Source organism: Megalobrama amblycephala, linkage group LG2 (genome assembly GCF_018812025.1).
Source record: "Megalobrama amblycephala isolate DHTTF-2021 linkage group LG2, ASM1881202v1, whole genome shotgun sequence".
In the NCBI taxonomy this organism is placed as follows: Eukaryota; Metazoa; Chordata; class Actinopteri; order Cypriniformes; family Xenocyprididae; genus Megalobrama; species Megalobrama amblycephala.
In genome coordinates this window covers 47,476,306-47,620,484 of record NC_063045.1, presented here as the reverse complement: position 1 = coordinate 47,620,484, position 144,179 = coordinate 47,476,306, and the positions used below count along the sequence as shown (strand labels likewise).

The window sequence follows — 144,179 nt, the reverse complement described above, 5'->3', positions numbered from 1 at the left end:
TCGTATTGTTTAAATCTCGTTTTTATGATTTACTGCGAGTACCATGTTTTACCATGCCTAATATCAATCTAGCTTACTGCAGTGTGCAACGAGTGTCTCATAGTAGCCGCCAAGTGAACGCAGAGTAGCACTGTAACAACTTTCAACATACAAATGTATCTAATATTATAAAACAGTGTTACTTTACCACACATACGCATGACTGGAAGAAGCGGAAGCGGCATGATAAAAGTTCCGCTGCTCTCGAGACGTGCCGCGCTCGTCTCTCATTAGCAATCACTCCAGCAGCCTAATTTCATAGTTCTCGACCCTGCTCTGCTTCATTCTAGAATAACGTTAATAATCTCATCCATGAACATGATTTCTGCCTGAATCCCATCCCGATTCTTTTCCACCGGCTGTAGACGTGAACAACTCCTTTCATGATTTGAATAAGCGACCTCTAGCGGCGATAATGCACATAGTGTACTTTTAATGGTTAAGATATAAAATGGGAATCAAAAGATATGAACCGAACAAGGGGCAAACCTTGATCTATCACAATGCAGTGCACGTGAAAGCGGTGTATTAAAAATGCATTAAATAAACGTATTCATTATCATCACTGTCTGTAACACTATAGGATTTTATGAAGCAACATAAAAACAACAGAGGCAATTACAGCTACCTGTAGTTATGCATGCAATGTGAGACAGGCCTAAAATATGATAAAGTTTCAAAACATTCAGATAAAGGTGTCAGATACGCCTGTGGAAATTAATAGCACTGCCAACCAAGAAATCCCACACTTGATTTTGTAAATGAATACAAATCTAGTGTAAATTAATCCTCCAGCATTAAATATTTGTAGAGCTTCACTAGAAGTGTATTCTCAGTCTTTTCAGAAAAGCTAAGACCTGACTTTTCCCAATCTCTCTCTCGATCTCTCTCTCTCTGATGACAAGCAGAGAGCATGTGAATAGGGCTTAGGTAGAGGAAGAAAGAAGTCAGGACGGCTGCATAGAATGTGCTGGAAGAGCTCTTCTCTCAGATAGGTCTGCCACAGAGAGCCCTGTGCGAAGACTACCATAGAAATGGAGTTGATCTAGACCCTGCGGAACCGCAGGAACCCTCTAGAATTCTAATGGAACACGTGGAGTAGAATGTGAATGAGAGTGGAATGCCACTGATGGAACAGAACCAAAATAAATAATTCACACAGTGCCTCTCTGCCGGAACAAATATTGATGAGGAAACGCCTGAGCCATCAATAACCGCTTTCCCTCAACGGAGTCATTTAGCTTGACCCTGTGAATCTAAGCCATTTCATCCTCTGTAATAACAAGATTATGTCTCAAAGCACAAACACTATAATCTAATATTTTCCATGAATTTTAAGCGTGAGAACGATAAGAAGTATGATTTGTTTTGAAATTGTTTGTTGAATCTGCTGCTTTTGGCTGCACCATTACATGAAAAATAATCACGGGCAGGTCTGACCACTTATTCTGTCAAAGCTCCGACAGGAAAAACATCATTACCGCCACCTTCAAGGCCAATTGATGTCTCGCTCCTCAAGCGACATTATACACCATATGAGAGCTCTGAATTGAATTCTCACTGTCAAACTGCACAATACTCTTGTTTAAAGCAGCCAGGCTGAATCAACTCGGAGCTGCATTTCACAACGGCACCATCTATTGATGTCGGGATTAATTATTTACATTTTGCATGAACCTGATGATTTCCTTCATTTACACTCAGTCAGCTGTGTTAGCTGGGTGAAGGAAACAGGGGCCGTGTAAACACTGCTAATAAATTAAGCTCAATTCCTCTGCCACATCGCATTTGCACCCATTTGCCTCTGATTGTATTTGTTTACGTTCCATCTGGTTGAAAAGGAGTAAGTGGGGGAATGGAGGAAACTCTTTCACTGGTGAATCGTTAGAACTAATGAAATCTATTTCAGCGCCCTCTTCATGCACCCCCTTCTACGTCCTCCACCTCCTCCTCTTTTTCCAAAATCCAGCTTGCTGAGAGAGAAACCATTATGACTACACCAATAAACCAATAAATTTACAAAAAAAAAAAAAAAAAAAAAAAAAAAAAAAAAAAAAAAAAAAACTGGCAGCTGTGGTTGCCAGAAATTCAACATAAAAATTATGATGCACAGGGTCATACAAACAAAGACAAAACGGCATCAGGGTAACACACACAACACTAAAAGAATGCAATAAAAATTGGTTACACTTTATTTTACAGTGCCATAGTTACATTGTAATTACTTAATTACTGGGTACTATTAATTAACTAAATGTACTTACTATAGAGTTACAGTTAGGGTTAGGGTTTGGTTTAGGGTTAGTTACTTGTAATTATGCATAATTTACTGTTATTACTATAGTAAGTACTTGCGGCACTGTAAAATAAAGTGTTACCTAAAAATTAAGTAAATAATGGAAAATTTAACAAAACACCCTAATGAACATTGAGTTCAGGTTTATTGGGACACATTTTGTCACTGAGATGACTGGGAAAAAGTGTTCCAATCGACCTAAATTAACCCTACTGATAATAAAAACTCAAGAATGAAAACTATTTAACTATTTAATTAAAATCAAAATAAATTACTTTAAAAAAAGTGTGTATATATATATATATATATATATATATATATATTTTTTTTTTTTTTTTTTTTTTTTTTATTGGTGCCTTGCCCCCAATCACTCCCCAGGCTCCGGGTGTTGATAAATGGCATGCAATTAATTTTAAAACGTATTGTATGATGGAGAACATTCTGTATTACTGTTACTAAAGCTACTTGACAAAATAATGTTTTCCTCTGAGGCATGCTAAAGCATGGTACTCGCAAAAAATCAAGAAAATTACATTTAAACAATAAGACTAAACGTGTTGAGCTATATAACAATAGTTTTCTGTCTATAAATGTAACCAAACAGTTGTTCCCTTGTCTATTAAAACATGTAATATATTAAAGCGTCTTTGGTGTTTCCGTGGTTTCTACAAAATAAAACCGGAAACCGAGGATAACGTGGCTATGACGCAATTGACAGGCGACTCCTGACACGTCCCGGAGCCTTGGTTAAAATTGCAATTTTCTCACGATTTACAAAGAGTTGGAAACATTTGGGATTTTGTAAGTACTCAACTGAACAAAATATATAACACTGGCCTAGTGGTTTTTGGATATTTAAATGCAAAATTCTTACATATTGTAGCTTTAATTGTTTTTCAAGATTAACTTAAAATGAGTGTGTAATGATAATAATAGCAATTTGAATGCACAAATAGGGAACATAAGCATGAACAATTAAATAATATTGGCCAAAACCGATATTAGTTAAACAGATATTCAGTACAGATATACATATTGTGCATCGCTATGTATCCCGGCTTTCTTCCAATATGGCTGTATGTCAAAGTGAAAATTTCACCATTTACAGAATCCCACACAGCTCATTTTCACCCACTCTCAGACACACACAAACATACATCTACTCACGCACATACGCTTGCAGTTCTCAGATTATTCACACATTAAACAAAGAAAACACATGGACAGAAACCACACTCACACACACTCACACACACTATAATTAGCTTTCAAAAGCAGCTGATTAGAGTCATGATACTGAAAAGGCTTTGAGTAGAAAAAGCAATCTCCTAATCAACCATGAAAATAATGTCTTTCACCCACAGTTTAAGCTTATTTGATTTTTCAAGCCCAGGCAAAATGGCTCACTTCAGTTGAATCTATAGATGGGCCGGCGCTTGAGATTGGTGCGTGAGTTTCCAAGAAGTGGACGTAACAGCATTGATTGGCAGAAGACAACACATAGGTTCAGCCTGTACATTTTAACCTAGACACGAGGCTCTTAAACAAAAGCATAACAGCATGAAGAGATCACTTGTTACACAGGAAGGTCAAAACCGAAACCGAGTAGAAAGGAAAAGGAAAGAGGAGACAAAGGGAGGGCCATAAATGAAACACAAAGATGTTTTGACAGGGCTAATCAGCACCAAGCCAAGAGTTCACATTTGTCACGATGATGAACTCCTCAGACTGTTTTACACAGGAAACCTAGGAGCAGTGAAGAGCTTTCTCAGATAGAGATGGCTCTGAATCTTTCAACACAATACTTTGGCCAAGAACGAAATGTAATCCTCTGCTGTCCGGCCATGGAAATATCATTACAGTTAAAGCTAGGCGAGCTCTATTCCAAAACTTAGAGAACTGCCACACAACTGATTTCAGTAGAGTTTGCCTATGTTGCTAAACTAACAATACGATGCTCTAATAAGAATAAAAACGCATTGCAACAAATATTGGACAAAACAGCGGCAAACAAAAATATTCAACTGAAAAAAAAAATAATAATCAGTGCATCACTATTTTTAAATATACTATACATTTTTATCAGTTCTTTCAAGTATTGAATTGAAATATGAGTAGGAGAATATTTATCAACTCTCGCTTCGTCTGCCATCTTGGATTTGTTCATTGCAATCATAATTAAGATACCTTAAATGTTTAATTTAAGCAAAAATGATCAATTGTCATTTACTCATTCCAAACCTGTATGACTTTAAATCTTCTGTGGAACATAAACAAAGATATTTTGAAGAATCAAAATCAGTGGGATCCAAAACAACACTGGACTACATTGACTTTTACTGTATGGGTATATTTTTCAAAATATCTTATTTTGTGTTTCACAGAAAATAAAAAATCATGGATCAAATGATGACAATTTTCATTTTTAGTTGAATGATCCCTTTAAAAACCTACCTATAGGCAGTCTATTAGGTTTTGGAACAGAGTGAATAAATAGTGTTGGAAATATGGTTTATAAAACATCATTGTAAAGAAAATGTGAGGTAAAGATCATGCGCAACCACATACATACAAGAGCCCTAGCTTTGATCCAAAGCCAATGTACAGCCAGACTGAATCCTATATATAATTCATCACAGAACCGAGAGGTGAAACACACAGAGAGAAACAATGAAAAAGAGAGAGAGAGCACTTGAGACCAATCCCACCTTGCTATGCTGCCCCTGTCTACAGCTCCATTATTACCTGATACCTGTCAGGTCATTTGATGCTACCGCAGTACTCCAAAAGCATCAAAGCATGGCTCAAACCAGACATCATTCAAACAACCTCAAAGGTTAAAATAGACTTTACACACAGGTGTGATGTACAAAATACAACATTTATCTACTAAGTGCAAATAGGATGGGGCTGCTCGGGTTACAAATGACTGAAATGCCTACACTCAGATCAAACAAACCAAAGAACATAAGAAAATATCTTGGCTATATCAGAATGACCCAAACAAGGTTTTTCCTCCAGATCAAATGATTAGTGGTCAATCAATACAGGTTTTCAAAAGGTGATATTGATGCTAACACAGATATAATACCAATATATGATAAAATTCCATCTAAAATGGAAAAGGTACTGGTAATTTTCAACCCTAAAACACAACACAAAAGCAAATAACAGGTAAAACACCTGTGAAAAATCTATATGGAAAATTTCTTAATGTTGAAAATTCCTTTACATTAACAGTACAAATTAATTATCCCCCCTCTTAGAGTACATGCTTACTTAAAATTAAGTTCTTTTCAACACTATTAACTTAAAAGTGCCATAGAATTGAAAATTTAATTGACCTTGGCATAGTTGACTAATAAGAGTTTAGTACATGGAAATGACATACAGTGAGTCTCAAACACCATTGTTTCCTCCTGCTTATGTAAATTTGATTTGTTTAAAAGACCTCCGAAGAACAGGCGAATCTCAACATAACACCGACTGTTACATAATAGTCGGGATCATTAATATGTATGACCCCAATATTTGCATATGCCAGCCCATGTTCAAGGCATTAGACAAGGGCAGCCAGTATGAACGTCTGGATGTGCACAGCTGAATCATCAGACTAGGTAAGCAAGCAAAGACAATAGCGAAAAATGGCAGATGGAGCAATAATAACTGACATGATCCATGATATCATGATATTTTTAGTGATATTTGTAAATTGTCTTTCTAAATGTTTTGTTAGCATGTTGCTAATGTACTGTTAAATGTGGTTAAAGTTACCATCGTTTATTGCTGTATTGACAGAGACAAGAGAGCCATCGTTATTTTCATTATTAAGCAATTGCAGTCTGTATAATTCATAAACACAACTTCATTCTTTATAAATCTCTCCAACAGTGTGTAATGTTAGCTTTAGCGACGGAGCATACTATCAAACTCATTCAGAATCAAATGTAAACATCCAAATAAATACTGTACTTAGATGATCTGATGCATGCATGCAGCATTCATGACGAACACTTTGTGAAGATCCATTTTGAGGGTTATATTAGCTGTGTGAACTTTGTTTATGCAATGTATTAGAGTCACTAGCTTGGGGGCGGGGAGCGCGAGCATTTAAAGGGGCCGCAGCCTGAATCGGCGCATATTTAATGATGCCCCAAAATAGGCAGTTACAAAAATTAATTAAAAAAAAATCTATGGGGTATTTTGAGCTGAAACTTGGGAATTTCGTGTGAAGGTGTAATATTTTATCACACAGATTTCCCTATGGGTTCAAGTTGGTCAATCGAATTCACAAAGTTGACCAACAGAAAGCTGCTTGGTTTTTAAAGTGACTTCTTTGTGAGCTGTGCTTCAAAAATCGTTACACTATTGAGAATAAACAATGGACCTCTTTCCCGCCAAATCTCTGTCCAAAAGCGTTTTGGTGGCCACTATATACATCATTTGATGTCCCATTTTGTCTCTGTACACTCTTTTTGGCTATTATTTTCATAGAGAACAAACATAAGGTTTTCATTGACAAAGGAATATAACGTTCAGCACTTCTATGCCAAGACTGGCTTGCTGTAGTAAGAGGAATTCTCTCTGGAGAAAATCACTAGGAAAAACAAACGACCAATCCTAGACATGCTGTATCTACCCATGTGGAGAAAGAAATAGGAACATTCAAGAGAAGATGAAGACACTGGCACTCAAACACAAACAACCCCTCAGAGCGTCTTTACACAGCATTGTCACGGCAAGTTGAAAAGAGGAAACATGAGACACAGATACAGACAGAGAGCAGAAAATAGAGGAAAGGGAGGAAGTAGAGATGAAGGGAAGTGATATGCTGTATTTAATGAGGTGGAGGAAGGCAAAGACAGGGAGCCTACGGACAAATACACCTTCATCTGTCTGCCTGTCCGACTGGGTTTCAGAAAAAGCTCAGAGAATGCTCAATGAAGCGGAGATGTGGCCATACTGGATGGGAATTTAAACAACCTGCTGTGACATAAAATTTACAGCTGTGGAAATCTGAAGCAGCCTACTTCATCTCCTCCTTCCCTACTGTGAGAAACCAGAAGTTGATTTATCTAAGCTGATTATTATTGATTATGTAGCAGAGAGCAGGGATAACTGTAACACTGGTGGTTTTTGCTCATTTATTCAGAAAAAAATTTAGCCTAAAGCTTTGAAACTTTGCCTCAAACATTGTTGACACATCAAATTAATTGAGTCACATAGAATTAAATTAGAAGGCCAATGTTTAGAACACCCATGATGTATAACTAATGGGGGTAAGTTAAAGGGTTAGTTTACCCAAAAATGAAATTTCTGTCATTAAGTACTCACCTCATGTCGTTGTAAACCCGTAAGACCATTGTTCATCTTCAGAACACAAATTAAGATATTTTTAATAAAATCCGAGAGGTTTTTTTTATTTTTTATCTCCCGTAGAAAGAAGGGATGCACCAATACCGATACCAGTATCAGTATCGGGCCCGATACCAAGCTCATGTACTTGTACTCATACTCATAAAAATACCCCGATACCAAAGGCCGATACCTTACATGATACCCCAGCAAGCAATAGCCGTCATTTCACCATCTCGGTTAACTATAGACCAGATATAGTCCGGCTATGAGTAACCCACTTTTAGCCAAAATAATCTTTCATTTGGTTACATGTCGTTTTGCCAAAATAACTTGCGAGATGTATGATATTCTATCATGAAAGTGAAGTTCAACAGTGATTACAAGGTGTTTGGTTTCATATCTTTGACATGTTCTATGCGTAAGCTGTGCGTAGCCACGATTTAGCTCGTAGTCAGACCGGCTATTTGTAGCCCACCTTTAGTCAATCCTGATTTATTGTAGTTTTTGGACAGGAAGTGCATGAGATGGCTGATATCTCATCATGTTCGCAATGTCAATGATATCTACAAGATTTAAGTATCATTTCATGACATGGTCTATCTGTAATCACAATTTAGACACACACACACACACACACACATACATATGACTCTTTAATTTTAAGTTAAATAAAAATGCAATTACATTTCTCAACTGCTAGATGGCAACTGTGGCCCTACTGAAACACGACTACTGGCACGCGAGACTTGAAATTTAGTAGAGATCTCGCCATAAACAGCACATTTACAAAGTTCACACAGCTAATATAACCCTCAAATGGATCTTTACAAGATGTTCGTCATGCATGCTGCATGCATGCTTCGAATTATGTGAGTAAAGTATTTATTTGGATGTTAAAGTTTTATTCTGAGTGAATTTGAGGCTATCCTCCGTGGCTAACGGCTATTGCTACACTGTTGGAGAGATTTATAAAGAATGAAGTTGTGTTTATGCATTATACAGACTGAAAGTGTTTAAAAAATGAAAATAGCGACGGCTCTTGTCTCCATGAATACAGTAAGAAACGATGGTAACTTTAACCTTATTTAACAGTACATTAGCAACATGCTAACGAAACTTTTAGAAAGACAATTTACAAATATCAGTAAAAATATCATGCTATCATGGATTATGTCAGTTATTATTGCTCCATCTGCCATTTTTCGCTGTTATTCTTGCTTACCTAGTCTGATGATTCGGCTGTGTGCAGCTCCAGATGTTAACTGGCTGCCCTTGTCTAATGCCTTTCATAACGTTGGGAACATCATGGGCTGGCATTATGCAAATATTGGGGCGTACACCCCGACTGTTACGTAACAGTCGGTGTTATGTTGAGATTCGCCTGTTCTTCGGAGGTCGTTTAAACAAATTAGATTTATATAAGAAGGAGGAAACAATGGGGTTTGAGACTCACTGTATGTCTTTTCCATGTACTGAACTCTTGTTATTTAACTTTGTCAAGATAAATTCAATTTTTGAATCAAGGGCACCTTTAACATGAAACCTGTTCAACCTATTATTAGTTGTTATGAAAGCCACATATATTTTTTAATCTTTAGATCATTATGATATGAAAATATGATATTTGGATTTGGCAAGGCAAGTTTATTTTGTTTAGCACATTTCAACAACCAACAAGGCAATTCAAAGTGGTTTACATAAAACAACAGCAACAAAGGTCAATATAAAAAAACATTATAAGAACGCCAACTCAGTATTGGCCGGCTCCTGCATCAGCATCAGCATGCATCGTGCTGCTCATGTGAACAGCATCAGTCAATAATGAACCTGGAAGCTCTGCAATGTGTCTTCAACAAAGATGAACGAAGGTCTTACGGGTTTGGAACAACATGAGGGTGAGTAATTAATGACAGAAATTTCATTTTTTGGGTGAACTACCCCTTTAAATGTAACAGTAACAAAAGTAAAAACATACATAATGGGAATACTTAAATTTAAATATTGCTTTAATTAAATACTAATGTTAGTCAATACAAAACATCTTCAAATACTACACACATAAGTTTATTAGGGATGGGTTTTGACACTGCATGACATCAGACATCAAGGAAGATGAGCACATTGATTTTGAAATTACATATTTTAACCATTACATCTGTGAAACACAGCTTACAATTTATTCTGAAAGAATCCACTGATAAATCTACAGCCTTGTGGCAAAAGAAGTAATATTTTAGAGTTTGCAGTCCAAATTGAATGTGATAAGATAAAAAACAGTTTGCCACGAAATAGCAGAAAACACATGTTTTTCTATTGAGCTGTCCTTGCATAACAGAGTGTTAGTGGTTTAGTCAGGTGTAGACTCTTATGAACTCGTTTGTTTTAATAAATCAATAACATATTGCAATCAGTGTAGTCTGATTCACAAACTAATGATTCTTTTTGCCTTATAAGGAATTGTTCAAAAAGCTGTTTGAACCAAGCTAACAAATATATGTTCTAACATTTTGCTAACGTTCCCATTAAGTTATGTTGCTATTTTAATGATATTTTAATGAAATCTAAGAGATTTCTGTCCCTCCATTGACAGTCAAGCAACTACCACTTTGATGATTCAAAAAGTTCACAAAGAGATTGTAAAACTAATCCTTATAAATCTAGTGGTTTAGTCCAAATTTTCTGAAGAGACACGATCACTTCATATGATGAACAGATTCAATTTAGTCTTTTATTCACAAATAAACATTCACCAGGGCAAACATTATGGTAAGCCGAAGCATGTTCGCTTGACGTGCGAGAACCAATGAGGTTTGTTCTCGTGCGTCAAGCAAGTACAGTTGAGCTTTTGTTTCTGTTCACTGATCAATGTTTATATGTGAATAAAAGCTCAAATTTAATCTGTTCATCATATAAAGAGATCGAGTCTCTTCAAAAAATTGTGGACAAAGCCACTCGATTCATATGGATTAGATTTACAATCTCTTTATGAACTTTTTAATGCGACAAAGTGGTAGTTGCATGACTGTCAATGGTGGGACAGAAATCTCTCAGATTTCATCAAAAAGATTTTCATTTCATTTGTGACTCGAAGATCACGGGTTTGGAACGACATGAGGGTGAGTAAATGATGACAGAATTTTCATTTTTGCATAAACTAATCCTTTAAATGAATAAACTTATTAAATATTGTCCCCTTAGGGAAATTTGTCTTGGGCTTAGTGTATGCTGCATTTTCAAATCACACAATAAATAAAAAAGTAAATAAATCACATGTATCTCACTTATCTATACAGCTAATATAGAGTAATAACAAGGTAGAATATTTTTTTAATATATTTCAGGATATATGGATGGAATACTTTGTGCATGCAGTTTGAAAAGTAAACGAAAGCTTGCAAATTGGACTCAAATTAGGACATGTGTATTCCAAGCACTATCATTAATCGATTCATTAATGCTAAAGCTAATGATTTAGAATAAATAAATAAATCAATAGAATTGAATGCACTCCAAACACACAGTGAGAGGAGACACAGAACACATGGTGTGACTGAAGAGAGTCCACAGATTGCTGGGATTCACACTGAATTTGGGCAGGATTATCGAATTCTGTTTGTTGAAACCCATTTAATTGAGAAACAAAAATGGGGTGAATATATGTGTGTACATAAGGAGATGAGAGTGAGAAAGAGAGTGTGAGGGCCACAAAATCCTTCAGCACCCCCCATGAAATGTCTGTGTGTGATTATGGAAATGAACACCACTTACAGATTGCAGTACGGTTCATTGATTTTCTGATGGCCGTCTCCCCAATCCAAGACAAACTCTGTCTGTGCCAAGACAAGCAGACGAGCAGAACCCCTACTTTCAGCCCCAAACCCAAAGCGTGGCAATAAAGAGCTGTTCTAATTCCATTTATGTTCAGAGATATTTGTGCCATACTGTATAATCCAATCACAGTGCCTAATCACATTTGCATTTATTTTCTTGGCAGATGATTATCAAAGCAACCTGAATATGTTATGTTGGAGAAAGTGCATATGTTATCATAGGATATAGGATGAAGAAAAACAAAAAACAAGTGCCTTTTTTTTCATCTAATGACAAACGTTTCATTTTTGAGAGACCAAATCCTGTAATACACCACAGATATTGAACACAGATTCTTGGCACATTATGCTTTTTCCAATAGTGCATTCTTAAATCATTACATCCACAACCCCAATCTTTAATGTTTACAGCAAATTAACCATACAATATGGCCACCAACCTGTATGACAGGAGTCTGCGACAGTAGGGGATCCTCCAATTATTGTTTGATCTCGAACTAATTATGAAAAAAAATCAAATGTGTTAAACAAAAATACATTATTAGGATAACTAACAAATTCTATTCAAAGACATATGAAGTAAAATGACTTTGTACATCAATAATGATTATTGTTAATTAAATGTCTTTGCAATGTATGCATCATAAAGTATGTAAATATAAGAATAAGGCACTATAGGCATGTTATCTGAAGCCAGGCTACCATGCACCAGTTCTGTTCAGTACAGCAGTTCAAGGGCTCCGTGGTTTATGATGAAGCGTACAAAATAGTTTGCGAATTTATATTAAGAGATTACTGCAATTCTGGACGCTGAGTAAAAACCACACTAAGAGCTCCTCCGTGTTAATAATACTGAAAAATAAGTGTAGGTCAAATACAAGCCTAGCGATATCAAAAGTGATGCATTGACACAAATATTCACGGGTGAACAGTACCACCCAGTGGCCAACTGTGTAATTGCGTCTGGTAAGTGGAATCTGCTCATCTGGCAGTTTCAGATCAAAAATTCATGTCGAATCCGTTTCTTAAACCCCACGGCTCATCTTTAATTCAAAACCCACCTGCTTGGTTTTTACGTTACACTCCTGTCTGAGGTGCTCCGACAAATCTTCAGCAATGCTGCTGCAAGTAATCTAAATACTGAAATATTCAGGAGCGGAGCAAGAGTCGCGTGCTCTACCAGGTTTTTACTTCCGCTGATACGAGCAGGTGAACATGAAATCTATTAAGAGTCTGATGCGTTCTGGGACTTAAGCAAGAAGGCAGAATGGAATTTTTTTTTTTTTAAAGGTCACCTTGATTTTAGGTCTGACATCATGAGCTTTTTAAGCTAAAGTCACTAGGAAATCAAAATGGACAATTCTTATTTTTATATGGAATACTGCAGTATTTATTATAAATTATTTATCCGTGCACATCTTTTTTTTTTTTTTTTTTTTTTTTTTTTACAATTCATATGCCCTCATAATCTAATCAAAATAATGTACACTCCTTCTTGACACAACATCATCTCTTCTCTGATGACGTGTTCACTGGTGCGAGGGCGGGACAACCTGTCAATCACATCAGATCGCAGCAATAGCAAACCACAACAGACCAACGATCCAATCAATTCCCGATAGACAAAATCAAGTTCTCTCAGACATTTGTCACAATAGGGAAGAAAAGTCTATTGCAAATTCCATTTAATGCTGACTTTAATAGAAAATAATTAACTTTTTTAAGATTCTGGGAAAAATGTACGCATTAATTACAGACATTATCTAACTTTTCAGCACATATTGATGGACAGCAATTCAGGCCTGATTGATTTGGGCTTAATGAGGAAAGCTGATTAATGTTTTGTGATTTAAACATGTAATTTCCAGCTACAGGGTCTTTATGATGGTCAACAGCATCAGAATGCTTTCCACAGAGGACAGATAATTCACAGCGTGCAGAAACAGGAATTAAAAGCCCTGAACAGCGATTGGATCCACCCTTCATTACCTGGGCTCAGCTATACACTATAACTGCCCATTTGCTCTAATGAGGTTTGACAATTATGAGGTTAATAAAGAATAATTTTGACAGGGTTTATTGATATGGTTGGGAATTATATGATTAACTATCTCATTAAAATTAAGAACCTTGAAGTGCAATTACTTGTGAAATGAATTGACCTTCACAAGTGAAAAGATGTATGTCCAGCAAAGATGGAGAAAAGGGGCCCGAGATGTCTAGTTTGCAATGTCTTCATTTAAACTGGTGTGTTTGTATTTATATGTACATAGGCAGCTATTATCATCTTAAAAATGTCATCTAGTTGTAGTTAAATATAACAATGACCCTTTCTCCTCATACATCGTACAAGTGTAAGGGATGTAGGCCAGTAAGAGCTGTGCATGTAAATCTCACTCCCCTGATCCTAAGAGGCGCTCTAGAGACTGAGGCTAGTCGGATCATATGGACGGACCGGGGTTCGAATCTCACTCAGAGCGGGTGGTTTGAACCGGAAGGGTTAGATTGGTGCCGTGACCCGGATGGAAGTGAGGTTTGGGGGGTGAGTGTAACAGATGTAGGCTGGTAAGAGCTGTGCATGTAAACTAGGGCTGGGCGATATATCACATGCGATTGTCATGTGCATTTCATCAGTAAAGCCGTTTAATAGACAGAGCCGTAGATCACTGACAAGCTACGCAATATCATGTTCATATCGCAGATGAATCGCCTTCGATAATGAACGCGATATTGCGTAGCTTGTCAGTGATCTACTGCTCTGTCTATTAAATGGCGCTCCATTTGAAAGCAGGTGATGGGGATTTAGCGGTAATCAGGGAACTGGCTTTACTGACGAAATGCGCGTGACAATTGCATGCGATATATCGCCCAGCCCTAATGTAAACCACACTCCCCTGATCTCAAGAAGCGCTCTAGCGACTGACGCTAGAGACTGTGTTCTTTAACCTCCTTGTTAGAGCACCCGTCTCCCATATGGACGGACCTTGGTTCGAGTCTCACTCAGAGCGGGCAGTTAGAATCGGAAAGGTTACTTACACAAGTAACCCAGAGCTGCATAGGCTGTGTTTAATATAATAAGACAAGTAATGTGAGGTTTTTGATCTGATGAGGAATCCCAAAATAGGATTTGCTCAGAGGAGTTGTGCTCATTAACTCACCACTATAACAACTGCTAAAATATTATTCAGAAAAAATGGTCACACAGCTTTCAGTTCCAACCTCTAACTAAATGGATGCTCAATCGTGTTTAGTACCAGGCCTCAAACCAAGAGAGCATTTATATAAAACTATAAACTGCATGCAAATACGCCAAGAACAGTTAAAAAAAAAGAATAGTCAGGCTACAAACTCAGACCATGACCTTCCCTCACAGTGAGAAACAGCTTCAGACCAGACGACCAGACTTCATTTCCATTAGCACTCAATATCCAGGCCCAGACAGAATCTGTGGGATTTTTCCACATTTTCAGTGCTTATTTTAAGGGAAAATCTGCCTAACAGATCTATATATGGTAAAATGGAGCTGAAAACGAGCTCTTATTGGTAGGTAAAAGCATGATGAAATAAGCCAAAATGTTTAATAAACAAACACACGAGGGGTGAAGGATGTGTTTAATTTTGTGAATAACACACATTCCAATTCTGTGGAAATCTGCTGAGTTTTTTGGCAGGTCCAAGTTCTATGTGGGCCTGTCCATAACTCCATAACTGCAACAATAATAAAAATATTTTTTCCTATTACGCAACATTTTCTGATAAAGGAATGAACTGTATTTTAGTAGTTATTCTGCATTTGTTGATGATTTCCTGTTCTTATTCTGTTCGCGTTTTGATTAAGTACCACTAAACGAGGGTTATTGGGATTTTGATTGAATTTAGCTGTAACAGCTACAATGTGTGAATTGATGCCTGAACAAGCCCATTTGACACGATATGAGATCTCCATTAATGATGGCTTGGCACTTTTAATGGCTTTCCCAGACACCCCATTAAACTGGGCTCATATCTGCGGGTCATTCAATGTGTGATGAGTGCTCTTTGTGCTGTCCTGAGTTTTTAACATGCTTTTAAAAATTACAGCTGAGAATAAATTTCTTTCTATTGATTTTTAGTATCTCACTTTATCTTTTTTTTCTCCCTGTGGCTGTGACTGTGACTGTGGCTCACAGTCTTTATTATTCGATCGATCTGATGTTAGCTGGGCAGATAAGCTAAATCATCACTCAATAATCAGACATGTTTCCTCTATTATGAGAAACCCCCACAAGGTTCTTTTAAAGGTCCCGTTCTTTGTGATCCCATGTTTCAAACTTTAGTTAGTGTGTAATGTTGTTGTTAGAGTATAAATAAAATCTGTAAAAAATTTTAAAGCTCAAAGTTCAATGCCAAGCGAGATATTTTATTTAACAGAAGTCGCCTACATCGAACGGCCAGTTTGGACTACATCCCTCTACTTCCTTCTTTAATGATGTCACTAAAACAGTTTTTTGACTAACCTCCGCCCACAGGAATACACAAGAGTTGCGTTTGTAGAGTGTGTTTGTCGCCATGTCGTCGAAACGCTGTTATTTTCATCCCGCAGTCCAATCACCGGGTCTGATTCCGGCTCAAATTGATAGGGTAAAATTAAAGACATGTTTACAATAACACTGAGCGCGTGCATCTCCACGTTATGGTAAGAGGCGTGACCTTTCCGGGCAAGGAGCGCTCAGAGCTGTCGAATCACAACACAGGAACCGCTGGCACAATCAGAACTCGTTACGTATTTCTGAAGGAGGGACTTCATAGAACAAGGAAGTCATCAGCCTGTTTTTATGACAGTGGAAACAGCGGTATACAGATAAGTAAATTATGTGAAAAATACTGTGTTTTTTTACACGCGAAACATGAACACATGTTATATTGCACACTATAAACACAATCAAAGCTTCAAAAAAAACACGAAAAACGGGACCTTTAAGTCATTTTCTCATTTATCAGATTCATCTAATGTTATTCGCAGTATATAGGTATATAAGCTTAAATGATTATTTTCTTTTGTATAAAGTTTGCATTTGTTTTAAAAATATTCAGAAAGATTCAATTAAAAAGGTATGGTAAAGGTAAAAGGTAACTTACAGTGTCTGATCCGAGTCAAAACAGCACTCACGTCTTTGTGATATTCTTATGTGATACCAGTAGGTGGCGGTAAGTGACTGTAGTGAATCAGTGAATCACTCAACTGATTTGTTCAAAAACGCTGATTCATTTAGGAAACAAAAGCGGGTCATTGACTCGTTCACTCAACTGATTTGTTTCCAAAAAACTGATAAATTTAGGAGCTAGATCAAGTCATTGATTCGTTCACTCCACTGATTTATTCAAAAACACTGATTCATTTAGAACTAAATGCAATTACTATGTGTTGCTCAGAGATATGATTGGTTCTGCTCGGATTTGTTTGGCAGAGCAAAAACGATTTCTATCAGATATTCGTAAAACAATAACATTCTTGCTAATATTGCTTAAGTATAAGCAATTGTTAATAATAATTCATAAGAAACACTTTTAACATGAAATGTATTGTTACTTGAAATATTTAATTGTTTTATCTAGGCTACATGCATAGGCCTATGGGTAATTGTGAGTGATCTCAATTTTGTGTATTCTTTAAAGGCACAATATGTTTCGCCTCTAGAGGTCGCTTATTCAAAACAAAGGTGTAGCTTGATGACGCCTTGATTTCGCAGAATCATGGGAGGTGTTGTCTTCACGTCTACAGCCAGTAGACTTGGGCAGAAATCATGTTCATGGATGAGATTATTAATGTTACTCTAGAATGAAGCAGAGCAGCGTTCAGTGATGTGCGAGCAGAAACGAGGCCACTGGAGCGATTGCTAATGAGAGACGAGCGTGACATGTCTCGAGAGCAGTGGATTTTTTATCATGTCACAGTCTTCTTCCGGTCATTGGTATGTGGGGTAAAGCAGCGCTGTTTTATTATATTAGATACACTCTGTTGAAAGTTGTTACAGTGCTACTCTGCGTTCACTCGGCGGTTAAGCTAGATCGATATTAGGCATGGTAAAACACGCAGTAAATCATGAAAACAAGATTTAAACAATAAGACTTACTGTGTTGAGCTATATAACATGATTAGTTTTCTGTCAATGAATGTATCCAAACAGTTGCTCACCTGTCTAATAAAACACATAATAAATTAAAATGTCTTAGGTGCTTCCATAATATCTACAAAATAAAACCGGAAACCGAGGGTAATGCGGGTATGATGTCACTGATAGGCTACGCGCAGACAGGGTCCGTGTCCTGGTTAAAATTGCTTATTTCTCTAGATTTAAACATTCTTGGAAACATTTGGGATAATGTAAGTACACAGACAACAAAATTGATAACATTCTAGTTATAAATTCTATATTATAGAATTTATATTCTATATTATAGAATTCTATAATATCTAATTTATAACGTTCTAGTGGTTTTTGGATATTTTAACCCAAAAATCGTACATATTGTGCCTTTGGAGAAAAATTTATGGCTGTTGCATATGGTAATGAATCTTTATAATTTCATTCTCTACCTCTAATGAGGTTAATTAGCTATTTGGCAACTAGCACGGCAGAATAATACATTTTTATTTTTCATTTGCACAACTAATATGTACACACAGTGTGATAAAAATGCACATCACATCTATTTCAAACGTGCTTTTCATCATTTGCACATCTCACTCAATAACTAACACTGTACAACTAATTTATTATAATATGCACAAGTAGGCTACTATACAGAGAAATGACAACAGGCTGGCAAACGTGTTAATGAACTGTGAACTCGGTATCAAATTCTATCTTAAAACAATACTTGTGTTTTCAGAGGGCTACTTTATTTAAAGAGCACAGATCTTAGATTGTTCTGTGTCCATTATCAGCTTTCATTAATGAAGTGCTCTTAAATGAGGTCAGTGCGAGCACTACAGTTAACAGCCTCTCTGCTGCTCTGATGTAATTGAAATAGCATATGAACAGGGTCTATTAAAAAGAAAGTCCCGACCAAAGCAGTATTCTATTGGAGGTTAGGATTTATCAATTGTAAATGCTTTTTTTGCTCGTCACACAGTAGTAAGCACTTTACTGTATGTCCATAAAGGATCTATAAAAAGTAAATACATTATGTAAGTAGGAGGTACAACATGTTTTAAACACATCCCCCTTAATTGGATGCTCTTAAAAATGAACAAGGTTTAATATTAATGGGATTTGCATTAGACTCCTTCGTAAAGTCTTTTATGCTGCGAGTCAGGCATTGTGTGTACATGAACAGCCGAGTGCTTGACATTTGAAAGGCTCTGTGTATTAACTCTCCCCTTTTCATGCATCATGCAGCTGTCATTATTTGAAACGATGTAAAATGCAGGCAGACATTTTGCAGGAAATTACAGCCTGCGCACAAGATGCTTGTCGACACAAATAGGAGCCTTTGAAATGAGAAACTAATGGGTTATGCTGATGTTCTTGAATTAAGTGGCAAACAGTCCAGACCGGTTTAAAAGAGGCCTGTTCATCAGTGATGCTGTTATCAGACATGCTCTAGGGTTTACAGAGGAACCGTCCACGTCTTATCTGCTTTATATGGGAATGTGTCAGCCCACAGCTGTCGCTAGGCGAGGACATTAAGGGAAATGTCCCTTCCGACGTGCCCCCAAAATAAGATTTTCTTGATAAAATGGAAAGTGTTTTTGTTCAGAAGATTTTTTTTTTCGGTCATAATGAAATGAAAAAAAAAACTGTCATCTCTGATGTTTTAGTATGATTTTATACGTTTTATATAAACCATTGTTTTAAAATGTTGCGGAATTATTAATGCTCCAAACTGGTCCTCAAACACAAGTAGTTCAGATGTTCGTAATAGAAGTTGCACTGCACAGCACTGTATCAGACACACATACTTCATTTCCCAAAAGCCCAGTTAAAGTGCTTCTACAGAAGCACACACATTTATCCACTGCCACTAAATCCCTGCATCAACTCTAAATCCTCCCTGATGCGACAACACAGAGACAAGCCGGTATTCAGTTCCAGCTCTGTACACACACACAGCCCTGCTCAGGTCATTCCTCAATATGCCAAACAACGGCGTGTTCACAGACCACAGAGTGAGAGACATTACAGCTAACTAATGAGCCTCCATTTATTCTGCCTGCCAAAGCCCAAGATAAAAATACACTCTTATATAGAATAGTCTAATAGAGAAGCACTATCTGAATCTGACGCCTGACCTGATATGCTGCCTCTGGAAATTATAGGTAAAGGAGAGAACACGAGGAAGATGGATTATGAAGAATAAACAGCAGTATGACTCGAATATTGTGATGGACGATATGGCCAAAATTTATATCACGATATAATTCTTAATTTCGGTCGATACGATATAATTCCGATATCGATATGAACTATATAATAGCCTCAGAAAAACTGCCAAGAACGGCCACAATGGATGTCTGTACCTACAAACGTCTGAAAAATGAATTTGCCAAATCTATGAAATCTCTTCCTATAAAACTATATAATATTTTAGAAATAAAAACAGTACAAATAAATTTATGTTTAGCTTTTATTTGTATTTAGCCTTCATACAAACATAAAAATAAACATAAGACTCACTCACTTTAGTAATATTAATATCTTTAACATTAAACTATAACGTAGGCTGATTTTATTATAAACAGCAGTATGACTCGAATATTGTGATGAGATATCATTTGCAGATAGTTGTAACTTACTATTTCACAGTTTTGCTTACTATTTATTTATTTATTTTTGTAGATTAAAGGATTAGTTCACTTTCAGATGAATTTTTACTCACCCTCAAGCCATCCTAGGTGTATATGGCTTTCTTCTTTCTGATGAACACAATCGGAGATATATTAATAAATATCCTGACACATCCGAGCTTTATAATGGCAGTGAGCGATACCAATGAGTATGAGCTGAAGTGCATTCATCCATCATAAACGTACTTCACGTTAATAAAGTCATTCTGAAGCGAAGCGATGCGTTTATGTAAAAAAATATCCATATTTAACAAGTTATGAAGTATAATAACTAGCTTCCGCCAGACTGCCTTCCGTATTTAACGTATTCACAAAGTGTAGACTGGCATCGCGTCAGTTAAGCTTTTTCCCTAAATTGAATCGTGAAGGCGTAAGACGTAGAGTAAGCTTTTTGAACTGCGAGAGTTTTACAGTTTCTTCGCAAGTTGAATACGGAAGGTGGTCTGGTGGAAGCTTGATATTTTACTTCATAACTTGTTAAATATGGATTTTTTTTTTTTTTTTTTTACACAAATGCATCGCTTTGCTTCAGAAAGATTTTATTAACCCCCTGGAGCCGTTTGAAGTACATTTATGATGGATGGATGTAGATGGAAGCACTTTCTTCAGCTCATATTCGTTGTTATCGCGTCAAGATATTTAATATATCTCCGATTGTGTTCATCAAAAAGAAGAAAGTCATGTACACCTATAGGATTTCCTGAGGGTGAGTAAAGCTTGGGGAAATTTTCATTTGAAAGTGAACTAATATGTTAAGTATGGGATAACCTTACAGCCAGACACTGGTCATTATTGCAATAAAGACCGACTGACCGAGCCCTGAGCTTCCCAGTTCCCACTGGTATTTATGACTTTGTGGTGCCGTTTGTGTACATTCAACTCGTAAATTCAATCTTTCTGACATGACTTGAACACACCAAGAATCCTCGTTCAATCGCAGATTCTATCATTTACATTTTTGTCTCAAGCAACCAATTCCAAACAAAACCTTGCAGGAGCTTCTTATATTTTTATATAGGGCTGGACGATATGGCCAAAATTTATATCACGATATAATTCTTAATTTCGGTCGATGCGATATAATTCCGATATCGATATGAACTATATAATAGCCTCAGAAAAACTGCCAAGAACGGCCACAATGGATGTCTGTACCTACAAACGTCTGAAAAATGAATTTGCCAAATCTATGAAATCTCTTCCTATAAAACTATATAATATTTTAGAAATAAAAACAGTACAAATAAATTTATGTTCAGCTTTTATTTGTATTTAGCCTTCATACAAACATAAAAATAAACATAAGACTCACTCACTTTAGTAATATTAATATCTTTAACATTAAACTATAACATAGGCTGATTTTATTATTCTTAAAGGGTCATGAAACCCCAAAACACTTTTTTTGAGATGTAAACAGATATGTATAGGCTGCACATCATTGAAAACACTAAAGGTACTCAATGTTATTCATAAGTGAAAAATAGTTATTTTTGCATTTTTCATAGCAATTTCTGTCTTCCTGTTTGAAAAGTCGGAGCAACGTCACAAAATCTGACTTAATCGTGTACTTTCGGCCCAACTATGGGCATGGTCGAACATGCTGACGTAGACCGTTTCGAGCGAATCTGGACATATATATTCATGACATAAAGCTCATTTAATCCAATCACTGCGCTGTAGTATGCATAAGATTATAATTGCAGTATTATGCATGAGGAAGCATCACTTCTCTCGGAAGTGGATTGTTTTGCTGTAATCTACCAGCACAAATGGAAAATATGTTCGCATGAGATCGCATTACAGCGGAGAATTCAAATGTCACAAAAGTGCTGTTCATTCACCTCTGCCTGCTCTAGCTGCGTTCAAATACGCAAGCTGTAGGCTGTTTCCCTCAGCACAGCACGTGTGTTGTTTGTATTTTGCTCGCGATGCGGTCAGAACTGGAGTTTGAATACGAACACATGAAAAATACGATTGTTATTATGATATACAGGCAGAGCGCGCATATGCTCGGTTTCAGCGCGGAGCTCCTCGATGAGTTTAATAACACTAGCCACGTGACACAGAGCTCATACAGAATAAAGTATCCGTGTTTAAAGTTTTTATTTCACACATTCTCCTGCACCAAACATTAACCAGCACGGTGTAGTTATGCACACATATTTTCATCAAGTTGTGGAAGCTTGTTCCGTCGCATTTGCATCAGGTGTACTCATTTTGTAAAATTTGCCGCGTTCGCGTTTGATCTTAGCGTACAACTGCTGAGCACTGGCTGGTGGCTGCATGTCTCTGTGGTGTACGTCATCACGCAAATAGCCAATCGCGTTCTGCTCTTTCTAATGGCTGCGCCTCAAGTCAGTGATGCTGTAATGTATATATCGAAATACCGGAAATGTGTTTAAAAATCATATCACCGTTATCGAAAAAAATTATATCGCGATATATATTGATATTGAATTATTGTCCAGCCCTATTTTTATATAGCTTCTATCATGACAGTAAGTGACATCAACCACTCTTTCTTTCTCTTCAGGGTCTATTTCCGCAGCGTGTTTGATAGAGCCATTCAGACTGCATATCTTTCTCAGTCCCTCGTCAGCGTGAGCTCTCGTCCAGGTTACGACAGCTGTCGGCTTGATCTACAGCCTGAGGCTGGCGCAGTAATGTAGACCAAATGGCCTGAATCGCCTGCGATAATGCAGCCATTCTGGGGGAAATTGGAAATCAATTCTTGTCATCACTAGATAATTCTTCCCTTTTCTCCTTTCTTGTTTATCAAACATCTGAAGATGAGCAGTCAAAAGGATAAGTGTGTTTTCATGTGAAAGATAGCACTAGGGTGTGTGTTCCAGTTTATATATAAATAAATGAAATGCATATCAATTGATTTCGGTATAAAAATATGACAAATCTGAGTTGTGCAATTAGCATAAGATGCTTTAAATCTGAGAAGAACACACATGTAGACCGATATTTGCATACGCACACACACACACACACACACACACACACACACACACACACTGAATCACTTGCCATTTAGGCTACCACAATTATCATCCTGATTTACAGCTGTGGAAACAGATGTCCTCCGGGCTGAATTTGACCCTAGCAAAATTAATTTATAAATATAGAATGACAAAAGCAAACTCATTACAGCCCTCAGGGTATGTTCCTAATAATGAGTTTCTTAGCATAATTATACGAAGCATTTGAAGCAGGGTCCAAAATTAACATGCCAAATGAGAGTAAAAAGTGGCTGGTATAACTTTATAAAGAACTGCAGCATAGTCAAGGGTTTAAAATACACATTTATTCAGCATTTAGTTCTGGTCCTCAAATTTGATTTGTTGATGTATAACATTTAATATGCATCACTCCAGACCAAAGTATGTGATCAGGGTGGAGGCATTTTTTTTTTATTAAAAAATTTAAAATACAGTTTGTCTGGTATAAAATATTTATGACAATGCAATTTTCTTAACCCTCTGGGCCTGTTTATTTGGAGCTCACACTTGTACTTCGTCTGTCAAAACAGACCGAAGACAATAAGCGTAAAAAATTTAATGAAATGAATGTACTATATTTTAGCTCAATAACATAAAAAAAAAAAAAAAAAAAAAAAAAAAGTAGTATTTTTAGGGGATTTCATAGTACTAAACATTCTCCTCTAAAACCATTTATTTCTATAAAATGATTATATATATATATATATATATATATATATATATATATATATATATATATATATATATATATATATATATATATATCTTTTGCTGTAGTGTGTCAATAGGAAATATCCGTTCACATTTCCAAACATTCATTTTGCCATCAATTGTAATAATCCAGAGATTTTTGAATACACAGTAAGACTGATAATAGCCGGTGCTCCACACAGTGATCTGATCTCACCATCATCGAATCCGTCTGTGATTACATGAAGAAACAGATGAAACAGAGACAAACCAAATCCAGAAGAACTGTGGCCATGTCTCCAAGAGATTTTAAGAAACCTGCCTCCAAAGCTACCTGAAAAATGATGCCCAAGTGTACCTGGACAAGAGCTGTTTTAAATGCAAAGGGTGGTCACACAAAATATTGTTTTGATTTAGTTAATATAAGTTAATTGATAAATAAAATCTATTTATAACAGTATTTTTTAAAAACATCCTCACTTTACAGCATTTTTACACAAGTGCCTAAAAATCTTTGCAGGTAGGTTTCTTCAAGCATCTTGAAGACACGGCCACAGTTCTCCTGGATTTAGTTTGTCTCAGTTTCTTCATGTAATCACAGACGGATTCGATGATGGTGAGATCGGATCACTGTGTGGAGCACCGGCTGTTGTCAGACTCCTCGTGTATTCAAAAATCTCTGGATTATTACAATTAATGGCAAAATGAATGTTTGGAAATGTGAACGGATATTTCCTATTGACACACTACAGCAAAAGATATAAATAACTTAAAACCTTTTTTGGTGGGTGAAAATACTGACGTGCCTAAGACTTTTGCACAGTACTGTATATATATATACATTCATTAACAATTATTGTATTCATTACAATGTGTATGTATACTGTATATAGCCTGATATATATATAGTTGCTGAGAGCAGTGTTTTCAGACATAATTACTTAAAGTTTTGCATTTCGATATACTATATTTAGACATTATCAAAGACATTATTTGTCAAATTTTAGATTTTTAAATGTTGATTTGAAGTGTCAGTTTTTGCATCATTATTATATTCAAACATGAACAGAGAAAACAGATTTTTTTTCTTTTTTTAACTTACGTATTTTTTTTAAAATACGTAACAAAAATGAATCCGATCCATCTGGCTCTGATCTGATCTATTTGAGTCTTCTCTGTATTTTCTTTCTTTTTTTTTTTGTAGTTCCCATTTATTTTTTATGGTGGTCATTTTGACGAACAGTACAAGTGTGACTATTTTTAAGAAGATTAGCATTTACAAATAATGTCCATATTTTGTTTGAGTGTGTTCACCTAGCAAGTGCCACAAATACAAAAATGTAAAAAATAAATAAATAAAAATGTAAAATTCTCGGCTAATGACCAATCAGCGTCAGGGGGTTAAATTACTCTCCAGTGTAAGTGAATTTTAGACCCTAAATTGATACAGTGCTTTACTATATATCAATTTGTTAAAGGCAAAGAACATTATATGTTGTTTTTGTTAATATCAGCTTGATGTAAACTGGGCGCTATGAATTTTACATTAGATTTTGATGGCAAGATATGTTGGAATTTGCTCACAGAAGAGAAAATCAAAGAGAAAATCAGGGGTGAATGAGACCGAGCTATGATGCATATCAAAGTCAAACCTGCTGGAATAAGATGAAATGGAGCACTGTTTTTTTTTTTAAACTCTGCTTCCCATTTGTCAGGCAGATTGGCTGTGAGAGGAGCATCCTGTCTGGTTAGTGGCTAGGAAAGGAAGGATGTGGAAAGATCCCCTGGGAAAAGAGAAAACATCACTGCACGTCTCGGTTCTATCCCACAAGAGGCTTTGCTCAATATTAAGTGTACACACACACACTCACACTTCCATCTCCAGCTCATCGTCCCACCACACCCACTCCTGCAATCCAATGTCGATCTGTCCCACAAGCCTTCTCCCTAAAATAGCACAACGTTGTCAGGTATGATAAAAACAGCAGGCACGCAGCGAGACGGCAAGAATGAAAAATTCCTGTCTGTTTGTTTGTAGCATTACAAGACTTGTATATTCACGTCCTCGTGGGATGAAATCGAAGGCAGGAACCATCCGTCTTGTTAATTGGGACTGTTTATAAAGCAACACTGCACTGACAAAATGTCTTTTTCTCTCTTTTTGCTCTGAATTAAATACAGGACCGTGTAAATCTGAGCTGTCATAGCTGTTTAGCATATTTGTCAGGCTTATTCTCAACTCTGCTGTAATCTGAAGTCTTTTACTGGTTGGGTTACTTTAATCTTAGCAAAAGCTTTGTGAAAGCTGTTAGAAGCAATAAATAGCGGACAAGTTTAGCGGTCGTTTACACCACGTTTAACTAAAAACGGAAAACTTTTTATGCGTTTTGGTCTTTCATTTACACAGCAACGTCATTTTGGGGGCCTGAAAATGCTAATTGTGTGCATGTTTATGAAAAAGATACCGTTATCATCTCTGTGTAAACTACAAAAACAGGAATTTGTGAAAACAATGATGTCTTGCGCATGCAACGTTATGTGTTCACTCTATAGGCACGTAGTGTTTCTTTACGAAGTGTCATCGCCAACTACTGGCCTGGCATGCATAATACAGCGATTATAGTAGTTTTTGCGGATCCGTGTGAACGGGGATCGTTTTGACAACGTTGTCGTCTGTGTGAGAAAAAAATGCTTTTCCGTTTTTAGTACATCATCGTCATGTAAACGTACACTTATATAAACCCATATGCTGACCTGTATGGATTCTAAAAACTTGTTGTGTAGAAAAGAGCAGCATGAACATTCTTCAAAAGTTCCCCTTTTGCTAAAAAAAAAAAAAGTACTTGTATAATAAACAAATTAATTTTATATTTATATGTAAAAATATATTACCATTCAAAGGTTTAGGGTCAGTGCAATTTTTTTTTTTAAAGAATTTAATACTTTTATTCAGCAAGCACTAAACTGGATTAAATTGATAAAAAGTGAATATTACAATGTTACAAAATTTTTCTATTTCAAATAAATGCCGTTCTTTTGAACTTTCTGTTCATCAAGGAATCCTGAAAAAAAACAAAAAAAACTATTAGCTTCGAAGCTTTACGAATCTTTTGTTTAGAATCAGTGGTTCGGAGCGTGTATCAAACTGCCAAAGTTATGTGATTTCCGTAAACAAGGCTTCGAAGTGTTTCGAAACATTTCGAAATGTCAATGGTTTGTGTGAATTTATCAGTTTGATACACGCTCCGAACCACTGATTCAAAACAAAAGATTCGTAAAGCTTCAAAGCTTCATGAAGGAGTGTTTTGAAATCGCCCATCACTAGATATTGAAAAGTCATTATTTTGTCTTTTCACAAAAAGTATTTTCGTCACTTCATAACATTAAGGTTGAACCACTGTAGTCACATGAACCGTTTCAAATATGTCTTTAGTACCTTTCTGGGCATTTGAAAGTGTTAATTATTAGGCTGTCAATGGAGGCCTCACTGAGCCATTGGATTTTATCAAAAATATCTTAATTTGTGTTCCGAAGATGAACGAAGGTCTTACGGGTGTGGAACGACATGAGGGTGAGTAATTAATGACAGAATTTTCACGTTTGGGTGAACTAACCCTTTAAGTTGCCAATTTGACTGAGGACACTAACTTTAACCAGCAGAGCCTGAGGAGGGTCGCAGAGCCCCTGAGGTCTCACCCCGCAGCGTCTGGAAACTAAATCAAGCTGATTTTAAAACAGAGAGATCTTGTTAAACTTCACTAACAGGGCTCCAAGAAAAAGTTAGGGGACCCGAGAGGCAGTTAATAAACAGTGAAGGCACACAGTAGTGTTTGCCAAAGGAAACAGACGGCTTAGAGGGGGAAAAAGTCAAACTACACACACACACACACATTCCCTTTGCCAGCTCACTGGTGCCTGCGATGAAGGAAGGAGGAAAAGAGTGGCTTAAACAGGTAAGGACTGATAGGATATCCTTAGGTCACAAAAATAATTTGGATGAAAGTAATCTCGCCAGCCTGGAGTTTCATACATGAGAGGAATACAAACGGCTTATTGTGGCGGAGAGAAGAAGTGGGAGGAAGGGAGGAAGTGAGGTCACCTGCAATCGTCTCTCAGATATTGCCTTTGTAGCCTGGGCTGAGACAGAGTGATCAGACCCCAACACAGACAATATACTGCATATGGATGCATCATTTCAAGATCGACTTGTCCTGGTTACAGTCAAATGGAAGTTAGAAGTTGTGACTTTTCTTTCCTATTGTGACATATGTGACTGAGTGAAAAAGCTTCTCGAACAAGAAAAATTGTAGGGCAGGACTTGATTTTGTTAATCTGGTATGGACTGGATGGTTTTGGTTTGCAGCGATCCCATGTGATTGACAGGTTGTCCCGCCCTCATGCAAGTGAACATGTCATCAGAAAATAGGAGCGATGTCGCTGAAAGAGGGAGGGGAAGTTCTTTTGGTTAAAGATGAATTTTGATTTAATGGTGACTTTAAACACGCCATCTTGGGTGGAACGTGCCTGTGCTTTAAGAGAGCAACAGATACTTACTTTTCATTTATGGCTCTGGGAATGACCTGAGAGAAATGTGAGCTATCAGGGTTGGAGCCACAGGACCAGAGATGGGCTGCTTTTTTGGACAGGACATACTGACGGCCCCTTGGAGAGCCACTAGCCTGATCCACAGCAGCATTTGGAGTACTAAACACACACCACTGAGCTCATTTCCTCTTACAGCAAGAGGGAAGAGGCATTTCACATCACACAAAGAATAGAAAACCCAAAATATAAGGGCAACCAGTTATTGAAAGCAAATAATGTCTCTAAATAGTGTCTCTAAAGCTATTAATTCGACTGAAATTACAAGCTGTTATGCTCATTTGTTTTTTTTGTTTACTTGCTTATTTCAATATCGAACAGAATTTATCAGCTATGTTATTATCATTATGTGAGAATGCTTATGGGAGAGAAATCTGAGAAGATTTTCAGGTACTGCTGACAAAAAACTCACATAAATACTGAAAATTGAGTTATTTATTAAGTTTTAAATAAAAGCTGCCCTGACACCCCCAAAAAGGTGATATTACACTTGTTCTGTGTTACTCTACATCTCACCAGAAGAGAAAATCATGCAAAAGACGGGTGAAAATTACCTCTGGGGCTGCTCAAGAGCTCACACACACACACACACACACAAACACACACACATTCATGTGTCAAAAGAGCAATTACACGCCGGCTTAGTTCATGAAGACAAATGTGGAGCATTTTTCAGAAGCCGATTAACAGACTTTTTATCACACTAAAACCCGGGAATTTCATTTGCAGGCTTTAAAAAGTGCACACTATTTTTCTTAAAAAGGAAACGACCCCCACACCTTCACTTAACAGGGGCATATCCTGTCTACGCTGAGTATTAGAAGACAAAGAACTACAGTGCAATAATAGAGTAATATTTTGTATAAGGCAGTGGAATTTAGCACAAGTTGAAGGGAGTGTTGTTATCCTTAAATAAAAAAAAAAAAAAAAAAAAACTTTTATCATAACGTATGTTTTTGTAATTGTTTATTAATTAAAATAAAGCTGAAATAAAAGAAAATAAAAACTTTTTAAATTTTTCTAAATTACTAAAACTGAAATAAAAATAAATAAACAGTAAATCGAAATATTTTAAAATATTTTTTTTTAAACAAACTAAAATTAAAACTGTAAATATATAAATAAATGCTCATTCAAAATAATAAATACTGTAATAGTATGTAAATAATACTAAAATAACAGTAGTAGTAGTTACAAAGTAGAAAAATCCAATTGGCAACAAAAACTTCAGAATTTTAATAAGGATCTTGAACTAATGCTAATGCTTATACTCTCACATACACCATTGTTTTCATTTAAATGCTGTTAAATGAGGCCTTGCTCTTCACTTTCATCTGATTGGCTGTCTTCTTAACCTCAGCATGGGAATGATTTCAAGGTATCTCATTAGCAATTCAAATGAGCTGAGGAGCAATTAGGCATGGTTCATGTTTTATGTGTCTGTTTGCATCTGACACCACTTAAAGTGGTTATTGAAAGGGCATGGCTACAGGCAAACCTGAATGGAAATAAGTAGCAACAGTTTTTGTTCTTCCTCCCTTTGTTTTCTCTCAGAGGCCCTAAACCTAATTTTTTCTTTTTTTTTTTTTTTTGTCCAGACAGTCTGTTCATGCTCTTCATAAAGGATTAGAAGTGCCATAAAGAGCCCATTCCGTGTGTTTATGTGCTTGGAGGGAAAAACGAATTGTCTCATCACTCCCAAAGCTACAATAAACAGGTGGTAATAAAGGTGACGACAGCTGGAAGACGTTCCAATCATAACAAAGGCTTTCCAGATAAGTGCTCCCAACATCCACAACATTTCTCCTTCATCTCCCTCCATCTTCCCATCCACCTACATGCTCTGAAAAACTACCGATTTCATATTTCATTATCCCCAGTGTGAAGCAGCCTTTTAAATGTAATTTGGAGTTAATCACCACACTGGTTTAGCACAAAATGAAATCATCCTTGCAGTAAAAATCTGATTAGCTTTCATGGTTCATTTTATAAAGCTGTGTCTGGCATTCCAAAATCCCGTCATGGATCCCGTCAACGATTAGCCATCATTGCATGCACTGGATCTTTACACCGTAGTGCTGTAAACCTTTCATAGGAACACCTTCAGTGGACATTTTCATAATTACAATATTTAAGCCTAATAATACAAATTATATTAGTATTATAACTATATATGTAAAAAAAAAAAAAACATTATTTTTAAATTACATATGCCAATTATGAACGGACGGATGGACAGACGGATGGATGGATGATGGGACTGATGAAGAGCTGGATGGATGGATGGAACTGATGAAAGGCTAGATGATTAATAGGAATGATTAATAGAAAGATGGATGGAAAGGACTGACAAACAGTTGGATGGATGGATGGATGGATGATAGATGGATGGAAAGGACTGATGAAGAGACAGGACGGAAGGATGGATGGAAAGGACTGACAAACAGTTGGATGGATGGATGGATGATAGATGGATGGAAAGGACTGATGAAGAGACAGGACGGAAGGATGGATGGAAAGGACTGATGAAGAGCAAGATGGATGGATGCAATGACTGACATAAAGATGGATGGAAAGGACTGATGAACAGCTAGATGGATGGATGGATGGATGGAAAGGACTGATGAACAGCTAGATGGATGGATGGATGGATGGATGGATGGAAAGGACTGATGAAGAGCAAGATGGATGGATGCAATGACTGAAATAAAGATGGATGGAAAGGACTGATGAACAGCTAGATGGATGGATGGATGGATGGATGGATGGAACGAACTGATGAAGAGCAAGATGGATAGATGCAATGACTGAAATAAAGATGGATGAAAGGACTGATGAACAGCTAGATGGATGGATGGATGGATGGATGGAAAGGACTGATGAAGAGCAAGATGTATGGATGGAATGATTAAAATAAAGATGGATGGAAAGGACTGATGAACAGCTAGATGGATGGATGGATGGATGGATGGATGGATGGAAAGGACTGATGAAGAGCAAGATGGATAGATGCAATGACTGAAATAAAGATGGATGAAAGGACTGATGAACAGCTAGATGGATGGATGGATGGATGGATGGATGGAAAGAACTGATGAAGAGCAAGATGAATGGATGGAATGATTAAAATAAAGATGGATGGAAAGGACTGATGAACAGCTAGATGGATGGATGGATGGATGGATGGATGGAATGAACTGATGAAGAGCAAGATGTATGGATGGAATGATTAAAATAAAGATGGATGGAAAGGACTGATGAACAGCTAGATGGATGGATGGATGGATGGATGGATGGAAAGGACTGATGAAGAGCAAGATGTATGGATGGAATGATTAAAATAAAGATGGATGGAAAGGACTGATGAACAGCTAGATGGATGGATGGATGGATGGATGGATGGAACGAACTGATGAAGAGCAAGATGGATAGATGCAATGACTGAAATAAAGATGGATGAAAGGACTGATGAACAGCTAGATGGATGGATGGATGGATGGAAAGGACTGATGAAGAGCAAGATGTATGGATGGAATGATTAAAATAAAGATGGATGGAAAGGACTGATGAACAGCTAGATGGATGGATGGATGGATGGATGGATGGATGGATGGAAAGGACTGATGAAGAGCAAGATGGATAGATGCAATGACTGAAATAAAGATGGATGAAAGGACTGATGAACAGCTAGATGGATGGATGGATGGATGGATGGATGGATGGATGGAAAGAACTGATGAAGAGCAAGATGAATGGATGGAATGATTAAAATAAAGATGGATGGAAAGGACTGATGAACAGCTAGATGGATGGATGGATGGATGGATGGATGGATGGATGGATGGATGGAAAGGACTGATGAAGAGCAAGATGGATAGATGCAATGACTGAAATAAAGATGGATGAAAGGACTGATGAACAGCTAGATGGATGGATGGATGGATGGATGGATGGATGGAAAGAACTGATGAAGAGCAAGATGAATGGATGGAATGATTAAAATAAAGATGGATGGAAAGGACTGATGAACAGCTAGATGGATGGATGGATGGATGGATGGATGGAATGAACTGATGAAGAGCAAGATGTATGGATGGAATGATTAAAATAAAGATGGATGGAAAGGACTGATGAACAGCTAGATGGATGGATGGATGGATGGATGGATGGATGGATGGATGGATGGAAAGGACTGATGAAGAGCAAGATGTATGGATGGAATGATTAAAATAAAGATGGATGGAAAGGACTGATGAACAGCTAGATGGATGGATGGATGGATGGATGGATGGAACGAACTGATGAAGAGCAAGATGGATGGATGGGACGCTACACTAATGTTTAAATTAAAACTTAAACTAACGGTCTAGTCTAGTGTCATTTGTTTAAACTTTATAAACTTTTGCCACATTTAAAGTGCCTAGGGTGAGTCTTTTAACCCCACAGCTTGTTTCTGGAGTGAGTGGACAGTTTCAAAGACACAATGACCTCCAGTCTGAGAATCACTCATGATGCTGCAGCTGTGGAATGGGCCTTTGGTGAGGGATACATATGGATTTTAAACATCTTTTACTTTTTATCTGGCCTTCCACTTATTTTTCTCTGTCTTTTGTTCTCTCTTTCATAGACTTTTTTTTTTTTTATTACAAAGACCACTACACACACATACACACACATACACACACAACTCCCACCTCTCTGGAGCTCTCAAGAGGTAGAACAGATATAATTTCACAGCTGAGCTGCTAAAGCCACTGAGCTGTGGGGTGTACGAGATTTCACACCTGAGGTTACAATAGCGTTACAGATTGGATCTGTGACTTTACAAAGTGAAGGTGCGCACACTCCCCTTGAGCAACCCTCGCCAAAAAGAATCATACTTTCCCCATAACAAAAGGGTACATATCCTCTCAATGGACCTACAGCAATCATGTGATCTAAATTCAGCTTTATTGGTTAATGTGATGGAAATACAGATCTGGGAATGACTGTGCTGGTAAAAGCAAACACATTGATTTATTTACCAGCACTAACATATGTGGATCAATACAGCATGTTAACACAAAGTTATCAAATAAGTGGCCCATAATATATATTATATAGCAGTAGCGGACACCATCTGCATCGTAATCCAACAGAGCAAACAACAGCTCCCAATAAGGTTCAACATCGAGAGGGAAGCAGATTAAGTTTCCATTGCAAGGATGACACTCAGGCCAGATTTGATCTTAACATCTGACTTTTCCAAGCAAGTGGTCATGTTGGAACTTATTGTCCCTTGGGAAGACTGAATAGAGGAGGCCAATGAGCGCAAGAAGGCCAAGTATCTCGAACTGGTAGAGGAATGTAGAAGGCATGGGTGGAGGGCATTAACTAACATTAAAGAAGATTAGTAAATACAGTAACAAATGCATTGCTCATGGTTAGTTCATGTTAGTTAACTAATCTTTAACTAAGGAACTGTAAAGTGTTACCGACATTTCTAATGTTGCAAAAAATATTTAAAATTCAAATGAATGCTCTTCTTTTGAAATTTCTATTCATCAAAGAATCCCACAAAAATCAAAGCATCATGACAGTTTTCAACATTGATAACAATAAGATATGTTTCTTGACCAGCGAATCAACATATTCGAATGATTTCTGAAGGATAATATATATATATATATATATATATATATATATATATATATATATATATATATATATATATATATATATAAATAAATCAAGGATCAAAGGATCAAAATATATATAAAAAAACAACCTGCATGCAGAACTTCGCCACCAAAGAGTAGAGTAGATTTCAAAGCACATACTTCCTATGCCAGCTGACCTGATCCCTGAACAGTATCTACACCCTCAAACTGTCGCCATAGCTTTAGAATGAGGCTGAACCATCTCCCAAAACCACCCGAGGAGCCGATTATGCAAATCCAAGGCTAGCTAATTAATTGGCAGTCAAAGAGGAGTGCTCATCTCCCAAACCCTGCACCACAGAGATCGGTTTCTTGACAGCGGATGGGGATCATGCCCAGAGGCAACAACAAAATAACAGAGATTTACAGTGGCTGATGATAATCAAGAACCATAATTGCTTTTTCAATCACAATGATAATGACACAATCTTGATGTAGAGCATTGTAATTGTGCTATTAATATGTATACTCTCTCAGCACTGCAGCCATCTGTTGTGTGGAGAGAGAGAGAGAGAGAGAGAGAGAGCGAGAGAGAGAGAGAGAGAGGTGCTCAAAGGCTCTTCAGCACTTCAAGAGGACGTGTTATGCAGCTTACAGCCATCGAAACGAGGTCAAATGTGTATATAATGAGGGCGTTAAATGGTTGGTTGGCTGGTTAAGAGCAATTTACTCTCTGAGGGGAACACTGAAAAGTAATACGCCATGTCAGCACTGGTAATTAAAGATTACAATGTATTTAAGTTGGCTTTGGAGTCATCAAAGATGGTCCCTCATTCTGGCAATGACAACAGGTCTTTTTTTTTTTTTTTTTTTTTTTTTAAATTGTTTCAATAATAATGCAAATGCAAAACAGATTCAAAATTCATGAGCATTCACCCTCTTTAGGTAAACAAACGAACACTAAATATTAAATAATATTAGTTATTTTGTACAATAATATACTGTTGTCAGAATGTTACTATGAAATCAATGCAGACTAGGTCAGCGCTTCTCAACTGGTGGGTCAAGGACAGCAGGAAGAAAACAATGCTAAATACAAATAATTAAAGGTGCAGTAAGCAATTTCTGAGAAGCATTGTTGAAAACAAACACACCTTAATTGCTCTGCCCCCAAAATGCACAAACATGCAATACAAGAGTGGATGTCTCTATCATAGCAGAAGTGAAGCTAAATAAAGCTTTGTGAAAATTAAAGCGAAGATGATGAACGAACGAACGACAAGAAAAAACAAAAAATGAATATACAATACACAAGTATATACAAGCAAGAGTTTTTTTGTTAGACATAAGCAGCACACACTCAAAACCAATTCCTCTGACCTTTTCTCTTTTCTAATGTCTCTCAGCATCTCAGTCTTTCTTCGAATCCCCCTCTTGCTCACTCTCTCCCCTCCACTAGCATGGATGGACACGCCCCCTACTGCTGATTGGCTACAAGGTTGTTGTAGTGCTCGGTCCAATACACTTTTTCAGAAATTGCTTACTGCACCTTTAAGTGCAACTTACCATATAATCAGAGAAGTAAAATAAAAACACTTTTAATATCTTGCTGTTGAAGTCAAAAGCTGTGCATCCAATCTAAACTCTACAGTATTTTAGCACAAATTAATCTGTCACTAAGTAGACAGGTCACATGACATCCTTAAAAACCATCAGCATGGTAAAAGGAAAGACTAAATACATGAATACTTAAATATAGGATAAATATTTCTTATACTGACCGCAATATGATTTGTTACAGTGAAATATAAGCTACAGAGATTAATATTATTTTAAATGATTAATTTTTTAATTTTTGCATGTGTGTGTGCGAGATAAATAATTATGGTACTACATCGGGTCAACACTTGTTGTCTTAAAGCAAAACCACAGAGTTGTGTCATTTTCTTTCATAACACAAGAAATGACTGGACAGATGGATGCATGGACGGACAAGCAAACAAACAAACAAATAAATATGGTAAATAAATCATGGCACAGTGGATGTTGGGAACCTAAGTAGCAGTAAAGTACTATAAACATCACACTTCTGCACCTTTATTATATGTGCAAATATGATATGCGTAACATATACCGAGAAGCTAAAGCACAATGTTGCTACATCATCTAGTTCACAATGCCGTTTTTAAGAGAGTCTCCTCCGTCGGATAGACACCTGTAACAGTCGTAACCTCAGACGATCTCTCACATAGCTTTATTGCCTTTACTAATGTAGTCACCCAGAGCGACTGATGAAGTCAATGTGGGCCCAAAGCAACTGGCTGCAAATGATTTATGCTTCAGACCAGAAGCTAATCACACATTCACCAGGTGTGGGATGTAATACACTCTCCCATCTCTCCAGATGGTATAGCATAGAAGAGCCCTTAAGGTTCCTCCACATCCGATTCTCCTCGCAACGTCGGCCGTGGAGCAGAGGGGTTACATACCAGGGCCGCACAGCTCGCCCCGTAATAGCGGGGGTAATTAGATCGAGCATGCCGCAGACCGCACGCTGGCATCTGGTACCTTTCAGCCGACAAAGAAAGGAGTATTTTACATGGTGCAGTCTCTAATCTCATAAACAATACTAAAGACATGATGTAAGGCTCCAGGGTGCCATGAACGCAGAGGCATATTGCATTTAGATGGAGCCCGTGGGGCCGGAGCTGAAATATGGTGATTTGATTGCAAGCGTCTGTAAATAGCTTTTGCCAGTTCAGTCAGCCTACGCTGACAACACGATTTGCAGCACAGCTTGCTTTGATTCAGTGGGAAATAAAACACACAAACTCACTGCAGCGCCTCGCGTTCTGAAGCGAGATGTTTTGAATTTCACCAAAGGCTTGCTTGAGATCAGAGACTTGATATAACTATCTGGGCAAGAGACAAATTCACTCGGTTTCGCTCGCCTTTCCAACTGGCAGTCTTCACAAAGTTACTTGACATTCCCGTTTGAACTTGTTTGAAAAATCGCCTCCATCTTTGAGCGTCTGTAAAAAGATGCAAAGAAAGATAGCCCGACCGGTCACAACCTACAATCTTGACGTTTACCGTAAAGATCTGTATCGGATTTAATCTCGCACACATGCCCGCCCGCCAGCCATTACCAGATGGAAAAGCTGGCACCCGCCACGGCGGATTTCACAAATGGATGATGTGCAGCGAGGAGCACAACACTAAACAGATGTCAATTACCAAATCAAAGCGTGAATTGCATTAACAGTGCTTTTAGATTTCAGCAGAACTTTGTCAATCTGATTTACTGACGCATGCACATATACTTAAACGGCAAACTTCCCACTCAAGGCATCCAGAAGTGAGGAAAATAACTCAATAGAAGGTCAAATGAGCAAGTAATGAGAAATGGCCCTGGAACAGAGGAAGCTGGGTCTGCTAGGGGAGGTGATAAACATTTCCATTTCTCTCTGCCGCGCACACTCGCGCAAGAACGGAGGTGCAAGGAAAGGTGAAAGAGAGAAAAGAGCACGGAAGCTTTCTGTGCAAAAAAGGTGTTTAAACTTGACAGCACCTTAAAGGAGAAACAAAACTGAGCTGTGATTTCGCCTTTGCTAGCCTGAGGCCGTTCACAGCAGCTCAGAGCTCTGAAGAGGCAAAAGACCTGCGGTGAGAACCATTTACACCACAAAAACACTCTGGATGCATATTTTGTGCTTTTTCTTCCACTTTTATCACACGCAACAACATCTTAGATCACCCTATGGGCAGATGTGCACTTAGAAGTTATAGAAGGCTTAGTTATTTTTGTGTATCCTTATGTAGGTGCATATACTGCACATCAGACAAGAGGGAAAACTCAACAGCTTCTTAAAGGGACATTACAAAATATTTTACATGGGTGAAAATGACTATATAAATGATGCAAAAAAAAAAAGTGATTTTTTTTTTTTTAAGTAACAAGGTTGGGTCAAGCCTCATGGTGTAATTTGGCTCAGAAAAGAAGAACATTCTTGCATTTACTGGATTTCTCTACTTTAATGTGAAGTATCGTGGGCCAACTTTGATTGCAAATTAAGTCAGAGCATTTTCTAAAGCTCTCATAACAGAGCAAAAGGAGCATGTGATTGGCCAAGTTATTTGTTATGCTCCAATCATTGATCATGCCATCACTGAACATGCATAAGCGTTTCCATGTGTACTCCAGGCTTTGGAGACAGTATTTTTACATGTGACAAGAGCACCCCCATGTGGATCTAAAGGATGTTCATTTTTAATACCATTTTTATCACCACAGATAAAGGATTAAAGAGAATCAGGTGGCCTATGTGAAATACTTAAGTGTATTGATGCTTTTTGTGACTTATTTTTTGGCAACCTCAAACGGTTCATAATGTCAGCCATATGTTCTTCTCAATATGTGCTAAATAAAGGTGAAGCGTGATTTTTTTTCCACGTTAAAATCCCAACATAATATGCAACTACAAGTAGGCCATTATTAAGTTATAATCAAAAGTGAGTAAACAAAGACTTTCCAAAAAGATGTTTTAATACAAATGTTCAAAGGATTGACATGTAAACAAAACCAAGGTAACAAAAAAAAATTCAGATGTCACACTTTGAGCCAAGAAAACACAGTTAAATGCTGGTCTAGAAAACAGACCAATAAAATCACTGCTAAGTGCCCTGGACACACACACACATCTGGTTGCACACTCAAATACACACTTAACTAACAAGCTAACACACTATTTAGAAAACGTCTACTACTTCTACAGTAAGCTGCTTTGTGACCTGAATTAAACCAATCCTTTAGGACAGGCCAGAGAATGAGCGTCCATTTCACTTAAGACTTAAAACGCTTCCTGGAAAGTCAATGTTATTTTGAGTCAAATATAGACTGTGGATTTTGCTGGCAACAGAATATGGAATTGCAATCTATATTTTTATCTTTCAGTACATCTTATCCTTTGTTTTTAAAAATGGCACTCAGTGATTTGACTTTTCATATATATATCATATAAGTACAGTTTACTTAAAACTATATCAAATTAGACTATCTTTCATTACCATCATTCCAGTTGTTTTCATCACTTGTGGTATTGGGATGCCAAAATTGAGGATTTATATAGAAAATTCATGTTCATGGTTTTGAGTGGATTGTATTTAAACTGAAATATTCTCAGCACTAGTCCAACAGCTGCAAGACATCTATAATTATAATGCTTCGTAGGTTCATAAGTAGATTTCTACGACCTAGAGTCCTGTAACATGAGACTTCATTTTTACAAAATACTCATTCCAATCTATGCACAGTCCATCAACATTTCTATTTGCCTGTTTTGTGTTGTCACAGTGCCTGTGTGCTGGAGCTGATGATGTCCATGAAGGTGGCCTCTATCTGATAACACAGCTGTACGTCAGGATCGGCTCCACCCAGCGCCTCTGCAGATCTCTTTGGTAGAGAGAGTTTGGATTCTGATAGAGGTATTTCCTGTGGCTTCTCTCTCAGATACTGAAGCCCTAAACACAAGAGCACAGAGCATTAGATCTTAATCTAGGGCTATGTGATTCGGCCAAGTAATATTGTGATTATCTTGATAAACACTGAGAAATATCCTGTGAAATGATAACCTCATTTTGCTGATGCTTATAAAAAGGAAAAATTAACAAAAAGGCAAAAAACACAAACAAAATCTCACATCCTCAGCAGACTGTCAAAAACTATAAACTTGCAAGTAATGCCATGGGCTTCCATCACACTTGAGAATCAAACTCAAACCTCTTTCAAAGTGTAGTGAGTAAAATGAACCCAGTTTTCTTGGCATTCATGTGGTACCTGAATATGCAAGTAGATTTTTGGTCTACTTTAGCTGTAATGGGGTCACAGGCCACTTTTCACAATTTTTTAGTTGAATTTGATGGTAATATAATAGTGAGGTAGTATATATTTTAATGTAATGAATATATTAATGCAGTATTACTATAATACACTTCTCAATACTATTATAATTAATGTATTACAAATTAAATGTTTATATGAAAACTGAAGGAAGACCTTTGAGTATGGAAGCTTGTTTCCGCCACAAATACATAAATAAAGGTAACTGCGACTTTATCTCACAATTCTGACTTATTTTCTCAGAATATAAACTGCAAATTGCACTTTATATACTAGTTTATATACTGACTTTATAACTCACAATTGCGACTTCATATCATAATTCTAACTTTATAACTTGCAATTGTGACTTTATATCACACAATTCTGACTTTATATCTTCCAATTGCTAGTTTATGTCACACAATTGCGAGATTGCAATTATACATTTTTTATTTTTTATTCTGTGGCAGAAACAAGCTTCCATATGAGTTTCAGTGTGTAATGCATAAATTATTTAAAATCTGGTGAAATCTCCTTTTCTGATACACAATATCACATTATTAGATTTGTACAACTGGTAATAGTCAGAAATGTTTGAATTATGCTAATGTGAATCTTGGCTTTTTGTGGTTGTTTAATGATCATACAAGACCATATCATGATAATTATACAGCCCTTTGCAAATATAAAACTATTCAAAACCTTCAACAAGTTTGCCAGCTTTGGTAGCTATTTCCTTGGAGAAATTATAAAATAAAAATAATAATATAAAATAATAATAATATAAAATAATATTTATATTTAATATTTTTGGTATCCTTTTTAAGATCTATTTTTGCTAAAACTGTTAAACTGAATAGGAGTGCAACAGCTGGGTCTCGGAAGAAAAAAAAAGAAGAAGAAGAAAAAAAAAAAAAAAATCACATTAATGTCAGGAGAATTAATTTAAAGAAACCTCCAAAGTTTTTAACCCTCTGGAGTCTGAGGCTGATTTGGGGCCTGGAGAAGTTTTGACATGCCCTGACATTTGTGCTTTTTTCAGTTGTTCATAAACATATTAATGACACAAGTGTCATTACACTGTATTCAGCACAAACTAGGCTACCATAATATGTGAGGAACGTGTGTACATGTTTGTGTTTTTGAAGGAATAACGTTTATGCGTGGTTACTGAAAAAACAAAAAACTTAAGTCACTGATATAAGGCCAATAAAAGTATATTAAATCTGTGTTCACAAGACTTTTGGGTATTGAAGGTTGTAGACTAGAGTTTTTGCTTCAAAATTATGTAAAAATTATGCTGACTACTCTTTCATTTATAACAATATACTGATTTAGTTTTTGTAAGACACTTTTTGCCAAGAAACACGGTATGCGAGGAGGCGTGAATCTCCATGAATAATGGCTCATTCTCACCTGTGAAGACAAAAGAATTGAATAGTAATGACCTGAAAAGACTTGCATATTAATGAGGCATTTCAGTCAGGTAGGCTGTGAAAAAAAACTTCTGTGATGTCTCAAGCTCATCATGGTATATGAAACATACAGAAAAATTTTATTACAATATAAAATAATGGTTTTATATTATACTTTAAAAATATAATGTATTTCTGTGATGCAAAGAGTCTGAATATAGGCTTTTAGTTTAAAAGCATGCACATTTGGAGAAATATAGGATTCTCATATGTTTATGTCAATTTTCTATACAGAGGAGTTATTTTTTATTTAATATTCATTGTTATCTCTATGAGCGCTGGTGTTTGCAATTCATACTGCAGCCGGAGGGCGCTCTGTGCATTTTAGTCCACAAATTCACCTAAGAAGAAGACGATATTCCATGAATGGTGTTTACCAATTCATACTACAGCCGGAGGGCGCTAAAGAAACAAAAACTCACTTAAAACTTATCAATAGAAGAAAACAAACAGGAATTTACTGAATGTCTTCCAGAGATCGCTAACCATGGCTTTTTCATCCAGATAAACAATTTTCAAGGCAATAAATACACGATTGAGATGATGAATGCATGTGTTGTCTCTGAATTTGCCTGTGAATAGCGCTGGCTCCGTGGGCGTGGCCGCATTAGTGGGTAATGAGCTGAATCACGGACTTCTGACATGGCTCTCTTTTCATACAGATTACATAAACACAGAAGGTTTGTTTTCGATTTGACTTGCACGATTTAAAACCTGACATTTCAACGTTTTGTTAGACATAAGTATGAATTTTTTGTGATTAGTATTCACTAAGTTACACTTCATTTTCTGAGAACTATCAGATTGGACTTCGTTCAGAGGGAGATGAGAGATCACGCATCATGTTAGTTTTCTTTATTTTACAAAAAGCACAACATTTTGTTTTTACTCTGAGTGTATACAAATAAAAGGAGATATTCTATAGTTTCAATTGATGTATTACTTATGTCTCTATGACAAAAAATGACGGAGTATTTTAAGTCTGTTTTGCTGCAATGTGAAAAAAAACCTGCAAAACGCGCCGGCGCGTTTTTAGACCTCAGAGTGTTAACTGATGGAATATTCTTATGTTGAAGCCATTAGATCACATTACCTCAAAGTATTTAAATACCAGTGGATTTCTTGGTGAAAAACTACATTACCCATAATTCTGCAAAGAAATCGACAAATCACAAGCAAGGCCTCTGAAGAATTGGGCCTGCACAGTTGCACTCTATTAAAATGAACTTAGTTAAAAATCTCTTCAAAGTGTCAACTGAGTAAAATAATTTAATCTAAAATCTTGCCCTATCCCCATGACATACAACAGCCAGTGAACATTTCAAAATGGAAAAAAAAAAGAAAAAAAAAAAAAGGGTCAAATAACACAAGAACACACTCACTGGCAATGAGAGGGTCAATGTCTCTGGCCTTGGTGGTGACATCAGCAGCAGACACCTGTCCCACCTGAACCAGCAGGGACATGACGTCATCAAACAGTGGAGGGAAAGCCTTGCAGAACGAAACTAGGCATGGCAGCGTTGGCATGAAAAATGCATAGCGCTTGGTACGGGTCAGTACTGTGACAGATTAAAAAAAAATTTAAAGTTAGTTACATAAGTTAATATATTGGACAGATTCATATGCAATGAGTTTTTGGTTGCTTCTGAGAACAGATGCACAACACAACATAAAACTTAAGTGATCTGATACAGAAAGGTAAGGAACTTTAGGATTTAAGTGTGCTCAAGACTCTTCTGGTTCTTCATTCAATAAAACACCATAAATGGATGGCTGATGCATAATTTATAAACACTGCAGATGAAGGTTTGTCATGGACAGTAACAAATGGCCAGCAGAGGGCAGTGTGTACAAAGATAATGGGACAAGTTTGCATAGGTTGGTTTTTGTTACAAAAAAAGTCAGTAGTCTGATATCTCCAATTATCAATGTTATTTTTAGAAACTCTTTAATAAAATGCCAGCCCTAATAAATGAATAAGAACGGAGACCAAGATAAAGAGAGGATGGAAGAGAGATAAAGAAATAGAGTTATTTCTACCTGTGAGGAGGGTACCCATCACACTAATGGCAAGACGTGCCACACTGAGGGATTTGGGCAGGGCGTACTGGGTGCACAGATGGGACAACAGCTGTATGGCAAAGATCTGTGGCAGACAAAACAAAACTGCCATTAGCTTCAAGCCCAGAGGTCAACCCTGAGGGCTCACCATGTGTCTGTGATTTGAATGATGTAATACAAACTCTTAATGCTTCAACTTGTAGCTGTACAGCTCTAAGTTGAGTTGTAGTATATACTATAAAGCTATAAAGACTCTCACATCTTATCGAGTATACTTATATACTAAATATAGTAAACCAAGGTCCTTCTGTGCGTCTCATTTAGTCACAAAACGTTGCTATGGTTATTGTTGTAGACCATGACAGGTCTACACACATGGGAGGATAATTTATGTCATTCACACCTAAATTCAAATGATGCTGTCACTCCCAGAACTTAGTACATGGTCCATTTATGGCTAATAATATGGATGGACACATTGTTGCTTACCTGTTTCTCCAGCTGTGGCTGAGCGAGGAGTTCTGGAATAAAGTCTAGACAGATGTGCATTGAAGGAATTCCTGCCACCGTAAGAGGAAGCAAAGGCTGTGGATAACCCTGAAGAAACATTTAGAACACCTTTAGAACTCAAATAGAGCTTTAGAACAAAAATTAGAAATGTATTTTTATTTATCTGAAACTGATTTACATAAACCTAATGGCTGTTTAACTTCAAAATTTACAAAATTATGTTCAAGTCCAGATGAAAATGACCTTATTACACGTGCTAAAATTTTACACTATAGTTCAAAAGTTAGGGTGGTGTTAAGATTTTTTTTTTTTTTTTTTTTTTGCTCACCAAGGCTGCATTTATTTAATCATTACTCAAGTGTCACATGATCCTACAGAAATCATTCTAATATACTGATTTGGTGCTCAAGAAACATTTCTTAACATCAATGTTGAAAACATTTTTGCTCCTTAACATTTCTGTAGAAGTTATTACTTTTTTAAAGGATTCATTGATAAACATAACAAAATGCATTCATTTGAAATAGAAATCTTAAAAAAATATTATATATATATATTGAACAGTATATTGACTTTTGAACAGTAGTGTAACTTGCCACCTGTTTTAACGGCTTCCCTTAAACCACCTGTCATGCAGAGACCACTTTTCTCTAATCAATCTAATCAATTCCCAATGGATAAAATTCAATCCCGCCTTTTTTCCCCTCACTGAATATCCTTTTCCACTCTAAAATATGTAAAGAAAAAACTTCAAATACAAAAGTAAGAAATCTGGAAACGGAAAAATGTGTGTGTGTACTGCGTTTTAAGAATTTCATGAGGTTTGATTATTACAACGTATGTATATCATCATAACGGTGATTACTGTTATGTAACAGAGAGATTTAGTTACCTGGAAGTGTACTAGTTTGGCAATATTGGGGTCTGCGATGAACATTTGGTGCAGCAGGCAGCAGATGAGGCACTGCACCTCCCTCAGGTCACTGAGCAGACCGCCCTCTGCCTCGCACTCCCGCTGGGACCCCCGCCCAGCCACCTCGTCGCCCACCTGCTTCCGCATGGGAATACCTGGAGCAGACTGAACGCTCCTCAACAGGCTGTCTGCTCCTCCACCTCCTCCCAGCTGCAGCTCCTCCTGAGGGGACGGCAAACACACCTCCAGCAAGATCTGTACTGCTGCACTGTCCTGAAGGTGGACAAAAACAACACACATATGCAAACTCATGTACGAACTCATGATTCAGAGGAGTATTTGAGATGTGTGTGTGTGCTTGTGTCTACCTGAGCAGCCAGCAGAGCATTCTTTAGCTCCTCTCTGGTGACCTCGGGTGTGTCAGGTTGGCCACTGAGCCCAAGGTTTGATACAGTCTGAGCCTGTCGCTCAAATTCAGCCGTCTCCTTCAAGTGGGCGTTCAGGTAAGCTTTAGATGCCAGCAGGTACCCGTTCAGCATGTGAAGAGTGATGTCCATTAGTGGAGGACACCTTCAGAAGAACAAACACACACAATTCCTACATTAAGACTAAAACATCATATCATATCATATCATATCATATCATATCATATCATATCATATCATATCATATCATATCATATCATATCATATCATATCATATCATATCATATCATATCATATATCATATCATATATCATATCATATCATATCAAATCATATCAAATCATATAAGCAGCAAATCAGCATATTAGAATGATTTCTGAAGGATCATGTGACACTGAAGACTGGAGTAACGGCTGCTGAAAATTTAGCTTTTCAATCACGGGAATAAATTACATATTAAAATATATTAAAATAGAAAACAGCTATTTTAAATTGTAATAATGCTTTTACTGTATTTTTGATCAAATAAATGCAGTCTTGGTGAACATTAGGCTAATCTGTGTTGTTCAGCGACACACTGATTACATCACTTGGTCCCCTCGGCACTGCCCCTCCACCATCATTTAGATTTTATAGTAATACAAATCATTTAGTTTTGAACAGAGAACAGAGACTACAGTTAAAAACTGAATGCGTCTAACTCAATTCAGCGTGAGCCGAATGAGAGTCACAGCACAGATCAGCACCAGGAGTCAGATTTCATTTATCATGTGACGAGAGTGAGGCGAGCTGACTGAGAAGGCGATGGCAAAAAGTTCTGTTTAATTTCAGAGTTTGTCACTGTACTGTTTTGTTGTTGTGTTTTTCCATTAAGAATAATAATGAACCCACCATTCAAGGAATTGCCACCCCCGAAATGCCGCTAATTAAAAAAAAATTAAAATGCACATGGCCACACTGGCATTCATAAGTGATTTAAAAGCAAGGCGGAAAAAAGGGAAAATAATACCGAAATCACCCCCACCCCACAAGTTTTTATTACCGGTGTTATCACAAGTCGATTAACCGGTGGGAAAATTTCGTTACCATCATATATGTGCAGATATATACCGCACATACATATATATATTACAAATTCTATTAGCAGCATAAGAATTGGCATAAATTAGAGAATTTCTAAGCAGATAATACCTGAAGACTCTGGGGTCGCTGCGTAGGACAATGAGAGGATCCACCATCAGATCATTCTGAGTGTATCTCTGCTGCCGCAGGAGTTTTACTGTGGGCTGCAGAGCATTTACTGTCATTACCCACAGCCTGACAAAGTAAAGAAAGATAGAGACTTAGTACAAGTGCTGAAGATATCCTTCCATTTTACTACAGCATATAAAACAAAGAAGAAGTCTCACTTGCGTGGCATGACTGTATTAAGTACCATCCAGAGTTTGTTAACGGTCTGTAGGATTCTGCGAGAGACGCCGTCCTCTAAGAGTAGACCCATGCTGGCAGTCAGAGCCTCAGCGTATGGGATTAAATCTCCTGCAGAGAGCAGCGTCAGGTGCTCCAGGATACGCAGAAGCCTGGGCCCACCGGAGAGGACATTCTGGAAAGCTAGGGAAAAAAAATAAATAATAATAATATAAATTTTAAAATTTAATTGATTTACGTTATATGCTAATTATAAATCAAAGTAATCGCCAATAATTACTTATATTAAAAATTTGATTATAATGAATTCAAAGACAAAGTAAAACATTTAGAGGCTTTAGACATCAATATATTGTTTGTTTTATTTCCATATCATTAACATATCATAAGCCTGTCACTGTGTGAATACAAAAAAAGCCCTGTGGAGAAGGCCTGTCAGAGCAGCGAAGTATAAATACACAAACACCTTCAGGCTCATTAATCCACAGGTGCAAACCTGAGTCACACACATGAAAGGTTAGACTACAACAACAAACTATTCATATCATAGACCATAATAAACACTTGTGATCTCCTCCAGTGCCAAAGGGCCTTATGAGTCTCAATGTAGAGTTCAGTGGTCTGGTTTACTCTGGTGTGAAATTTGCGTGAGAATACATCGTACAGCAGAGAAGTGCTAATTTGTTTGCTGAACCCTACCTGAGTGACGACTTTTCTATTTTTATGCATGATTGTTTTAATTTTACAAATAAATTATAGACATATGCCATTCCAGTTCCTTATTTTGATTCCATGTTGATATAACCAAAATTGGCATTTTTGATGTATATCCCATTTCATTCACTTTTAGTTTAATTTAATGTGGAACAATGTCAAAAATATTTTGCATCCTTCAAAATGATTTTTAAATCATGCATCAAATTTTGAAAATTCAGTAAATGCCAGAAAATCTTTAATGCAATTTCTGTCATAAGAGTAACGTGATTTCCACATTTTATCTTTAACAAGGGTTAGATTGTGTGAGTTGCTCGTACCTTCTCGCAGCTGTGTCTGTGAGTATTTGCAGGATGAGGTTGTCAGCAGCATCTTCCTTAGTAAGGGCAGAGTACCAGTCACTTCCTCTTCACTGATCCAGTCTTCCACCATGCACAGGTGAGGGTAGTTTGTGGCCAGTAGACGCAGAAGAGCAGAGTGCAGGCCTGACGATAGAAATAATAAAATGAAATGGAATAAAATAGTATAAGTACAAAACTTATTAAACTTTATTTGATATTCATTAGGGCTACACCATAATAGTCTACTAAACGTTAATCGACGAGAAAAGGCTTACTACTAGACTTTTATTAGTCAGTTAGTCACAGAAAAAAAAAAAACTGTACACACAAAGGAAGTGGCAAAGTCACACAGTCCGTGACAAACAGATCATTAACGGCGGGTCCTTGTGGTAATTACAGTATGTCGGGCAGGAGATCCAAATGTTTGCCTATCATCCATCGACCTTAAATATGGCTTATCATTTGAAACAAGTAGTAGCAACTTTACTTGGTCGCTCGCTCTAATGTTAACCTAGATAAATGTGCGCTAGTATTAGGCACATATCCAAGTGTTGAGTGTGGAGTGTGGAAGCTAAAGTATTAGTGCGCTTACTGCATGACATGGAGGAGCCGGCGCGATCACTTACATTTTTTCCTGATCAGAGCGGAAACAACTTAAAATACTCAGTCATTTTTGGTCATACAGATAAGAGTATTGCATCATTCAAAATTATAAAAATAGTTTTATTTGTGTGAACTCACAATAAATGCAAAACATTGTGTTTTTGTAAAATAAAACAAACAGGATGTGCTTTCTTGCTGCCTTGGCTAATACCGTGAACTGGAGCGCGTCACAAAAAGCAGCGAAGTGGCTACTTGCCTCACAGACATACCTCATAAGAAATCTTGAAATGTCTACTTTTAAACGAACCAATTCAAATAATAAAAAAATACTCTTTGATTATGTAATCCATATGAAAGGTGCATTTTTCTCTATAGGAGAGAACTATAAGCTACTGTGGAGATGGCGAGTCAGCATCGTCAACTTCATCTTTTCAGGTGACACTGACTCAGAAAACAGCAGTTTATTAATATACATACATATAATGAGCCTTTAAAAAATAATTATATGTAATTATATATATATATATATATATATATATATATATATATATATATATATATATATATATATATATATATATATTTAAGTAATAAATTAATAGAAACGTGCGATTAGTCAACTAATGGCTTAAATGAACGACTACTAGTCGACTAGAAAAATCTTTAGTAGGGGCAGCCCTAATATTTATTTTTTATTTAGTGTAACACCACTGGAACATTTCACTGTTTGTATGAATACAGCCTGAAAATCAATAGACATAAAAATAAAAAATATGCTGAGAGAAACATTTCAAGTATCAATGTAATGTCATGAGAAAAATAATTGCATCTAGATTTGACTGTATTATCACCCCTGGTGAACATATTTGAAAACTACTCTGCTGAATATAAGTGCATTGGAGGTTAAACGGGTGTCCTTTACCTCCCAGCTCCTGCTGCAGTCCTTGGGCCTGGCGGATGAGGTGTTTAATGGGAATCTGGTCCATGAGGGCAGGAGAGTAGGATTTTGGTTTCTTCTGCATAAGTGCTGGCAGTAGAGAACACATGGTTATCAGGCTGTTTGTTAAAAATAGGCCTCTGTGGTACAGCTCATGTACAGGTGATTTTTCATTGTATTCCAGTTCATTAGCACAGCCAAAGGGCATCATTACTCCAGGATGATAGAGGAGAAGAGAGGGAGAGAGAGAGATTAAATAAGCACAGCACTCTGGGAAGAGCTGTGTGCATAAACAGTGAAGAGTAACCGCTCTAATAACCGATGAGAGGCTTCCAAAGCAAAGTCAAACTGCAGGTGATTGGTGTGAGTTTGAAGCAATTTAACATGCAGAGGAGGGAGCAGGAAGCTAAGCTGTACTGCTCTCATCCTAATATTATAATAGCACTCTGGGTGGCAAGACAGGAACTTACATAAGCATGAATGCACCAGATTAACTGTAGATAAAATGATTGTCTTGTTGTTCATTTAATAATTGAATTGTTTAAAATTAAACAAAAGAGCGAGGCTGTAAGGAGACAACAAAACAGAAAAGATGTCCAAAAACAAAAGAATCATACATGCAAAATTCAGGATGAAGTTGGAATTTGAATGGAACGGATTAATTGAAACGACCAAATTCAATAGAGTGTAATATACTGACCCAATGTCTTTGTATTAGCGAGCAGAGCTTCCTCATATGACAGGATGTAATAGAGAATGAGCAACTGAGTGGTGATGGTGTACTGAGAACGAACTTTCCCTCCATCTCCCTGAGAGAGTGACAGATTATAGGGGGAGATGGAGAGAGGTCAAACAGAGGTTAAAAGCAACAGAACTTACAGGAATATATGGCTTTGATCTGTATTGGACAGGGCTGGAGATATATAGTGTATAATCTAGTCAAGTCAAGTGAAGTCACATTTATTTATATAGCGCTTTATACAACACAGATTGTTTCAAAGCATCTTAACATTAATAAACAGGAAAATAAGTGTTAATGTTGTAAAATTAATGAATTATGAAACAAATTCAATTCCACCTGTAAAGCAGCTTTACAGAAGATAAGTGTCATTCAGCTTAATGTTGTTTCAATTCAGTTCAATAACTGTCAATGTTGAAACAAGTTCAATTCAGCTATACAGAAAACAATAGTGTCATTATTCAGTTCAATGTTGATTCAAATCAGTTCAATAACAGTTAGTGTCTTTACCAGCTCAGTTCAGTGTTGTTCTTATTTTTTTTTCTTGTCCGATAGTGTCAGTGCAATTTAATAGACAATATTACGGAATATAAATTGTCTTTATTCTATGAAGTATCACTGACATATATTTTACAGGGCTTTAATACTGTTAAACCTCAAATGCGTTTTGATGGTATATAATTTATGCTTCTATAAATCCTCTAAAACCTGAATCTATGAATCTAATATCAAGAGGCCGTTTGTCTAAAAATAACCTTTAACAATATCTATGCCACTGATTTGAGTAGGCTGACATTTGTAACTGCAGGGCGGTCATTTATCGCAGTTATTTTTTGCTTTTTAGATGATTTTGCAGTCAATGTGAGCAAAGAGATGCTTTAGCTTCACCCACCCCTGACAAGCTCTGGAAAACATTAAGGATCTCCTGCTCTGTGATTGGCTGGTTGGTGGCCTCAGGATTGGTCTTGGAAGCAGGGGTCAGGATGGAGTTAATGTAAACATCAATTAATGGAAGCAGCTGAGTGTGGAGTGGAGTGGTCGTCTCACACAGCTGTCTGAAGATCCAGTCCTAAAAAAGGGAGGGAGGGAGGTAAAGAAAGAAAGAAAGAAAGAAAGAAAGAAAGACAGAAAGAAAGAAAGACAGAAAGAAAGAAAGAAAGAAAGAAAGAAAGAAAGAAAGAAAGAAAGAAAGAAAGAAAGAAAGAAAGAAAGAAAGAAAGAAAGAAAGAAAGAAAGAAAGAAAGAAAGAAAGAAAGAAAAACTCAGATCATTCAGAATAAGCGAATTATCCAATCATCTACCTCTGGCACTTGGGTGATTAAATCATCTTTCCAGCTGAGCAGATCAATAGCTATAACATGGCTTACTGACTCTAGAGGAGGCAGATTCCAGTCTTTAAGGCTGACGATGTAATTGTGAGGAAACATTCTGATCAGTCGGGCGATGCACTACCACATTCAAAAACCACATCCTTAATTAAATCAATGGAGTGTCTTTCCATGAGTCAGGAGAGGAGCCAGCCAGTCAAACAGATAATAGAACCCAATGGATTCAAGTCAATACTAGCACTGAACAAGTCAACAGAGTAATGTAGTGTAGTTAGCACAGTATGGGTTTTTAACAGAACAGCACAGAAAAACAAAACAGGATAGGGAAAAAAACAGAACAAAACAGACCTTAACATAAAACAACTGAATAGAACGAAAATAAAAACAAAAACAGAATACCAATAAACCACAGAGCAATAGGAAAAAAAATAGTATAGAATAAAAATAAAGTAAAAGAGAATGGATCACAAAACAACAACAGAATAGAATGTAAGAAAAAAAAAGAAAAGAACAGAATGAGACAAAACAATTTCGAACATAGGATGCAACTAGGGCTGGGCGATATATCGCATGCGATTCTCACGCGCATTTCGCCAGTAAAGCCGGTTCCCTGATTACCGCTAAATCGCCATCACCTGCTTTAAAATGGAGCGCCTTTTAAGAGACAGAGCCGTAGTTCACTGATAAGCCACGCAAAATCGGGTTATTATCGAAGTCGATTCATCTTCGATACTGAACGCGATTTTGCGTGGCTTCTCCGTGAACTACGGCTCTGTCTATTAAAAGGCGCTCCATTTTAAAGCAGGTGATGGCGATTTAGCGGTAATCAGGGAACCGGCTTTACTGGCGAAATGCGCGTGAGAATCGCATGCAATATATCGCCCAGCCCTAGGTGCAACAAAATAAAATAATAGAACATAATAGAACTGAATGGAACAATAGAACACTAAAAAAAGAATAGTGCAAAAGTACAAAAAATAAAGTAGATGGGAACAGAAAACAAAACAACAGAATAAAAAAAAAACTAAACAGAATAGAACTGAATAGAAAACAGAGAACAAAATAATATAGCACAGATGATAATAACTTCAAAATATAAGTGTTCTCAACAGCTTGTTTTCTTATTTATTTATCTTATGTAGCCCTGCCCCTTTTTAGCACAGCACTCGTTGTCTTCCGGATTGTATTTCCACAGCATGGATGTAAGATCTTACAGATTTATGAATTAACCGCTGGTTTTAAATCTCACAGGTCTACTGACATTTGTCATGACATCCGCTTCAATGCTCATGACAACTTTCGTTAACTTCACAATAAGTAAATCCACTTCACAAGCTAATTACTCTTTGAGCTCCCACAAAAACGGAAGTTCAAACACAAAATTCTAAAGATGGCTGTGCACACTTGTTTCTCTGGCACATAAGGTCTCTCTCTCTTTCTATATATATATATATATATATATATATATATATATATATATATATATATATATATATATATATATATGTAGAGAGAGAGAGAGAGAGAGAGAGAGAGAGAAAGAGAGAACTGTATGTTCTTCAATAAAAACAATAGTTATTTAGAGGGGAAAAGATGCATTTTAAGCATTTTAATTACTTAAAAATTAGATTATTTTAATATATTAATAATAATGTATTAATTTGAATACTTATTTCATTCTGCTGCCCCCTTGGCCTCCTAGTGGACCCCCGCCCCACTGGAAAAGAATAATCTTGACAGAATAGAATAACAATGACAGAACAAAAAACAGACATAGACATAGAAGAAAGAGAATGCAAGAAAATACTATGGAATACAATACAAAAGTGCAAAAAAAAGGTAGCAGATGATACAAAAACAAAACAGAAGAAAGTCAGAACAGTATGAGGAGATCATCAGGTTTACCTTTATGGACACTTTATGTTTGGTGAAGGCTCTGCTCCTCAGGAGCTGGTATATGCAGTGGATGGGGAGGAATCCTGTGATATTGGCACTGAGGTTATTAGTAACCGCCACTCTCACTGCATGTGCTGTAACCACCTGCGACAACACAAACATCCACTTAATATCAGTCTTGACGCAATGATTGTGCAGCTACATTTACATTTAAGATATTCAGCAGATGTCTTATCCATAACAACAAAAAGTCCTTTGCTTCTGCTGTGTTCGACAGATGGCAAGCACGCAATTTTCAAAGTTATCTGCTAGGACAGGATATCTATAATAGTGCATGTAATAATATGACAAGCTGTTAGTAATTAAGATGTTTGCTCGGTTGCCTACACAGATCTTGCAATAAGTCAAATAGAGACATACACAATTCATTATCTTTTGCAAAAACATTGTTCTTATTAAAAGAGGCTAGTGACTCTTACGATGACTGTTTTGCATTAAAACACCCTCAGTCCACTATAAGGAAAGAGGTACCTGTTCTGTGAAGATTTCCTGAGTGAAAATGGTCTTCATTTTGCTCAGCGAACTGGGTTTGATGGCGATCTGTGGAAGGATAAGGAGTTTAAGTCAGCAAAATATGTTTCTCAACCTGATTAAACTCAAACTACAAGTTTTAAAAACTTCATCCAGTTTCAAATAATTTCAACAAAATATGAAGGTTTTCAATGCCGAAAGTGACTCATTCTGGCTAAACAAACCCTCCATGACTCATCAATAATGTACGACTCAGCTAAGGGCAATTACATATCACACAGATGAGCTTTAGCCTTCTCTGGGATGTGCATGTTCTCAGACACTAACAAACAATCAATAAATTTGCCAATTAATTCATTTCCTTCTGGGACTTTTACAGTGCAGGCCAAGTATAATGGATGTTTACACCTAGAGGACTAATTCTGGAATTTAACCAATGTTGGCATTTAAGCCCAAAAGTAAACAGCACAAAGTACACCTTTTGTTATGTTCTAAATTGGACTTGTTTTTATAGAGAAACAAACAAAAACCTAAAACCTCTAGAGTGCACCACTGATGGATAAACCTGACCTACTGCTGTAGGCACTAGTATTAAATGGTTTTGTCTAAACAAAAGCTAATTAGCTAAATTATAAAGCACTTTTGCTCATTATTAAAATAAGTTAAAATCGAATGTTTATGACGTCCAAAACTACTGTTTAGGTAGGAAGTTTACTGGGTTTTGAGCTGAAATCCCCATTCAGGTGTTTGTTTGAAATATGTGTTTCACAGATGTACTTTATGATTTCACTTCCAGTCTGTTTTTCTTCACACAACTTTGGTAAAAATTACAGCGCATATTAGCTATCTTTGGGGTCCTCTGTGAAATTAAACCCACAGGGATAGAAACATCTGCGATTGTGGAATGTATTTTTAACGCTCATTTATTCACACCCTCATTGCTCTAATTAAAAGGAAAATTGTTGTTGCACTACCTAGTGCACATTCATTATGGAATTCCCTTATCATATACACTACTGTTCAAAAGTCTGGGGTCAGTAATTTTTTGTTTTTTTGAAAGAAATATTTTTATCCAGCAAGTCCTGTACAATTTTACAAAAGATCCATATTTCAAATAATTGCATTTCTTTTAAACACTCTATTCATTTACACAGAAATATTAATCAGCACAACTTTTTGCAACATTGATAATGAGAAATGCTTCTTGAGCACCAAATCAGCACATTAGAATTATTTCTGAAGGATCAGTGCCAGTGAAGACTGGAGAATAAGTTACATTTGAAAATATATTATAATACAAAATTATTTTTCCACAAAATTACTTTTTACTGTATTTTCAATTGAATAAATGCAGCCTTGGTGAGCTTAAGAAGTGAGTTCAAGAGAAACCCCCACCTTAGTAAAGTACATGAAATGACAGGCATCCAATGTTAATAATTATAACTCAAATGTCATTTAGAAAACTAATCCTGCCAGAATAGTTCAAAAGTGATGTTCTTATTGTTGTGTCGTTCAGTTCACAGGCTGCTCTGGTGCTGCTCAACTGATGGCTTAAACTCACCTTCATCCCAAGGGTGGAGCAAACCAGCTCGATGATGGCACTGAGCTGGTTGCTATGGAAATACATGGCAACCAGTAATAGCATCTCTCCGAAAGAGGCAGAGACACCGGCGGCACTGGAAAGAATAAGAGAAGGGAGGAGAAGAGGAGGAGAAAAGGGAGACGGAAAAGCAAAATCAGGAGAAATGGATTAAAAAGAGTCAATGATATTTAAACACTGTTATTATACAGAAGAAATAGATATACACATACCAACCCCCAGGGTTACAGTGGTCTTAACATCTATGATAACACTAACCACAAACATGCACTATTTGCGCACCGATAGACATTTATCTCTAAATTTATAGTGTGGATAAGCGCTCCAATCACAGTGGGTCACGCGGAGCGCAAGCTGCAGGAGAGATGACTTATAACCCATCAGCTGCTTATTAGTTATTAAATTGAAAAAGCATGTCACTGCCTAACCTCTGCATAACCCCATCTGTTTTCATTTTATCATTCATGCTCTTTTCCCCCCTTCATTTATAGGCATAAAATTGTCTAATACATAGAAAATTGAGCACATTTGACCACAAATGTATGTGTACAAAACATTATATTTTTTCTCTTAAAGTGGCCTTTATACATGAAAAAACAAGAAACGTGAAAATGCTCTTAATTCAATTTAATTCAATTCACATTTATCTGTATAGCGCTTTTCACGATACATATCGTTTCAAAGCAGCTTTACAGAGAATGCATGTCAACATTACAATTTAGAGAATGCAGTTAGAGCAGAAGTGGGTTTGGGTGTGCCAGGCAGACCTCACGAGAACTAATAATTGCAGGACGCAAAGCAAGAGAAAATAAATCAAAACTTTGTTCCAAGTACATGTTCTCTTTGAAATTAAAACTAATTGGATTAGGATAAGGATAAACATACGTTTTGTACACAAGCATAAAAATTCTGTTTCTTGTAATCTACTGCTTCTCAAGGTTTCACTCTTGCTTATCATAAAATAACTGGCATATTTAGAATGTTGTAAAATGCATTTATTGGCTATTATGGGTTTGAAGGGCCTTGTCCATCCAGGCTTGTCGTACCTCTCGAAATATTCCTCCTCTTTTATCATCCAGCTGAGCCACATTACCATCAGCTGCTCTTGTTCTGGAGTACTGCAGAGAGAAGACACAACAGCAATGATGACGCACCTGGGTTTTACTCCGGATTTTGAGTAAATTAAACTAAAATGTACTCAACTATTGAATATGAATTTAACTGAACAGAAACAAACAGCTTCACAGCAAACATAACTGGGTGACAGAAAACAAAGTCTTTTACTGAAAAGTACTTGCTAATGTTACACTGTTAAAGGGGTCATATCATGAATAATTACGTTTTCCTTTATCTTTTGATCTCACATACACTACCATTTAAAGGTGCTAAAGAGGATGTTTTGTTTTATACATTTTTGCAATATTACTTGAAACTGTCTTTACTAACTGATAAAAGACTATTTATTAGGTGCACTGAAACGTATAATATTAACATACATCATCTGTGCACGAGGTAGGGCCTTAAAAACATCAGCCAATCGTTTACGCGATCATCGCGTAAACGATTGGCCCTCTGGCTTGTCAATCACTGCCGTGACGTTCCTTGTGCGAGACGTGCGCGGCTGCGCTCTCCAGTAACTTTCCACACTCCACAGGCGCTGCATGCAATGTTTTTGTCAAGAGACAGGAGTGACAACTGCAGATTATGAGTTACCTGCGGTGAGTCCGACATAATGAATCCAAAAAACACGACAGCGAATACCGGTGGAAAACACTCGTGTTCCAATACTCGTGCACGAGTTTTGGGAGGTGTTCCTTTGAAATAGTGAAGGAGGGGGGCTGTTCTTACGCATGCGCTCATTTCAAAAACTCAGTAACAGTCTTTGGATTCTCAGTCGACGAAAAGATCCTCTCCATCACCTTTAAATGTTTGGGATTGGCAAACATTTTTTTATGGTTTTGAAAAACATCTCTTATGCTCACCAATGCTACATTTATCTGCAAAGAATACAGTAAAACAGTAATACTGTGAAATATATATATATATATATATATATATATATATATATATATATATATATATATATATATATATATATATATATATATATATATATATATTTTTTTTTTTTTTTTTATATATATTTAAATAGAAAAAAAAAAGAAAAAAATGATATATATATATATATATATTTTATTTTTTATTTATTATTTTTTTTTCTCTATTAAATATATTTTTAAAATATATATATTTGCCTGTGATGCAAAGCTGAATTTTCAGCATCCATTACTTCAGTGTCACATGATCCTTCAGAAATCATTAAAAAATATTCTGATTTGGTGCTCAATAAACATTATTATTATCAATGTTGATTGTGGAACCTCTAAAACATTTTTTCAGGATTCTTTGATGAATAGAAAGTTTAGACAGCATTTATTTACAATAGAAATCTTGGTAACACTTTACAATAAGGTTCATTAGCTAACATTAGTTAACTACATGAACTAATAAGCAGTTAACATGAACTAATAATGAACTGCACTTCTACAGCATTTAATAATCTTTGTTAATGTTAATTTCAACATTTACTAATACATTATTAAAATCGTGTTAACATTAGTTAATGCACTATGAACTAACATGAACAAACAATGAACTGAATTTTAATGTTAACGAAGATTAGTAAATACAGTAACAAATGTATTGCTCATGGTTAGTTTATACATTAAGGTTTAACTAATGAACCTCATTGTAAGTGTTACCGAAACCTTTTGTAACAATGCAAGTCTTTACCATCAATTTTATTGTATCCTTCAAGTGGACCTCATGGAGAAAAAATTAATGTATCATATGACCCTTTAATCATTAAATCATCATTTATCTTAATGGGTAGAGGAAGTGGAGTATTAGTGCCACAGGATGTACCTGACGAGAGTGGGGAACGCCAGTAGCTTGCAGAAGGACAGGGAGACAAAGCGCACCCCTGCAGGCGTGGCAGGTGGACGGCTGGTCATCAACTGCAACAGTTGCTCCGCCTCTTCATCTGTGGGCCTGTGGAGAGAAAACACATTTAAATCTTTAAAACTTTGAGACACTTCGAAGAGGTATTCGTGGTGATCAGGAACTGAATATAATCAAACAGGTGGAGGTAGTTTCCAGTGTTGGGCAAATTTACTTTTAAAAGAAATGAATTACAATATTACGTAACTCCCTAAAAAGTGACCAATTGAGCGAGTTACTTTTTATTGAGAGTAATGCGTAATGCACTTGGGCTGGGATGGCTTGATTATTTTTTAATAACGCACACACACACACACAAAAAAAGAAGATCTATTTTTTTGCAAATGTAAAGGTAATGTCACCTTCACACCAAAAGTGAAATTAATAAGCCTCAGGCTGAAGGAAATGCAAATTCATGTCTGTACAGTAGAGGGCGCAGCTCAAACAAACCTTTTAGCTGTGCTGCCATTCTGGAACACAGAAAGTGAAAAAGTGAAAATGACGTGTAGCCAAGTATGGTGTCCTAGTGCGCACAGACACAGCAGTGAGTACTGAACACACACACACACACCATGAACACGCACCCGGAGCAGTGGGCAGCCATTTTATGCTGCGGCACTGAGCGATTGGGGTTTAAATGCCTTGTTTAGCAGCTTAAGTGCCTAAGTTACATGTGGTTAAGAGCTACTACACCACCCATTTATACTGTAAAGACTGACTGCATCAACTGTAGCATACCTAAGACCAGCGATCCCCATAAGTGCGCAATAGAGCCGTAGCAGCGCACTGGCCTTCACCACATGCTCCTCCCGCAGGCCAGAGTATCCTGAGCTGCTCTCTGAGTCCATATCACTGTCATTGGGAACATGGGTACTGCGAGAGCGGGGTAAGATGGCCACCAGCTCCAACAGCAGCTGCCTCCGCATCTGCCACAGCACCGAGCTGCTCTCCCTTTTCCTCTGAAGTGAGACACAAACTTGCATTTCATGAGTTTACAAAGCAGGTAATCATCAAATGCTTTAGTGCAACTGTTGTTCCTTACCTGCTGACCGTTGCGAATGAACATACTGAACCAGGTGCGCACTTTTCCATTGGTGCCCAGAAGTAGGCCACTGACATAAGACACCAGAGGACTGACCGCCTCATCTGCCGTGTCTGGCTTATAGTCCAGAGTTAGAGCAACACCAAGACCTGGAAGATGACACTCCTCCACCTATGGAAGGACCAAGGTTTTGACTTCAATATGACACACTGTTCTGATCACTCTATCTACAGCCAATTACAGAGAATGACAGGTGGTCTAGTGCTGGAGACTCACCACCATGGCCCTGATGTTCAGAGCTTGAGATGGGTTCATCTGACACAGCTGCCGTAGAGCTTCTGTCCTACGTCGACCACCCACGCTTTCCTCATCCTGCCGCTCTCCGTTCTTTATCAATCCCCTGCACACTGGAGACACGAAAGTAACAAGCGATTTTGATTAAATGTGCTGCTTTTATACATTTTTTAACAGCCTATAAACCACATAAAATATACAAATATTGTTATATTTTCATTATATACATTACAGTTCAAAGTTTTGGGTCAGTAGATTGTTTTTTAAAAAAAAAAAACTTTTTTAACTTGTATTCACCAAGGATGCATTAAATTGATCAAATGTGACAGTAAAGATATTTATAATAAAAAAGATTTATATTTCAAATAAATGCTGTTCTTTTGAACATTCTATTCAAACAATCCTGAAAAAATGTATTGCATTTTCCACAAGAATATTAAGCAGCAGAGCAGTTTCAACATTGATAATAATAAGAAATGTTTCTTGAGCATCGAATCAGCATATTAAAATGATTTCTGAGGGATCATGTGACACTGAAGACTGGAGTAATGGCTGCTGAAAATTCAGCTTTGTCATTACAAAAATAAATTACATTTTAAAATATTAAAACAGAAAACAGTTACTTTTAATATTTCACAATATTACAGTCATATTTTTTATCAAACAATTGCAGCCTTGGTGAGCATAACAGACTTCTTTCAAAAACATTTTAAAAAATCTTACCGACACAACTTTTGAACGGTAGTGTATGTACATATTTCATGTCTCAATATACAGTCAAATATATCAAGAAAGATATACAATTTTGGGATTTGACACTTTTTATTGAAAGACACATTAGAGGATGGCTACAGAAAATTGGATATGAAACAAAAGGGCCAAGAATGGGCTATCTGGGTTCAGTCTAAGTTTACTGAGATTAATGGAAATGCTAACATGTATCTTTCCGCAAGCCTCATAGACCTCCATTTATTGGGACATTATGTAGACCAGATTCGATCCTACGTGTCCATGTGAGCACCACAGCTAAACCTGACAGAACCATATGTATTAATTTCTATATTATGGCTCAGGTGAGATTATTTTAACACATTTTCTACAAACATCTTTAAATAAGCTTTTCTTCATTTGGCTCTGAATCAAGCTCTCACCTTGAATTAAAATATCTGTTTCCCTTTTATTCTGTGATTTTAACCACAGATGACAGTTTGCCGCGCAGAATGATTAGAATTACAGAGAACCTTTTATGACTAAGTGCCGGAATGATATTAGTTTCAATAGTCTCTTATGAAAAAACATCTGATTGAGAGAAAACGTAGCCGAGTCCGTCACAATTCATGCTGCATCTGATTACAGTGTATCTCTATAGACAAGCTCTTTCCCTTAATGATTCAGCCTTGAGCAGAATATTCTCCCAATGAAAGATCCTGTCTAGGTAATGAGCCTTGAGAATTGGCCATTCAATAATATGAAATGTTTCAAACTGGCTCTGAATGGGGCCTCGCACAAATAAGCTATTGACTCAACAAGGACCTGGGAGTGATGAAAGGATACCAGAGACTCAGAGATGTTTTTATTTCCACTTCGCGTTTCTCTGAGGAAAACCCACATACACATAAAGAGGTGCACAAACACACCTAAGCCCAAACTGCACATAATCAGCAGCCAAACTCATCAAAATGGAAATTTAGCACCTCTTGGATGATCATGCAATGGCCACATAAGGCAGATAAAATGTAAAGTAAAACTGAGTCTCATGTGGCTTTATAGTCAATGAAAAAAGAATAAGCCAGACAAATTGTTATATTTTGGTATGTTAAAAAGAAAACAATTATACATATCCCTAATCCAAAAACACTCGAATACAACTCCATGATTTTAAAGACAATTCGAAATAGAGTGATGCAGGGATGAGGTCACGACCCGGAAGATTAATTCACCGCTGATTACTTCGAGATTTTCCTATAGGGTTTTATAATGGAATTCTATTCATTTTCAAAAATGAATAGAACTGCTTCAAAATGCACCTTTTTTAGTATGGGTATGTTTAATTTACGTTGTAGAACAAAATTTCAAAGCATTGTCAACTTCTGTTTACTACAGGCTTTATTTTAAAACCCTATAAGAAAATCTCAAATGTACTAGGGGCGAGGTTTTAAAATCATCTCTGCACCACTCTATTTAATATACTTTCATAATGTGGAGTATTTCTGAATGAAGATGACTGATTAATTCTACACAGTAAGGCCATAAACATTTAGAACAGCCATAAATCAGAACCTGACAGTTTTTGCACCAAACACACAATAGTTTTTACTTTTATTTTGGCCGATCTCTAATCCAGACTTGCACACAAACTGCACTGCAACCATTTCCCAAAACGTAATTTGTGTGGAAATATTACGAAGTCTGTAAACAGGACGATAACACAGGCCAGAGATGGGACACGACGATGGCGGACGCAAATAAAAAAAAAACACAGACTCGCTAGCAGAGCAAACACTGTACCACACACAACAAGCTCACTGCTCGGGATGCTCGGAATATAGAAAGAAAAATATAAATACTGAATTCGGAGTGGGAGTTTATATAAATTTATCTCTGAAGGGAACTGACCACCTTCAGAAAAGTTTCAATGGAATTTTATTTTCTTATTACCTCCGTATAAAGTAGTGTTTATAAGCGCAGCGCAGCGCTGCTTACTTTGTGTACAGCGGTACACAAAAAAACTGCTGTTCCATAAGCGCCACCTACTGTCACGGAGTGCATTTTCATTCAGTCTGTCTGCTGTTTTTGTTTTATGGAGGTGTGTCTTTTGTAGCATAATTTCACAAATCTGAAGTCAAAAAATGTTGTAGCAGTACATGTATTCGTCTCGAACCATCATGGTACGGACGTCACAGTTCAGTGCATGCAGTCAAATGATGAATACAGCCAGTCACAGGCAATCCACACTCCAATCCAGAAGGGGGTATGCGCGGTAATGCAACACTGTTTGCTAACCACCGCAACAGGAAAGAGAGCAGAAGAAAAAGAGATGATCTATGCACCTACCCAAAACATTTTTTTAGACAGCATGCAAGAGCTTGCTAGTAGCCTATATGCTGAGTTTCGATTCATTTTTGTGATGCGCTCCACAAACCTCACGGAAAGGAAACCGGGATGGCAGAAAGTGGTATCCTGTTTGCTTTCTTTATTTTAAAAAAAGCATTATGTTTTGTTTTTAATATGAGTGTACACATATAAAAATGTACATGTTTCAAATGATGTCTTCTTATCTGTATGATCATAAATGACAGAGTATTTTAAGTTGCCACTGTTATAATGAGACAAAATCATTTGGCATACTACAGTCCAGTGATGAAATGTGCATGTCTACAAAAGAAATATGACCTATGCAAGTGTGCATTCTGTTTACTGCTTAGTGCTTAATACACTAAAGGAGGCTGTACTGTACAAACTACCTCAGGGGGGACTAAATGACGCTAAATGGAACAAACTGTAATTTGCACTACTGTCTATTCAAAATAAACGAAAAGTAACCTTGCATTGCGGATTTGTTGCTTTTTCCTGTTGTACCGAACTCGTATTAAACCGTGACCCCAAGACCGAGGTACGTACCAAACAGTGACTTCTGTGTACCATTACACCTCTAATAAATACATCTAACAAATGTAGATTTTGTATGTTGTCTTTGAAGGATAGGAAAGCTAATGGATAAAGTTACATATTTTAATTGTTTTAAAGTCAATCATACCTTCATTGAAGCTGTCTGGGACGTTTGCCACCAGCAGGCACAAGAACCACTCCCCATTCCTCACGTGAAGCAGGGCTTCGGCCACTTCAATGATGGGCAGCAAAGAAGGCAGCTCTGTTGGGAGCAGTTAAACTTAAAATCAAGAAGTAATTTTCCTAGTTTAAGAATGATTTATAGTTTTATCTTTAAAGACAGTAAATAAAGGACAAAACATCAGATAAAGACAAATTACAGGCACAGCTGAAGTATAATTTTAGCTAGGTCTTCATTTCTGACATGCTGAAGGAAATATTTACTGATCTAGAGAGGATTGTTGAAAATTGTCAAGCAAAGTTTTTAAACTCTGCTCAACAACTAAAATTTTTTAGTTTCACATTAAAAATATTACACCGTTCACCTGCTTGTAGGATGCAGAGAACATCGGCCACTTCCTCCAGGTACACTGGACTCTCAAACAACTCCGAGGACTTAAGGAAAAACTCTCCATTAGAGTCAGCCACCTATTGAAGACAGGAAAATATTTTTAACACTAAACTGATGTTTGATAAAATAAATTAAAGATACATGGCATTTTTATGAAATATTGAGGAAAACATGCATGTTTTTTTTTTTTTATATTTAGTCTTTTATAAATCTAGTTTTTCGGTTTTGCAGTGTTGTGAAAATTAAAGAATCATATTACATATATTATTCGGTTGGTATTTTTAATGTTTTGGTAAGAACACCTTTTATGCTTACCAAGGCTACATTTATTTGAACAAAATACAGTAAAAACAGTAACAGGTGAAATATTATTACAATTTAAAATAACTGTTCTGTTGTAATATATTTTAAAATGTAATTTATTCCTGGGATGGCAAAGCTGAATTTTCAGTAGAAATTACTCCAGTTTTCAGTGTCACACGACCCTTCAGAAATCATTCTAATATGCTGATTTGGTGCTCAAGAACATTTTTTATTATTATCAATGTGGAAAACAGTTGTGCTGCTTAATATTTTTGTGGAAACTGTTAGTTTTTTTTTTTTTTCAGTATTCTGTGATGAATCAAAAGTTCAAAAGAACAGATTTTATTTGAAATGGAAATCTTTTGTAACATTATCAATGCTTAATATGTTTTGAAATTGCAATCTTTACACATTTCTGCACAACTATTAAGACCAAACGGCAAGTCCGATTTCAATGGCATACAAAGTCTAAGAAAAAGTATTTTGACATTGAAAAAAATTACACACTTCCTCTGTAAAATGTATATGAATGTGAAGGACAGATCATTATTCAGGAGTAAATAAAATGACACTAAACCTTGTTCATAATGGCCAACAGTTCACTGAGAGCCAGTCTGAGTCTCCTGAGAGGATCACTGTGCTCAAACTCCAGAGTCAATCCGTGCTGCAGCTGAGAAACCAGGATGCTCTCGCCATTAGAGCCTCCAGCCTTATGCCTGTACGGAGACAATTTGGTCAGATATATATCATCAGATATCTAAGCAGAATTCAGTCCATAACATCCCTCTCAGTTTCTCAGAGCACTTCTGAGAGAGACTGACTTATCAGATATATTATGCCAATGATACAAAACAGCCACCCAGAAGAACATTCTTCTGAACACACCTAAGCTGCTGCTCTTTTCTAGCATCCTGTTCCAGAGCATGAAAATCCACAGACAGCAGTGCAACAATAGAGTTCACCGCCTCCACTCCTGACAGCAGTCGCAAGATGAGCTTCTTGTCCTGTGCCCAGGCATTGCTCTGATCCGCAGGGGCACAGAGAGCCATCCTCACCAGACAGGGCAGCAGGAGCCGCAGCTCTGGGTCACTTAAAGCTGCTAGTCTGGCCACATCTACCTTCTGCATTGCCTCGAATGCATATGGGCTCACAAACTGAAGACTGGCACTGTCTGCCATTCTGCTGTGAAGAATGGATGGAAATGAAAGAGAAAAAAATTGTTTAACTTTTAAAAAAAGTTTACAGTAACCACACAATATTAGTTATTACCTGTATTGCTGTGACTGCAATATCATAATAATACATGACAATGAGATTGTAAATGTGTAATGTGTAAAATGAAAATAATAATAATAAAATATCTTATTTTATTTATTTATTTTTTTAAATCACAGCTGTGAATAAAACCCACACTGGCAAAAGTATTGTGGTTTTACCTTGTTTTTGGACATGTACTATGGTAATACCATGACATTCCTTGAAGTATAGAGTAGTCGTCATTATATATATAATAATACATGAATAAAACAGTACCACTGTATAAGAGTGAGTTTACTTCACTTTTAGGAGTATTTATAATAATTTCAATTTCAATCTTAACATATGTTGCTCTAAAAATGTTGAAATTTATATTTAAAACACTTTAAATGCTCACTGTGGAGAGAACTGTCCTCTGCCCACTGTCCAGCATAACCAACAAACTTACGCTTAATGTATCAAACTCTGGCTAAAACGTTATTTTAGCAGAATGTAATACAAGTATATTTTGTATCAGAAAGAACCGTGTGACAGCAGTGGTACCGTCTTACCTGGAGTTTACCACAGCCGATGGCTTCAAAGGAAACACAAGCCCCGGTGAGGCCCGAAGGACCGCGGTCTGTAGTGATTCTCTGGCCGAAAGGAAGTTGAGCGTCGTCGGTCAAAGTAGCAGAGTTCACCGCTAAGCTAACAGGCTAGCTGCTAGAGCTATCCCGCTTAACGAGATCCATTCATCAAGATTTAACTGACTGAAGCACTATAATTACAAGATTAATATTTATATGCTTCATATAATTCACTTATTCTGTATTAAAACGATATGTGTCCATCAGACTGTTTCCAAACAGCAAGCTAAAAGGTAGAATGGTGAATGATTTTAGCACAAGCGCTCATCTTCCCTGCGGTGTGCATGCTGAACTCTGACTGCGTCTCAAAACCTAGTGAGCCGCCTACCCAGACACCATTGTTTGGACATCATAGCCTAGGCGTGTTCATAGTTAAATTATGGTAACAGTGCAAGAAGTATGGCACATTACAATAAAGGTAATAAAAACTATTTACATATAAAATGAAAATCGTACATGCATGTGATGCCCAAAAAAGCTGTCTAGGTAAATAACTCAAGATGGTTTGAAACAACCATGAGACTTGTTTTAAATTGTAGCAGTAAGCAGCAAAGGTCAGTTTTCTTCAATAACTATTTTCCCATTCAACTATTTTCCATTCTATCCCAGATTTTAAAATGTAATATTCATAATTATTTAATTATAGGTCATATGTTTTTAACCGTATATTTATTAAAATTAGTTTTGGCACAGTAAATTTAGTCTAAATGTGGTATTTGTGTTCAGATTTACTACAGTTGTCATAGTAACTCTAGTTTAAATGTGTATTCATAGTATGGCCATAGTAAACAGGGGCACAACCTACAAAAGAATTGGTAGAACAATGTAATTAAATAATTATATCCATTAGGCATAAAGGAAAATATGGGATTTGCCATGAAAAACGGTACCTTAAAAAACATTTGAAGTGGTAGTTTGCAGATAGTCTTATTAAATTATTAGTAGACTGCTATTATCAATATTTATTATTTAGATTTAGAATATGAATGCTTCCCCTTCACATACTATAGTTCTGTTTATAGTCACACAAAGTTGATTTTCATAGGAGTAAACTGAAAACATCACATGCTCTGACCTTCAAGTGCTTGACCCTATAGCTCCTCACATGCTGTACATCACACACTTGCATTTGGAAAGCATGTAGAACTGGTGTGGGAGGTAAGAGAAATCCCAGGGTCTTTGAATATCAGCATACAGTTTATTCTGAACAGAGTAAGATACAGGAAATAGATCTTTCTCTGTGCACAAACACTGCATTTCCAACAAGCACCCAGATCCGACTGTAAAGTCCATTTACACCACACATTTCTTTGTCACACTCAAAGAAAAGTGATTTTGGTCTAAAAGTGTCCATTATCACTCAGAAATGGTGCAAACAGGAGAGCCAATCAGGGAGGGCGAGGTGAAGTGAAATGAATGAACTTCTAAAGTGGGAGGGGCTAGAAGCTTATTATAGGTCTTTGTTATCTTCATCAAAGCCGTAAGTCTCCATCAATACGATCAGATTTCAGATTTCACATCACAGTCCCTCCCCCCAAAAAACACAAGCACAGAAAAAACATCAAGTTGACTTTTTATTCCTAAAACAGAAGCAGTGCCACCCAAATCTGGTGCGGCATTCATATATAATTATTTATATATTGCAGTTTTTCGTTTTTGTGTCTAAATGTGTGGTATAAAATACAATATACGACAATGTACCTCTTTATTTTAAACACAGTGAACTTCATTGCTGTACAAGTCCCGTGCAGCTAAAGCTTAGCTGTAATTGTGTCCACACGCAAAGGCGCGGACAGAAACCCCCTATCTGGTCTCCTCTGTACATCGTGACAATACAAATAATCTGTCTCCCTTACAAAAAATAATACTCTAAAAGCAACCTACCGCAACTTTATTTTATTCATCTTTTTAGTGGGTTTTTTGTTGGTTTGTTTTTGTAATTAAGACGATTACATATATTTTTGACCAATTGCTTTAAAGCAGGAAGGCAATACAAACCTTCTAGAACTTTTATATATAAAAGAGGTTAAGAAATCAGACAAATTATACATTTAAAAACTTACAATAAATAAGACAGATGCAGGCATTTCATTTGGATATAATCCCATCCAAAAGAAACAGGGAATTAGAGGTCTTAAAACCAAGAATTCATTCTCTCATTTCATAGAGCATCAAAGTCCCTTTCCATCAGATTCTATACAGATTACTTCTCCATACATTGATTATACAACTGGCCGAATCCATGATAACCGAGGATCCACGCTCAACCGTCGAAGTAGCGTGGAACCGGGGATGTAGAACACCACCAGTCAGCACTTTCGTCGTCTTTCTTTGGCCTCCACATCGCCGAAAACTCGTTCAAGGCCTACGTTCGTATCCTCTCTTTCTCTTCGAGTGAGTGTTATGAACACCAGACGTCTGATTCTCCTCCACAGTGCTGGGTCTCGGGTGTAGTGACTGCCTACCCAGATCGTCTCCGTTGTAACTCACGTACATATAAAGTCCAGCACTGTAGTTATCTGTTGGGTTGTGTTTAGATCCACCTTTTCTTCACTCCCCTCTTTTCGTTCCCTGATAAGTTCCTGCTCTCAGTTCTGCTCTGTAAGTGTTACAACATGGTCATGATGAAGTTGTACATTTGATTGAGCACCACAAAATGGATGGGCAGGCAAGAGCGGCGGTCCTGGGTCGCAGGGTCACAGGTCAGCCAGGAAAGGGCATTGTACTGCTCCAACACAAATCTGCGAAAGAGAAACATTTTGGCATATTCGATATTAGCATAATCATTAAATTGTATTTATGATACACTAGATAGAAGATGGCTTTTCAAACACTTAGAAGAACATTACCTGAGAACGTCAGAGGTCTGATTGGAGTCCAGAGGGTGAGAGTGTTTGCTGTGCAAAAGTTCATCCGATTGCACTGAAGACACATGGAGGTGTAGAGAGGCCTGGAGTAGGGAAGGAGAGAGGCAAAAAGAAATTTTCAGCCGACAGAATCTATTAATCCACGCCCACCCAAAAACAAGCTACAAAGCGTACAGAGTGTTTCCTCTCATTGTCAGGGCCTGTTATGAATTAAATTTACAAGCCCATGAACAAGTAAACACGAGACGGCAGAAACATTCATACCACTGTTTACAATTTCCTTAATTAGGGAACAGTTTGCTCCAGACTTTTTAATTGTGTACAAGTCAGCAAAAAAACTAACAGCTGCTTATCAAATCAAATGCTTTGCCTTAATAATTCATGTCAACACATTTTGCAAGTTCCCTTTCTCTCTCTCTATATATATATATATATATATATATATATATATATATATATATATATATATATATATATATATATATATATATATATATATATATATATATATATAGGCCTATTTTCTTTCCTTGTCTTTCTTATACACACCAACATCGGTCTGGCCCAATCCCTGAGTACTGAATTATTAAAAATCCCTCATTGCAGGATTCTTTATAAATGTTCCATGAGGAGGAAATAGGAGGTCATGTGACCTGGACATGACAGCAAAGACTACAGATATAGAAAGACAGTTCACTCCTATTACTTGTGAATGGGAGAAACTGCAAAGCGCAATATGGCCAAATACATCCTGCCTTCTAAGTAAATGAGCCAACTGCTGATTGGTAAAGTCATTACGTCACTGCAGCTGCTGTTAGAAGCTCCAGTTACCATAAAAACGTAAGACTCGCGCTCAGGACTGCATATGCGCATTAGCTGGTCTAGCCTGAAAAATAAAATTTTTTAATGCTATTTGAGTATACGAAACAACACTTGTGGCATAGTTCATGTCAGATGTTGTTGCTGATTTGCAATGTGTTATTTAATTGTGAGTTCGGCAAGCAGTTTTTGAGATTTCAGGATTCCCCCACTCAAATAGATAGGACATGGTTTTGGTTGCCCGAAATAGCTGTCCGGAGGCGTTGCAAATATGGCCACCGAGTGAACAGACTTTCCTTGAAAGATACTTTGATGACAGGTAGATGGGTGTAGTATCACAAGGAGGTGATACTCCGCTTTCTAAAGTCAAGACATTCTGGATTTTTTTTTTTTTTTTGGAGCAAATCACTCTCCATATAGTCTAATAGCTTTTAAAAATTATAATTTTGCGCTTGTATGCAGTATTTGTTTGGGGATTTGCTCAAGAAATGTAATATATACAGTTATTGCAATACAAATTTTACAAATCCCAATAGAAGCATTTCTACATTATGAGTCAAGAGCTGTTACCTTTAAGAAAAGGGGACACTGGTTCTGTGCCTGAGGACATGCGGACCAGAACCAGTCAGGCAGTGGACCTGCTTTAGCTGTAGACACGAAATAGCCCAGAGCTAATGGCTGCTGGAGGATATTGGGAGCTTCTTCATGAGACTCCATTCGGTCTGTACTTTGACCCTGAAAAAGATGAAAAGACATGAAGATGTCAGTTACTCACAGTAAATCACTTAAAACTTTAAAAAGCTGATAAAAGTTATCATTTATTCTAACAACTAATCAATCATTGTGTCTTCCATTCAAAGTTCATGTAATTTAACCTTGACAAGGTCTCACGAGAGAATATTCTGATTATTTGTTTTAACTTGTCTCTCTGTTACCTTGCTCCCATCTCCTCCATGGGGGTACTGGGATCCAGGTGAGTGAACTGGTGACGTGGTGGGTGAGGCAGGGAGGATGTTTATGATGTCAGGATCAACCAGGTCATTACCTTCCTGCTCCAGTAGGTCAAAGATGCCACCGATTGGATCTGATCCATCTAAAGCAAGAATTCAGTATAATTTACTTGTATTAACATGATGATTTAAATCTGGTACAACTGTTTCTTATTGCAACATCTCCAAGTAGGACGGGAACACAGGCTAAGTAAAATAATGTGGAGGAAGAAAAAAAGTGTTGTCCCTCACCATTGCCACCGTTGAAGGCAAGGTCAATGTTCTCGTGTGGGTAGTTGGAGCTGTTGACTTGCACAAAGGCAGAGGTGGGGAACACCAGGATGTGTGTGCAAGACGTGTCCTGTGGTGTGCTCAGCTGGGACGTCTGCATGTTCAGAGTTGTACTTCGACCAAACACCGAACCTGTTGACACAGAGTCTGGACAAAGAAAAAAAGACAAAAAAAAAGATTATAAATGATAGACTGAAAATGAAATGCAGAGTATTCATGGACGGAAGTACTATTATTAACAGTTATTTCCATCAGTGAATCAGGTTTGACTGAAATATAATATAATATAATATAATATAATATAATATAATATAATATAATATAATATAATATACACACTAGGATGCCTATGCAAGGAAAAAAATGTTCTTGTTTATATTGGATTGAACTTAAAGTAAGTTCCATATAAAAACCTGTAGCTCTCAAAGCTATGTGAGTGATGGGCAAAATCCATCAGATGTAATACATCTTGATACTATGACAGAATAAAAAGCTTTTGTCAAATAAAGCCATCGATCTTAAGTATCATCACACCAGCACAGGAATCAATAGGAGTGTAGAAAGGTGTTTTATGAGATCGAGACACACACACACAGGAGCATATATCAGATAGGGACAGCAGACACATGCAATGTGACACATTGAGGCTATCATTCACATCCACAGCAAAAAGACGCGTGACTACAGCACTGTAGGCTTATATTTGAAAGCTGAAGTGTGCAATTTTTTGTTAAGTATTTCATCCTATTCCTGTTTAATATGCATTTTAGTGTTCAGGAAACTTGTTTGGAAAGTTTGAAAAAAAAAAAAAAAAAAAACCTCAAAAACACGATGCACAAATGAAGCAAAAAACTAACTATGCACACTAATTACTGCTAATGCAACAAACTAGCCATAAAAATAAGGATGACAACATGCACACCATACGGAGAGAAACAGGAAGTGTGATTCTACCTGGCATGATAACAAATGAGCCCTGGGGTTCCATGGCAACTAGGCAGGCGCTAAGGATGCTGGGAGTGTCAGCTGCTGAGATCCCGCACAGCCTACAGTTCTCCTTTAGCCTCCGAGACACTGACTGCAGATTTCTTCTGCTCAGTAAAATACTCCAGTCTAAGAGAGGAAAAGAAAACCATAAATGTATTACCATGGGGAAAAAGTTCACATGTTTGCACTGCAGTGTTAACATATCTTGTGACTTTAAACATGTATTATAAAACTAATTTGTTTTGGTTAAAATTTTATGAATATTAATATATTTATGTAGCAACCATTTTATAGATGCAGTAACAACTCAAATCCAACTGTATTGTGAATATTGTCATGGCTAAGGCCTAAAAGCCTTACATAGGCATTACCTCGCAACTCTCCGTGACCTATTCGTCCAAGTCGGCCAATCACCACTCTCCATGGCAATGATGTCATCTGAACCAAACCCAGGCACCACTCCCAAAGCTTCTGTAGGCCCAGCTTCCGGGCAGATCCTTTTTTCCTTCTTGCTCTAAGACAGCAAAAACAGAAAACAATATAAAACTTCTAGACAATAATGCTTCAAATACATTTTAAATGGCCTTAATTTATGATTACATTTAAGCCTGATCAGAAATTAGTTAAATGTGTAAATTTGTTATACTTAAAGAGATATTTCATGGAGATTAAAGTAAAAGTGTGTCAGATTTTTCCACTTGTCATGACTATGGTGGTGATAATGGTTTTAGTTATGACACTTAAAGTATCGAGTGAACAATTATTCCTGCAGAGTTAATGCGCCACCTGTATGTCCTACTATGCAACTGAACACTTATAAAGTTGTCGTTTACCTGTTGGGTACATCTATGCTGATGATACAGGTTTCCAGCAGCTCTCCGTATAGGTCCGTGCAGGTGGCCAACAGCCATCTTTGATCATGTGACAGGCAGTAGCCCACAAACAGGACGTTATACTTCTGAGACGCCTCTCCGAAAGTCTCGCCTAGCTCCGTTTGCTTGTCTTTCGTTGGGGCCAGGATGAAAGGTGGTGTGTACAATCGCAGACACTCTGGTCTCTGTGGCAAGAGAGTCAAATGTCAAAAGCAAATAGTGTAATAGAACTTAAGCTGTATTTTTCTTCCCCCCTAAAACAAAGAGCAAAGAGCAGGACAAAAGGACAAAAGTGAGGGTCTAAGGTCGAACCATCAGCCTCAGACTAATGGTGGTCATACCCGTGCACACATCAATATAGCCTTTTCCTCTCTTATGAAATCAATAAACCCCACCAAGTAGTCACATCTCTTTTGTGAGTGGGGAAGGAAGTGGGGTGGGAGAAACAGCGATAGCGAGTCGAGCGAGAAAATTGGATTCTACAAATAGCTCGGTGAAGAAAGGAGAGCAAGTGGAGCTTTCGGATTCCTCTGCCAAAACATGCAAGCCGGATCCCATTAGGGAGGTCTCATGGAGCTGCCCAAGCAGATAATGGAAAGAGAACTGTTGGGTTGTGCGAGTCCCCTTTGGTTTTGTTCCAGGACAGGGAGGTCAGTGTAACAGTCTCCACACGTCACCGAGTTCTCATACAGCACAGAGAGTCGTTAAAGAGCCTGAATGGGCTGCCGGTGCAGGAGCTCTATGGAAGAGGTCAGAAGCACGGGCTCTGGGAGCCTCAAATAAGGGTGTTCATTTTGACACTGTTGGCACTAGGGACTGGCACTTGAACATGGCAGAGCGACAGCTCTGTCAGTCTGGTGTATTGGCAGAGCTTCAGCAACATAACTTAAACAGGAACACTTTATATTTTTGAGATTTAAGATATTTTGGTGGCTGTCCAAGCTACTTTGTTCCATACAATTGAAAGGAAAATGCGTCTGAATTTAACAACCAATCAAACTGCTGGACCCCCACTCACATCTGGGTTCCTGAGGGAGGTGTCGAGGGCAAGGCCAGGGCCGAAACCCGTTAGTGACTTCACATTGGTGGAGGTTGGGAGGGGTCTTCTGCACTGGGTGAAGACGGAGAAGGCCAGAGACTTGAGGTGTTGGGCGTAGAGGTGCCTCTCCTCACTCCTCACAGGCTGGAGCAGGTACTGACAGGGGACAATCTAAGAACACAAAGTACACAGATGTAAAACAGATTTGTTTCACTATTGTCTTTACAAAAAAGCACCCACAGGAAGAAACGGTAGTTATAAAGTCACATTAGACCAGCGGTTCTCAACCTTTTTGATTTCAAGGCCTCGCATTGTCCACAACAATATCTGAAGGCCTGACACTCCTAGATTCTGTAAATTACATTGCAGAATTCCAGAAGATTTAAGAGCAGAATGTTCTTCCCACTCTTTTTAACCAATGAATTTACATGACATTTCCAGTTGTTCCTAAATTAACTGGATAAAGATGAAAGATCATGTTAATCATGATCAATATTTTTTATTCGCAATTCACAACCCGATAAATTATTTTAGAGCTTGGCATAACTACAAAAATGTATATTCATTATAAAATGAATATTCACATATATCCAGGTGTTTCAAAACCATGGGAACCCTGGTTCTTCAAAGAAAAACATCAGTTGTTGAGGTGGTGAATAAAAAAAAAGAAAAGATTTTTAGCTGATTTTAATGCTTGTTTTCTCTTACTTTAATTTTTTTTTAAGTCATCTTGATGTCCCCTTGGAAGTTTTCTGAGGCCCCCTAGTTGAGAACCACTGCGCAAGACTTTTTGTTCCGATGACTTCCATTCACTTGTATGCAAAGATTATTTTGAAATGTTAAATTGGCATTTAAAGATGTGCATCAGGTAAAAGCTGCTGTACCTACCTGTACAAACACAGAGTTGCGTATGTGAGCTGGAAGGGCCTGCAGCATCTCCAGGTAGCAGCGGAGGAGTCCCAGTGTCCACATGCTTGATTGTGACGTCCCTGGCTCCGCCTCCTCGTATGAGAAGGGGTCCACAATATAGATCATGATGGCAGGTGGGTACGTGATGGCATGGGACTCTCCGTCTGTGGGAACTCCAACCTTTTCTCTCTCCATAGTGCTGATGAAAAAGGGAAAAGAAAGGGACTTTAATGTGCTTTTTAAAACACTTTCACGAGTTATGTCACAATTTCAGGGTAAACGGATACATGATGCCTCTATTAAGACAGGAAAAAGCAACAAATGCACTGCGTACCTCTCTGGTGGTTCAGATGGCCCCTGAGTCTGGCTGTTGACGGCTGAATTGTCTCCAGAGAGGCTCGAGTTCTGGGTGACAGCCTGCTGGCCCAGAGCCCCAGACTGGGAGCTGTTACCTTGGACTCCCATGCTTCCAAAGGGAGGGAATGAGCTGGGCTTGGCAGCCTGGATGCTGCTGCCCTGAGGGCCTGAGGAGGAGGAGGGGGTGTTATTGGTGTTGCCTGGCAGGCCTGAGCCACTGTTGCTGGCAGCACTGTTGTTGTTGAGGGCGGAGCCTCCGGAGGCCATTGAGGTTTGTAAGTTGGAGGAGGATTGTGAGGAAGATGATTGGGTGGTAGAAGGGATAGGGTTTGGCTGAATGAGGAGGGAGCTGTCCAATGCCTGTGTAGCGAGGTATGGAGCTGAAGAAACAGAAAGGACAAGACAAAGATTAGTGAGACAAATATTGTTTGATATATTTTCATGACAACAGAGATAACAGAGAGAGAGAGATGGGTCTTACCGAGGTCATGTCTGCAGACTTGGGCAAACAACTTGAGCTTGGCAAATGCATCACTGCTGCCACCAGCCGCTTTCAGGAACCAATCGTTGACTGGCTGTTCTGAGTGCTTCTTGGCAGCAGCTCCACCTACCCTAACAACGCCATCAGTATGCACTTTGGAGATTGGTCGATGCTGTCCGAGCTTACAAGACTGTTGGGCAGAAACAGAAAGAGACCAATAAAAAAGCAGTACAGGCAAGCCAGGACATTTTGAAAGAACAGTGGACATAGAAAACAAACATGAGCTATCCAACTATCCAAAAGTGTAGCATGTTGTTTGCGTAGTTTGATTGTATTTATAGAACTTATCCACAATATTTTTAACGTAACGGTGGGCATGATTGTTTTTAACTTAAACATGCAAGGCTTCCAGTGTCAGTCGATTCCAGTTATTTTGGCTGTATAGCAACAGTCTGTTATACTGATTGATGTTGAAATTGACTATTTATTATCATATTTTAATTTATCATCAATCATAAACACTGGTTTGTTGCGCAAATACTTTTACAGTTTACTGCACTTTGTTATTTACCTATAGCAGCTAGTGTATTGGGAAGTCTCACGTTCACAGGAAATAGCTTATTTCTGAGTTAAAAAATAAGAGACAAAATTCTCAGTGGAACATTAAGGTAAAGATTGACAAATTCGCTCACCTCGTAGACCGCTGTCAACTCTCTGAAGAAGCTCTTGGCTCCAGTGAGGAGAGCATCGCTGTCCGGGCAAAGGACCAAATATCCTACGTCTCTTTGGGAGCCAAAGGGATCAAGCAGTAGCTTCTCCCAGTATGGCAGGCCAAAGGGAGACAGCACCACAAAGTCATACTCATACCCAACCAGGAAGGTAGGAATGGGCAGAGGCTCCGGAGACTCATCAGTGCCTGGAGAGGAGCAAAAGAGTAAATAGAGTGAAAGTCAGAGTGACACAAGTGTAGGGCTGAGCAATATGGCCAAAAAAAAAAAAAAAAAAATCTTATCAGCCGATATTGATAATTATCACGATAAACATCAAATTGTTATTTCTAAGTTTAAAAGCAGATTTCTGCTCCTGAGTTGAAAGTTGTAGAAATTAGGGAAAGTAGGGGGATTTTCTCATCAGAACATGACAAACACTTGCCAAACAGGTCAACATTTCAGATATTAAAATGACGTTTTCTCTTAGAAATGTACATTTAACAATAGCAATAGCTTGAGTTGGGATTTTTGAAACATACTAGCACAGGTGAACGCAGAGTCAACACAGCGTCAACACAGAGACGCACGCGAGCGGTGAGCCTTGCCCTTGCGTCTTCACTAAACTTTGTCAGTTGCATGTGTATTACGGTTTTAGACATTCAAGCGATTAGACGATCGGATGTGTATTATTATATCGCGCTACCGTGCTCGCGCCTCTGCATTATGGCACGAACACTCAAACAAACAGTAAATGCACAAAACGTGAAGATTGCGCACTCTGAGGAACAGAAACTAGTTGTCAGCGCTGTCCTGTGATTTAACACTAAAGTAGCTTAGAAACTCAACTGATTATAGCATATATTTTTCTGCTTTTGAAGTAACTATTTACAACCCACAGCTTCGAAATTAATAGAGAGACGGTATGACTAATTCACACACGCAAGCACTCTCATTACATACTAATCCTGTACTAATTTATCTGTATCTGATTTACAACGAGCAGAAATCTGTTATGAAATGTTACAAACCCTAGATAAAATAACTGCTGAAAGTGAGCTATGTCATGTCAGAGCACTCTTTCAAAAGGAAAAAATATCCCACCTTTAATAGTCAAGCATAATTACAGTACAAACATTTTAAGTGAACTATGAGGGCAAAAAAACAAAAAAATAATCGTTCATCAATCGTAATCGAGGTAAAATGTTCAATTAATCAAGGTTTTGATTTTAGATCATAATCGTCCAGCCCTAATGTTAACCACAGGTAAAACCACACATTGCACCTGACTACCATGGTAAAAAGTAACAATTGTTTTTATGGTATTTGTTATGAAAAACAATAGCCCAAAGACATTTAGTATAATACAAATGCACAAAACCGCTATAGTTTAATAAAATAAAATACTTAAATTATATTCCATTATTAAAATTAATAATATAATCAAATTTAATATGAATATCCCACATTTCTGCCACAATCCCATGGTTTCAGTTTGTTTGTACAGTAAATCAAGGTGAATGTTGGCGACTTGTGGACTGACAAGCCTTCTAACTGTATCGCTGTTTCTCCTGTATTCTGCAGTAGTGTTGTTGAGAATGTCAGCGCCGTTTCATCTGGCTTTAAACTAGTTTAAAATCACAAAGCATTTGATTTGTGGTTTGTACGGGAGAGTTCTGTGCCAAACTCGAACGATTCTCACTGGATCTCACAGTGCTGTTTAGTGGTGCCGTGATTGAGACTGTCAGCGAGTAAATGCATAAATGCATTCACTCTAAAGCTTGCGCTGTGGTGTGCTTTGAGCCGAGCTGATAAATGGTCTGTGGCGCGGTTCAAACAAACAGTCTGTTTCGTTACGCTTTTGGCATAACGTTTAATGTTTCTCACATGCATCAAAAATGGCAGTGCTTATCAGTTAAGCAAACTGGTACTAGCACCAGTGCGACCGTCTGCAACACACATGCGCAGCATTATTTACATAGTGCATAAACATTACAGGAGAGCAGTATCAGTGTTCCCCCTGGCATCAAGTTCAAAGTCGATTAAATCTTAAATACATAATTACTCATAACAATAATGATTTTGAACATTTCCCATCCAAAAATTGTGATGGCCTTTTTAGACTTTTAAGTGTCCTTGTTGCTCACCATAAGACCCTCTTCCAGCCATCTTGTGAAACTGCTGCCATGTGAGAGGTCCCTGGACTCCCCAGGAGCGAACGGTTCTCTTCTTCTGGATGGCATCCTGGAGAACAGGCTGGAGAGAGAGAAGAACTCTCAACACATCCTGAGAGCACAGCCCACTCACATCCACCGCTGTAGAAAGAGAGAGTGTTTAATATAGACACTGAAATCTGTCAATATTCAACATTTACTGTCATATATAAACATAAGTAGAATATAGTGATGCATGCACGAAAACAAAAAATACCATAACCAAAATCTAAGTTTTTATTTAGCCAAAAACAGAAATGGAAAATAACGTTAGAGTAACTAAATATGGGCAATTGAACCTTTGATGTTTAGGGTGTTGTGTTCACAGATGAAAAATCACTCGTAGTGATAATATCTTCCTCTTGATATTTTTGCTGAACAAATGCTACATATTGCTACTCTAGCATAATTTTTGGTCACAATGAAGTGTGTCCACACTTCTGACATGTTAACCTGTTGTAGCTTATCTATACTGTATGCACAAAATGATGACATATTTTATGACACTGACACAGTCAATACACACCATCGTAAAAGTGCCATTTCAGTCAATGATTCGGCCCTCCAAAACTATTTTCATCCAAAATGAAAAATAAAAAATTTGGCCAAATATTTTTGATTGCCGAAATTCAGTGCATCACTAGTACACCACATAAGTGGTAATATTTGGTCAACACAGTCAACTGTTCACAATAAGGAATGTGTATGAAAGCAAGTAGTTGTTATGGCTATTTTCTATTTTGTAAGAGTGAATGTCTTTCTCCTCTTGTGATCATATCTTTGATAATTAATGTACCAGCTTAATAAGAGGAATTGGTTTCTACTGTATAAAAAAAAAGACGTGTGAACAAATGTTGAATATGCTTTAATCTCTCACCGCTGCGTTTGGCCCAATGGTGCAAACACGTGCTCTTCACCAGAGTCTCGTCCACCTTCCCACCGGACATGTTGTCCATGAACTGCCGCCCGTGTTCTAAAGCCAGGTAACAGTCGTTGTGGAAGTCCCTCTCCTCTACACGCACACAGGGTGGTACAGTAGTGGCCCCTGGCCCTTGGGAAGACAGTCCCTCGAGGTCCAATGCCAGGATGGGGGAGAAGGGATTAGTGCACTGATCCTGCAGGAGAGAGATAAGCTCGTCCGGGACTCGATCCTTGCCTCCACCCCCTGTCTTCTCCAGCGACGTGATCCGTAACGCCTCAAAGCGCTTCTCCGCCTCCTGGCTCACATCCGAACCCCGTCCGATGATATCCAGCTCGTCTTCCAGGAAGAGGCCGGAGCCATTACCGTAGCGGCGATTGATGACGGCACTGAAGCCGCACGTACAGGGATATTGGGCTTCCATGTTGGGGTCGCTGATGTAGATGCCCACGTCGGCGCCTTTGATGTTCATGTTGCATACGCAGATGCAGCAGCTGTCGAAGTTGCAGTCCTTGAACAGGTTCATGACAGACTCCGACAGGATGAGGTTGACGTATAGGCTGTGGGCTTCGGGGATGGAGGGAACCGTCGCAGGTTCCACAGAGTTGAGCGGCCTGCAGGTGGAGGGCGTCGAGGCTGGCGAGTACAGGTCCGAGTTCTCATATTTGAGGGAACCTTGCACACTGGATGGGCCTCTGGGGGTCCGGGGGGTCCGTGGGGTACGAGGGGTGGGGGCTGAAAAACGAGGTGTGGCAGGGGACGGGAGGATGCTTGTGCCACTGTTGCTGGGCGGGGCACTGTTAGACAAGAATGGCGTGTGAGTTTGAGGTGTATACGTCTGGATGTACTCTTGCTCCATAGCATTGTTTTCACTAGAGTGAAGAAAGCAGAAAAAAGTCAAGAGGGTAATTTGGGAATCACTGAAATCAAGCCCTACAACAAATGAGCGACATTTAAAATGTCTCGTCAGTCCTGTTCTCACTAACACTAATGATTATTGGATATAACACAGTGGACATATATTATGAGCTGCAGTACTGTACTTGTATCCTAAGAAGACCTCCAGGGGGAGGGAGGAGAAACTATTTTTAGATAGACGGTCCAACAGGCAGCTGTGCAAGAAATGAAAGCACAGCTTGTGCCACATGGACCGTACGTGTGTGTGTGTGTGTGTGTGTTAGTGCGAGAATGCCGAGCGTGGCTCCCGGTGGCCTTTAAAAACAGGCAGGCGTTTGAAGGTCCCCCATTTAAAGACGTGGCCCTCTCCCCCAGCTGCTGTGGGTTATAAAAGAAGCCTAACCAGCTCATAAAGGGCTTTTGAACTGACTTAAACAAATGTGGACTTTACAACCAGACTTATCACTCTGTCATCGACCATTCGCAACACCCCCCTCCTCTCTTGATTTCACTGAATTTCTACCGACATCAAATATAATGTCCAAGAACAGTGTTCTCTTTGCTCTCTGAGATTAATGCATGAAAAGAACTTTATCAGATTATTTTTTCATCTGCTTCGATATTGCTGCAGTATAAAGACACAATGCATTTAAGCAGCATAACTCAAGCCTAACTTCAGCCTAACAGAATGATAGTGTAGTTGAAGTTTACCCTTACACAGGTTCATAACATCACATGAAAAAGCAATCCAGACGACAAGATTATGAATAACACAGCATGAATAACAATCAGATGTGGCCGCCTGAGCAAACACCAGTTATCCAAATAAACCAGTCCATGAGAAACAGAGTAGTTTGAGTAAGGACAGTGAAGAAGCTTTGAGATAAGCAGCTTTAAATGTAAGAAAATAAAATAAAAGTGGCAGCAGATGGATTTGACAGCCTAATTACCAGTGTGTTAACACCTGTTCTTTGCTTTTATCCTCTATATGTCATTACTAAGAACAAGAGGTGTGTGGGTGTAACTGACTGCATAAAACATGAGTTAGTACTTACAGTTATTGGGTGATACTCACAGAAAAAAAATGTCTGGGTCATATTTTACCCCAAAATTCAAAAGGGGAAAAACATTTCAGAGAGAAAATAAACTTTTACATTGTGCTGTAATTTATGGCCAAAAAAAAAAAAAAAAAAAAAAAAAAAAAAAAAAAAGATTAAAATGACTCAACTGTAAAATATGTGAAGTGTAACACTAAATACACATCATAACAGCATTTGTTGACCTTTTAAATTTATATATAATATTTTTTACTGTATTACAGTAATAAGTAATAAATAATTTGGTAAGGAAATGTGATGTACTGTCAGAATGCACAAAATAAAATTTAAAAAAAAAAAATCTCCATGATTTATTTTGATTTTATTTGGGAGTGAAATATGACCCAGACATTTCTTTGTGAGACTTTCTTAGTGCATACAAAAGTCTGTGTAAAGATATATATATATATTGGGTGAGGTTGTTGGCTCTGTTGTGTTGTTCATATAGTAGGTTTTGTGCATCACCCTAGATATGAAACTCACCCATCCTTGCTGAAAATGGACATAGCAGGTACAGAGTTGAGTAGCTCCAGTTTTCCCACTGTCCAGCTGGGCCTGTAAACACACTCATCAGGCAGTTTGATAGGGGGCAGGCACTGACTAGGCAAAGACTTCAGGGGGGCAAACATGGAGCAGCCCACAAACGGTTGACACAACTCAGGCTTGTACACAAACGAGAAGTCCTGAATAGAGAAGGAAGGAAACAAATGTTAAATTTGCTGTTGTACAAGTTCATATTCTGCATCAATACGACAGAAATGACTTGCATAAGAAGCACTTAAAAGAGTAAATGCACTAGGGATGCTCATAATTAAATGGTTAACCATTAACCGACAGTAAGAATTTTGACTGAATGAACCGAAACTCAGCATATACTACTTGTCGCAGTTTTTTCTTTTGTTTTAATAATCTGTTAATTTTTTAAGTGAACTATATTTCATGTATAGGCCTACTACACAATTTAATTCTGCTTTTCTCAGAAGCGCTGCAGGTGCATGGTGACGACGAATCTGTTCTGTTGTTTATGCTGCTATTTATGCATGTAAAACTAAACACCTAGAAAACAAATTTTGTTATTTTATTTGGTCATACACTTATCCATTCTAATTTAAGTTGATTAAAATTGAACAATCTTGTCAGTTAATGGTTAACAAAGCTTTGGTGGTCAAAGGAAAGGGGAAAAAAAAACGTAAACAATCCCTAAAATGCACACAAGCAAATTCCAACACAAGATTACACAAGATATTAAAACAGTTGTGTCCCTGCAAAAACAAAAAATCATAATATTAAGTGCATTCTGATTGGCTGTGATCGCGTCGCTCTGCACAACATTCCGCTTTCCGTCAGGACAGAAAAATAACATGAAGCTGCAAAGATGTTGCAGTGCACACAGTTAGGACAGTAGCATTTTAACTAATCGCACCTTGATTTCAGAAGGTTTGGGGCTGCAGAAACTTTCTTCCACCTCAATTTTAAATTGGCCACCCAGAGCAGTAGAGCCATCCAGAGTGTTGAGGCCAGAGCCAGGCTCCATACAGCCATCTTTACTGCCCATGTTCATGGGGGAGTAACCCATGATATGCTGCTCTAGAGACGGAGGCGTAGGGAACATCTGGTGTAGATCAGCCGTGCCTGAGGGAGGGATGGCAGAGAGAAAAATGATATGTAAGTGGAAGGATAGAAGGACGATGCATGACAGTACATCCAGTATGTTGTGTGATAAGCCTATTTCCTATTTATTCTTGTGGAAAACAAAAATAATTATTGTCAAAATTTATACAAAAACCTTCAATTGCAATGGAAAAATAATACACTGTTCTCACTCAAAGAAATATGTGCATGATGTCCCTGTTTGTCTGCATGCAATGTAAAAGTTGTGACAGTGGCCAGCAGGGAGCAGTATACAGAGTTCAATGATGAAGTAAAACCTGTATATTTATAGAGACAGAGACTGTGCTCACTTATACAGGAGACAGGGTCCAGTGTGGCTGGCTTCGACTCCTTGCTGCCAAACTTATCATCTGCTCCATTTACAGCTCTCCGTGCTCCAGGCTATGGAGAATAACACAAATTAGCCAAAAATCAGAACTATGATTTCATTATAACACCCTAAAATTACAGCAATTTCTCTAAAGAAAACACATTTCCATTACAACACCCTTATTTTATTATTTTGATTACATATAGATGACATATTTCAACTTCTAATTATGTATGGCGATTAACTCGGAGCCCTCGCGTCAGATTGTGATAAAAATTCTGCTGTTTTGGCAAATTTTCACTGTGACGCAAAGCCATTCAGGGAAGACATAATAGAAAGAGAAAACAGAAATACAGCTTGATACTTACTGTTTGTTCATCCTCATCTGAGTTGAAGAGGTTGTCCAGGTCTTTGATGGAGACTGCCAGGTCTGAATCATGTATGAGGCTGGTGGAAGCAGCCCGGTTATGGGCCGCAGCCCGCTGAGCATCTGAGCAAGAGAGAAAGAGAAAGAGCTTAACACAGTCCTGTTCTGCAGCTTTATCTAGCGTAACCACAGCCTGGGCTTGGGACCACATCAGGACAAGCCCTTTCCCTCACTCAGCGAACACATTTAACCTTTATGGGCAACAATACACTAAACTGACCCAGGCTGTCAACAGGGAAACCATTTCAAATAAAATAAATGGACTCAGGGTTTGAGAGGGGTTCATGAGAGAGTCACTGGAGTACAACAGGACAATCCTTACCATCTGATAGAGCAGCATTGCCATCTTCTCCCTGTTAGAAAGCAGAAAATAAAATAGGAAATGTTTAAATAAATTTAATATACAAGCCATTGATACACAAAGGTTATGTTAGATTAGTTATGCAGTGTCCAAAATGATCTGACACATATCAATGGAGAGTTGAGAAAAACCAAAACATATACACTGTAAAAAGTGGTAACCTGCAATTGTTAAAGAGCCATTTCTACCTGATTTAACCCATACAAATAGTTTTGTTGGTATAAATTAAATGTATTTAGGTTGATTAGGTGATGTTAAGTAATATTTTTGACTTAAATAAAACCAGCTAATGTAGATGTAGTTACCATTTTTTTCCAGTGTAGTCCTCAATTTTTAAGAATCAAGCACACACTGATTAACTTTTCCACAAAGCAAAAGATGAAAGCAGTCCAGAGTGCATTAGTTCATGATCACATTTTAGTTAACAATCACAGAGAAGAAAGCGACCAATCAGAAAAGGTGATGGTATAAGAAGAGTAAAAGAGTGACAGCTAAGAAGAGAAACAGGAGACGACCAAAGAGAGGGAGGGAGGGTGGTTTATACATTGCCACCAAATTATATCTTCCACGCACAGCATAATAAATAATATAATATAATAATATAAGATAACAGCACAGGCTAATGGGACTGCTTCTTTCCCCTCAGCGCCTTAGAAACCCACCCCAGACCCTAAACCTGCCCCTCATGCAACCTGCGCATCCCAGAGCCACCATTACAATGCAAGCCGCACACTATGCGGAGATTCATTACGCCGTGCATAATTTCATTACGCTGCAGGCTGTCTCTCTGCATAAAGAGTGTAATCTGTTCCTTCGTACACACTCTTCACATCCTAATGACCAACTCCGTAATAAACGCCTGTACATGCAAATCACTCCGCCCCGTAATCGATAGCAGAACCCTGGGGTGGAGTACAGGAGTTAAAGAGGCAATTGTCTATGTATACTATGTATTTTACAACAAATAAACGCCGCCGTGTGTATGTTTATACGTAACATAGACATACACATGTGCGCTATAAGCAATGAGGTTGTTGTACCATATGGCCCAAATTACTTAAACCTCTCTTGTGACTGCAAAAAGAGGCTATAAAGTTACCAAGGTACACAAATGATGTGTAATTCTGAGAGCAGGTACCAAAAAAGCTCTTGCAAAATGATGGAGTAACACAGTACAGAAGGACAAAGCTGATTTTTGTTCAGCCTCCGCAGCTGCCACAAAAAGACGCTAAAAGTATGTGTGAAATTCCAACAGGAATGGGAGAGACTTTCTTCGCCCCCTCTATTCATGCTCTCTCCTCCACATTTGAGGGTGTCAGATTCAGATCTCAGATGGGAATCTCCCATGAGCTGAAGACAGCAGACATGATGCCAGCATATTACACGCTACACTGCCAATGGAGAATCTGCAGCATCTATAAATCCTTTTCACAGGAAACAAGAGTCCATGTGAAACAGGATTCACAACTCATTATACTTCCGTAAGGTTGTATATTTCCAATTGAAACTGAAACTAGCTTGTAAAAAGAGAAAAGCAATACTGTGTTTTACCATTTTACAATACCATTCAAAAGTTTGGGGTCAGTAACACTTTTATTCAGGGTGCATTCAATTCATCAAATGTTACAGTAAAGACATTTATAATATTACAAAAGATTTCTATTTTCAATAATTGCTGATCTTTTGAATATTTTGAATGTTCTTTATAAAAAATATTTTTTTTTTCCAAAAAACATTGTTTAAAAACATGTTTTCAACATTGATGATAATAAGAAATGCTTTTTGAGCACCAAATCAGGACATTAGAATGATTTCTGTAGGATCATGTGACATTGACGCAAATTACATTCTAAATTAAAAGTTATTTTAAATTTTAATAATATTGCACAATATTACTGTTTGTTTCTTTTTTTGTTTTGTATTTTAATAAAATAAATGCAGCCTTGCAAGCTAATTACAGAATAAAAGACGTCTTTCAAACACATTAAAATAAATCTTACCAACCTCTAACTTCTGAATGTTAGTGCAGTGGTTCTCAAAGTGTGGGGCGCACAGGTACTGCAGGTGAGCACGGAAAATCAGCAGAAAAAAGAAAAAAACAGCTGTTGCAACAGCGAATGTGCGTAAATAGCGGATGATGCTCTGCCTTTATAAAGCGGGACTAATCTCCAATTACACTGAATCGTTCTTCAGATCGATTCTTCAGATTCTTGACTTGTCACCATCTGAACAAGCCCAACATACAAGTTGCTCGCCATAGAAAAGCATGAGCACCGCTCCAGCGGACGGAATCAAAAGCTGCTATTGTGAATGGCGCGTACTCCGCTGCAGTGCGCGTTCCGATGAGAAGATGTACAAGAAGCTGAGCTTGTGAGGCGCTGTCAAAAACTGTTACATATTGGCGCTGTTACATATTGTTTACCCAAAGCATCACTGAAATATTTACTTTTTTATTTATTTAAATTAATAATTCTGATATATTATTTTCTCTTACTGTTGTGTTTTTCAATGATTCAATGACATTACAAAGTGAAACTAATGCAGCAGATTTTTTTAAAAGTTTTAAAGGGGGCACGACCAAAAAAGTTTGAGAACCACTGTGTTAGTGTAAACTTAAAACCAGAGCATTATAGGATTACATCTCTAGCAAAAAGTGTCGCTCACCTTGTGTTTCTTCCCCGGTTCTCTATCTCCGCCTGCTTTGTCTTTCTTATCCGAGAAGGTGAACTTTACATCTCCATCGACAAAGGCATAGGGGTCGACCTCAGGCTCATGGTCGCCGCCTGTAATGGCTGCAGCCAGGTGCTGGTTCTGTCGCTGCAGGTACGTTTGGAGACGTTCATCTGAGACCTTGAGCGGCCTTTTGGAGGCAACCATCGTCCTGGGCAAGACAAAAAAAAAGAAAAAAGAAAAAAAAAAAGGTCAAACCATGACTAAAATAGTATAACACTGCATGGCATATACCAATATACTGCCAGAAAGTAAATATATCATCCAGAACAATCAAGTGGGCAATTTTAGGGATTAAAATATATTATTTTCAATTACATTAATGCTTATATCATAATACCCAAGGTGCACATATGCTCCTAATTTGAAAAATAAAGAACTTTATGGGGCGCAATAAAAATTTATCAAATAATTTGTTTTTTTTTTCTTAAGGGATACAAGGAGACATTTACAAGCAAAATTATTTTATTTATTCGAAACTACACTCACTTTAGATATTTCTGCTTCAAACTATATTTCATTACGGAATTATTTATGTTCTAAACATTGAACTAAGAGGCAGTTAAAGTTTATTTTTTAACAAAATACCAAAAAATACTAGAAAAAAAAAATTGTTCTGTATAATGTGGGACTTTTAATTACAAACAAAATAGACATACATAGTGACTCTTATTTTGAAATGTCTTTAGTGCTGGAAGCTGCTCATTCAAACATATGAGGGAGCTAAAAATATGCACTCTTACAACCATCTAAAACATTACAATACAAACACCATAAAGTAAAAATTGTCATAATTCAGCAACAGTAAATCATAAGCAATCATTTAACATAAATAAGCGATATTCATCGATTGCGGACTGCCCTGAAACTGCGAGCCTGTAGAACATGCAACAGCACTGCGTTTTGACTTTGAACATGCAGCGCACATTTATTTGATTTAAATCATTGCCAATAATCACTTTAAGACAGATTAGAAACCTCTCGGATTTCATCAAAAATATCTTAATTTGTGTTCCGAAGATAAAAGGAAGGTCTTACAGGAGTGAACAACATGAGGATCAGTAATTAATGACAGAAATTTCATTTTTGGGTGAACTAAGCCTTTAAGACTTTTTATGACCTTTTAAGACCTGAAAATCTATTTTTCAGTCACAAATGCAAGTGAAAAACTAGTGCTGTCAAGCCCTAAATATTAGTCAACAATAAATTATAATGCTATCTACACTCATTAAGATGAGCTGACAATTTAAAAGAACAGTCGTATTGTCATGTCCAGGTGCCTAGAAATGATTCACCAAATCTGTGAGGGGAAAAAAGAAAAAAGGAAGTTCTATTAATCCGAAATCATGTCAAACCCCAGCAGTGTCTGAAGTCTCTGTTTGTGTGTATGTGTTATGTAAAATCCCTCTGTGTTGGTTGAATGGTACCAACCACTGTTTTCTCACACAGATCTGACCACTGCAGCTCTGATGGGGGGTGACAGTGCACAGTGGCGCTGGCCAGAGATTAAACCCATATTGAGGCCCCAGAGTGCACAGGGATTACATTAGGCCGTAACAGCAGAATGGACACAAGAGGACACCAGCCAAGTGTATCCTGGGATTCCACTGCATACCATTACATCTCACTGTGGCCAACAGAGACAGCTCTCTAAACCACAGCATTGCCTCTTTTTCTGATCTTAGGCAACTTCAGGCAAACAACATTTCAGTGGAAACAATACAGATGCAAGCCACTTTTGCAATGTTCATACTTGTACACATAAAATTGTTGAAGGGAACTACGTGTTTTAAACATCAGATATGTGCATCCACACTAAAACAACATTTTCCAAACAGCATTTTTTCTTCTAGTAAGGGATTAAGAGACATTTTTTAAATTAATACTATCAACAAGCATTCTTCCAGGAAGACAACGGCACGGCTGAGCGATGTGTGCACTTTATTTTGCCATAACACTGCTGCTTCATGAATTTATGAGGGGCATAAAGTCGCTGCTTTCAGTATCTGTCACCCATAACAGTTTAGAGGAAAAGTTCATACTACACTAACATTATTCACACAAACATGTCCAAACATTCCCACACTGGGCCAAATATCAGTGTGACCAACAAATGTTCCCCCTTCAACAGATTCAACAAACGCCATCTCATGTTAATAGATGTGACATTATGGGCCATAGGAAAAATCAAATGTTTTCATTTTTTGGATACAAAGTAACACAGTCAAAGTGATGAATGTGCTTCTGGCTAACAGTATAGGTACAAGAATTTTAGTCATCATGTATATTAGCACCAATATTGAGAAAATTGCAGTAAAACAATGACAACTTCATGTCTTTTGGAAGCAGTATGGGTAACCGTTTGTTGATTTAAATATCTGGGGAAGCAGATAAGATGTACACTTTAGTGGAAATTCTTCACACGAGTAAACATGTCACGGCTTAGTTGGAGACTGTCATCAAACAGCACTGGCACCGGTGTCAAATGTCTGTGCTTTTAAATCAAGGAAGGCCAGCCTAAGTTCCCTTGGTGCTCTTCCTGGAAGTTTGGAGGGTAGGTGCATGTCACAAGAGAGTCAGGGCTGAGCATATGGTGGATGTTATTCTGAACACATCATTATTTCATCCTTAATTTATTTGAACTTCTACTGTTCCATAGAAAAAAATAACCATGCAACCACAATAAGTTGTGAAGCTCCATTTCACACATATCCTGTCTGCATTCTTGTGACCTAAATCTAGTCCACTAGCTTAAATCTAGTCTCACTTACTACTGCCGACTTTGACAGGAAGATATTGTTTGACAGACAGGTAAAGCGATCAAAATCAGTCTTTGATTAAAATAATTCCATTTGTAATTCATGAATGTCACATTCATAATTATTTTTTAGCAAATAGTAATAGTTTTTTTCAGCAACCTTTGTGGTTACTGGAATCCATATCATGATACATACACTAACTGTTCAAAGGTTTGGGGTCAGTAAGATTTTTCTTTTTCATTTTTTACTCATATACGTCAGATATCAATAAAGAGAGAGAGGTGCACAAAGCTGCATGATTAATCCTTAAAAGATCGCGTTCTCAATTTCATCACCCATGATCTAATTCCTAAATGACAACGATTCGCCCGTGTAGGCTATATTAAACCTTTGACAAAAATAAAATCGCGAGATTCAAATCTGTGTTCAAGCTGCCGTTGATCTAGAGAGCAGTTGTCATGTTTAAATATAAACAGCTTCACAAACAAATCTTTTCAAACACACAGTATCATTATTTCTGTTACAAAAATTGCAGTTATCACAGAAATACACAAAAGCTACAAATGCTTCAAACAGGCTAACTAATATATCGATTGCATTGTTACGCCACTAGGTGACAACAAATTACTGTTAAAACTGTATCACTGAATCATTCTTTCAGAAACAGTGAATTCTTTATGAATCAAATGTGTGTTGAATTTGTGGTAACACTTTACAATAAGGTGTTATTGTTAATGTATTAACTAACATGAACTAACCATGAGCAATACATTTGTTACTGTATTTGTTAATCTTTGTTAATGTTAGTTATTAAAAATACAGCTGTTCATATTGTTCATGTTAGTTTACAATGTATTAAATAATGTTAACAAATACAACTCTTGATTTTAATTATGTATTAGTAAATGCTGAAATTAACGTTAAAGATTAATGAATGGTGTAGAAATGCAGTTCATCATTAGTTCATGTTATTAGTCAAACTGAAAGTCTTCATTTATCTATTTTTTTAAATATCGCAATAAATATCGTATCATGGACTTCATATCGCGATATTATCGTATCGTGAGATTTTGATATCGTTACATCCCTATATGACACTGAAGAATAGAGTAATGACTGCTGAAAATTCAGCTTTACCATCACAAGAATAAAATATAGCTGCGAGCAGCGATGGCGGGCCCAAGCCCGGTGGCACCGCCACCCCGGTGGCTTCAGGGCAACTGTGCACAGCGGGCAATAGGCACTTAAAACGGTTAAACATCAAAGGACTATGTCAAATTCACTCCACATTTACTGCACTACAAGGTGCCACTATAGAGCCCCTCCTCCCTGCCCATTTTCAAAGGATTACATGTGCCAAGTTTTAACATTATTCTGATGAATTTTGAAGCAAATCAGGTAAAAATAAGAGGGTGATCTCAATGTATGCTGAAAGTGACACATTTTCTGCTTCCAGTTGGTGGCGCTATTACTTTGAATCACAATAGTCACATCCATGTGATCAGCCTTGTACAACGAAGACTAAGCCGAAGTTTCATCAAAATCAATTAATGTATGCAGAAGTTATAACACTTTGTTTCCCTTTTCTTGCCATAAATTCGTTGCCTCGCCACGGCCAAACCGTTTGAGATATCCAAAATCCGTTTGCAATTAAACAACTTCAATGTGTTAGCAACAAGTTAAAAAAAGTTTGGTGTAAATTGGATAAACCCTGTAGGAGCAGTAGTATAAAATTCATAGCCTGTTTTTTCAAAAAATTAACATTCAAACCAAAATAGCTGACTTCCTGTTGGTCGGAGCTAATGAATGTAAATTAGAAAATTGTCCGGCTTGATGAGAACAATATGTGTACCGAGTTTGGTGATTGTAGGAAAAACTAACCCCCCCACTTTTGTCAAAAGGTGGCGCTACTGAGCCCCTCCACCACGCCCATTTCTATGGCTTTGTCCATGTCTACTGGTTGACAATATTGATGTGTGTGTCGAGTTTCATGCAATTTGAAGCATGTTAAGAGCCTCAAAAACACTCAAGAATATTATTACAGTTTGACCTGTTGCCATGGCAACAATATTTCAAATATCAAAAATCCTGTCATAGGTCTACATCTGCTGTGTATTGACATTACACTGATGAAGTTTGAAGCAAATCAGGTAAAAATAAGAGGGTGATCTCAAAACATTTCAAAAAGTGATACACTTCCTGCTGCCAGTTGGTGGCGCTATAACTTTGACTCACAATAGTCACATCCATGTGATCAGACTCCTATAACGAACACACTCGTGAAGTTTCATAAAGATCAATATATGTATGCAGACGTTATAACACATTTCCTGTTTCCTTTTTCTCGCCATAAATTCGTTGCCTCGCCACGGCCAAACCGTTCGAGATATCAAAAATCCCCTGGCAATTTTTAATCATCAGTGTCTTGACTTCATGCTGACCGAGTTTGGTGGCGATCGGATTAATCGTCTAGGAGGAGTATATCAAATTCCAGAGCATGCGTTTTTCAAACAACCCTTAATAGCTGACTTCCTGTTGGCGTGGTGTTTAACTTAGAGCACGAAAGTTGTTCGGCCCGATGAGGTCTATATGTGTACTGAGTTTCATACTAATACGTGCAAGCGTGTTTAATATATGGACCAAATTTTCAGACTTTTTTCAAGGGGGCGCTGTCGAGCCCCCCTGCCACGCCCGGGTACCAGCCTCTCCGGCGTCCTAATGGCCGCGGATTCCAATGTGTGTGCCAATTTTCAAGAGTTTTTGAGCATGTTAAGGCCCCCAAAAAGCCCCGGAAGACGGAAAAAAAATAAAAAAAAAAAAATAAAAAAAAATAATAATAATCCTTAGAAGAACAAGAGGGCCCTGCGCGAATTTTCGCTTGGGCCCTAATTACATTTTAAAATATACTAAAATGGAAAACGGTTATTTTAAATTGTAATAACATTTTACAATATTACTGTTTTTACTATGTTATTTATCAAATAATTGCAACTCTGGTGAGCAGAACATTTTTTTTTTTTTAAATTACCAACCCCAAACTTTTGAACAGTTCTGTACATAATATTTTTTAGCAACAGTCCCTTAATTTTAGAGAATGTGAAGAAAAACAGTCCCCAAAATTCTCCGTCTTGTTTTTGTATGTGTCCTTCAGGTCCACAAGCCAGTAGTTAAAATTGTAACTTGCTCATTTGTACTCTAAATCCCTACTAAAATCCCAGAGTGTTTGTACGCACGTGTGAGATGGACACGTAATCTCCTAGTTCACAACAGTGCTGGGCCTGCACATTAGTGAAGTATGATGTCAAAAGGGCGCATCGCGAGAGATTAACATTGTGTGTGCACTCAGAGAAAGAACATTCTACACAGAACGAGAGTGTTTATGTGTGAGTTTCTGTGTGTGTGTGGGGGGGGGGGGGGGCTACATCACAGCTATTTCAAAACACATACTGCACAAACAGACGGGAACGTTTGGGGTTCAGTATTGGGGGCTCTCGCTAACAAACTCTGGCTGCTACAAATAAAAGGTCCGTGAGCGAGGGGATTAAGGGGGTCCACAGGGTGGTCCTGCTCTTACTTTAGAAACATATTTACTTAAGCCATTATTACACAACACAAATGCACAATACAATCCTCCTGGCTGTTTACGGGTTATGGAGAGCTCTAAATCCTCAAGATATGTACTTTCAGTTCACTGCATTGTTTGAGATTTCAGGGAGGTTGTAAAAGAGAATGTAAACAAAAAATGTCTTTTGAAAACATGTGTAGCCATATAGGTTGAGTGCATTAACACAACCCAAATCTGCATAACAACATCTATTCAGTATACAGTAAGCTGGCCCACCCTGATGAACAACATCTTACCCAATCATAGCAGAGGTCATTTACATAAAGTATAGCCTATTTAATTCAAAGGGTCAGTGAGGGGGTAGAACTGTATGTTTGTCCAACCTATGGATGACAGAGGGAATTGCTCGAGATATATATATACATTTTATTTTATTTATTTATTTAGCCATTTCACTTGGTGACCCCGGTAGCTCAGAAATGATATTTAGCCTTCAAATAAGCGCATGAAATAGTTTGTAAAGAACCTGGTACTCACTCAGTAGCAGACATAATCCCTTCAGCTCCGAGTGACGCCTCTTCTCTGAGTTTGTCTCCTGGTAGTGATGGTGTGGGAAACTCTGCGTCTTTCCTACGCGGCAAGTTAAAGAACCTCCACGGCGCATGACTCCCGTCATCATCCAGGTTTACTGCTGCACTGATGTACGGGGTAGGTTCCAAGGGTTCAGAGTACGCAGGGGGAAAAGGTTGGGTGAGGGGATCCAAACGGGCGTCATCTGGGCCCTTCTGGGGCAGGAGGCATGGCTCTGTAGAAGGAGGGTAAAAATGTTGGCTGTGTGGGGTGGAGGGGTTTTTAATGGCGTCTGTGGCTTCCTCGCCACGTTCGCAGGGGTGAGGGCTCAGAGGTGGTGGCTGAGGGGAGCCGACCATCTCCGTTGAGCCACTGTTGCCCACGGTAGCTCCACCCCCGCTGTGAAGCTGTGGTGGTTTTGAGCCAGTGCTCACATCAGATTGGCGGAGCCCAGAAAAGCGTCCACCCTCTTGACCTCTAAGAGCCAAGCGCTGGCCTGCAGAAGCTTCGGTTTCCATAGAGACATCTTCGCAGACGGAGTTGCGGTGGTGGAAGGGCGTCTGCGGGCGTTTCTGCTGCTTGTCTCCCTTTTCGGGCTTCTCCCCGGCTTTGTGCTTGACGGGAGGCTGCTGCGTCTGACCGGCAGTGGGCGGCTGACCAGGCGTGCTGCCTGCTCTCTGCTTCAATGTTTTGTGCCTAATAAGAGAAAGAAATATTTTAATTCAACAGGGACATGAGTTATGAACTGATGACATCATTAATAAGAAAGCCTATTACCAGAAATCATTTTTTTAATTCATTTCTTTTCACAGACGGTTCATAACATTTCTTTTCAGGTTTAATAGGCCTTTGAGACTCGTAACAGAGAAAATGTAACAGTTTCTTAATTAGCTCATTATTTAGAATTTTCAAACTATTATTGGATCCTTGAAAAAACACTTTTGAATGAAGATTCTCTGCCTGTCGGGTCCAAAGACAGGTTTAAGAAACCACCCTTTTAACAACAAGCGCTCCACTCCTATCAGAGTCTGTCTGACCTGATAACGTGTGTCCACACTTTCTCTGAGATATGTAAAGCCCCGCAGCTGCCAGAGTTTCCCTGTGGGATCCCTTTTACAGTGTCTCTTGTTTATAATGTTTTTCTTCAGAGGCAGTCACCTTCTCAGCCTCCACAGAATCTCAACACATAAGCCCGTAGGCTTTTATCCCTCCCTTAAAAATGCAAAGCTATCACAACAACTACTTATGTTACAAAGCCAGGAAACTTCAGTTTGGTTTAGATATCTAACAGTCTGGTATATGTATGCACGTTAGTATTTGAAAGCAAGGCGAAGTTCAGGGAAGTTGAGAAGTTCAGGGGTCAAGGAACTTAATTTAGCCCATATATGTAAACAAAGAAACCACGGGGTAACTTTGAGGTAGGAACTGAAGTGTTAACACCATAATTTTGTTCATTCAGACATTCGCGAACGCACTAGGCTTTACTACGGTAGTCGGTGTTACTGGTGTTCAGTCGCAACACTGGTTTCATCACTTGCCCACCGTGGCAACGAGGCAAATTTTTTTTCAGTTTAACACGTTAAAAATATTTAACAAAATTAACACAGTATCCATTTTTATGTGTTATACGATCAAGCTCTTATTCATGCAAATGCTTTTAAACCATTCAAGCGTGACAAGACAAAAGAGAACGTGCTGTCTGTGAATGTCCTGCCTATGTGACACACACACAACACGCGCCAGTATCAAGATCTCTTCCGCGCTAGAAAAAGAACCACAACACACATTATGCCAAATTATGCCAAAATGTTCATTGTCCTCATAAGAGCATTCTTAAATTAGTTAAATCAGCGTAAAGATTTGTGAGAAAATGAGAACCCTGTCAGATCCACATTGTGTGCAGCAGCAGCAGATCTTAAAATGTCATTAACGTTAATCAAAGAACAAAGGTGAGAGAGAATTACTCACTGCTCTTGACTCAAGAACTTAAACGTTCTGTTCCTTATTTATTTGGTTCCACACTTTCCACAGTTTGATTTATTTTTCTACAGTTATATAAACGTTGTATAAGTTAGCCTATTTGTTGTTTTATATTAGGCCTAGCATGGTGTATTCTTATTTGTTTTGTTAATAAACATACTATGTTTAATATAAGCAAGTTTGTTGTTGTACTGTTTTGTTGTTGCGTTTTCAGTAAGAATAATAACCCACCATTCAAGCAATTTGAAAGTGAAAGTAAAATGCACATGGCCGCATACTGGCATTCATAAGCGATTTTAAAAAAGGTGGAGGCCCCGCGCCACGCCCCCTGGTGACAATCAATGTTGTCACATTGATTAACTGATGGGAAAATTCTCGCACCGCCACATCCCGAGAACGCGCACAAAAACAAGAGGTGGGATGATCTTATAGCACAAACGAATCATAACCAATGGATGGCGCGATGGAGGCATTGCCTTCTCTCACATGACTTTCTCCCACCAAACTCACTGCACGTTTTAGGGGTCTGTTAAAACCGAATGGGCTCAGTGGAGGCAAGAGAGACACGGACTCACGCTGTAACTTTACCGGCTACTGTTGGACAGTGTTACCTTAGAAAAATAAGTGATTTATACACTTTACAATGTCACATTATATAATATTTGCATTGTTTTATTTTTACATTGTTTCTCATCCAATTTTTTGAGGCGGCACTGCATCCATTGCCTCCTCAAATAAAAAGCCGGCGATATATAGACAGAGAGAGAGACGATAGCTGATAATAATAGCTGAGAAGTTCTTCAGAGAAACATTTATCTGCGCAACCAAACTTAACAGCAAAAAAACAACAACCAGACCACAAAGGAGTCAAAGGTAAAATTATACCCTCTTATTCTCACACTCAAAACAATTTCACATGTACGCACACAATACCACGCACATACACACGAGCAGAATGCTAAGCAAGCAGAAAGGATCTCAGTCGATGCATGGTCATTTTCACTTCACAGGGGGACTCCGAGTTTCATCATACCTCTCATGCTGGGTCTCTTCCAAAAAATATATTTGGCAAATGACACCAGTCCCACAGCACCTGGCCTTCACTTGGCCTGAACTGAACAGCTACTCAATGAAAAGAAAGAGAAGACGACTAACAGCAAGACCACACTGCACTACATGACATTAAATCTGTGTTAACGTTACTTACAATGCTCCACAGATAGTGTTTAGGCTCCTTCTTTCTAGTACTTGCTGCTTCTTGTTTACAAAACCATTATCTACCTGAAGTAGGCATGTCAACAGCACCGATATTATTGGACTACACTGATAGTGAAAGCCAATCTCCGTTCCTCTCAAGCCCTATAACAGCAAGCTGCGACAACATTAGTGTGCATCTATTACGAAAACTACAGTTGGCCAGCAAGTCAGCTAGTGTCTAATCTGTAAAAAAGTTATAACAAGTTATAATTTTCTGTAGCATGTAACCAGTGACAGTTTGAACAATGGCTATTTACATCATTATGCTCAATGGCAGTAACTGCAGACTCTTATCAGAGATAACAGCCTTTTTGGTAGTACAAAATTATTAAAATAATTAAAAAGTTCAAGTGATTTACCTAATTTGTTTCTTTTTTCCCCCGCCTGTTTTTACCATGAAAACTCTAAGCTAAAATTCCCTTTCATGAAGCAAGGAACAATAACCTAAAACACTTCCTGCAGACATAAATTAATTATCTCCCTCTTTAATTATGAAACAAATACACACTCAGAGCTCTGTAATGATGCTGAGTGTCAAATTCAAATTCATAAAACTGTATTTTACCTATTATGCTACGAAGCCAAATGGGAATAGATTTATAAATGGGAATAGAACATTTTTTCTTCAAAGTTCAGATGACTTCCATTAAATATAAATCTGAATACAGTTCATGTAAAAGAGTGTAAAACACTCAGGAGTCACAAAACGACGCAAAAAGATGCAAGTGGAGGGACCAAGATGTAACTCAGCAATTTACAGAGCTGCAAGACTAGATACAGATGGTGGCACCAGCACCTGATTTAGTAGAGCTGGGGGATTTTTAATCATAAAGGTAATTTAATCATAAAATTACTATTGTTTAGCATTAATAATTGCAGTAACAAATAACAACAATCTTTTGGTTTCAGTCTGGAGCCCTGCTTAACACAATCACTCAGAAGCCAGTTCCTCTGGTTTTCACAAAGAGATTGATTTAATACTTCATGACAAATGTAATGCCTGTCATTTTAAAGAGTGACAGATGACACTATAAGAGCTACATAAAAGCGATTAGTGGCAGCAGCAGTGCAGGATGGTTAAACAAGGAGAGCCTATGAGAGTACGAGGCTAAGTGAGTTCGCATGTCTGTACCTTGAACAGTTGCAGCTTGATCTCTGTGTGGAGTCAACAAAGTCCCAGGCGCCCACTTTCATCAGCGTCTCCTCCTCGCTGGTCCCATTGGAGGCTGTGGCAGAGAATTTCCGTCTGTGGAGACACAATAAAACAAGATTGGAATCAAACTCTGTATCTTCTGAATGGCTTTCTAAAAAAAAAAAAAAAAAAAAAAAAAAAACCACAAAATCCACTGCACGGCTCGGCTCACTTTTTGGCCCTTTTTTCACTGCATGGTACGGTGAGGCTCGCTTAAATTGTACCATCTCGGTTCAGGCTCCAAGCGAGCCGCGTCGATACTAAAATGTAATGTGTAAACACTGCAGATGATCACTGATTGTCAAAGAGAATCGTCACTACCAGCGTCACTGGATTTGAAACACGAGACACCAAACCCATTTAAATAGTCACCACAGTACAGCCACCACAATATAATTTGTTTGCACGACTTTTTTAAAATGACTTGCTTCAAACGACCGTCGCATGCATCTTGAAAAAAGAAATGGCTGTATCGTGATCAGTAGACCAGGTGCAGACGTTCCTCTCGTTGGTAGCAGAGGAACGGATCCACGGCAGTAGAGGCTGCTCAACTACAACGATCAGTCTATAATCCCACCCACTTTGAAGCGGTACTAAACTGCAGTGGAAAACCAAACCGAAAGATAAGCGTCGTATCACACATTGGTAAAGCACCATAATAGTCAACTAAACATTAGAAGAGGCTTAGTCGACCAAAATTTTATTAGCTGATTAGTTGAAGAAAAAAATAAAATAAAAAAATCTCCTCAGGAAATGAGGGATGGATCGTTAACGGCGGGTCCTTGAGGTAATTACAGTATGTCGGGCAGAAAATCCAAATGTCTATCGTCCATTGACCTCATATGGCATATCATTTGAAACAGTAAGTAGTAGCAAATTTATGTGAGGAAGCTTAAGTAGAATTTACAACAGTAGAATTTTAAAAACAGAATTGACAAACGTTGTTACAAAAAGATGGATTGAACAAACATTATATATCTGTGCAAATTCAAAATAAAAACCTTACAGACAAGTTGTGAACAGTTCCCTGTGAGACAACTAGCAGCAATGACTTGTACTTGCTTTCATTTTCTCCTTATTAAACAAACAATAATAAAACATTCTGTGGCTCAGATATTGCATTTCATTGTACCAGTTTTAGCAGTGCATTGTTGGCTCTGTCTTTAATTTATATTGACTGTGAAATGGGATTATCTGATGTAAGATTTGTTCTGAGGATGTCTGAGTAAACTTACTTTTTCTGAGCTCGGTTGATGTTGCACTCTTGCCAGACGCTCTCAACCACCTGACTGGCCATCCTGCGTGGAATCTTGCCACCATGGTGACTGGTGCTGTCAACACTGAATCCATCCACTGCCATCGGCAACCGCATCCACTTCTGTGCTGAGTGAGAGTGAACTACAGAAAGAAAGAAAAGTTTGAGAGTTTAACGGATGCTGCTCATGAAATGAGATTGGTATGGGTTTGAGTCAAGGTTGAGGCAGGTTCACCTGTCTGAGATTCTTCGGGTGAGGTGGGAGGAGTCAGGGTCACTGAAGAGATGGCAGGGTCACGGTTTGAAGCAGGCACTTGATGGCCGTTTGAATAGACAGCAGTGCAATGCGACGACCCCGTAGGTGTTACAGTGGGGATGTCTGACTGAGGGACTAACACCAGGCATGAAGGATATACCATGCGCACACCACCTGGAGAAAAAGCCCACGCATTAACACAATGAACAACTAATAAATGCACACTTGTACACGCATACATGTATTGCCTCCACAATGCAATTCTTTTACCTAACAGCCTTTTAAGTAAAATATATTTTGGTCCAACTCACCAACAAGCACTTCCACTGCTGCCAGGGAGTCGTCCTCCCAGTCGATGTCCTCCATTTTGTCCTCTGCGCTCTCCTTGGAGGTTGGGCTGATGGGATAGAACTGGTTCCATTCTTCAATGAGCTTCTGTGTCGGAGGGTCAGACAGCTTGAAGGACTGGCCGGTCAATGTGCCGTTCAGTCCAAATGGACTCAGAATCACTGTAGAGAGAAGAAGAGAAGAGATTTACACTCTATGAACAGTACAGAACAAGAGATATTGGGCGTTTGTGGCATAAAGGGCAAGAATCTGGGACATAGGCCTGTCACGATTATCTGATTTAACTGAGATTGAGATAATCATAATCACTGTGCTCTTTTAATCCCAATCACAGATTGCCACTCAAAAAAGGAGATATTTATGCAAATATCAATATTTCAGATCAATGTTTCAGATGCAGATGATTTATCATTATTATTTTTATTATTATATTACAATAATACAATTAAAGCTGGGTTTTAATAAAACTAAGCTCCACAAACCAACAGTGGAATTAATCCTAAAATTAAACTATATAATACATGTAATAATAAATACAAACGATAACATTTAATGTTCAATTATTATTAAAAAAAAATACTTGAAATTATTTTTTAAAAAATATAAAAAATTGGTAGCATTTGGTAGCAATTTTGGTTTTACAGTCCTGTTCCCCATGTATATATTTTGTACTTATTACAGTTAATAGTAGGGCTGTGTATCACCAACAATGTCACGATACGATACGCATCACGATACTAAAGCCACGATGCGATACGTATCACGATATGGTTCAATTTAGAATTTAAATTTATTTTGAGCAGAGTTTAGTAACAGTAATATGTGTTTATTGAATAACCAGTGTTATAACAGTCGTGATAACTGAAAAACTATTTTGTTTTTGTCATTAAAAAAAACCAATGATTTAAATTAAATATAAAAAAATTGTCACAAAAAAGCTTCTTTTAAAAGCTTGCTTTTAAAGTCACTCCCTCAGTAACTGAATTGACAATTATAGTGACACTGAAGCATATCAACAAAGCTCAATGACTAATTTCACTTGCAACAGTAAGTTGACTGTTAGAAAACTAAGTTGGTTAATTATATTGGCTATAATATTATAATAATGTCTATACTGCCTGTTTTTTTTTTCCATCTGTAAAAATGATTTTTTTTGGATATCAACTCAAAATATGTTCTAGAACAACATTTTTTTTATTAACGTGGTCTACAAAATATGGGCTACATGAGTTTACAATACACACTTAACAATAAGGTTCATTTATTAAACATCAGATAATGTATTAACATGAACTAACCATGAGCAATACATACTGTATTAGTTCATCTTTGTTAATGTTAGTTATTAAAAATACAGTTGTTGATTGTTTGTTCATGTTGGTTTACAGTGCATTAACTAATGTTAACAAGATTTAAATGATGCGATGTGACCGCAAAGGGCACTTTCACTTTCACGATCAAAGTGCACGCCACTTATAAGCATTGTAAATGCAGTATTACAGTATACACATACCAATTAAATGCGCAGGTCTCCTCTCGTGCGTCCTCCCCACTGGACGAGGCCAATATCACTTTCGTTTCACTTTCAGATATCTCTATTATATATGTCATCACTGCTTTTACCTTTCTAGATGTAATTACCGAAATCAAAACAGTCCATAAACTATATCCTCACGAAAACTTAAGTCAAGCCAGCTCGCGCGTCAACCTGAGAGATCGGCCTCCAATTTTCTCGGTTTCTGAATGGACGGTTTGGCTTGATTGACAAACGCTAACGTTCGGGCATGATTTATATACCATCGACCTGTCCTAAAACGTTAGCACGCTTTGATCGATGACTTGGAGATCGCGTGTTTCTCCGTTCGAGAGCGCATTTCCTGTTCACATTCGCGATAAAACAGCTGATTATTTACGAATGAAAGCTCACAGAAACGTGAATGTCTGCTTGCATTGCTTGCTAGCGTCAATTGACATCACGTGATTGGCTAGATTTAAATGCAAGACAGACTCGATACGGCAGCTGCTGTATCGATACGCGCATCGTCAGGAGTTCATGACGATGTATCGTTGTATCGATATTCTGAGCACAGCCCTAGTTAATAGTACTTATTACTTATTACAATTAGAATAACTGGGTAATAACTAGGTACTAACCCCTGAACCTACCCCTAAACCCATGTAGTTACCTTATATTAACCGCTACTTTCTTAGGTAAGTACAGTGTAAGTACACGTAAGTGCACATACTATAAAATAAAATGCAACCAAAATTTTAATATTTAAAATATTAGTTCATTCTATTTTATGCAATATTTCTGTACAAAAGACAAAAAGAAAACCAAAAGGAAAGTTTTGTGCATTAAGCTTACACTGTGAAAGACATGAAGGGGAAAATTCAGTTGTTAACTGGAATGAATTGTATATCTAAAAGCTCACACACACATACAAAAAAAAAAAAAAAATCATGATTGACAACACTAGCTAGTGAACAAAAGGAATTACCAAGACCATGCAGCATACATCGGGGCATAACCATTTAACCATTCTGCCCTTGAGCAATTTACCCATCATGTAAGTACTTGTGTTAACATGTTATGGCAAAAGAACCTCTGCTAAAAAGTACAATCAAGTGGCATTTATCTGGAGTTGTCCTTGGAAAGTTGCTGGTTCTTCCAATGTAAAAAGCCCAGCATATGTAGAAGAAACACATGAAGAGTGAAGAGCGTGTAATCAGAACAGGGCCAAAGCAAATGAGTCTATGAAGCGGGGAACACTGTACAAACACTCCCGCCTGGCTCTCTCTCAACCACTCTCTGCACTTCTGTTCCTCATTAACTGTGGTCTTAAATGACTCCTCCACTGCAGCCGGGTCTTTTTCCTTCCTCCTTTCTCTCAGACACTTTCTGAAACCCTTTCATATCAACACAGCCTCCAGTTACTGCCAAGCAGTACTCATTCTGAGCCCATAAACCAACTTAAATAAACAGGTCACTCAGAGGGAGAGAGACAGAAACAGGATGAAAGAAAAAGACAAGGAGAGAGAGCAAGAAAGGGTGAAGCACAAATATGGAAGCAACAGCATCAGTTTTCACCCTATTGGTATCTTAGAAAAACACTTCAGTTTCTCAAGAACAGCTCTGTTACATGCCGTTTTCATGCCAAAAAAAAAAACAACTAAACACTGACATATGAGGTCACAAATTTTCTCAAGGAAATCTCATATTGTACTTGATATATTGATCTACATATGAGGGGTTAGGAGGAGAAAGGAGCTTCCAGGGAGAAAAAGAGAGGGGGACGTGTCCTTCCATTAGCCGGCTCATTCCATGGCCTTCATCACACAAATCCATAAAAGCCGCAATGACAGAGGACACCTCCGTCCATCCGGAAGAGGTATGGGAAGCGGGAACGGGGAGGGGGGCTGTACAAATGGAAAGGTGGCACGATTCATCTTTAATGGGTTTCAGTGGCTTAAACCTACACGCTATAACAGAGATCACTGTCCTTTATCAACACTGGCTTTAAGACAAAAGCCTCCAAACTGCATTATTTCAAGAAAAACCAAGCTGACCAGATGTAACAAAACAAACACGGCTCGTTCGCAGAATGTCTCTCCAGGCAAAAATGGCTCTTTTAATATCCGACAGCTCCCTGATTGAGCCAAGGTGACGGGGCCAGAATTAGTTTGGCCTCTGGACCGCGGGCTCGTCGCAGCGCATCAGAAAAGACTCTGTTGAGATACACAAAATATTTACAGAAAGGAAGCCTGGCATCGAGCTCTTCAGGCAGGTGGCAGGGCGGAAGGTCAGAATTTGCATTGCAGGGGAGCTCGAAGCATTGAATCCACTAAAGAGGTATCCGCATGTCGGCCATCGTTAGAAAGAGGTCTGCAGCTCTGGTCCACATTTGATTGGGGGCATCACACAGATATAAAGCAATTTTCAGACAAATAGGCAAACAAATGTATTCCAATATCACACTGTTCACCTCACATTTATTCTGTCAAGCAATCTGTACACTACCAGTCTCTCTCTCTCTCTTCTGCTCAGTTAAGTGAGCTATGAGTTCATTACACCCCTCTCACTGCTCTTTATGAGGTCATAGTCGCAACACTCACACGCTCACTAATCCGAGACTGTCAGAAACGGTGAGCAGCAGACCAAAGGAGATCGAGAGAGAGCGGGCGAGTGAGAAAAAGGTCAGCTGGTTCCAATTGACACATCACACATTCCTGATTCACTGCAAAGGTTATTTCCCATCAAAAGGATGAATTATGTTTTAAAACTTTAATTCGCAGGAACACAAACGATTTCAATTATGCAAAACAACATCAGATGTGATCTAGTGCATGGTTCTGGATGCAAATTGGTCAATACAGCATTCCAGCCAAGCTAAAATACACAATACTGGATGCAATCCATTTAAAAGTGTGCGTCACAAGTAATAGTTCCCATTGATAGTCCTTGGAGACATAAAAGAAACGGAGCACAGCAAGTAAGATTTTTAGATTAAAATTTCCAAAAACCACTAGAACAATGTTAGATATTTTTCTGACTTGTGTACTTACATGTTTCCAACAATTCCAGAGAAATCAACAATTTTAACCAATGTAATGGCCTGTGTCATTGCATTGCCTGTCAGTGACGTCAAATCCACGCTACCCTCGATTTACGGTTTTACTTCCATAAAACCATGGAAACACCAAAGATGCTTTAATATATTATGCATTTTATTAGACAGGTGAGCAACTGTTTGGATAACTTTATCGACAGAAAACTAATCACGGTTATATACGAGGGCTGGAACGATGTCCCACATTTTGTGTTTAATACAGCTGCATTCATACACCATTCTGTTTTTTATGTGCTGCCATGTGTGAATGTGTAACAAGTGATCAAACGTAACAGTAACAAAGTTCAGGGAAGGAGGCGGTGGACGTTTAACGTAACTGTAATCTTAAAATATACATAAACTAAACGAGCGGCAGCGACAGACTGCGGCATATAGGCATAATAAAAACAGCAGCGTAAAATGTTGCATGCTCTCGCCCCCCTGCCCTGCTTTTTACCACAGTAACTTTAATACATTAGCTCATCCATGAACATGATTTCTGCCTGAGTCCTGTCGGGTTGCTTTCCATTGGCTGTGGAGGTGAAGACAACAACTCCATGATTTCATGCTCATTTATGGCTTCATCAAGCTATGCCTTTTTTTTGAATAAGCAACCTCTAGCGGCAAACCTTACATACTGTGCCTTTAAATAGGCCTAAATCTTCTGAAGTGCGATGATTTCCCACCCAGGCACATGTTCATAAATGGCAAATCCTTAACCTATTCACACTTCAGTTTAAAATATTCTAGCTGACCCCCCAGCATGAGTTTGAGGCAACCATTGTTTTAGAACGTTTCACTTTATTATTTCCATGGTGATGCCTTGTCATGTGACACACCGCAGCCACAACAGCCCTGCATGACAGATGTATCGCTTTTATTTCCTTTTTCCTTTTTTGTTCAAAATATTCACAATTGTTAGCTATAGCATCAACTACCTGATATTCCGATTCTCAAATATGTATAAGTGAATGCGTTCTGTCGTTAAAAACATTTATCATAATAATGTTAGCTGATCTATAATGTGCGAATGGGCGCCGCCATGTTAGTTTGCACCGCAATTCAGAGAATCGGATCTGTCGGACCAGTGTGACAGTACACGTCAAAGGGTTAAAGTTACCGTCACTAACAGCCTTTTGGAAGGACCACATAATTCCGCTTTTCTGGAACTTAAAGGTGCCCTAGAATCAAAAATTGAATCTACCTTGGCATAGTTGAATAACAAGTTCAGTACATGGAAATGACATACAGTGAGTCTCAAACACCATTGCTTCCTCCTTGTGTAAATCTCATTTGTTTAAAAGACCTCCGAAGAACAGGCGAATCTCAACATAACACCGACTGTTACATAACAGTCGGGATCATTAATATGTACGCCCCCAATATAGGGAGCGTGCAAAGGGGCCGCAGCCAGAATCGGTGCATAGTTAATGATGCTCCAAAATAGGCAGTTAAAAAGTTTTTTTTTTAAAAATCTATGGGGTATTTTGAGCTGAAACTTCACAGACACATTCAGGGGACACCTTAGACTTATATTACATCTTGTAAAAACTGTTTCTAGCGCACCTTTAAAGGTTTGCTCAATAAAAAAAAAACATTAAATCATACAGTTTGTTTCTGTTTGAGCATTTCAGGATTTAAGGATGTGCAGAAGCCACCATCAGGACGTCAAGCCCTGCTCATGTTACTGGTAATGAAGAACACTTCCCTCTTCCCCAAGTAACTACAACAGGAAAAGGTCTTTAACATTATTTCTGTATTTTAATGATTTTTTTTATTTTTTCGAGATAAGGAGGGGCAGACAGGATACCACTGGGCTTTACTAATTATAAACCTCATCTCATCTTTGATTAGAAAGGAAATGTGGGAAAGAGTAAAAGGGAGAAGAGAAACAAAAGCAGGGGGGGAGGATGAAAAAGTATACCAAGTATAGAGTGTTCTATCACCTTGGAATGGGCTGGAGGCCTGCTGGGCCAGTGTCAGGTGCTCCTCGCTCAGGTGGTACACAGGCTGGTGCTGGTTGATCTCCACGCTGGTGCACACATTACTGTCTCCATGCAGGAAGAACGTGAAGGAGCAAGACAGGTGTTCTCTGAGAAAGAGAGAGAGAAACAGGTGTTTAAGTTAAGCAGCAACATGTGCTTCAACAAGAAAGAAAAAAACGGATTAATCATAAAAACCCAACTACTAAGGACTTATCATCTGATTGGATTTCTAATGCATTTACAGAATGAGTCATAATCAGCGTCACTGCAATCTTGTGAATCATTTATCTGCCATCTGATGTGATCATTACACGCCTAAGAAAAATCTTATTCATTTGTAACTAAACAGAATTGTCAACATTTCAAACACGTGAGAAACATCACACATCATTGAGATGCAAGCGCCTGCTCTTTGACCTCAAGGATTACACTGTGTTTGACCCTTCTCCTCATGAATATGCATGAGGCTCTCTAATATATGTAAAGGAACAATAACACTTCTTCTACATTAGTCACACTCTGAGCTCTGTAAAGCCTGAGCTCTGTGAAAATCAGTCCAAACTACACCAGCTTCCTAATATGTGCTTAAAATCCTTCGTTCCACGGTGCATTAGAGTTGCTCTGCTGATCTGGAATCATCGCAGGCATTAAAGCATCTTAAAACAAAAGTAGTCCACTGGCGAAATTGCTTAACCAAAAAAAAAAAAAAAACCCTCTTGTATTTCCATGAAATGCCACTGCATTGTGCTTTAAAAGGTAACATTTGTAAAATAAAATAAAAAGTTCCTGCATGAACTCATTATGCTTGCTATGGCAATTGTTGCAATTACTATCGCTCATACTTGGGGGTCGAGATCTTAACAAGCCCCAAACTGAAATATCAAACTTTGATTGGTAACTCAAACAAAGTTTGTGCAACAAACATGAATAACACCTTAAATTCATGCATTCAAGGGGTACGTTTTTACTTTTTTTCTAAGCAATCAGTCTTAATGATTTTGACCAAGAAGATGCTAAAATGACAACTTGCAATGAAGGAGGGACACAAGCTATGTCTAGAGAACATAATATAATAAGTCTTGCACTGTACAATTTTGGCCACAATTTGGCTGTCTTTCTGTAAATGTAAATTTTTGTAAATGCTAAAAGATTCCTCTGATCCTAGGCCAAAATCTGAAGTCTTTGATCACTAGTTTGACATGTTCACCATCAGCAGAGTAATAACACGAACTTGTCACGGATTGACGTAAAACCCCGGACGAATCTTCTTGCGTGCGTCCGTTTTTTTAAACACGTCTTGACTGCCAAACAGTCTGACATTAATGAAAACTGAGATCCTACAGTGTGACATGGATTACAGCAGGGATCATGTACAGTCTGACAAGCAACAATAGTAAAGGACTATTATAAATCGTACAGTGTGCACCCAGGTTTAGTTCCACAACACTTATTCTGGATATATAATAAAGTGGCTATGGATGTGTCGCTGGTCCAGCCATAGTGGGAGGATGTTTTACTGCAGGCTGCCCCCTGTAGAGATATTAGCACAACTGCCATCTGACGTTATTTTAGCCGCACACAGATCTTAAACGTTCTCTATAACAATGCACACAAAAGGAGGCTCTCTGAGCGAGCTCAATACTGCTGCACCATCAGATTTGATCACATGGTCTACACACACAGTGTGCTCAATAACAGCATGCTCCTGAAGTTCTCTATTCAGTGGCAGACAGAGCGATCAGTGTGTGCCTCACTGACCAGCCCCAAAACAAAAACATGACCTGTAACCACTGTTCCAGCCCAAGTTCACACCAGTCCAAAATTACCACTCAACAAATGAAAATAAAAAAAATTGTCTTTGGAAATGAGAAAATAAACAAACAGAGCAACAACTATTGGCATCTTCAGACACCTTATCTCTAAGTGGGCAATTCATCATCAGATGTTTAACTAAGATGAATAAAATTTTGTCTTCACCTTTTTTAGACAGAGGGACTTTATACTTTATATGATTCTGCAAGTGGTTGTACTTTTTGTCACAAAGAAAAAAACGACTAAATACTTAAACGGTTCAAAATTTTAAGGTCAGTACAATTTTTTTTTTAAAGAAACAAACTTCAGCAATGGCATTAAATTGATCAAGTGAAAGTAAAGACATTTATATGTTACAAAATATTTCCATTTCAAATGGTGTTCTGTTGAAATCAGCAAATTAGATTGATTTCTGAAAGATCATGCGACACTGAAGACTGGAGTAATGGCTGCTGACAATTCTGATTTGCATCACAGGAATAAATTATTTTTTAAATGATATTAAAATATTTGAAATTGTAATAATATTTAATAATATTACTGTTTGTAGTGTATGTTTAATCAAAAAAAGTGCAGCCTTGGTGAGCACAAGACTTCTTATAAAAACATAAAAAATGTTACAAACTTTTGAATGGCAGTGTATTTTTAACAAACATAACTGCAAAACAGTTTTATGGTCCCCGCACCAGTCAACCGAAGACAAAAATAGAATTCAGGACACCAGCTACTCCTGATAGCACTAGCTAATTATGATGACTGTGCATTTCCATCTAAAAAAACAAGAAAGAAAAAAAGAGAAAAGAGGTCCCAAACAGATAATCCAATGAGATTTAGAGGGGCGAAAATTAGCAGAATGAAAAAAGAGCATTAGGGAAAAAAAAATTAAACAGCTTGTGGTGAGAAAAACAGCATGAGAAAGAAAAAAAAAAAGAGGTAACATTCCACAGTTGTAGTGTTGGGCTGTTACTGACTTCCTGAAAGCAGTGGCTCTGGTCAGGGCGTAGCAAACTCCTACAACAAAACCCACAAATACACTTCACATCTCAATTCAACGACTTTACACATGCAGCACACCCAGGCACAGGCAAACAGGTGGTGTCTGCACCCCTGTGGCCAAGTCATCTGAAAAGCTTCTCTGTCTAAGCATTCAACATAATTCACATTTAACTGTTTTGTCATGAAGAATGTTCAAAGAGCTGCTGGATAAATCCTGCTTCAGTCATTTGAATGTGTTGACATTGTTAACTAATCTTAAAACTATATAATAATAATAAAAAAAGTTTTTCTTAATTGAAATAATGCTAAAATAAAATATAAATATTAGATGAAACACTTGCCTATTAGATGAAATGTTGCTTTAGCAATTAACTGAATAGTAATTTTAGTACTCGAATTTAAACTAAAAATAAAGTACAAATATAAAAAATAAAATAAAAAGACAAGCGCTACTAAAACAAATGAAACTGAAAATATAAACAATTAACACTATAATGGTATATAAATAAGTGTGTTAAACAATGTAAAACAAGAAAGATGATGTGGAGACAGTCAGGTCAAAACATCAAATTCATGGGTTAACTATCCCTCTAACATGCCACATGTGTCTAAACCACATGACAAACCGTCTGTCTTCCGTCACCTGACCAATAGCAATAGCAAGATCAGGTGATCAACTGAAGGAACATGCCGTTACACTGCCTCTCTATAAACCAAACCCCTGGAAGACATCAGCCACTGTACTGAAGTGCATTACTAACAGCAACACAATTACCACAAATAGAGAACTGAGACTCTCTGAAATACCTTCAGATTAAAGCAGTCAACCACAGAGCAATGGCAGTTAACACACAAACATACAAGGTCTACTGCATCTATCAAAGATCCTGCAAACAAAGCCTTTATACACACAAAGAGAGAGAAGGACATCCTCTCACTCATTCATAAAGCGTGGCCTTTAAACGAAGTGCTCAGAGTCAATAACAGAACTTAAAAAGCCTCTAGATTAGACGACTAGAGCTCATATTCTGCACGCTTTTACGGTTTGCCTCATCATAACAGCTGAACAAACCCGGCTGGACGTTTCTCAAACAAAATGTTAGTTAGTCAACAGTCACTTATGCTAATTAAATGTTTATTGATCTTATGTAACAGGCTTTCACTAAATACAAAGCCAATGTTCTAACTAAAAGAGGACCTGATTGGCTCAAAGCCATAGAGACTCTCAATCTTGACAAACAGCCACACAGGGATGGGTTTTGAATTATGCTTTAATGTAAAATTTGCTATAAAACTAATAAATGGAAAACAATTAATAGCAGTGCTCCCTAGAGACTGTATGTGGATTTTAAAAAGTGAGGCAAGTAATTTCTAAGCTACAAAAATTCAAGACTTTTTTTTTAAAACAACTATCATGGAGACTGATTTTAAATGCAATATGTATGGGTGCTCATTTTCTTTGTACACTTTTGCATGTAAGCTGATGTAGATCTACTCTGTAATGCTCCTTGAGCCAACAAACCCCTCTAAAGTGAGCCAGAACACCCTGACTTTCTCAATATACCTCCCATAAATTCCACCCTCAAAATTAAACTTGGGGGACTTTTTTTTTTAATCAACATGATTTTTGAAAATAGAGGGAGGTGCCAGACCGGAGACCCTGGAACATCTCCACGGATTGTAAATCTATTCGCTGCAGACATTCTCCACACACACTCCTTAGAGCAAAGATAGGAGCTTCTGATGAAGTCAATGTACAGGGTCAAGGTCAGAGTGCAGTGAGCATCTGAGGAGAGGGAGACGAGATGGATGAGAATGAAGAGGCGGAAAAAGAACAGAATAAAACTGGAGAGAGTTGAAAAATTCAGCATTCACCATTGATATCTATGACCAGTGTGTAGCGTCAATAAGTGTGTGAGTGGAGTACTGGAATGGGAACTGAGAGTAGGAGTTCTGGAATGTCAGGAATCTCACATCAGTCTTGTGGAACTGAGCTCAGAAAGCAGCAGAGAGGAGCTGGGAGCTGTAGCCTGGGCAGGGTTCTAAATTTACAGCGATCTTCTAGACCCACCCTGAATGTTCCAGATTTACTACACTGTGTTTATCTGAAGCTGTCCAGGAGTGAAGGGTAGAAAAATGGATATCAGACTATATAATGATGTAATCTGGACATGCCTTTGAACTTGAATATGAAACAAGGACAAACTGTGTGCACACACATGGGATCTACTGTTACATTCCCAGCCAAATTGCAATAACACGGAAAAGGCCCAGACAGAATCTGCAGATTTTTTTTCTACACTCATTTTTGAGGAATATCTGCAGAATTATGTTCAAAGTAGGGCTGCACGATTAATCGCAATTAACATGAAATCACTCTTAAACTGATTTGGCTAAAGCCCGGAATACACCGCATGATTTTAGCAATCCTATAAGATCATCACTTTATCACACTGTGCAACATGGATCTATTAAACTTGGGTACAACAAGCATGTAGACTGTACGATGATGACACCTATTGACTCGTGAGCTACGATGCAAGTTTCTATAGAAGAATCAAACGTCATCAGCATGCGCTAGTAGTTAACAAAAAGACCATGATGAATCACACTTTGGCAGTTGTAGTTTTGACGTGTGCTGAAAAAAAGGAAGCGGCGAAAGAAGAAGGGAAAAGAGCTTGAGGTAAACACAAACACACTGTGCGATGATCATGCTGAATTTCTGACACTGTCAGAAAATTACCATAGGCTATCTTTGGTCGCAAGACCGGGAAAACGGCTGTCTTTGAACCTCTCTCACTGTACAATATAGGAGCATCGATTAAGAGCCACGATCACAGAAATCGCCACGATTGTTTCACAATGGCAATATTTCGTCTGGGACAGCCAAAAATCGTCCAGTGTATCCCGAGCTTTAGGCTGCGATTATTTTTTTTATGCAAAGCTTGTCAGTGAACTACAGCTCTGTGATCAGTAGTAAAAGCACTGCGAGTTTGAGTTGCTTATAACATGCATTTGAAAAAGCAACATGTCAAACATCTTTCCAAACATGAGAAGCATTTATGACACTCTTGTCCAACAAAAGACAATATTTAACAACATGTTTTTACTCCAAACTCGCTTCATAACGTCAGTTGAGTGTTGATGTGTTGATTGTGAGTTGATGTGGCTTCTTAAACAGAATAAGGCACACAGCCACACAACATATTTCACAGTATTCCATACAGTGAAGAGCATTAAATATATTGTCGTAGTCATGTGTTTATTAGTCATGTTTAAATCAATCAAAGTGTTTCAATCTTCTGTTTATTCAGCTACAGCGATAGTAAGATGCCCATTGGGATTTGCTGGAATGACGTGTGTTATCGTACTTCTGCAGGGCATATTTGGAGTTTCTGCATGAGAGTGCCCTCTGGCTTTCAGATGAAGCAGCATTTTCTTCTCATCACAGAGCCGCGCTGCACTGACAAGGTGCGCATAAAAAAAACGCAGCCTTTGCCAAATCGCGTGCGGTTTAATTTTGATTAATCGTGCAGCCCTAGTTCAAAGCTAAAATAATTAAATTGGTCCAAATCTTTAAAGTCGGCATGAAATGGAAATTCACCCCATCTATTTTCGAAATGCATCTTAATGATTTCATTTAAGTTTTAAATCAAAATATCATAACTGGACCTTCCAGTGAATTGACAGATTTCTCTCTGATGATGTAATCATTTTTCTTACAATCATCAACTGCAATCTCACCTTCAGATTTGTCTCCATCCAGCCAAGTCCCGCCTTACATCCTTTTATTTTCTGATAATCTGTTTGACTTGGATGACAATACAGAAGAAAACCTGTCACTACTTCTGTTCCATCACAACATTTTAATAAATGACCACGTATTTATTGAGGGACTCGATTTATTGAACTTTGCAAATGACAGATGCCCCAATTCTGCAGAAAGATTCTGTGTGGGTCTGGTCACGACCAAGACAAAGAAACAAGGGACCTGGTGTGGAGAAATTCATCCTTTTAGCAGTATAGCTACAGCAAGTTCATTCATAATAGATAAACACACCAGATCACATGCCACTTCACTCTCTGTGGAATCCCGTTGCTGAAAAGATGTTGCATCTGCTGGTGTGTGAATGTTTGTGACAGTTGTGTGCAAACCCCTATAAAACATCCTAGCCTGTAGTTTGTCATAGATGTGCATCTCAAGGAGACCGTGCATGCATTTCTGCATGCAAATGATTTTGTGCCTATGTAAGCGCATGATTTTATTACGTGAGATTTCTGTGGGTGTGTACAGATATTCAGAAATGTGCGCCGTTTTACGCAGATAGGTATCGTGATGGATATATTGAGCGTTGCAGCCGCAGTTGTCTCCTCCACTGCCTTGCTAAGCAAACAGAAAAATCACAGATGCATCTTTAATACCCTTTACAGTATGACTGCGACACTACACCACAATAATTGTTGAGTAACGTGCAGTGACGTGCAGGGAATGCATCATGTTCTGCACTGGCTCACGCATCACCCGGCTCCCCTGCGAGCACTGCCCATAAAAGAACACACTGGATCTGTGGATTAACCATGGTAACAGATCTGCTGCTCACACCCACCATGAGAGAGAGAAAGAGCGCACACGATCACAGCTCTGACCTGTATGAAGGATGATGTAAGCAGCTAAAACGCATCGGGTTTGGTTACAGAGCGGCACGGTGTGACAACACGGCCAGCCAATGGGAGAACCGCATAGTGACTGAGCATAGTTACACAAACACACACACAAACTACACAGAGCTATATATGGCTGGAGTGTGTTAGTCAAATAAATAAATAAAAATCTAATAAAACAAAACAAGTTCTCTGGCATTCCTCGGAGCCCAGCTTCCGAGCTCCCTTCCACACAGATCCTCTAATTATAGAGAAACCACAAGACACTTTTGCTCACATGCAAGACAACACAGCGCAGAACAGGAAAGGTTTGGGTCTATTCACGAGCTGGAATTCTTAAAAAACCTGCGGGGGGAGAGGAAGCCAGCGGCGCTACTAAGGCTGTCTGTGTTTTCCGTGCGGAAGGATCTAGAGGGCGGGCATCAGGATAAGCAAAGGTGGGGACAACACAGGCCTGAAGTCTAACAGGTTTACTGAGGTAATCCCTCAAAAGAGAATGCAAGTATGCATATGTGTGTGCTGCGAATATGAATCCACTCCTTAAACACACCTTACCTAATCTAAACACTGCACAGAGGTTAAAAATAATATTTAAAAAACAAATCGCAAAATATTATAAAAATGCAGTAAAAGCAGTAATATTGTGAAATATTATTAAAATATCCATTCTATTTTAATACATTTTAAAATGTATTTAATCCCTTTGATGGCTTAGTCGCCATTACTCCATTGTTCAGTAGGGATAGGTATCATACTGCTTATCGGTCCAGTACTTTTAATGGTTTTCTTATTGCTTCTTTGTGTTGATGCACTTTTGACAGATGTTGGACAAACTGCTTGTCTTTCCACACTTACAAGCAAAAGTCTTGTTAAACTTGTGGCAATGAGCACTGTCTGCATCGACTCTAGTGAAGTGTAACCACACTTTCGTATGTTTAGATTTCTCCGCCATTGTCACTAATTAAGCAGGGGCATTCGTGTTGTGTGCGCTGTAGCGTGCGAGAGGCACAGACTCTGATGCGAGAGAGATCTCTCTTATGGATTGCGAAGAGCGAAAACGCATCATAGACCAAGTATCTTTATATTATAGCAAATTAAAAATGGTTGGCAATAAAATTTGCAAGACAATGTTTATGGAGCAATAAATAGGAAATGTATTTTCTGAAATTCTCCAGTACCAAAAGCAGAACTGATTACGTTGGAGCTAATTAATACTACAGTCTTTCGTAGTTTTTAACCTTGAGGCCCATTTAGTACCGAGTTTCGGTACCCATCCCTAGTCTTTACTGTCACATGTTCCTTCAGAAATCATTCTAATAGGCTGATTTGCTACTCACATAAGTTATTAATATTATCAATGTTGAAAACATATTTTAATAGTTCAGTATCAGCTTAATATTTTTGTGGAAACTGACACTTTTTCAGGATTCTTTAATGAATTGAAAGTTCAAAAGGAATTTATTTAAAAGTGAAATCATTTGTAATATTATAAATGTCTTTACTAGGGCTGGGTAAAAAAATATTGATTTCTCGATTTTAATCGATTCTCATTTTTACGGACCGAAATCGATTCTTAAATCCCAAGAATCGATTAGTTTAGTCTGTTTTCAGTTGATGAATGAACAGAACATGTAGCGCGCCTCCCATCCAAGTTACTTTTGATATGAAGCAAAGTCTCAGATTTCAAATGACGTTCATCTTATGAGATTCAAAAAATAAATATCGTTTTGGCGCTGTTTAATGTGACGCAACAGATCGCTTTAGCACCTCAGTTAAAGAGAAGCGGCAACACGGAGCGCATGTGAACATCCTCTTCTCCGCTTTAATACCCCTTAAAGCGCGAAATAAACATGACTAAACATCTGAAGGTATGTTAAAATATACAGTACAACCTACATACAGAAATCCGTATCATGTCTCGTGTAATAGCTCAATCAGTGTTTCAACCTCGGAAAGACGTCAATAAAACATCTTGTAAACAATGTCACGTAATGTCACATTTACCTCAAAAAAAAAAACACACATTCAGTGACCATAAACTCGTTAGTCAGCTAGAAAAGTGAACCCTAGAAAGCAACATTCTGATAAATAGCCTATAGCTATGCACCGTAACATATTCATTATAATTTTTAATGTTCTTCAATATTTAATGCATGTTTGAATAAATCAGTTATGACAGCCACAATTTAAATGTTTATATTTCAAAACACAAATTGGAGTAGAAATATGATTATGTAATTCTAAACTTTATTTATAATAAAAACATCATTGAGTGTAATTTAAGGGTTTGTATATAAATGTTAATTTTAACCTTCAATATTATAGTAAAGTAGTACCAACTGACTCAAGTGTAGTTTACAGCATTAGTTGATTTTTTCCTCTAGAAAATTTGCCATGTACTGTAACTGAAATACTACATCCAAAATAATCGATATTGAATCGAATCGAAATTGTAATTGAATCGAAAGCATGTGAATAGTAATCGAATCGAATCGTGAAAATGGTGTCAATACCCATCCCTAGTCTTTACTGTTAAATTTATCAATTTACTAAGTCTTTGTACAAAATATTAATTTCTGTACATGAATATTTAAAAACGTTGAATATTTTTGAACATGAATATTCAATATTTTGAATATGAATATTGTGAATGGTTGTGTACGGTTGAGTACATTCTTGGAATGTACACAAATGTGTTTGTTAAGAACACAAGAAATCATTTTTAACAAGGGGTACACTGACATTAACATTAAGCTATCATTATTTTCATGCTATGGCTGACCAGAATAAATGACTTATTTAAAATATTTTTTTTTTTGTTCCATTCTCAAAATACATTTTTGAATAAAATCACTCAATGTTACAAATGAGTCTACTAAATAATATACCGTGCGAAAATTGGACAAGTTGTGGCCAATCTGTGATGCCCTGCCAGTTTTCCATTTATGAATGGAGGCCTGGGAGGAATCAGATGTGTTTTAAGATTTTATGGCATGCAAGAACCCACAGCCATATTTGTGACAGGTGATTTTCCTCTAAGGGACCCACGTGTGTTCTGCTATGGTGGACCTTCAGGGAAAAAATTAAACACCTGCTTGGTGGAAAAAATACACATGCTTAAGACGTGAACACACAACCATTCACTGAGGGATTTGGCACTAAGAAAGACACAAGCAAACTTTGGGAATCAGTTTAGCAGGCAGAAATTCTAATCACCATCCAGCCCATTACTACACAGTGTTCCCTGCTCCTCTGCCTCTGAGTGTTATTTAAAAGGCTCAATGAGTATTAATTGAGAATCAAATTTCTTCAGTTCATACTATCTTGTCATAAGGATGCAGGAACTGAACATACAAGACGAACACTTAAACACAAAGATGTTTTACCACACATTCTGGCTCTTGACAAGGAAGTGAAGAATCAGATTTTACCAATATGAGACATTTGGTGTTATGTCTCATAGACTAATGGTTGGAGTCTACAGAAACTCTCAACACAGAGACATCATGCAATGCTTCAACATTAAAGTCCATCTTTAAATGTACACAACAATTCAAAAGTTTGGGGTCAGTATAGGCTTGCTACGGTAGTCTGTGTTAACGGCGTTACCGGTGTTCAGTCGCAACACCGGTTTCATCACTTGCCCACCAAAAATATTTAATGCAACTGATGCAGTTTCCGTTTTTCTGCATTATATGATCAAGCTTTTATTCATGCAAATGCTTTTAAACCATTCAAGAGCAACAAAAGAGAATGCGCTGTCTGTGAATGTCCTGGCTGCCAACGTGGCGCACACACAACGCACGCCAATATCGAGTTCTCTTCCGCGCTTGAATGAACCATAACACACAAATTATGCCAAAATGTCAGTATTGTCGAGTGTCCTCATAAGAGCAGTCTTAAATTAGTTAAATTAAGTCTTAAATGAACTTAAAGATTTGTGAGAAAATGGGACAGGTGTCAGATCCGCATCGTGTGCAGCAGTAGCAGATCTTAAAGTGTCATTAATGTTAATCTTATATAAATGTTGTGTAAGTTAGCCTATTTGTTATTTTATATTGTATTCTTATTAATTTATTAATAAACATTCTAATATAAGTTTGACGTTGTACTGTTTTGTTGTTGTGTTTTTCAGTAAGAATAATAACCCACCATTCAAAATTGCCGCTAATTTGAAAGTGAAAGTAAAATTTACACAGACACACACAAAGAAGAAGAAGAGGTGGATGCCCTGCACCTCGGTGACACCGGTATTACCGGTGTTGTCACATGTGGATTAACCGGTGGGAAAAATTTCTCACCGTCACATCCCTAGGTCAGTATGATTTAAAAAAAAAAAAAAAAAAAAAACTTTTATTCAAAAAGAACGCATTAAATTAATTGAAGTTTGATGAACAGTAAATTCATCAAACAATCAGGAAAAATATATATCTGTTTCACAAAAAAAACTATTTTCAACATTGATAATACGAAATGTTTCTTGAGCTCAAAATCAACATATTAGAATGATTTCTGAAGGATCATGTGACACTGAAGACTGAGGAACAGCTGCAGAAAATTCAGCTTTGCTGTCTCAGAAATAAAATTGTAAAAGATGAAAATAGAAAACAATGATTATAAATGATACTATAACAATATCACTGTTTTTAATGTATTTCTGATCAAATAAATGCAGACTTGGTAAGCATTAAAGACTTCAAAAACAATTAAAAATCTTACCGGACTTTTGAACGATAAAGTAAACAAGAAGCAAATCTGTTACAAGCTTCAAATTAAAATTCCATACTTTTGCTTCTAACATCTAACAGATGGAGTCTATACATTTTATCAGTTTATGATAAGAGAGGGACAAAAGTTAAGTATATCGTAAATATGCAAGTGTTTAATTAATAATTAATGAGTATGTAAGTCGTGGTTAACACGTCGAGCTATGGTGGTCATTTGGTCTTAAATGCTAATTGCAAAAAATAAAAATAAATAAATAAATAAATAAATAAATAAATAAATAAATAAATAAATAAAGAAAGAAAGAAAGAAAGAAAGAAAGAAAGAAAGAAAGAAAATTTGACAAACTGAATCTATAAGACTGCTGAATCTTCAACATGCCATCCAAAGAAAACTACTAATAGAAAGAGAGAAGGAGGGAAGGAAAGTGACTGAGTGAAAGAGGGTGAGCTGAAGGAGGAAATGCTATTCCTTTTTTCTGTCACTTTACAGTGATTTGCAGACAGACAGCTCCATAAAACACAGACCCACAGTTAGAGCATTGTTAACAGATCTCAAAGGAATGTGTGTTTCAACCATGTTTAACCAACAGACTCTGATCTTTAAAATTCAAGGGCTCTAGGATTAAAATATTAATTTCAGTATTAAACAATGCCTCAAATACATATCATGCTTTGAGCTTGAAGACTACCAACCTTTTCTGTGATTTGCTAAACGAAAAAAAAAACACTATTTTGAACCTACTTGAAAGCTGTCTGGCTGTGCTAATAGAGTGTATAAATGACCTTGAGCACGATAAGAGAAGAGCGCAAATAAATGACGCTGTGAGGAGAGAACTGTGGCAGAGGGCAGAGAAAAGCCAAGCTGCTCTTTTTTTTCCACCTCTACACACGTCGTCTCAGTTTCTTATCAAAGAGCACAGATGCTGACAGGGAGAAATCCAGCGCTGGAGACAGAGCACTTGCACGCCTGCAAGAAACGTGCCAAGAAGCTAATGTACACAAACACACAACGAGCATACTGCAGCCTGAGAATGGTGCATATATATAAATATAATTTTTCTAATGTAAGGACTACAATGGATGATGCAAATTGCAAACATGGTAGCCCACAGCACAAAAGAGTGATCTCCTCAAATCTACATCAATGCTATGATCAAAATATAAAAATGCATGAATAAAGGTAAAGCCGAGTTCAGACTGCACGATTTTCAAAGTAGTCAGGTCACTGTTCTTTTCACACTGCATGACTATCTTGGCCAGCATTCAGTCGCTGCTGTGTTCAAACTGCATGATGGATCGGCGACAGAAGGTTTCACACTGCACGACTTTACAATAGGAAGAATCGCCGACAACTCTGTCTGGCACGCAAACTACGTTTCACAACCAAACACACGCGAGATGTGACAAGGAAACAACGCGATATCACGCGTGCAAGACCAGAGTTATTATTATTATTAAAAATGGTAGCCCGCAAGAAGCTTGCAATACAAACTGCCTGTGTGCTGATTTGCAGCGAAAACAAGAAAAAGAAAAGAAGAATATAGAGGAGGAAATGGTTGGGGAGACGCAAGGAACAAGGATTGTGTGTTCTGCAACGAGAGTTGGACGTAAATACATAACTTTTCAATGTGCTGCTGTTGCGGATGGTCAAGCAAATGTTTGTGCTTTGTTTCTGTTTGATAGAATTGTAATGTTTATTTGAAACAAAGCCATGCTTGCTGATATTTGGGTCTATAACTCCTCCCCGAACTCCCCGCTGCTCTGTACCTTGCTCTCTCGATGGCTGTCGGTCATCGCCGATGTAGTTTTCAGTCAGAACACTTTTCACACAGCAGGATTTTGAATCGCAGACAGGTCCAGATATTTAAATCGTGCAGTCTGAACTCGGCTTAAGAACATCTGAACAGAAATAGTATTCTTCTTACCTCTTGTTTATGGGCTTCTCGTCCTTTTCGTAGGGTTTAACGAACCATTTTCCGATGCGTACGAAACTGCGGTTCATCAGACAGCGCTCCAGCAGGTTGTGAATGGCCTTGAAAAGAAGAGTTCGACATTCGTAGGACAGACCGCTCTCCCACACGCCGTCATCCTCGCCTGTGGAGAGGACAAACACACAGAGACCCGGTCACCAACCTGCTGCTGTCTATAAACATTTGATGTGACGTTCATAAGGAAAAGCAATTTGCAGAAGTGAGTGACAGAACACAAACAAAAAAAGAAAGCAGATCTACAACTTTTTCCATACAAAGGCAAAAAAGTATTCACTTTACTTCACTAATACAATAGCTGCAATTTTAAACCAACCAGAAGAAAAACAAACTGCATATCTGAACTACAGAAAACAGATGAACATTTTTATTACATAAAATGTTCGCTTTCCTGCAGTTTGTCTCCTTTCTAACCAGCTGGACTGGGCCATTTGTTAAAGTACCCCTGTAGTCATTTTTATCCCTTAAAACTCATCTTTGATCACCAAAATGACATATATACATTTTTTTCCCCCGTGAAAAACATTTCTTCATGCCTTAAAATAACTTGAATGAAACTCTACACCCTTGCCTCATTTAGTATACCCAGAATTATGAATATGCTAATTAGCCCCGCCTCAAATCACTCACACCAGCTCAGAGATCCACTCGGTCAACTTACTGAGCTAAACGCTACACAATGGCATCTCTCTTTACAACGTCGGACACAGAACGGTAATTAATATGATTAGCCTTTTGCTTGACTACATTATCAAACAGCTAACATTGTGTTAATGATACACAAACCACGTTCCCGTTCACAAGCCAGACCGCTGCCTTCTAAAAATCAGGATCCTTAGGAATGCTTTGAACACCCTAGAACGTCAGTGGAGTTCATCATAACATCGTAATATATATCATACACCCACTAGGGCTGGGCGATATATCGCATGCGATTGACACGCGCATTTCGTCAGTAAAGCCGGTTCCCTGATTGCCGCTAAATCGCCATCACCTGCTTTCAAATGGAGCGGCATTTAATAGACAGAGCCGTAGATCACTGACAAGCTACACAATATCACGTTCATTATCGAAGGCGATTCTTCTGCGATAATGAACGCGATATTGCGTAGCTTATCAGTGAACTACGGCTCTGTTTATTAAATGCCGCTCCATTTGAAAGCAGGTGATGGCGATTTAGCGGCAATCAGGGAACCGGCTTTACTGACGAAATGCGCGTGACAATCTCATGCAATATATCGCCCAGCCCTAACACCCACAATATTGATAAATCTACCTGATTTTTCATATCAACAGAAAAATATACTGGGATAACCTGGCTTCTTTGAGACAACCTTGCGCGGTCAGTTAATGAATATGCAAAAGCCCACTGGCACGTTGACTACAAGGTAGTTGTCGTCAAAAACACCAGCGATTTCAAACCACGTCTTTAGATCACTGCAGTTTTAAAGAGCAAATACTCAGTAATGGTGTTGACTTATGAATTTGCACATGGTTTATCTTAAAGCATATTAAAACCACCACAAAGACATATAAACAACATTAAAAACTTTATTTTCACCACAGGGAAACTAAGTCTAAAGAATATAAATGTCAGGTATGTACATGTTTGACAATTTCAAAACAACACTGCATCTGAACACTCAAATTTAAAACAATCCAAAGCCCCTGCTGAGATTAAATCAATTAAAAGCTTTGGCCATTAATTGAATTTAAAAGAAACCTATGCTCCCCTAGTGTTTAAAAAAAGAAAAAAAGAATTCTGAAGCTCTAGTTAATTTTAAAGCAACAAAGGATTCTACTTGTTATTTTTTAATTTAATTTGAGTTTTAAATAATCTGATGCACTGATTCTATCAAACGTCATCTTGCCTTGCACAGACTAGTCTTGCAGGTACAGTGTCCAACGGGGCTGTAAATCTGAGCGCTGGTTTGTTTCTGGATCACGTTCGGCTGTGGCCTCCATGCTTCAGTAATCTCATTAGGAGTCACTGCTTAAACCTGGCAGCTCTTAAGCTCCTTTCAAACATGTCTCTGTGCAGCACAGCTCCCATGAGCACCCAGGGGCTGCACGCATTACACCACCCACCCACACTTGCCCGCCCGCAGGTCTGCAGATGGATACACATCAAATCCACTTGATAAAACAGTAACAAACAGCTCAGATAGGATTCCCCAACACCGCAGACGTCTGAGACAACATAATTGCCACCGTGTTATAAATCAGACACACATTTAGTTTAGGTGACAACACAAATGCACTTAATTATTTGCAGGTAAAAAGCAGCTGAACATTTCTTCCTAACAATCACAACAGGGTGTTCTTATGTGGAACCATCTCTCTGGCCATGGGATGCAAGTTGTGTATATTTAAAACACAGTTTTTCCTTATGATTGCATTTTAAATGCTTTGCATATGTTTAAATAAAAGATATCATAGTTTGTGGACACTTTGATCAAGCCATCAGCTATCAGTAAGAGTACTGTACACTCAGGTCTGCATAAACTATTTTACCACATTCCTGCACAATCAGCGTAGAAAATTCATTGTGGGCCAAATCATAAGGTCATTCAATCAGAGTGTGTCTGCATGCAGTGAAATAAGCGCAGAATGAACGCAGCTGAAGAACTGGAATCAGGCCAGAAGGCAAATCTATAATTCGTTTATGTCTCCTGAAAAGGCAGCAAGTAGCACAATTCACTTTTAAAGGATGTCATTGATTTGACTAACAGCTTGGCAACAATGAAACACCTTGTCTTTTGTCAAAGCAGAGAGAAAGAGGTAGAGAATGAGAGAGAAAATGAGGTGGTTTTGGCTGTCTCATGCATCTTTTAATAGCCTAAGTACAGGGCCAGCTACTTTTCACCTGTACACAGATACATGCTCTTGACAGAATCATTCAAGGTAAGAAACATTAACCTAAGAGTCCATGAAAGCCTCCCATTCATGTAACATCTAAATAAATTTTTTTAAAAAGTCACATACAAAAAAGACATTGCTCTTTTTACATCTACCGTTTCTTGATTATTTCTTAATATGCAATAGACAACTATAAGTATGCCTCTAGCCTACCAGTAGAAGACAGTAGTAGTATTTGGGAAATATATTATTATTTTATTTTATTTTATTTTTTTATTTATTTATTTTTTTTTTACAATTTTGTTTGATGCAATGATGCTAACGGTGTAGAAAATAACACATTTCAGTGTTATTATGATACGAGTATTTTACTATATCTTACAATATAGTTATTTTGGCTTTAAATACAGTTTTTAATGATACCACTGAAATATCATAATACACATGCCGCATTCAAATGATACACTTTTGTGACAGGGCAGCACTGCAACATCACATCACATGACCATGACCGTAACCTCAACAAAGAAAATAATCCAAAATCTCTACTGGTTGACAAATTTCTACCGGTTTAAATCGCCCATCCCTAATTCAAACTATGCAAAAACACCAAATACGATGCTTTTAATATGAAATCTCAGCTACAGGTAACACACCCTGTGTTTTCTCAGACTGTTAGGAATAGGATGGCATTAAGATAATGAAAACCAAATGAAGGCATCACTGTCGCTTCCACTTTCAATAACGGCAAATCATCCGTCTCACTTTTTTATATAAACAGCTGCTGTAAAATCTGCTGTTGTGTGTCAACGGCATTTCATTCCTCCTTTAAAACAAACTGTCATGCTCACTATTTCTACTGCGGGAAGGAGGCACCTGGTTTCTATCAAGCGTTCCCTATGACCTTGTATCTCATGGTCTAACCACTGCCCACAGAGCGCAAAACACAAAAGAGAGGAAGATAGCTGACTTACAAAGACACATGCGCTCAAAAGACTGCAAAACACACTAACTGCACTAAAACACCCCTGAAAAATAAGCACATTAAGTCTGGAGTGCAAAATAATATTAAGGAGTAATTCATAATAAATAAATGCATAAATGATGCTGCCTCTCTACATGCTTGGAATTTGAGCTGTGACAGGAATATTGTTGAACTGACAGTGGCTATGTTTGTTTTGTAAGGGTAAGACACCAATTTTTCGACACTGAGGGTTTTTTTTTTTGTTTTGTTTTTTTTTTTTGTTCAAGTTATCAAAGGAAACAACTGAATCAACAATATAAAAGTAACACAAACTACCTGGTTCACACAGTCCAGCAAAGTTAATCATGGGCAGATTTATGTAAATATAAGTATCTTTATTAAAAGAAAAAAGAAAAAAAAGGACATTACAATTAATAAGTCAAATTGCATTTATTATATACAATATATATTATGTACAATAATAATTAATACTTTTAAAGCAGACTAGGCTCCAAAAACAGTGCACATTGGAAAATGAGCAAAGACTAATCACTACTAAAATTAAAAACCAAGTAAAATAAAATATTTTAAAAAATTATAACTAGGGGTGTCAAAATTGACACGTTAACTCAAATTAATTTTAAAGGCACTAATTAACGGCACTATTAACGCGTGATTAATGCAGCACGCATTTTCTGTTTGACCCATGGCCTAGCCCGTAGTTGGAGAAATGGAGATGCAGCCATAAGGCCATTCACATGTCGCGTCTAAAAACGTGTGTAAAGCACAGTCGTGCCGCTTTCTCCCGACTCCCTGATCAGTGCCCTGACTAGTGAAGTAGGGAGCTGATTGAGATGAAGGCCTTCTTCCAAGGCGCTCCCGTGGCGTCTGTCGTTGCTATGCAACCATGAACCGCGCTCTCCACGACGACAAGGAAGTTTCAGCAAAGGATAACCCCTTATTTACCCTTACACTGACAATTGTTATTGTTCTTTCAAACATTTAAATAAATAAATAAATAAAAAAGCAAAGGATAACCCTAAATTAATTTCTAGCCCTTGCATTAGCTTTACTACTAGATATATTTATGGATATGAGAAATAAAAACAGCTATGATCAGCTGTTTGTCTGAGCTTTCAATGTTTTGTTACAGAAATAATGTAAAGATTACAGATTAAAATGTGCAATTAAGTTTTGATTAATCACGAGTTAACTCATGACAATCACGCGATTAAATATTTTAAATCGATTGACAGACCTAGTAATAACATTTAAATTTTACATATCTAAAATATTACATAATTCTATAAATGCAACATTTCTGTACAAAACCCTTATTATAATTATTATAATGAATAACTGCAAAGTTTGAGAATATATATATATATATATATATATATATATATATATATATATATATATATATATATATATAAAATGTATAATAATTACTATATTAATAATCACAATATAGTTCTGTTATTTTATCTGTTATTAAAAATAAGAACAAGAATGCAAATAACAAACAGAAACTCATCTTCACTCCGCTGCAGCTGTCAATCATTCTCTGTTCAGCACTCAAACAGCGCGTCGCGTTCGGTAACGACAGTCAGCACAGTAAAATATGATATATATCAATATCCAATATGATATATTCCCATTATAATACTTGATATGTAGATAAAGGGCTGTGGATTTGCATAAAATGACTACATCTTGCTGGAGTTTATCGCCGTTTCTGAACAATGTCATACTGGCTAGGTTAGATCGCACAACACAAGGATTATGAAATGGCATCACACGCACAATAACTGGTATTTAAAAGTGAAAAGAAACATACGATGAATAAACTGTTAGTTGCAGATATACACAGGGGTTATCTTTGTGCCGTTAACTTTTCAATGTGCAGTGCAACTGCGAGTAGTAACTCCATATTGCTTCAAGCGCATCATTCTGCACCCGGGATGCGCATAAGCGGTTTGTTCTGCGGTTTTGAAGCATTTCATATTATGATGGTTTTGCACACTGAAAGATTATTAATAGCCTATTTTGTTCTTTCGTATCTATATCTTGTTGCCCCATTAAAAAGCTGCTCAATACATTTAAAATAAACGTATTTTAATCTTAGATTATTATACATACATTGATATGTCTTTACATTAATATATAAATCAAATATTATTTTTTTTCATTTCATAATAGTTTAAAATTACTATATGCATTAACATATTTAGATATAACATATTTACTTTATTAAAATATTTACATATTTAGTTTAGTGCATTCTGGATTGTGTTTAACAAATCAAAGAGTGACCATTAGTTTTACAAAATACAGATATATAGATACAGGCCTCCACTAATTCTAGAAATAAATTAATTCAACAAAGGTAACCTCTTTTGCTACATATTTTTTTAATGGTTTAAATGTATACTCTACATGTCTGAAAATCATTTAGCCTACTATATGTTGTGTACGTGACTAATGTCCCCATCACCAATAAATAAATTACTATTAGAGCACAAAATCGTTTACAAGATAACAAATTTCTTCATTGATCTAATCACTTAAATTTTAGTCTCAGAATGCACCAGATTTATGCATTTAAATTTAAAATGTACAAAATTTTCAGACAAATCGACAACATATTTGACAGATATTTTGAAATAATTCTGTGCGCATCTGACCATTCAAGTTCAATACGCCACTAAAGAGAAGTGATTTCAGTCAGCACAAGTAACTGCGTTCACACCGCCGCCGGCGAGAGCGTCAAAATTCGCCTTGGCTGCCCTGCCAACAACCCTGTACTGTGCGTTCAATGTTTATGCATCAATGCAGATGCATCATTTACATCAGCATCACAAAAACGATTATATTCCACAGCTCTATTAACACATATATAATATAAACTTTAAACTGTTTCAAATATGTGAATTTCATTAATAGAAACAATAAGAGAAATTCAGAGCTTTACCATAACCTGACCACAGCCAGGAGGCCAGAACATGCTGGTCTTTTCAGCAGTTCCCTGTATTATTCAGTACACCAGCAGTGAGCACCATATTATCATCCCTCAGACACATGGGCTCATAATAGCAGGACAGTGAGCCCTGCCCCTTAGTGTAGAGCTGTTCCCTACAGCCACAGGTTCCTATGCAGGAGTCATTAGATCAGCTGTAGGGTCATTAAACAGAGAGATTAATGTCTGCTCAACCATTGGCCCCAGGGGATTGCGCCAGACCAGGGAAGAGCCAGAGCCGTGCGCTACAAGAGCCTCTTCTCTTTCTTCCTGCTTATTTTCTCTGTTGTCTCTTTCCCTCCACCTCCATCTTTCTTTAATTCTCTCTACCTCATCTTCATCCTCTGCTGTAATCTGTCTTCCCTCTCTTTCTATATGCACCTCCATCCCTTTCTCTTCTCCTTGTGCCCTTGGCTTTCCTTTCTCTCTTGCTCTCATTTGTTCTTTTTCTCTGATTTTGAGTGCAGAGCCATACAAAGACTGGAGAGCTTCAATTACTTATTAATGACTATTTCCAAAGATGACATGAGAGCACAGCAAGAGAGAAAAGCTAAGGAAAGAGAAGCATAAAGATGGAGGAAAGAGAAGGCAGGGCTCCCCCTTGTCTCTGGTTTGGGGAATTAAGTACAAAAGCCAATGCATCATCAGGACAGGGTGAACAAGTCTGACCAGCACAGACACAACACAAGCAGCAAACAGCACTCACTGAAAATTGTAAGTGCATTTCAGAGATAGATTAATGAGGAAAATAATTATCAATAATGATTGCAGCCAATACCATAGATACTACACCATCTATATGATGTCAATTCTACCAGTTCCAATTTTTTTATTATGTTTCATAAATTATGAAACACTTCATAAGTTTAGACTTAGTATGTTTTTTGAGAAATTAATACTTTTAAACAGCAAGAATCCATTAATCAAAAGTGAATGTAAAGACAGTGTTACAAAAAATCCATTTCAAATAAATGCTGTTCTTTTGAACTTTCTATTCATCAATGAATCCTTAAAAAAAAAAAAAAAACATTATCACAGTTTCCACAAAAACATGTCAAAAGTACCGGTACTTCAGTACCAAGTCAGTAATGAAATTTTAAAAACGAGAACCGGTAGTACCGAGTTTCAGGTATATTCGGTACCTGCTGCCAGGTGGCTGCTTTCAAACGCTCCCGTATCTGTGTAAGCACTCTGTGAAGAGCGTGAAAGGTTTCTATGTACAACGTGCTTGTGAAGCGTTGATTGTTGTAGCCAAATCACAGACATTTCGGTTGAGAGTGTGAATGCAATGGCCAAAGTTAGTCAGAATACACTCAAAACACTGGTGTTTTCGTTCACCTTGCTTGCTCGCACATCCTTCATTATCACCAGTAAAGCGTAAATAAGAGATTCATTGTGGAGTGTCGACAGCTTTTTTTTTTTTATTGTAGCGGGAGTTTCGCAGGAGTGTAGATCTCAGTGAGCAGGCGCTGAATGTAGGCCAAGTGATTGACAGCTTCAGTGATTATAAAGGGAGCGCTCTTTGCTCTCTTTCTGTTTATAATAATCCATATACAATTTGAATACAAGTTTTGTTTTTCATGCTGCTTAGTACACAGCAAACATAACAGTATTTAAGGGGGCTGTTTACACAACACTGTTTTCAACTAAAAAAAAACAACAACAACAAAAAAAAAAACTTACGCCTTTTGGCCGTTTATTTACATGACAATTTTGGTGGCCTGAAAATGCAACCTTTTGAAAACGGGTTTCAAAGTGGAAGTTCTTGAAAACAATACCGTTGTCATCTCCGGGTACACTGCAAAAAGGCGAATCTGTGAAAACGGTGACGGCATGCAAATGCCTATTATGTGTTTAGTCTATTCACCTTATTTTTCAACGCAGAAATAAAGTGCTTTCTGTGAATGTACAAGACGTCCGATTTATTAGCCATTATAGGGAAAAAACGATGCGTCTGTAAAAGAATGCATATGCACGTAGTCTTTTCAAAGTGACATTGCCGACCACTTGTCTGGCATGCGTAATACAGCGTTTTTAGTCATTTTCGTGGATCCGTGTGAACAGGGATAGTTTTGATAACGTTGTCATCTATACAAAGAAAAAACCTTTCCGCTTTTAGTACATCGTTGTCATGTAAATGTACCCTAAACGTGGGACTGAATCCGAGACTGCAAATGACAGTGATATAACCATAGCAACAGACGGGACAAAACAATCTGATACTGTAGGTCATAACAGATGTGCATTAAGTCTAAGAGTGTAAATGCAAACAGACCTGTCACTTATTCTATGTAATGAGTATGTTTCTTTGGCCTTCATGTTATGACTAATTTTTCACTTGATCTTTTTATAAACAATGTTTATTTATAAACATTTGAAGGCTACATGCTATTTAAATGTATTATTTACTTCTTAATTATTCTCAAACTCTTTTAAAACTATCATCTAACTATAATCATTTAATTTAATGTTTTTATTTTCAAATAGTTAAAAAAAAAAAGAACTAAATATTTTCAATAGTTTTTGCTATAGTACCGAAATTGGTATCGAGAACCATGAAATTTAACTGGTATTGGATAACTGGAATTTTTGTACCATGACAACCATATTCAACACTGATTAAAAAAATAGTTTCCCAGAAACTATTACCAGAAAATCCATATTGGTGAATCCCTACTGAAAACGCTTCCCAACAACACTGTCCTAAATCACCAAAAACATGTTTTAACCAGGTTTCTTTAATCTAAAAGGAACATGTAATCATTGATCAATTTCACATATCTGCAGGTCTTGACCATTAAGCCAAACAGAAGCTACTTTCAAGCAAAATGTAAACTGATGTCTGCAAGCATTACCGGAAAGGGTATAAAATAGATTGTTATTGACAACTGCAATTGCACATTTCAATAGAAACAAAGCCCTGGCATTACAGAAATAACACACAGTCTTGAAACAAAGGCCTTAACCTGTCGAATGGCACAACAAAATCAACAGGGGGTAAAAACAAATCAGACCTCAAATCAGACAAACAAATCAGACAAACGGTGAGAACAACAAAGAGGATCTTTGAGCGTTATGCCGAGCAGCAAACCACCAGCAGTGTAAATCAACCCAAATCTTTCTCCTTCAATAAAACAAATGAAATAACACCAATTTCAGATGACCTAGAAATGTCTTTTTAACACTAAACAGAATGTGTTTGTACAAGACCCATGCTGTTTTCTGGTAGGCATCTGGCACAATGTGTGATTGTCTGATCACATTGCTTGACTGTTATGGTTTTCCGAAGTCTGTTTAAAACTTGGGAAGCGTTGTGGAAAGAGAAGAGGGTCAGGGAAATTGAGAATGACAACAACGCACCTTCTGAAGCAAAGCAACTTGTATTATTTCCTTTTGTATATGACATCATTTCCTGTTGGAGGCAAAGCTCTCCAGCAATGGGTCAAAGGTCGAAGCAAGCTGAGTATTTACAAATGATATTCCTGGGATGATCTCACTCACAACCACCCCTAAGATTTTCAGACACGCAGTGATGTCAGAGAAAGGCAAAAGCAGACATCTCCTCCAGTGCACTCAGTTCTCTCTCTGTAGATGGGATCCAACATGTTTTCAAAGAACCTTTTCTCTGAGCAGCTCAGCTCTGTGGCCCGAGGGTTCACACTACACACAGCTTGCCAGTAGAAGATTCCTGCTCTTAAATGCATGGCTCATGTGTCTGACAAACAGTTCCAGTCAAGCCGCTAGCACACTTTCAGTGTGCCTAAGAGTCATGGCCTACGTGACATCCGGACAAATACTAAATAAAGTGTGTTCATCTCAACTTATGTCATTATGTTGGTGGGAGAGTCTCAGAGGTCAATCTGGAGTTACTGCGACTGGCGGGCTCTTGGTGTACTTGGCTTACTATCCCAACTAATACATGTACACATTAAATGTGCAGCGTAGTTTTATAGTGGCCCCACATAGCAAAAGCTAAAGATTGACAAAGAATATTGACTGATTATATATATATATATATATAAAATGAGCTGAAAAAAAAAAAAAACTAAATCAAATTTTTTCTGTAATATAAGAATTTTTAATATTTTCATATTGTAATAATTTCAGTTACTCTCCAAAATAATGTAGAAACAACTTTAAGACAGTATATTTTAAATATTTGTTTAATGGCATCTTTTTATGAATGAAGGCCAGTATCACTGATAATAATACTGGTACTGATGTCTCTAAGAAATTGATTTAAGACATTAGTTATAGACATTACAGTATTACTGAAATATACAGAAATTGAATAAAGTTATCAAACACTTTACAGTCTTCACTGCATAAATTATAAATGAAATATAGTAATCCTTATTAAAGCTACAATTTTCACTGTTACCTTTGTTCTTTGATTAACATTAATGACAGACATCAAAGCAACTGGTTTATTAGGCGGCTGTGAATTTAAGACCTGCCGCTTCCAAACATGATGCGGATCTGGCGCACATCTCATCACACACACATATACATATAAAAAATAACTCCTATTTTGCTGGGAAACCTGTCAAAAACAACAGAGCAACTGGTGCTTCAGAAAACACACTGTTTTTTTTTTTTGTTTTTTGTTTTTTTAAACAACTTTTTGCATATTTGTATATTGTCTTACGTTATAAGCCAATATATGGAAGGCAATACTCCATTAGCAAAGACTGTGCTCTCCTTTTTCCTCACATCACAAATTTAAACATGTCGTTTAAAAAAAAAAAAAAAAAAAAAGTGGGAGCTTTAAGTGTATGAGCCTTAATTTCATAGCCTGAAAGCCCATCAGCCTTCAGCATAATGGGTATCACCAGCAGCTGTCTTTGAGCTATGCGGTAAACAGGTAGCCCTCGCGAAAAAACCCAGAGGAAGGAGAGAGAGAACAGGGGAGAGAGCGGGAAGAAAAGAGAGAGAGAGAGAGAAGCTGCCAGCACAACTCGCACCACAGGGAGACTGGCAGACGGGGGAGGGAGCGAGAGAGTGTAGCAGACGAGTGTCAGAGGAGGAAAAATGAGGAAGAAATGAGCCCTACAGCAATTACCCTTACAGACAGACTACAGCTCCTTAATTTCTATGCAAAAAAGATCAGAGAGAGGAAAGAAAAAAAAAAAGAAGGAGGGAGGCAAAAAGGGAGAGAGAGGAAAAGCAGAGGGGAGGGAAAGAAAGAGACAGAAAGGAGGAGGGAAAAAAGACCTTATTCATGTCTCGTTCTGTGGATGCCCCTGGATAGAACCGACATCAGCAAGCGCCACCGACGGGAACAGAGAGCGGGAGGGGGGAGGGGAGGCGATCGGACATTTACATAAAAATAGAGGGCCATGGTCTACCGAGGAGATGCTCATTTACTCCAATGGCAGTTCAGTTATTCCAGATCATTCCATCACATAGCAAGCGGAGCGCTGGGATTGGTTCTCTCCCACGTTCCATTCAGAGTCGGGAAAAGTTGCCTCTCAAACATCAGCCAAATGGCCTCCTGTCTCATTACATCTCCGAAACAGCACTCCATGTTTTCCTCCACTCGCTCGGTGATTAAATACAAGGCTTCAGAAGATCCGTCAAGTTCTTCCTTCACTTGCTCTTCCCTTGGGATGGGAGAGATTAGTTAGCAGACAGGAATGGCACTTTCTGCAAAATTTTCAGACTTTAACAAGCTGTAGATCTGATGAAGGGGGTAAACTATGAGAAGAAGGAACAAACATGGAGGGATAAAAATGTGAAGGCACCAACCCAAGAAAAAGCCTCTTAGTTTATGCTTGGTATTAAAATGCAAATCACAAGTGGGCCACACTGAATACAGGTGTAAATGTGGTTCAAAATGTTTCGTGATCAGATCATTGAAATCACATTCAAAAGAAGTCGCATGTGACCACACTGTATATGTAATTTAAATGCATCCTGATGCAGATTCCCAGACTGCCTACTCAACTGTAAATTCAGCACTGTGCTAAAACAAAGATTTAAACTTCAACAGTTATGTGATGCTTTAAAAGAAAATAAAAAAAGCCTGTTTAAAAAAAAAAAAAAAAAACCTGTTACATGCACTGATCTGAACGTATTCATTACTTTAACACGAGACATTTGGAAAATACAAGCACTTGACTAAAATCTAAAAAGACATCTTATCAAAACCCTGGCAAATTGTGGCAAGTGTTCACAAGGGATGTATTTGAGATGCATGTTTAACAGTAACACTAGGTGTAAACAGGATCTTAACATCCAAGGGTAAAATTATGATTAAGAGATCAGCAGCTCTATCCACTAAGTCAAATGCAAATCTTCAGATTTCCAAGCTTTTTTGAGACTCCCGTGACTCAAGGTTGTTTCTCATTTTTAACTAAAGGCTGAAGTATGGCAAGACACATGAATTTCAGCCCATTCACTTGGTTCTAGAAATCTCCTGAGACATGTGTTCCTCAAGTGGAGCGTACAAAAGAAGTGATAGTGCCATCTCTCACTCTCTCTCTATCCCCTTTAAAGTCTCACTGGACCTGCTGTTCACTGATTCACACCTCCATTGCCAGGGTGCCAGTAGAGATCTAAATCAGGTGCTCTGTGGTCCAGAGCAGGGGAATATATTTACACGTGTGCACGTCTTAGAACCCGTGTTTGTATGAAGGCCAGCAGAAAGACAACTGCATGTGTGTTTGTGAAAAAGACATCAAGACGTGTGCGTCAAGAGAGATGTCGAACGGGCAGCAGGTTCACACGTCTGTCGCAAGGAGGGAAGGTCAAGTGACAATGACCCTGCTGATCTCAAGACGACCACAAGTATAACATTTTATCCTGACACACAGGCTGTTTGACACTTTATCTGATCCTGAGTTAGTTGAACAGAGAAGCACAGATGCCTGCAAGAGGAATTTAAAGTACACAGCTTAATGCGACATTTGACATTCTGGATTAGCACTCACATAAAATGAAATGTGATTTAATCTGCAATGAAATGAACACTCGAACAGAGTTCTTCAAACAGAATTCCCAACACCTTATGACCAATTAAAAGTCTTCCTCAACTTTTCCAGCTGTTCTAGATGTGAAATCTCTAACCAAATAAATATTTTATTTTCTAGCAGGGCATGGCTAGAAAAAAAAAAAAAAAAAAAAAAAAAGTTCACCCTTAAAATAACTTTTCCAGGCTTGGAAATCAAAATTTGAAATTTTCCAGATATTTCCAGGGTTTTCTTTGACCATGGGAATCCTGTTCCAGAGACCAACAAGTGTAGAAAGAAACAAGAGGTGTCAAGTGAAAGAGAGAAGCACATGTCTGACTTTTCCCCTGAAAGTCAGGAGACACAACAGGGATGCAGCTATTATAGCAAACATCTCTACAAACGAAAGGAAAATATAGCAATATATCTTGTGGAGAGGGACATTATAGAATGGGTGAATTGGTCATTCTTTTGCCCATAAGGCTCCATTTCTGTCCCTCCTCCAGCACAATGAACTGTAATGAGGGAGGGTCAATGGACAAAGGATAAAAAAATAATAAATAACCTCTTCCTATTTCTCCATCTCATCCCATTTTTCTTTCCTTCTGTTTCGCACTGTAAAAGGCGGCATGAATAAAGATGGGGCAGGTCCATCTTCCTGGTTCAGAAGGAAAGGTGGAAAATGAAAGCTTTTCCGCAGACATCCATGATGCTTTCTGCTCGTTCATGCTTCAGTGCTCTTCATTATTCCATCCTTCAAAGAGCTTAAGAAATAAAAATGAGTCAAAACTTCGATATTTCCTATTCCTTCCTTTTGTTTTTTTTATCAAACTGAGGGATTTGAACTCTCACACATCGGTTGAGAAGTGACGGCATCACACAGACTCCACTGCTCTGTTTCTAACAATGCAACACAAACCCAACACAACAATAACCCTCAGGTCTGGGTTAGCAGAGCGAGAAGATATCTTAAAAGGAAAAACAATTACAAAAGCATTTCACATGATTATTCACGCCACACTGATCTACAGGTGATAACTTCTACAGAGACGAATCAAACACCTTCAGACCAGTCTGTTCAAACAAAGCAGAGGCTCTTGATCTATTTTTATCACTCTAAAGGTTCTTGTAAACATTAAAAATATTGTACCGTGCATAAATTTAACGGCACACTTTTTAGGTTTATCCACGAGCGACAGACACTGACTGCTAAACTGGGAATGTAGAAATAAAAACCAAAGATCTTTGCATGGGCCTACGGCACATTTTGATGACAAGTAACTAAAATGCACACACAAAGAGTGTGTGGGTGTGAGAGAGGAAGGAGGAGGAAGAAATTCAGAGAGACCACAGTCGATCGAGAAAGAGAGATAAAGTGGGCGAAAAAGGAAAAAAGAAACTGAAAAACGCAAAACAAAAGAAGTGTTCGTTAGAGTCAGCGACTCGTGTCTTAAAAAAAAAAAAAAAAAAAAAACATAGTGAGCTGCCTACCTAGACAGCATCAAAAGGCACTAGGGTTGCTATGACCCCATATCGCAACATCTCTTATTTAAGTATCAACTTGGTACAAAATTATCACTACTTTTCACACTGATTATATGCATTTCAAAAATAATGATGCTCAAAAAAAGCTGTTTAGGAAGCCAGCTCACTAGGTTTTGGAACAAATTCCAAGTTGCACTTCACAGCTTACCTGTCAGTTCATGGTGGATGAGCTCAGAGAAGTTGGGATCGTCACCCCACCAGAAGAGCCAGAGCTCCCTGCGTCCCTGCCTCTGGCTCCGCCTCCACACGCTCAGCACATCTGCCTTCAGACAGCGGCTGAAGCTGCAGAGGATGGGGTCCTCCTCGGTGACTGGGAATAGAATGGGAGCCGAGGTCGGACCTTGCCACACGTACCTCTTCCATTTTATCCCCGTCAAATCAGCCTGTGAGAAAGAGAGATTGCGTTAACTTCTGTCAGTAAGGCCACTCACCACCTGCGAAAAGACACGTATTCTGCAGCATCTAAAAGTCTTAGTGCTGATCTATTATCTGGTTTTAAGACCGAAGATAAACGGCATTGATGTGATGGAACAGACCCTAGACCAGCAGCACTCAAGCTATGAAATACTTAATGGATCTCAGCCAAGGAGTTAATCCTGCCTTAATGATCCACTGTAAGATCAGCCACGCTCGGACCCGATTCAGATAGCAGAGATCAAGAAAACAAGGAGTGAAGAATTAGAGAGATAGAAATGGGTTAAAATCAAATTTGCTTAACAATAAAGGCCAAGATATACTCACGTCCAGGGCCATAACCACCACAGACATTGAGGATAATGAATTATTAAATAATAATTAGAAATGGCCAAATTGTCCCCCTGAATATTTGTTGCTGCTCTTCTGCACTCCATTATGCATAGCTCTTTTTGTTGTTAGGATGACAAAAAGTTTAAAAGTAACATTTTTAGGCTGGTCTGCCTCTGTGGTCTAACAGCGCTAGTCACTGTCAGAATGAGTGAGCTGGCCAATCAAATCCACGCAGTCGGGCCGTACTGTTCACAGAAGACGAGTGAGAATTAATGCAGCGCTTTAGTTTAAGCAGTGAAAGAATGTGTGGTGAGATTATAAGTAGCTAAACATTTAATATTTGACGACTGTTTTACAATGGAAATGTTCAGCGACTGAGAGTAATATTCAGTGATGCAAACTACTCAGCATTTTTATGAAAGTTCTAACCGTTTTGAATTGAAAATATGCTATTCACATGATTAATGTAATTCATAACCGAATCTGACGAGACAAGAAACGTTTTGCGTTTTTTACATAGACATACGGATAAGTGTGAATGTGTGCACATTTTTTTTTTTTAATTGTGTTTTTGCAAATGATTTAAATTAAGAACTTCATAACTACAGTAGACCTGGAACTTTTACCGTTCATATTTCTTTTGTGTTATTCCCTTAAATCCCTTTAATTATCTAATTCCTTTAAATAAAGAGACCAATAACAGCCCCCCCCCAAATATGCAAAAAAAACAACAACAACAACTTTGTTCCCCCCAATATTCGAGACATGGTTACGGCCTTGCTCATGGTGAAGTTCTTTTTCATTCTCCATTTAGGGGTTAAAAGTTCAAAATACGTGAGCAGCGATATACTGTTATCGAACATCTGAAGCCGCCCACTCTGCTGAGAGTGACGTTTAGATTAACAAATTGTGCTGCACGCTTTCCTCTCAGTAACAAAATAAACAACAAGATTGAGAAAACAGCAAGCATTTTAATAAAGCATAAGAAAAGCATCTGATCATTGCAACGTGGATGCGTTTGTTGGCACGATCTTTGCAATTCGGCACTCCAGTAAAGTCATGTCACATAACACTTTATACAATAGATTGCTTAAAATCAAGCAGCTTTACCGTATTAAACATGAAAAACAGTGTCAGTGTCTCATTTCATCGGAAGTACAACTTCATTTTCTACAATAAAGCAGCTTTCCAATGTGTTCGTGTTTTCTCTCGCGGAAAAGATTTCCATGTGAAAGAAGGCTCCACGCACATATACCTATTATGTACTTTCCACAGATCAATGGTAGTACAAAGGTGTTTACCAGCCAAAGTGGACTTTTCCAACACTATCTCATAAACAATTTGTACGCATTTTATGAGGTGGCCTCACACGTACAAATTCATACGATTTGTCTAAACCCCAGTGACAGGTACGTTTAGGGGCAGGGTTAGGTGTAGGCAATTCGTACAAATTCATCCAAATTTCGCAGCTCATAAAATACTTACAAACTGCCGTGAGATCGGGTTGACTTCATCAGTTCATTCTTTGATTTCGTTTGAAGTATACTGGGGCATTAAAAGTGTTTTTTTGAAGACCAAATGGACTATGGAGAAAGGAAGCAGGCCTTTAATACATAAAAAGCCAGAAAAATGTGAATACACATATGAAAGGGGGCAAAAATACCCACATCATCAGAGCACAAATTAACCAATAAAACATACAGCGACTTTATACACATCCTTAATTGACTTGGCAGGACAGGTCATGCAGACCTCAGCTTTTATAAACTGGACGGCAGCATTTATAAAGACAACACCACAAAAACAACCATTAACTGTTATAATCTGAAAACTCTGACCACTGGCAAGCCTAACAGCGGTCATTCTCTCTTGTGCACGCCTAGTTAGAATCAGAGATGGAAAAACACAGAGTAAGCCAGGTGTTTACAGCTATGTTCGCAATAATACTCATTTGTTGCAAAGTGAAACTTGTTGCAGCTGTTGGAAAATATTTCCATCTGACTTAGGAGTGCAGATCAAACACCTGCAAAATATGCAAAGAGAACATCTGCAGAGGATGCACTGAAAAAAATACAGCAGCAAAAGCTGTTACACACTTGTTACTGAAACTAAAAATGGGACAAAACTAGCGGTCGAAGTTTAGACCGTTGATGACAGCTGAGGGAGTGAAAAAAAGTCAAAATGGACTTAAAGGCAGAAAGAAGAATTTGGCTGAAATATAAGAGCAAAGTAAACAACCTCATGAAGCGATCCACTTTTCCAGCACAAAAATGCCAAAAAGAGTTTTTGTTGTTGTTGTTGTTGATGGAATTCAATATGGTCTAAAATTAGTAACAACCACAATATGCAAAAACATCAATGGAAAGTGTGCATGTTTTAAGAGCAGGAGTCATGTTCGGCTTGAGAAATCTGGCTCCTTTGACTTTCCGCTTAAACTTGAGTGGTTTGTTGGGTCACGGCCTTCCACATAACTTCCTCCTCTGTCACAACATCTTTCCTTCCTCTCGCTCCCTTTTTTACTGGAGTTTTACAAGAACTCCTCTGAGTGCTGCCAGGAACGGCAGCAGATGCTTCTCGTGAGAATCAAAGCAAACAGCTGAGCTACAGGTGAAGTGACACCAACAACCTTTTTGAGACGCACTCCATCTAACGGCCCAAAACTATCAGACACTTTCTCTGTTGCTCTCACTCCCAAGAGACACTTATCAATAGCGTCTGTCTCACATTGCTTCAGCCACTCAAAAAAAGTCAATCGGCGCCCGAAGACCAATAGCCCCTGGAGATTCGTCCAATGACAGGAAAATAGCTTCACATGCACTCCAGATACAAACTGTGACTTTTAAATCAAATGAAATTTTAAATCAATTTAACTGAAAGATTTCATCTGCAAGAGATTTTCACAAGCATAACCACCCCACTAATCCAGCTAGTGTAGCAAAACTTGAAATGTCAATCTCAGGAAGCCACAAGTTATCTGCATGAAAACGTGCATCAGACAACAGTTCATCTCTCTGGCAAGCATTTTTATTGCTATACTAGACATAAATAAAGCGAATAAACATATGACTAAATCGTCATTACACTCACAACATTAGTTGTTGGCTGATGATGCTTATTAAAGTTCCTTGCTCGATTTCAAAATCACATTTACTCTTCCTGCTTGGCTAATATAATGCACTAAAACTGAAAAAGATGTGTGCGCGCGTGTGTGTGCGTGTGTGTGTGTTATGAGGCAGTAAATGTGTGTGCTGAGGTGAGACAGAGTTTCCCATGAGTTGCGCCTTACAGTCGTGTGCTAAAATTACACCAAGCAAAACAAAACGGGGTCAAACACTTTAAGAGCTTACATGTACAGAGAAATATGCAGATAGGTTTTCTGCATGATCATATGGGGATGCTTTTTTATCTAAATGTTTCACATGCCTTGCATAAAACAAATGTAATTGACATTGGGGAAAAACGTGAGGAGGAAAAAAGGTGGCACACCTGTAACTAAATAACAAAAAAACAAAAAAAACACTGAAAGCGCAAACGAGTTTTTGGAAAACTGCAACTATTCATATTCAAATCATCAAGCAATACATTCAAAGTGTGCAAACACGTTCTCAGTGGAGCCATCCATCTTCAGACAATATCAGAGATTGCGCTGTGGCAGTAATAAAACAGAGCAGGCATTAAACTGGATAAGCTGAAGTTATATAATTCACCACAAGGCCTTGACACTGATCGTGAGAGTGCGTCTGTGTACTTGTTTTGCTGTACTAGTGAGGGACACATTTCTGGAAATGTCAAATATAGCAAAACCTTCTCAGCAATGAAAAAAGCTGCATTAAGAGAACAAATAATGTGTTTTCAAATCTAAAAATGCAGGGCTGGGCCATAGTAATTATAATTAGCTTAATCTAACAACAATAGAAGCCAATGAGACACACCAGTATGTGTGTACAAGTGTCTGCACGTGCGTTTAGGGAGCAGAAAGTGCCGTAAACAAGCATGCAGGCTTCAGGAATGCCCCATCTATTTCAAACCCCATGTCTCTTATTGCAGACATGAGGTAAACCCCAAACCCAGCATTGGTTATTTTGAGCCAAACAACTGATGCATGGCTCACATGATTATTGCAAATACACCAAATCTGACCAAATTAGCAGGAAAAAGGGCAATTCCATGAAAAGGCTGACATTTAAATTCTGAAAGGGGAAGTCAATTTCTGTACTATTAATAGTTAATAGTTACTATTAATATTAATATTCATCCTATTAATTGGTTGTTAATGAACGCTTTTAAGTGTTTAACTGTCATCTTTAATGTGTGTTGGAATTTAGTTATACTTTAAAGTTTTACTGATTATTTTTGCCATTGACTCAAGGAGGTCATGATACTGAGCATGTTTGTTTAATATTTGTTAACAAGTGTTTAATGTTTGAAAGGGGAATTTAATGCAGATATTTCTACAAATATACAGTTTTCAATAATCTACTGACAATCATACTGAAAGAATGATGTCATTATGACAGTCATTTGAATTATGGAACTGCACATTACTTTAATAAGGTGAAGTTATGATGAAAACAAAGTTGACACCTAACCTTGGAATACAATTTTTTTTATGGCATTTTGTTTAAAAAGACTGCACGTCCGCTGTTTCTTTAATTATATGAAAAGAAAATGCAAAATACTAGGTATAAAATACTAAATTAGAATAAATAATACGTATTTGATAGTAAAGCAAGGAGTTGGAAACAAGTGATAACGATAAAAAAAACAGTTGCTGGATTTTTGTTTACGTGTTTAGAAAAAATAAAACCTTAAAACCTGGTGTGACGTTTGTATTGTTAAAATCATTGCTTTAAAGGCACCTTTTCGTGGAATGAGCCAAAATAAGCCTGTGGAGTAGCGTGTAAACATTCATGTAAACACCCCCGAACACAAGAACGTGGAGTTTGAACTGAAGTCTAAAAGGCTTTGTTTTGCACAACTCTTAAAATAAAAGCTTAGCAGAAAAAATTAGCAGAGTAATTTATACTTCCAAAAAAAGTGCTGTTAAAATGAAACTTCAACTTTCATTCTGCCAACTCTCTTCGTTACGTGCAATTTACAAACACGTAAAATCAAAACACGCAGTCGGTTTGCGTTAAGCCATCTGGTGCAAAATACTACAAACATGTAATCTCTTAAGAAAAGCTTACAAACAAGCAAATAAACAAGGAGTGTGTGTTTGAATCACACACATACACTGGGCCCTGATCCTGCTCGCTCTCTCTCCACTGGGGCTGATGTTAGCATGCTAGGCGGCTAAAAATGGCTGCTTTTTCCTTTTAGTTTTTAAATCTCTTACCAGATAGAATAGATTGGAATGGCAGTCCTCCAAGCTGGCCCCGTTCGGTACGAAACAAGAACTCATCCTTTCACTGCGCGCTCGAACATCCCATCATCGGGCTTTCCATGGAAAAAGAAAAAGAACGTTTCTCCAAATTCGAGTCGAATGTGAACGGAATTATTTTTAAACAATCGGTGGGGGAATGGAATTCAACAGCCCCATTCGATCGCTCGCGCCTCCCGCGTTCAGCCCGAATTAGAATAAAAAAAAATAACGGCCTTAACCGTCGACGAGGCTGTGAGGGAATAGATTACATGTAAAAATAGAGGAGGAATGTGTTATTAAAATAGAAAAAGAAAAGGGAGAGCAAAAAGAGGCAACTCTCCCCCCTTCCCCCTTGGCTTAAAAACGGTTTTAGCTTAAAAACGGCTCTCTTATGCCTCCATCCCCACCAAAAGCGGTTTAAAAACGAAGAACATTCCGCATTAAAAGCGTCGAAAGGTGACGAGAAACTACATTAAATGGCTCATTTTCATTTAAAAGCGTATAAGGTCTGTGTTCCTGCTGGTTTCCATTTGAATTCATGGATTCCTTTCTCTAATGGCGGCCACAGGGAGAACTCTGCCTCCCGGAGCCCATTGGCTGCTCGGCGGTCATGAGGGGCGTAACAACACTGTAAATGACGGGCGCTGCCGCTAGGGGAGTCACTGAGCAGATACTATTACAACTGTCAGACTTTCACCCTGCGCCACCTAGTGGCAATTTAACCCATTTATTATCAATTATTCCCACTTGTTTTACTCCTTGGATGGCACAATGAAGTAAACTACACATCTTGTATAAACAATAAAAAAAGATGATTTTTAAAACAAAAAGGATTTATGTGTTTTATTCCTGGTTTTCAAAAAACGAAAATTAAAGTAGCATAAAGTAGCATAATTTAATATTTTACCAACAGGCAATTGTGAAAGAAAATTACAAACCATAAATATATGCATATTTCCTTTTTATTTAACTTTTTTCATAATAATACTTTTAGAACATAAATCAATCAGTTACTTCTTTAAATGGGTCTCTGGAATATGTTGATTTATATAAATTTATGAATATATACAGATCATTCTTAATAATACTACTAATAATAAAAGAAAATGGATATTAAAATATTTTTAAAAATAGATTTTATATATATATATATATATATATATATATACAGTCAAACCAAAAATTATTCAGAAAAATTATTCAAAAATTATTTTTTATATTTTTGATACATTTTTACTAGTGAGTGCAGGACACTATAGTTCATTTATGTAAGTGAGGATAGCAAAATAAAGTAAACTGTGACATATTATACCCAAAAATTCTTCATACAGTGGACTACCAGTAAAATTGATAAAAATTTGAGACCAAAATTATTCAGACACATTGACCTGACCATGTTTTGCTTAAGTGTTATCTGACATAATTAAGATTAATGTTTTCTGACAC

At 37.8% G+C, this 144,179-nt stretch overlaps 2 protein-coding genes across 3 annotated transcripts; both read right to left on the bottom strand.

The window, feature by feature from the left end:
* Positions 1 to 38,823: 38,823 nt before the first annotated feature.
* On the bottom strand, positions 38,824 to 66,746 carry ints2 (integrator complex subunit 2). Of its 2 annotated transcripts, none has more exons than XM_048181568.1 (25): positions 66,305 to 66,746; positions 65,382 to 65,678; positions 65,074 to 65,212; positions 64,168 to 64,270; positions 63,771 to 63,884; positions 59,996 to 60,126; positions 59,720 to 59,890; positions 59,416 to 59,636; positions 58,603 to 58,728; positions 56,724 to 56,795; positions 55,639 to 55,753; positions 54,078 to 54,146; positions 53,556 to 53,690; positions 51,215 to 51,391; positions 50,284 to 50,392; positions 49,569 to 49,673; positions 48,023 to 48,187; positions 46,970 to 47,171; positions 46,752 to 46,877; positions 45,504 to 45,705; positions 45,115 to 45,408; positions 44,202 to 44,309; positions 43,692 to 43,797; positions 43,034 to 43,210; positions 38,824 to 39,815 (listed from the first exon to the last, which is right to left on the bottom strand). In XM_048181568.1, the coding sequence occupies exons 2-25, from the start codon at positions 65,672 to 65,674 to the stop codon at positions 39,643 to 39,645; spliced, it is 3,633 nt and encodes a 1,210-aa protein (XP_048037525.1). In that variant the 5' UTR covers positions 65,675 to 65,678; positions 66,305 to 66,746; the 3' UTR covers positions 38,824 to 39,642. The 2 variants fall into 2 exon arrangements, with proteins under 2 accessions (XP_048037525.1, XP_048037526.1); XM_048181569.1 differs by having other exon boundaries at positions 65,382 to 65,675.
* Positions 66,747 to 67,940: 1,194 nt separating this feature from the next.
* On the bottom strand, positions 67,941 to 143,344 carry med13a (mediator complex subunit 13a). Its single transcript, XM_048181560.1, has 30 exons — positions 142,707 to 143,344; positions 136,770 to 137,004; positions 121,222 to 121,390; positions 107,061 to 107,206; positions 100,468 to 100,665; positions 100,136 to 100,330; positions 99,881 to 100,043; positions 98,586 to 98,699; positions 94,184 to 94,912; positions 87,257 to 87,473; positions 84,554 to 84,584; positions 84,173 to 84,294; positions 83,785 to 83,875; positions 83,247 to 83,455; positions 82,307 to 82,506; positions 79,788 to 80,701; positions 78,845 to 79,012; positions 76,683 to 76,906; positions 75,991 to 76,180; positions 75,487 to 75,889; positions 75,132 to 75,351; positions 74,223 to 74,414; positions 73,166 to 73,389; positions 72,704 to 72,846; positions 72,300 to 72,458; positions 71,307 to 71,492; positions 71,001 to 71,158; positions 70,636 to 70,800; positions 69,229 to 69,329; positions 67,941 to 69,120 (listed from the first exon to the last, which is right to left on the bottom strand). The coding sequence occupies exons 1-30, from the start codon at positions 142,770 to 142,772 to the stop codon at positions 68,988 to 68,990; spliced, it is 6,465 nt and encodes a 2,154-aa protein (XP_048037517.1). The 5' UTR covers positions 142,773 to 143,344; the 3' UTR covers positions 67,941 to 68,987.
* Positions 143,345 to 144,179: the final 835 nt, after the last annotated feature.

Coding starts and splice junctions, on each gene's coding strand:
- ints2 (XM_048181568.1), bottom strand. CDS start 65,674: ATGGCAGACAGTGCCAGTCTTCAGTTTGTGAGCCCATATGCATTCGAG. Junction 65,213..65,381: donor AGAAAAGAGCAGCAGCTTAG/GTGTGTTCAGAA, acceptor GTCTCCGTACAG/GCATAAGGCTGGAGGCTCTA. Junction 50,393..51,214: donor TTTTCCAGAGCTTGTCAGGG/GTGGGTGAAGCT, acceptor TCACTCTCTCAG/GGAGATGGAGGGAAAGTTCG.
- med13a (XM_048181560.1), bottom strand. CDS start 142,772: ATGAGTTCTTGTTTCGTACCGAACGGGGCCAGCTTGGAGGACTGCCAT. Junction 137,005..142,706: donor ATTCCAATCTATTCTATCTG/GTAAGAGATTTA, acceptor TCTTTCTCACAG/GCTGATTTGACGGGGATAAA. Junction 76,181..76,682: donor AGTTGACAGCGGTCTACGAG/GTGAGCGAATTT, acceptor TCTGCCCAACAG/TCTTGTAAGCTCGGACAGCA.